At 40.6% G+C, this 102925-nt stretch overlaps 4 protein-coding genes and 1 long non-coding RNA gene across 5 annotated transcripts; 4 read left to right on the top strand and 1 right to left on the bottom strand.

Moving 5' to 3' along the window:
- Positions 1 to 1572: 1572 nt before the first annotated feature.
- On the bottom strand, positions 1573 to 6605 carry LOC139467994 (uncharacterized). The gene is made up of 5 exons (XM_071249625.1): positions 6427 to 6605; positions 4598 to 4708; positions 3821 to 3943; positions 2527 to 2646; positions 1573 to 1932 (listed from the first exon to the last, which is right to left on the bottom strand). Exons 2-5 carry the CDS (start codon positions 4701 to 4703, stop codon positions 1757 to 1759), a joined length of 525 nt encoding a protein of 174 aa, XP_071105726.1. The 5' UTR covers positions 4704 to 4708; positions 6427 to 6605; the 3' UTR covers positions 1573 to 1756.
- Positions 6606 to 16803: 10198 nt separating this feature from the next.
- On the top strand, positions 16804 to 28886 carry LOC139468938 (neurogenic locus notch homolog protein 2-like). Its single transcript, XM_071251078.1, has 14 exons — positions 16804 to 16825; positions 19359 to 19486; positions 20815 to 20951; positions 21136 to 21263; positions 22046 to 22918; positions 23330 to 23434; positions 23873 to 24322; positions 24563 to 24673; positions 24993 to 25109; positions 25621 to 25731; positions 25821 to 25931; positions 26114 to 26230; positions 28430 to 28537; positions 28629 to 28886. The coding sequence occupies exons 1-14, from the start codon at positions 16804 to 16806 to the stop codon at positions 28811 to 28813; spliced, it is 2703 nt and encodes a 900-aa protein (XP_071107179.1). The 3' UTR covers positions 28814 to 28886.
- Positions 28887 to 34912: 6026 nt separating this feature from the next.
- On the top strand, positions 34913 to 60300 carry LOC139468931 (cadherin-related family member 1-like). Its single transcript, XM_071251072.1, has 26 exons — positions 34913 to 34991; positions 37467 to 37537; positions 37842 to 38069; positions 38570 to 38597; positions 43382 to 43450; positions 43832 to 43995; positions 47906 to 48001; positions 48288 to 48374; positions 48662 to 48778; positions 49827 to 49946; positions 50075 to 50153; positions 50250 to 50371; positions 50800 to 50994; positions 51416 to 51571; positions 52047 to 52211; positions 52618 to 52682; positions 53441 to 53675; positions 55087 to 55314; positions 55496 to 55523; positions 55823 to 55888; positions 56050 to 56166; positions 57588 to 57698; positions 57930 to 58040; positions 59103 to 59219; positions 59789 to 59896; positions 60014 to 60300. The coding sequence occupies exons 1-26, from the start codon at positions 34913 to 34915 to the stop codon at positions 60196 to 60198; spliced, it is 3147 nt and encodes a 1048-aa protein (XP_071107173.1). The 3' UTR covers positions 60199 to 60300.
- A 9225-nt stretch (positions 60301 to 69525) lies between these two features.
- LOC139467991 (uncharacterized) lies at positions 69526 to 71908 on the top strand. Its single transcript, XR_011653656.1, has 5 exons — positions 69526 to 69625; positions 70395 to 70514; positions 70643 to 70718; positions 70819 to 70940; positions 71339 to 71908. It is a non-coding gene; the product is annotated as an uncharacterized lncRNA (long non-coding RNA).
- A 5139-nt stretch (positions 71909 to 77047) lies between these two features.
- LOC139468922 (cadherin-related family member 1-like) lies at positions 77048 to 98529 on the top strand. The gene is given in 19 exon segments (XM_071251061.1): positions 77048 to 77109; positions 82420 to 82497; positions 83251 to 83319; positions 83684 to 83847; positions 89020 to 89070; positions 89612 to 89707; positions 89993 to 90079; positions 90430 to 90546; positions 91222 to 91341; positions 91470 to 91548; positions 91654 to 91775; positions 92177 to 92371; positions 92772 to 92927; positions 93418 to 93582; positions 93994 to 94058; positions 94725 to 94959; positions 97667 to 97894; positions 98094 to 98121; positions 98435 to 98529. Coding segments are annotated over 18 exon segments (2127 nt in total). The 5' UTR covers positions 77048 to 77109; positions 82420 to 82442.
- Positions 98530 to 102925: the final 4396 nt, after the last annotated feature.

Genomic DNA, 102925 nt, shown 5'->3' with positions numbered 1-102925 from the left:
AACAAAACACGAAGTCATGCTCCACGTGTTTTCGTCAATGCGCCATGACGACACGATCGACACGTGCACTGTTGCAGTCGGCTGCAAGCGAACGCTCAACCAAGTGGCCCACGACAAACCGTCTGAGACTGTTGTTATCGACAGCACGGTTTATATAAAAAACATATGCAGATCTTCGGGGTTAATTGTCAGACCGTGATTTTTCTAAAAACTTATATGAAGCGTACATAAAATCTTGAAATGTCAGTTTCTTTGTGTTTCGTATCTTCTGTCACTAAAATATTTTCAAAATACATCCAGTACAATTACAGTGAGTTAAGGCCGAGGTTCACTCCACTATCAGGTCCTTTCACTGAAATCATTACTTCATAATTCAGATAATTACAAGGGCGCGTCTATATCAGTAGGTTATGACATTCAAACTAGCGATTAGAAATAAATATACATCAACTATGACAGAATAATGTCATTTATTTGTTTCAGATTGACAGTCGGGGTAACATACAGACAAAAACAGGAAATTGAACAATCATCAGACAATTTTGACATATTTTCCAGGCGGATTAACTTTAAACACCGGACTTGTTGGGTGGAGAAAAGAGTCGTGGCACTGTAAATTAATCTGGACATCGTTCCACATGACGGCGTTCTCGCAGTCCCAACCGAGACGCCCAGTTAAAGTCATCTGCTCGCTTACCGGAAGTATTCCCCATTCAAAGTCATCACCGCATCTCCAGCTAGTTGGTACTCACACGCGAATCCAACATCCAACCAACATCATCCATCTAGCAATTGATGCATCGTCTTCATTTGTCAAGGTTTGGCTACAGGCATTTCCCGCAATATACTAACTTCCCCCATACACTTCACTGCGTCCCTCATTACTATTTCCCCCTAATCAACAACACTTACATTCCCCTCGCACCAACGTTCCCAGCTACCTATCCCATTCAATCCCCCCTCTTATGTTCCGTAAATGTGTTGACTCAGCCATCCAGTCTAACAAGTCATGAATTATTGGCTTTCTATTTCTGTGAATCGTCCCCACCCCGTCTTCTCCCATCTTCCAGAGGCAATGGAGTAACTGACTATATAAGTCCAGTCTCCACCCTGGCCGAACTAGGCTGCAATTTCGTGGCTCGATTGTAGCGCCATCTCTTATTGACCAATCAATTCCACCTATCACAATACTTGCATTTGCTTCAAACAAAATGGCGGCGCCCAGCCAAAACGATGTGATCGATAATCAAGATCTAGATCGTAATAAAGGGGTCTTACATCGCGAAGTTCAAATTATTTGAGCACCTTGATTAGAAACATGAAAAGATTTGGAAAATATATGTCAACGCCGAGTTGACGGTATACGTGCTTTGCAAATCTTGCAAGCGACCTAATTCTGAACAGCAGTTTACGAATCGGATGTTGATTTCGTTACGCGATTTTGATTGGGATAGACATAGACTCGTTAGTCCAAACAAACTATACTCCGAAATTGCAGCCACGTTCGGCAAGGGTCGAAACTGTACTTTTGTAGTCAGTTAAATCCCTTGCCTCGGGAAGATCGTCTCCTCCCATCAGACCCCCAACTGTCTGTCTTACTTTCAACATGCAACATAGAGCAACATACCGACCCCCATTCCCAAACCTGTTGTAACCCCGTGGGGATTGGGTTAGCTCTACTCCTTGACCCGCCCTCTGTGTAACCCTTACCCCTAAATACATACCCCTAGTCCCTCACCCCCCAAACGATACAGCCCTACTGCTGCCTTCCCCTTTGTCTGTCCCACCAGGTCTGGCTGCTTGGGTTCTTACAGCTGTAGCTGATGACGGTGGGGGTGGTGGTGCAGGTGCAGCCTTGGTAGATGCGGCCGTTGACGTGGTAGGGGAAGCGCTCACCCGGGCGACGGCATTTACCACTGACATCGCGGCACCCTGGAGCAACAGCGGAGTAATGGTAAAAACAGCTGGCGGATAATGAACATAAACACCCAGATCAGAGAAAAAACTGGCACTTAGGGAGCAAACGTTTGATTTACTCTGAAAAATTATTTTAAAAATTAATGTATTTTACACATGGCTCGCATGGCAGAAAATACATAATATGCTCTTTTCTTGAAGACAAGTGTCCATAATTCGTAATGATAATTAATAAACGCGAAATAAACTCCTAAACATTTAAAGAAAAAATGCTCACCCTAAACCAATCAAAGCCCCATCCCCCAAAATTTAGAAATTCTAGAGCTGACATGGTCAATTCATGTACACAGCTAAAAAGAGTTAAAAGGCCCAGGTATGAAAATAATCGGAAATATTTACAGGATAACATGCTTTAAACATGATTTCAGTTACAGCTGATGTGGGAGGAAAGCCCGAAGTGATGCAGGTGTTTGGCGTTCACTGATTTGTTGAAACCCACGAGCACGGACACGGTGTTGACAAACCAAGAAACATATTCAGGGCAAATTTGTGATGCAGATAGCAAATATTTTATTAAAAGTCTAAAACATCATATCTCCACCAACTCACCTGACCGCAGTCTCTTAATTTCGTACGAGTTGTGGGCTTGCTTCTGACAGGAGTAGGTGTGGCAGTCACTAGCGAACCAGGTGCTGCCGAGTGGGTGACAGGACCCGTCGTGGGGACACCCTGTAAAGATACAGTCGGTATATCCAGTGCTCAGAGTAACACAACCTTGATTAGCCAGGGTATTCGTCGGTTACGGTCCGGGCACCAATAACAGAATTCCTCGAGTTTTCTGTTTGGCGTTCCCGGGCCTATCTGCTTTTCAAATGTGGCGCTCCCGGGCCGTCAGAATTACTACTGAACATATTGCAGGCGTATGTTTTGTTTGTTTGTTTGTTGTTTAACGCCGCACTCAGCAATATTCCAGCTATATGACGGCGGTTTGTAACTTATCGAGTCTGGACCAGACAAGCCAGTGATTGACATCATGAACATCGATCCACACAATTGGATACGATGACATGCATCAAACAAGTCAGCGAGTCTGACCACCCGATCCCGTTAGTCGCCTTTCACGACAAGCATGCATATGGGTTGCTGAAGACCTATTCTACCCCGGATCTTCACGGGTGACCAGGTGTATGAATTCATTGGTGATGGTGGAACGAATTATCTACATGTACATACCCATGAAGGATTGACGTTGGTCGGAAACGTGACAAAATAAATATTGTTTTCTTAACCACGCGTATTTTCATATCGTGGCCTTCAGATTGGAGAAGACGGGACATTTTAAATGGACAAACAGAAGACGCTTAGGGGAGGTGGGAAACGTATCCATCATTTGATGGACAGTGTTATTGATGCAATGAACCAATAAGGTAAACTTGGTATCACAACCCAATAAATATGCAAATGAGGTACCCCTAAGAACTACTTTTCATTAGCTCCTGTCTTCGTTGCAATTTCAACTTGCTCAATAGACAGTCACTGAACTTTCTTAATAGGTATAGATAGATGCTTCTCAAAGCGTTCCTGTTTCTGTACACAAGTATGGCATCAAATAATTTGGTACTGAAGGATAAATAGGGCAGTTTACATAGCATTGTAATCACATGGGGTTTCTGAAGATACCTTATTGTGTTTTAAACATGTTTATTTTAAGAATAATAATATAGGGTAGTGAAAACATGACACGGAAGCACTGCTAATCTCAAATTTCCTATGGTATATATTGAAGAAAGTATTAAATTCCGATCAGTGAACAAATGTTACGGAAAAACATATTTAGATAAAAGTGCCACAAATAGACTCATTCTACTTGTTGTTTTTGGAATTATTTTGAAGAAACACTCACCTGTTTCATATACTTTCGCTCTGCCAAACTCGCACCTGAACTTGAGGCAGGGGGATCGGCGGGTGTTGAAGACTTCACCATGCCTGAAGACACCTTCACTGGTGTAGCAGTAGCCCCGCTGGTCTGGAGTGAGTGAGTGAGTGAGTGAGTGAGTATGGTTTTACGCCGCTTTCAGCAATAGTCCAGCAATATCACGGCGGGGACACCAGAAATGGGTTTCACACATTGTACCCATGTGGGGATTCGAACCCGAGCCTTCGGCGTGATAAGCGAACGCTTTAACCATTAGGCTACCGCCCTCGCTTGAGCTCCAACAACATGGTCATTTATAAACGATTCAAATTTTCGCATTTTCTTCAATTAATGAATGTGGTCAGTTTCCAACCTGTTGTTCAAACATGATCAATATAATTGTAAGGTTTTAAATAACTGTGGCAAATAAAGTAAAACTTTAAATTAAGATAATTAAGCAATGTCGTTATCAGAAATATATGTTAAAATGTTACCTGTTTCTGGTTTGTGTACATGGGTGAGGATGGTATGACGCGACATGGATGTCAATGGTATGTGCATGAGTGAATGACCATTGTTTTACACAGCAGTCATAACGATTCAAGCTTTTCACAATAAACAAGTATCGTTGCCCTTTACGGCAAGTCTGGGTTGCTGAAGACCTATTCTACCCCTGGTCTCGCCCCGACGTGAACATGATATTCTCGTGACCACCTTTTCCTACCAGGAATCAACACTGTGTGTTTATGTATGCGTTAAACTTACCTCCAATCGCCCTGCTCATCCAACTCGCCCTCCGCTCACTGACAGGGGTGGCGAGTACGCCCGACAGACCCGCAATCAACAGTATACACAAGAACCCTTCCATCATGGTTTCTGTAGACGGGGAAATAACTTCAAGTTAATATACTGAGTAGAACTTTCTCCTTCATTACAGGTGCCAACGAGACATCAAGTGAGGCGACACGAGAGTCAATACGGATTAGTAGTCCAGAGTGAAAGATCAGCGTGATTAAACTTCAAGTCTTTGGTCTTCTTGACGAGGGTCATGTAGTTCCAAGTTTGGAGCAGGTTATTCCGTATATTACGTCATTTTAGTGAATGAGTGATTTGGTTTGAACGCCGCTTTTAACAGTATTCCAGTTATATCACGGCGTGTCAGCTTAATGGGGGAGGAAAGTCCGAAGTGGTTCAGGTCTTAGACGTTTAAGGTGAAACCCACAAGCACGTGTATGGTGCTGACAAACCTAGAAACATAATCGGGCCGAACTCGGGATTCGAACCCACAATCATAAGTTTCTGGCGAATTACGGCGCCTAAGACGACTACAATGGATGACGTCATACCATTTCTATTTACATAGAACTAGTAGTACTAACTGTCGGTTCAATTGACCAATCAACAAGGTTATAAGGTAAAATGTATATGTGCACATTTTGGAACGCTATTACACTCGATAATTTTACCCCTTTTTGTAATATATATTAATGGTTGGTACTGTTTTACAATTGAAAATCTTCCAGTTCTGACTTTTTGGTTTAACTATCTATGACTCACACTTATCAGAGTTAAAAACCAAAACGCAGTCACATCCATTACAACAAAATAAGTGTCGCTATATGGCTGAAATAATGCCGATGCGACGCTAAATTTTAACTCACAACAAAATAAGTAAAAAACCATTTAAACTGTGTTTAAACTAAGAAATTGGTCATACATGATGACGCCATTGCAATGGGAGCGGTTTATGCGGTTTTAAATAACACCTCGGTGGCGTTTCATCCAGAGGGGGAAGGTGTGGCAGATCGTTGACGTATACCACTTTGAGAATCAAACAACCCTGGATATGGTGTTGACACATCATCTATCATTATCAGGGGGATTCTGTGATTCGAGACCGCCTCCGTGGTCTAGTGGTAGAGCGTCCGCCCGGAGAGCGGAAGGTCCGGGGTTCGATCCCCGACCGCGTCATACAAAAAGACGTTAAACGATAGTACTTGTTGTTACCCTGACTGGCGCTCGGCATTAAGGGGCTAAAACAAGGACTGGTCGGCTCGGAGTCAGTATACTGTGTCTGAGTGGGATATTCATGTTAAACTGCGGCTCTCAGTGAGCTAGCACTATGTATCGGCATCAGTCCTGCATCAGTACAAGCAGCCACACAAACACACACACGTGCATGCCCGTCGCTATATAAGTGCAATAATCTTGGACGCGACGTTAAACCCCATTTCACCTCACCTCACTGTGATTCGAACCCCGTGAATTCGCTGCGAGTTCCGCCTTCTTTTCCGTTACGGAAAAGAAGAACTTTGCGGGATTGTTACAGAATTCTGTGGAATGGCCATCATTTGAGTAGAAAAATTAATGTAAGGTAATTTCAACAACAATTCAAAATATTGCTAAGTACTTGACACATGCTTTTCCTAAGATACCCAATAAACACGTCTATTTCGCATGGACATTGCGCCATTACTGCAATTGAAGTTAATAAAATAAAGGTATTTACATGTCAACATGGATTCTGTCTATAAAATCGAAATTGAACTGAATAAATGTTAACAACGGCAAAATGTACGATCTGAGCTACGCACCTCAACGTCTGTATCCTGTCGATGACAACGTCGTTCTGATGCCGCTGATGCCCCAACATCCGAGTTTCAGCGGCAGAGTGATTCAACAACAAGCAATTAGACTAGGATCAGCCAGTTCAATCACAGTGCAGCTGGAAATAAACCTACTTAATTGTCGAAACATTACTCATCTTGCAACACAAGAACAGGCTGTCAGTAAAGAAGTTAATGTGACGAATTAAGAGTACTTATGTACACTGGTAGTAGGTATTTGACATTAGCCTTTATACCCACGGGTCCAAATGAACCAATGGACCTTTGACTTAGAAATGACCGTATGTACATGTGACCTTTCTTATACAATGTTTAGGTATGGAAATTGGTACTTAATTAAAGCTGATTTAAATATATGTGAATAATTGCGTTTGGAAATTTCGTAGGGGCAGATGTCTTAAATAATGCCTATTTTTCTTCCCAACAAACATTTACCTATTCCATATCTTAAAATAAGCAGGAAAAAGGCCTAGAAAAAAACATTATTATTATATGAGTTCTAAGATTGATATGTTTGTAATATTTTGCGATCATATGTATCTCTCTCTCTCTCTCTCTCTCTCTCTCTCTCTCTCTCTCTCTCTCTCTCTCTCTCTCTCTCTCTCTCTCTCTCACTATATATATACATACATAAAATCATACATAATATATGCATACTGTTTGACCCCGATAATCGGGAAATCCACATTGCGGGAAATTTCTGTTTGTGATGTCTACACATATACACTGGACATTCCACATACCAATAATTCGTTTATTCTAAAAGGTGTTAACCCCGGCATTGATGCTGTCTGGATTAAAGGTTTGACTTTATATGTTTATCATCAGAAGGAATAAACAGCATGTACGTATACTCTAATGAACTTTCTACACGCTCCTCACTTGAAATTAGTGGCAGTTGCTTCTTGGCACTGCCTGTACCAGTGTCACTCATGCCCCAACAGGACGGACAAGGCAACTCGTACAATAACACTTGATGTGTGACGTCGAAACACACTTCCTTTGATCTCGGCCGGCGGAAGGAGATTGGTGCAACAGATAACAGTATGACATCAACACACTTGCGGATGATGTTTCTCGAATAGAGGAATAATGCATGTCCCTCTGTGTCGACAGGGCTTCATGACCTACGATTCATTTTCCCTGAGTGGCCCGTGAAGATCCGGGTTTGAATAGGTCTTCTGCAACCCATGCTTGCCGTAAAAGGCGACTATACTTGTCGTAAGAGGCGACAAACGGGATCGGTAGGTCAGGCTCGGTAACTCGGTTGATGCATGTCATCGTATTCAAATTGCGTGGATCGATGCTCATTATGTCAATCACTGGATTGTCTGGTTCAGTCTCGATTATTTACAGACGGCCGTCATACAGCTGGAATATTGCTGAGTGCGGCCTTAAACAACAAACAAAAATTTCTCTGAGTAGAAGAACCAAAGAATGGTTTGAACTCACAAAACTGGACATTAACATATGTTGTGTGTGTTAAACATGAGAACAATTAATATTTTTCAGCATTTGCCCCCTCAGAATATCAAATGGACATCCTCGCTCTAGCATGCTTAGTCCACGCTTAGACCGCCTCTGTGGTCTAGTGGCAGAGCGTCTGCCCGGAGAGCGGAAGGGCCGCGCCCGCGTCACACCAAAAGACGCTAAAATATGGTGCTTGTTGTTACCCTGCCTAGCGCTCGGCATAAGGGGCTAAACAAGGACTGTTCGGCTCGGGGTCAGTATACTGTGTCTGAGTGGGGTATTTATGTTAAACTGCGGCATGATATCTCAGTCGGCTTGCACTATCAAATCGGCATTAGTCCCGACCAATACAAGTAGCCACATACACACGCACTCGTGTATGCACGTCGCTATATAAGTGCAATAACATTGAATGCTACGTTAAAGCCCGCTTCACCTCACTTAGTCCAGAATTATATTTTAAGTTATGTGAACACTTATTTCTTTCTTATTGCATGGACGCAAGACGAGATTAGTCATACCGTATTTATACATATTTCAGTCTGTGAAGTATTCTACATACCGTATTTATACATACCGTAGTTATACATATATCTGTCTCAGCAGGATTCTACATACCGTATTTATACATGTATCAGTCCCTGAAGGATTCTCCACATACTGTATTTATACATGTATCAGTCCCTGAAGGATTCTCAACATACTGTATTTATACATGTATCAGTCCCTGAAGGATTCTCCACATACTGTATTTATACATGCACCTGTCCCTGAAGGATTCTCCACATACTGTATTTATACATGTACCTGTCCCTGAAGGATTCTCCACATACTGTATTTATACATGTATCAGCCCCTGAAGGATTCTCCACATACCGTATTTATACATGTATCAGTCCCTGAAGGATTCTCCACATACTCTATTTATACATGTATCAGTCCCTGAAGGATTCTCCACATACCTTATTTATACATATATCAGTCCCTGAAGGATTCCCAACATACTCTATTTATACATGCACCTGTCCCTGAAGGATTCTCCACATACTCTATTTATACATGCACCTGTCCCTGAAGGATTCTCCACATACTGTATTTATACATGTATCAGTCCCTGAAGGATTCTCCACATACTGTATTTATACATGTATCAGTCCCTGAAGGATTCTCCACATACTGTATTTATACATGTATCAGTCCCTGAAGGATTCTCCACATACTGTATTTATACATGCACCTGTCCCTGAAGGATTCTCCACATACCGTATTTATACATGCACCTGTCCCTGAAGGATTCTCCACATACTGTATTTATACATGTATCAGTCCCTGAAGGATTCTCCACATACTCTATTTATACATGTATCAGTCCCTGAAGGATTCTCCACATACTGTATTTATACATGTATCAGTCCCTGAAGGATTCTCCACATACTGTATTTATACATGCACCTGTCCCTGAAGGATTCTCCACATACTGTATTTATACATGCACCTGTCCCTGAAGGATTCTCCACATACCGTATTTATACATGCACCTGTCCCTGAAGGATTCTCCACATACCGTATTTATACATGCACCTGTCCCTGAAGGATTCTCCACATACTGTATTTATACATGTATCAGTCCCTGAAGGATTCTCCACATACCGTATTTATACATGTATCAGTCCCTGATGGATTCTCCACATACTGTATTTATACATGTATCAGTCCCTGATGGATTCTCCACATACTGTATTTATACATGCACCTGTCCTTGAAGGAGTCCACATTCCATATTTATGCATGTTTCAGTTCTTGAATAATTTCACATACCTTATTTATACATGTATCAATCTCAGAAGGTTTCCAAAAACCGAAATGACACATGTATCAGTCTTTGAAGGATTCCACATACAGTATTTAATATCGCATACCGTATTATTGTATGTTAGTGTCTGAATGATTATGTAGCACATTTGATCACATGTTTCTGATTTCTGTTTCAAAATAAAATTTTCGTGTTGGAAATAAACATGCTTAAGTGGTTCACAGACGAATGCAGCAATGATAACTTACCATTTTGACATTAAAATTCCATGGGACCTACACTGCAATACTGAATAGCTTGGAACGAAGAAAATGCTGTAATTGTAAATTTTAGACTGAGTTCTGTAATGTGTACTGCAAGACCAATATGGCTGTTCACGTTGCGGATTCGCTCTTTCAGATTGTTAAAGATCATAAAAGTTTTACAAAATTCAAACAAAAAGTAATAGAATAGAGTTAAGAAAACAAAAATAAGAAAGTACAATTTTTGCCAGTGTTTTTCACATTTATTACGGTAAGGGAAAACTCCAAAGTTTGCCCCACGTTGAATATTTCAGTGTACGATGGTTTGACCACAGTTACTTTCAGAGCATACTCCTGATATTATATACAGAAGGAAGGAGATGCTCTGATCCATACACAATAGCTCTAACATATAATGCCAGAACCAGTTGCAGCTGGGTAAGCGACGAAATCGAGTGGTTTTGGGTACAAAGTATGAAGCTCATTTCTGGTGTCCCCCGCCGTGATCTTGCTGGAATGTTGCTATAAGCGGCGTGAATCCATACTTACTGACCAAAGCTATAATATAAACTTCAAGAAAAGTCACAGATCCAATAGAGTGTGTAAGCATGTTTCCCAACCCTTGCCTTACGAAGCATGACTCTATTTTGCCTCTAAGCTTATAAGTGACACATGAGTATTACCGACGACACGTGACACTGTATAATTGAGAGTGCAACAAGCGAACGTCATTTTCCAACAAGACAACGCCCGACCTCACACGGCAGGACTGACAACAGCCTTTTTCAGGAATCACAACATCTAGGTAGGTCCTGCCATGGCTCTCAAGGTCTCCAGATTAAAACCCAATCGAACATTTATGGGATGCACAGGATCAACGACTGCGAGCGCGTTAGCTTCAACCGCAGAAACTCCGACAGTTGAGAGAAGCACTGCAGGAAGAGTGGGTAAACATTCCCCAGGTCACAATTCGGGACCGGATCTGATTGCTTCCATGAGACAATGATGCCAGTCAGATCTGGCCTCTAATGGTGCCATACAAGATACTGAGAACAAATGACCTTCACCTTAAAATCTACTGTTCCATGTATAACATATACAACCTGGGCCAATGACAATGATGTGTGCAAATTTTGAACAATCGATTACCATAAGTTGAACATTTATATGACATTTAAAATATACATCTCAAATGACTTTTGTGTTTCGTTGCGTTTTTTTAATTACCACCAATTTCTGTACTTATGTTTTATATCACCATGTCCGTGCTGGTGGGTTTCACCAAAGCGGTAAACGAAAAAAAAGTGTTGGCGTTCATCTTTGACTCACTCCAACAAAACTAAATACCGTTGTAGAAGCTGCGTTAAACTCATTCACTCTCTCAATTATCCAGTGTCACGTGTCGTCGGCAATATAAGAAGAGGATGTGGGATGTTGGTCTGGGAGTGATTGTAAAATAAAAAGCGACATGGCGTCATCCAGAGTCGTGGCACCGACAAGCTGAGATAACAACGTAATTATATCATTACCACCGACTCATGAACACACAGGAAGCCATTCAGAGCATTAGCCATTAAGTGTGTATACTCCTAGATTCACTGCAAATTCTTTTATTTGAATATATAGTAATTATTATAATTGCCACAGCAGTTCCATACTGGTAGTTAAAATTGTGTGTTTGTGATCCCCATCCAGATCACCGCAAGGGTTTCTCATTCCACTCATTTGCCACTTATATGCTCAGAGGCAAAATAATGTTACAAATCGAGTCATGCTTCGTAAGACTGGGGTCGGGAAACATGCTTACACACTCTATTGGATCTGTGACTTTTCTTGAAATTTATATTATGGCTTTGGTCAGTGAGTATGGATTCACGCCGCTTCGAGCAACATTATCACGGCGGGGGACACCAGAAATGAGCTTCATACTTTGTACCCATGTGGGTAATCGAACCCAGGTCTTCGGCGTGACAAGTGAACGCTCAACCACTAGGCTATCCCACAAATTTAAACATCATCTAATACATGTAGTATACAAATAGTAAAGAAATCAGTGAAGTGAGTTGACACCAAGTATAGCAACGGGCGGTTGTATATCGTGGCGTTTGGGTCAGCGCTGGAAGGTGTCCGGAAGTGGTTGCCGGGTAGCCTCCTTGGATGGTCGTATGGTATGGTGACTTGAAATCGGCGAACTTTTTGCGAACACATGCAGTTATCGTACAACGTTGGTTTGGGGTGGGTGGGAACAGACGGTGTAGAAGTAGCCCGTGCAGCCTACAACACAGAGAGATCAGAATGAACAACATATCACGAAAACATGCCGCAGAACCTGACTGACTACCGAATATTTTACCCTGAATAATTTCGACTTGTCAAAACAAAATGTAAAACGTGTAGGAACGTAATTTCTCTCAAGCTATTAAATCATCTGGAATTAATAATAGTATATAAAAAATAACGAAATACACCGAACAGGGGAGATAAATAAATTTAAGTCGTTTTGTCGCAAAATTACGACCCTCGATACACGTGTCAATCCTTTGGTTGCAAGACTCAAGGCGACAGTAAGAGCGAGTGAGTGAGTTGGGGTTAACGCCGCTTTTAACACTATTCCAGTTATACAACGGCGTGTCGGCTTAATGTGGGAAGAAAGCCCGAAGTAATGCAGGTCTGAGACGTTTCCCACTTCGGTGAAACCTACGAGCACGGCGACAGTAAGACATCACAAGATACATATAGTAGCTTAGGCTTATTTAGAGTCTCAGACGCTACACACAAAGAAAACTGTTGGTGCTATTGTGAATACACAAGGAATTAAACCCAGTATTACAAAATACATTTTTTCTCAGGCCATTCTTTTTGTGAACTGGAAAACATCTACATGAAAACCACTACCTGAGAAGGATTACTGTTTTATTTAAAAATCTAAATAAATGAGACGTGCTATATTAGTTTCCATGTTATGCCGACTCGTTGCTCTATATACTGTCAAAGAGCACTTACAAACGGACAATACATGTATTCTGTTTCTCACAACAACAACCTGCGGTGTACTGATCTTATACGAGATCAAAGTAGTTATACAATCTCATTAAAATCAGATCTAAGTTCTCGCTGCCGCTAAACAAAGATCTGGACATCCCATTACGGGTCATTTTCGCGAACTTTGACCGACCACTGAAACGAATAACAAGAAGTCGATATCAGCCAATGAGAAAGCAGCTTTCTCGACCTTTACGGCACTCCTTTCAACTTCCATTTCAGGCTACGCTTGAAAAATATCTTGACACAGTTCTCGATTAAAATTTTGAAAACTGAACAAACGAACATTCCGGAATGTCTAATATATGGTTTCGATTGTATGGCAGAGCTTCCCACGTATTGTGCAACGCCTCCTCTGTTCAAATCTTTATCCCACGGAAGCGAGAGACACTCGACGGAATCAGTCGTGCGGGCCGTAACTGTCGTTCGGAATACACTGTGTTAACGTTTTCGAGGTTGCATGATTAGAAAACACATTCCGACTGTTATTTTCATGATCTGGTAAGCGACGCGTTGATTGGTCAGATGAAAGGTCGTTCTGACGTGATCCTTAATGGGATGTCCTCAGATCTTTGTTTAGCGATCTGATTTTAATGAAGTTGAGCAGCAATAGCGATTCATCCGTGATCTGTAAGAAAGCCGAGCATGAAAAGTGGGTCCTTGCCGGACGTATGCATTTGAATACATAATATAAGTATTGAGATCAATACCCCATGATTAACGAGCGACCTACCGTTCCCTTTGTAATGTCTAGGGTGCAATAAGTTTCATTACCGCAATTACTGGTTCATATATCATCCCAGATTGATATAATTAACATCGTTAACATCACAGGAACATTTTGGCGCTTTCCGCTTCTCTTTAACAATGCTTAAGAACATAATGATTTAATTGCACACAGAGTATATAAAAACGTTGTATTAACGTGGACGTTTTCTTCTGACATTTATACACTGAAATCAAGTTTTATAAAAATGACTGGATTAACTATGACCTGTCTGATGCGACAGCGGGCCATTACAGTTTATCAGACTTGTCTGCAGTTTGCTCCACTCCCTTGCTTACCTGTTTCGCGATCACATGGTCATAGTGTCATCACGGATTTTCAGAGATCATTCATATAATTTTCATAACTATTTTGCTTTTTACGCCTAATGGAATCAGTTTCGGCAGAAAATTTAGACTGGCGATTCCCTGGCGTTGACGTGTTATGTTTACAAATACATAAGTGACAACAGGGTGTTTGCTGTGCGAGTACTTGCTGAGACAGGAGACGACACCTTGTAGTAGGAAATGTCGTGACCGAGGGGCATGGTGCAACTGTAGGTGTTGCTGTTGGTGCCAACAAACGTCCTGCCCCGATCGTGACACCGCCCTTCAAATGGACAAGCTGGAGAAAACAAGGAACGACAATTGTCAAAATTAGTATAGACAGAAACAATTAAACTTCCTTGTGATTACTTGTTCAATTGATGACCGCATTGCTGTGAAAGTCCCGAGAGAGGACAGGGGGCAAGGCATTTTGTTCAAGATGTATAATGAAGGAGTAAGTTGGATAATATGCCATTTTGAACAGTTTTCAGTTATATCACGGCGTATCAGATTGATGAGAAAAATTCTGAAATGATGCAGGGCTTAGGCGTTACCACGTTGGTGTAATTCACATGCATGTGCTATGTATGGTTTTGAGAAAGCAAGAATGATAATTATGGCGTTCTGGGATTCGAACCCGCAATTACAGGGAATTGGAATCCTTAGATGACTACTCAACTCCCCCTAGCTCAAACATATAAACAACGCCCCCACCCACCAATCCTCTCAGGGAATACCAATCTGACACTCCTTAATGTAATTGAAATAAAGACCAGTGGGGAGGGGGCAGAAACTAACGTTGTGTGCATGCATAACGGGGTATAAAGTATTAGGTGTGTTTTCATAGTCTTTTTGTCATTGGCTTTAACGATATTTTAAATGGCGAACCTCGTGATTGCCTTGCTGCACACCGGTCGCGTCATACCAAAAGACGCTAAAAGATGGTACTTGTTGTTCGGCTTTAAGGGACTAAAACAAGGACTGTTCGGCTCGGAGTCAGTATACTGCGTCTTAGTGGGGTATTCATTTTAAACTGCGGCATGGTATCTCAGTGGGCTAGCACTATAACATCGGCATCAGTCCGGACTAGTACATGCAGCTACACACATATACACACGTGCATGCACGTCGCTTTTTCAGTGCAAATATCTTGAGCGTGACGTTAAACTCCATTATACCCCTACTCATCTCATGTCTGCAGAACATTTAGCGTGAATAAATGACTCTTTGACACATACCTCTACGTATCTTCTCTATAGATCATGCGTTGAACCTGTAGCGTTCACACTGCGATGACGACGGTGTGAAGATGTCTCCGTGAGGTACACACACCTATATAATCATCCACAGAATCCGAACTGAACTGTTGTAATTCTTTAGTCTACATGACACAGAAATGTGAGACATTAAAAAAGCCCCCCCCCCCCCCCCCCCGCCCCCCCCCCTTATCTCATCGGAATGTGTTTTCTAATCATGCAACCTCGAAAACGTTAAAACGGGATGTTCCGGACGACAGTTACAGCCAGTACGACTGATTCCGTCAAACTTATCGTCTGTCTCGCGCTTCCGTGGGATAAACATTTGAACGGAGGAGGCGTTGCACAGTATGTGGGAAGCACTGCCATACAACCGCAACCATATATTAGACATTCCGGATTTCAGTTCAGTTTTCAAAATTTTAATGGAGAACTGCGTCAACATATTTTTCAAGCCTAGTCTGAAATGGAAGTCGCCATGTTAAAAGGAGTGCCGTAAAGCTCGAGAAAGCTGCTTTCTCATTGGCTGATATCGACTTCTTGTTATTCGTTTCAGTGGTCGGTCAAAGTGTCCCGTAATGGGGTGTCCCCAACTGTGGGGGGTTTCTTTAACGTTTTTCTTCGCTGTAAAATCTCTGCACTTGTACACGAATTAACATATAGTTTCAATCAGTAGGAAGAAAATCAGTAAATGCGCTATCGTGTCACTTGAATTCCAGTTTTCAGTTGGGTATACTTTATTATGATCTCGGATAATGTAATCCAACAACCGACCTTGGTCATGTAACTGTTATATGCATGTCTCAAATAGGACTATGATCAGAGATAACAGTCCTAATAATTAGATTCTGTTGGATGTCATTATCTCAACAGTACGAAAGATAACACAAAATGTGTTCAACATGGATAGCATTACGGTTCAGTGCTGATTCATACCAGATGGTTCATATGTGCTAATTATCCGTATTTAAAAATATACCTCTTTAGGGATTCCGGGTTAGAATTGGTCCCGAGCAATCCACATGGATGCTGGTCTTAAGAGGCGACTCTGTGGATCAGATTCGGTGACTTGGTTGATTAAGTATCCTCGTACCTCGACAGCGTGGATGGCTGTTCTTAATATCAATCACTGGATTGTGTGGTCCACACTTGATTATTTACAGGCCGTCGTCACATATTATAGCTGGAATATTGCAGGGTCAGGCATTTTATATGGCAGTGAAATTTATTGTTTGTTGTAATTTTGTTACATTGTTTCTGTTGAGATTCAATAGAAGTTCGTAACAATGTATTTTAACAATAATAAGTTGTCAGGAATGTATCAGGAATGTATTAAATGTAAACAGTAGTGCGGAAGTTACTACATTTTAATACTTTTGGAGTTAAGTGTAATCTGGCATTTTCCAGAATAGCTATAAACTAATCCAGCATGGCGTTGAACTTTCTAGAAGGTATTTAGACTATTAAATTGGCAAACGCATGCCTCATCTAGCAGTACATCAAGACCAGCGGTTGTGTGAAGATAATTTTATTCACCCTGGATATCCAGCCTAGGCCGATTTTGAAGCTTGACCGCTGTTGATGCCATGCGAATATTATTATCACTGACTCTATTGCTATTACAAATGCTATTGAATTTTATATTGCCCTTGTAACTGCCAGTACATTTTGTACTGTCACTCTGTTGTGTACTGCCATTAAAATCACTTCACAGTATTTTGTATTAATTTGTAGAACTAGTTAATTTTACTACACAATTGTTAATTGTAGACCATTTCATTGTTATTTGATGGTTCCACACAGAATTATTTTGCGAAGAGATTTCCGGGTTAATATGTTATTTCAATTTGGAAGTGGACACGTGACAGGTGTAAATAACAAACAAACAAACAAATCAAATAATGTAATCCGAATTCAAACGGTGTGACTTAGCATGCTGAATATAGACATTTGTAGATAGAAGCGGATATACTATATGTTTAATGGATTAAGATTGAGGATAACTGTAATATATGTTTTATATGATGTTATCATTATAATACCTTTCAATCCTGCTCCATCAGCGGCATCTACTGGGGCACCACAGGTTATCAGACGCAGGGTTCAACGGAGAATTCTTTCGTTTTCATCCTTGTTACCCGATATTCACATTTGTCATTTCATTTGATATATCATCAGCTACCTGCAAACGTTAATAAACAATTGACTCTCATCAAAATGCCAACTTACCATGTTTAGCAAATGGTTCCATTTGCATTGATTTTGACGAGGGTTATGATTGTGATAGCGTAGAAATGTAACCTTTATTATAAGAATGTATAAGTGTTGATCTGATGACATTACAAACAATGTCAAGATTGAGAGAGCAACCCCAGGCTTTCTGTACCATGTCCCCGTGATATAACTTGTTTTGCTACAGAACCTGCTCACGGAAGAGCGACAAGTATTAGATGTTGGCGAGGTTTTCAAACCAAGTCACAAATCGTTTCCCACGCTACTAGTAAGTTGATCACTGCCGATTCACCAAATAATGGTGGTAATACGCTATTCCAATAAACCCATCCAAGGTATACTTCGAAAGAATGATGCGGTGCGCGCCTTGCTGGAATGGACAGACGTAATTGAGCCTTTAAAGGTCATAACACAATATGAAGATATCTACATCAAACCTCACAGGCGCTGAGTTTGGAGTTGATAAATGGACTTCATCTGGTCCACTTCTTCTTGATAGTTCAATTGACCGCTTCCTAATACCGATCGTTATTTGCACGGACTGTAATCTCATGTATACTGTCCATGACTAATATATGTTATCAGAACAATGACATGCAATATTATATGTAGTCTGGCGTCATGGTCAATGTTATGAATCCCACTGGAATCGGTTGCGTATATGGTTCAGAAATCACAAGCACTCTGATACCTAGTTAATGTGACCCAGTAACGATTGATATAATATCTTACAGTGTATTCACTCCTGTGATACTGATAGTGAACGATAACATCAGACATCAGTAGTTGACAGATACAGAACTTCCCGCTGTGTCGGAGGATTGATATAACTGCCTGTATCTGCACTGTTAAGGGGAAAGAATAAGCAGGTATACAGCGAGTATTCATTTAGGTGGACAGACCTATAGTACACATCCGGACAACAGTCACATAGGAAAAAGACACAGTGTATACCTCTATACATACGGTAAAGCACCATGTGGAACTGGAACTGCATGTTTATTGTTGTTTTGTCGTTTGTTTACTGGATTGAGGTAAGTAAATAGGTGGTATTTTGTCATTCAGTTTAATATCCTGTTAAATGCTGCATCTATTTTAAAAAGAAATATATTTTTGATTTGATTGTTGCTGTCTCATGTGCATCTCTCTCTCCGACAGCCCTGTACCAGCAGCGGCAGTGTGTCTGTACATCTACTGGAGTACCACAAGTCATTAGACACAGGATGCAAGGGAGGCTTATTTGCATCTCATCCCTGTGATCTGATGTTCACCTTTTGTCTGAAGGGTTTGTCCAATAACGTGTAAGTCTTTTTATCTTATATCAAATGATGTCAAATGATGTGTAACTTCATGAAATACCAAACTTCAATCTGACAATAAACAACGTGACGTTGGGTTAACATTCTCTTTGTATTGGACCTATAGTTCTGATAAAACTAATACTGTATTATTGTACATGGTTAACATTAGTAGTGTTGGACGTTCAATGTTATCTGATGTAACAGTTTCAAAGCGCTGCTGACCAAGGTACATGTACTCATGTCAAAGTCAGATGAAGTCACATCAATAGGCATTATTTCAGCCATATACCGACGCCTGCATAACTTAAGGTCCCAGTACAAGTCGAATTTGGGACGAACGTATCTATTTCTCGGTTACAATGTATAAACCACACATTACATGTACATATCTTATTGCTTCCTTACATGTTATTTCCGATCGCATTTTGTTCTTGTATGTATGAGGGATGAGCGTTACTGTATCACAGTTCCTGCACAAAGATGAGTGACATGTACAAGGAAACAAGGGACGTCATATTTGGAACGAGCATTAATGGCGGGGTAGCCAATCCCGTTGTCAAGTCGTTCAAAACCTTACAGGTAATCTGACAGCATTGTCGAGTTGCTGGTCGCCATAACATGACGTCTACATCTCCAGCAAGGACATTACCGTACTTTAACCACAAAACGCATATATACAATGTGAAAATTGGAGCACTGTTGTTCAACCATAATATTCAGGGTGTATGAACATGGTTTAGCGTGGGGAGAATAAAACAGGTCCAAGTTTTTTTAATGACATTTAAAGCCTGCATATGGGTGTTTAAGACTCATATAAACACGATATAAAGCGACTTTTGCACTTTTGAATACTTAAAAATCATAAATAACTCTGTACACTTTACGTGAACATAGAGGGTGGTCGGAATACAGTGCGAGATCTGCATGCAGTGGTCGATAGTTGAGTTTTTGTTCTCTGGACAGAACTGGACTGTACTGGTGCTTTCTAGTGACAGCTACACGCGCTCAGCTTTTATGTAAGTCAGTGTGTATCTGTTTCAATCATGCAGAACCTATTGCACAATTTAATTTATGGTAATTTGATATAATTCAGTAATATTGCAGACTGCCAAATATAATTTGAAAATTAGACTCCAGTGACGAAAGTGAAAGAGAATTTTGAGCATCACCAGCGAATAAAATGTGTGTTTGTTGTTTACCACCGCACTCAGCAATAGCCCAGGTATAAGGCGGCAGTCTGTAAATAATCGAGTTTGAACCAGACAATCCAGTGATTGACATCATGAGCATCGATACGAAGACATTCGTCCACCAAGTCAGCGAGCCTGTCCACTCGATCCCGTTAGTCGCCTCTAACAACAAGCATAGTCGCCTTTTACGACAAGAGTGGGTAGCTGACGACCTGTTCTAACCCGGATCTTCACGGGTAGAATTGAAATGTAATATAAGGGTTCGACCTAGGTATATTTTAAGAACAGACAATGACAACATAACCACTTGTGATCAGTTATAAGTTGTCCGGCATTCTCCATAAAATTCCTGGGGCTTTATGTCATGAATCGTATGTAACACGTTTGGAGGACAATGGTATTAATAAGCACATGAGATTAATGAGCACAAGGGAGAACGTACGTAACGGGTAGAAGTATCAATGAAGACAATTACTAATCTACCCAGACTCTGAAGATGCACGAAAAAGACTTGGGTTCGATTCTCTACATGGGAAGCCAATTCCTGGTGTAAATGCCGTGAAGTTGAAAAGATTATTTCTAAATGAGTCGTAAAACCCTACTCTCTCTCACTGAAACTTGCAACAGGAGAAACACACTCAGGAAAACCGAGTCAAAGCTACATGTCATTTGAGCATCACTGAACTCCGTATTCAAACATAATCCTTGTGTGTTCAGACAGGCGCTGTGTTTGAGGCTAAAGTGGGTGATGATTACTGGCTGTCAAACACACCACTTCCTCTAGATGACATGACGACACCTCTACCGCCGTCTCACAATGGCACCACCATCACTCTCACTGACAAAGATGCAAGGTGCGTCACTGCTTTGAATATTGTTGATAACGAGTGCGCCCTGTGTCATAATGCAGGTCCCAACATACATCAGATTATACAATACTTCTTATACAATACTCCATTGTTGTCTTCAGTTATAGTTATATAAAAGCCGGACAATCTGACATTGTCATTGCAAATAAGGCGTGACCCGTTATTCCAGGTTAACTCTGACCATCACTGTGACCTGTGACCCCCACTACTACGGACCCAGGTGTTCTGTCCTGTGTGACCCAGGACCAGCAGATCACTACACGTGTGCCCCGGATGGGACGAAAAGGTGCATTAAAGGTAGTACATCATCAAAAAATGACTCCTGCATTGCAGACATATCTACCAAATACTAAGAAATCCCTCTCGACTACCATGTAATATGCCTCTGAGTAATTTCACTTTAGATCTATAACTACTGTGTCTATTTTACATTTATGTAATCAAGCTTCATACATGTTTCCGGGGGTGAGGTTAAATGGGGTTTAACGTCGCTTCCAAGATCATTACACTAATATAGCGACATGCATGCACGTGTGCGTGTGCGTGTGCGTGTGCGTGTGTGTGCGTGCGTGCGTGCGTGCGTGCGTGCGTGCGTGCGTACGTGCGTGCGTGTGTGTGTGTGTGTGTGTGCGTGTGTGTGTGTGTGTGTGTGTGTGTGTTTGTACTAGTTCGGACTAATGCTGAATTTATAGTGCAAGCCCACCATGCCGCTGTTTAACATGAATACTCCACTCAGACACAGTATACTGACTCCGAGCCGACCAGTCCTTGTTTTAGCCCTTTAATGCCGAGCGTCAGACAGGGTAACAAGTGCTATCGTTTAACGTCTTTTGGTATGACGCGGTCGGGGATCGAGCCCCCGACCTTCCGCTCTCCGGGCAGACGCTCTACCACTCGACCACGAAGGTGGTCGTATTTGTCTGGACATGACAGGTATGTCTGCGAGAAATCAGGAATATGTCAGATGGGCGGAAGCTGTAAATGTCCATACGGTAATGTGTACAAACACTCCTTGACGTGCAACAACGGAGGAACGTGTGTAATTGCTGGGTACACCTTCAACTGTTCATGTCTCCCAGGGCACGGCAGTTTATATTGTGAGACAACACCATGCAGAGCCTCAACCTGTAAGAATAACGGAACGTGTCGCATTAATGGAACAAGACACCAGTGTGAATGTGCGCCTGGCTACAGCGGTATCTCGTGTGAGACTACCCCCTGCACCAGCAATCCTTGTCAGAATCAAGGAACATGTCGTCCTACTGGGTCAACGTTCAACTGTTCCTGTCCATCTGGATTTAACGGCACACGTTGTGAGACCACCCCCTGCACCAAAAACCCCTGTCAGAATCAAGGAACATGTCGTCCTACTGGGTCAACGTTCAACTGTTCCTGTCCATCTGGATTTAACGGCACACGTTGTGAGACCACCCCCTGCACCAGCAATCCTTGTCAGAATCAAGCAACATGTCGTCCTACTGGGTCAACGTTCAACTGTTCCTGTCCATCTGGATTTAACGGCACACGTTGTGAGACCACCCCCTGCACCAGCAATCCTTGTCAGAATCAAGGAACATGTCGGCCTACTGGGTCAACGTTCAACTGTTCCTGTCCATCTGGATTTAACGGCACACGTTGTGAGACCACCCCCTGCACCAGCAATCCTTGTCAGAATCAAGGAACATGTCGGCCTACTGGGTCAACGTTCAACTGTTCCTGTCCATCTGGATTTAACGGCACACGTTGTGAGACCACCCCCTGCACCAGCAATCCTTGTCAGAATCAAGGAACATGTCGTCCTACTGGGTCAACGTTCAACTGTTCCTGTCCATCTGGATTTAACGGCACACGTTGTGAGACCACCCCCTGCACCAGCAATCCTTGTCAGAATCAAGGAACCTGCCATGCCACCGGGGCAAATATCACTTGTTCATGTCCTCCTGGATTTAGTGGTAAGTTCATATTGGAAACGTATAGCTTTGACGTTTCTTAAATTTCACTTTCTGACCGCACATTCATAATATCGGTACATGCCAGAAATGGTGCAAAATTTTCAGCCAACATTAACACAAGTTAAGACCCTATTGATGCCTAACCTTGAAACTAAATGTGTTGATGCATCAGCATACATGGATATCGCACACATTCTTGGACATACCCTGAGACAACATGCTGCTCTCTCCAACAAACATGATAAAATTGTTGATACAATCCCTTTAATTCCCTCCTATATATATATCTGTGTCATGTTCAATAACCACCATGCATTAGTTTACTTCTTGGGTAACGTACATGTTCATTCATTTGAACACCCTCGTCAACTTTCTGTTGGTTCCTGACACTATCGATCATGTTCTATTCAGGGATGCACTGTGATAGTAGAGTTGTCATGTCCACACTACAGATGATGTTTACAAAGCCTAAACCTGATGTTAAAACTCAAAGTACAAGAACCTCTCCAACCACAGGTATACAATCCCTAATGCTCATCTTCAAAGACACTTTATTGGCAGCTATTACATGTACGTGTATGCGATATATATTACATTAGTTGGACCTGGCTAAAATATGATCCGGAAATGAGCATGTGATGAAAACTTTGCAGTGAGTCATGAAAAATCATAGTTATCTGGCACTTGTATTTGTTAATATGAATCTGAGAAACTAAACTGTGCCGATAAGCTCTGCAACCTTTCTATTAATAAGGCACTGAAACCCTCTCCATAATCATAAGACATGTGTGCTAAAAGCAGAGTCCAGTTTATGATTCCGACGATATCACATGCATGTGTTTGTGTATCACTATCAAATAGGGATGACACAAGGTGTTCGTCACTGTAGGAAGTACATGAAGGTTATCAGCGTGACAAAAATACAGGTCGTGTTTCCTCTTCTGGTGTCCCCAGGTTTTGAAAAGTGTCTTTGCAAGAATGGCGGCTCCTCTACAGAGAAAGAGAACGGCGTTGGCTGTGATTGTACCTCAGGGTTCACTGGACAGTATTGTGAGACAGTGATAGGGCTTTGTTCAGATAGTCTTTGTAAGAATGGAGGCACGTGTGTTGAGCTGCGAGGAAACCACACCTGCCTCTGTCCCCGTGGTTTCACAGGTGACACGTGTGAACACGTCGACCATTGTATCGTCAATCGTTGTCATCAAGGAACATGCGTCAACAGAGGTCACCATTTTGTGTGTCGATGTCATCCTGGCTATTCTGGTCATCGATGTGAAACTCACAACCCCTGTCATCAAAACGGCCCTTGTTTGAATGGAGGGACATGTTTAGTGCAGGCACAGAAAGCCACGTGTCACTGCCCAATTGGATTTACTGGCTCTACATGCGAAACAACGGTCAAAGGTAGGCAGTGGATTATTTCCAGTATATCCATGAAACATGTCTGTTGCAATATCATTAATATTTTCTGTTTCAGAATATTTGATAAAACAACATTGAAATATATGTACCCCAAACCAAATATTTTACTTCTTTTACACGACTGTCAATAAAAATAAAGCTGTGTCGTGGTTTCTTGACAATCTTCATCAGACATCTATGTGGTTCTTACAATTTTAATAATTTGAATTACTACTTCATTAGGTTGTCCCGACAACATCAGTAACTGTGAGTTTGCGGAGTGTCCAGATCTTAACCCTCCTCGATGTGTGCGTTGTCGGGCTGGGTACACGCAGGTTGAAGGAAGATGCCAAAGTAAGTTGATTATCAGAAATACAATGTACAGTAGAAGGTGTCATCAGATGGATGTTCGGATCATGCAGAAGTTGAAAAAGAGTGGCTCTGCGAAACCAGACAATCACTTTTGTCAGTATATGCTTGTCATTGGATAGAATCCGAGATTCGTCTTGATTACGATTCATGGTGTGTCAGCACCATACCTCTTCTCGTGAAAGACAATCATCACTTTCGGCTTCCCCTCAAATTTACCTTTCACTCTTTTATGTGACTGAGCCCATTGAACCTCAGCTCATTCATTCACTTGTGATAATGTGTGTTGTATCTGCTATTTCAGCCTGTCCACCCCACACCCCTATCCTGCACTGCGAGGAAGAGGCATCAGTCGGGTGTCTCTTCTGGTGGTGCAACAGGTGCGAGCAGGGGTTTTACCGTGAAGCCACTGCGTGTGAAGGTGATGGTTCCTTATAGACCTCTTCAGTCAAGGTTTCACCATCAGAGGCCTGGCTAAGTCATTCCAGATATTTTATAGTAGACAATCAGAGAAATGTACTCAACATGACACGTCCCTTGTCAATACGATGCAGCCTGATATCCAATTTAAATTTAAATGACACCTCCTTTCTCCTTACTTAATTTAAACTGTGAGAGGAGGGTGCTGCCGGTAGAGCAGGGCTACTTACCTCTTTCGTTAACAACCAGTGTCAGCACTGATTTTTAGAGATCCATTCATATTGTTTTCATCACTATAATGCCTTTCACACCATATAATATCTGTTTCGGCAGATATTCGAGACTGACTATTCTATTGTTGACGTTTTGGATTTCTCTATCAACCTTATCTAAAACGTCACATAACGTCAATGATATATTTTCAAATAATTCATGCATATTTAAGTTAAAAAAACAATATCTAACAGTATTTTTTGACATCCATCTTATATCATTCTTTGCATCCAATACAGTCTGTCCCCGTCTCCACGTCGGATGTCGGGATCACGTTTGCTCCTCCACAACTGACGTCAGATGTGTCAGTTGTCATACGGGCTTCTTCCTAGCTGGGAGCACGTGTAAGGGTAAGGTTTTGATTATGTTTACCATGTAACTTTACTCATTAAATATACGTTTCTTTAATACCTACTTGCTTTCTTACATGTTCCTCCAGAATGCCCTTCCCCAAACCCAACATGCGACGAAGTCATCTGTAGTGATGCCAATGACGTGACTTGCACCAAGTGTAAAGATGGATACTTAGAAGTGGACGGCCAATGTATTCGTGAGTCATTACTTACGTTGAGAACACCTAGTGTCATACTGATTTTCAGTGATTCATTCATATAATACCAGCCTGCAACAGTTCCCGTGGAGCTGATTTCCCATTCTGAACATTATAATTCTCATCTAGTTTCCTTTTAACGTTTTTCGGATGCTTATCCCTGGCATTATGTCCTCTGTCAGCGTGTCCGTCCACGATCCTGATCCCTGACTGTGTGGACGTCGTCAGAGACGGCTGCTTCAAACACTGGTGTAGGAAGTGTGCTCCTGGCTTCTTCATCAGCGGAACAGCCTGTGATGGTAAATATTCTTATCGTTTTGAACCGTAATTGGTGTTGTATCACTGCTACGAATACTGAATGTATAGTATTACGTATCTAGTGGTTCTTATTTCGTAGATTGAAGTTATTTTACTTCTGCTTACCTACAGTAAACTACGTTTATAACGAACACGCTTATAACGAACTGGCCGATATAACGAACTTATATTTTAGTCCCTGTCATTTGTTGTATATATGTTGTATATTTTGCTAATAACGAACTACGGTTATAACGAACTAAAATTAGTGGTCCCTTTGAGTTCGTTATAACCGTAGTTTACTGTATAAGCATCATCTACGAAGAACACAACCCCAATCGGTTACTTCCAGTATTGTGCATGAAGCCTGGTGTTATCACTGATTTTCCGTGACCAATTCATAAGCTGTTCACAACTATTTCGCCAAATAGATACTCGAGAATGGTGTCGACGTTTTGTAAGTTTCACTTGGTTGTCCAGTTCTCGTTTACAGTCTTGATTGTCTTCGAATCAGCATAATTTTTAGCTAAAAACTAATAACTGCCGTCATTATATCAAAACAAAACATACATACAAAGCTAAATGTAAGCCACTAGTGTCCTTTGATGTTGAGGGTATCAGGGCTAAGCATTTGCTTGTTTCATAATTTACTTACTACTAAAATCAGCGTCACACAGACTGCGACTTCCTATTTAGTTCCAACTTGGCGTTTGTAATTGTGTCCATCCCATAGTTCAGTGCGTCCCCTCCCCAACGTGTGTTGACAAATAGCTGAGTGCAATTCCATCCTATATTTCACTTTGCCCCTTAACCAACGTGGGTTGTCAAATAGCTGAGTGCAAATCCATCCTTTATTTCAGTTTTCCCCTACCGTACGTGGGTTGTGAAATGGCTGAGCGAAATTCCATCCTATATTTCAGTTTGCGCCTTAACCAACGCGGGTTGTCAACTGTCTGAGTGCAATTCCATCCTATATTTCAGTTTGTCCCTTAACCATCGTTGGTTGCCAACTGTCTGAGTGCAATTCCATCCTATATTTCAGTTTGTCCCTTAACCAACGCGGGTTGCCAACTGTCTGAGTGCAATTCCATCCTATATTTCAGTTTGCGCCTTAACCAACGCGGGTTGCCAACTGTCTGAGTGCAATTCCATCCTATATTTCAGTTTGTCCCTTAACCAACGTGTGTTGTCAACTGTCTGAGTGCAAATCCATCCTATATTTCAGTTTGTCCCTTAACCAACGTTGGTTGTCAACTGTCTGAGTGCAATTCCATCCTATATTTCAGTTTGTCCCTTAACCAACGTTGGTTGCCAACTGTCTGAGTGCAGTTCCATCCTATATTTCACTTTGCCCCTTATCCAACGTTGGTTGCCAACTGTCTGAGTGCAATTCCATCCTATATTTCAGTTTGCCTCTTAACCAACGCGGGTTGTCAACTGTCTGAGTGCAAATCCATCCTATATTTCAGTTTGCCCCTTAACCATCGTTGGTTGCCAACTGTCTGAGTGCAATTCCATCCTATATTTCAGTTTGCCCCTTAACCAACGTGTGTTGTCAACTGTCTGAGTGCAAATCCATCCTATATTTCAGTTTGCCTCTTAACCAACGTGTGTTGTCAACTGTCTGAGTGCAAATCCATCCTATATTTCAGTTTGTCCCTTAACCAACGTGTGTTGTCAACTGTCTGAGTGCAAATCCATCCTATATTTCAGTTTGCCCCTTAACCATCGTTGGTTGCCAACTGTCTGAGTGCAAATCCATCCTATATTTCAGTTTGCCTCTTAACCAACGTGTGTTGTCAACTGTCTGAGTGCAAATCCATCCTATATTTCAGTTTGTCCCTTAACCAACGTGTGTTGTCAACTGTCTGAGTGCAAATCCATCCTATATTTCAGTTTGCCCCTTAACCATCGTTGGTTGCCAACTGTCTGAGTGCAATTCCATCCTATATTTCAGTTTGCCTCTTAACCAACGTGTGTTGTCAACTGTCTGAGTGCAAATCCATCCTATATTTCAGTTTGCCCCTTAACCATCGTTGGTTGCCAACTGTCTGAGTGCAATTCCATCCTATATTTCAGTTTGCCCCTTAACCAACGTGTGTTGTCAACTGTCTGAGTGCAAATCCATCCTATATTTCAGTTTGCCTCTTAACCAACGTGTGTTGTCAACTGTCTGAGTGCAAATCCATCCTATATTTCAGTTTGCCCCTTAACCAACGTGGGTTGTGAGCTGGCTGGGTGTAATTCCACCGAAGACTCGCGCTGTGTCCGATGTTTCCATGGTTACGAATTACAAGGTGGGACCTGCAGTAAGTAGATAGTTTTTCAATTTTTCAATTTTCTGTTTCGTGCGACTTTCAACAATAATTGTATTTAAATGTATCTCACAATGCATTTCAGCACATTCCAATGGCAACGGACCGAGTACTACTTCCAGTCAGTGTGCGGATCATCCTAAAGCCGACTGTGCGTCCCTACAGTCATCTCTCAATGTCTGCTCAGAACCGAGTACGGCCTGTCGCTCCTGCCCTCGATACTGCAACATGTGTCACTCGTGTACACAAGGCGTGCCTATCATTGGATGATGAAGCAATGTTAGCTGTGCTAAAAGAATCATTTAAGGGTGCTTATATAATACATTATATATGGTATACATAATAAAACCGAAAAAACATCAACATCGTTGGAATTATATATGGTATAGACGTTTATATAATGGCAGAAAAAAATCCTGTGCACCACTGACTGCATTTGGGAATATAAAAAATAACAAACAGAGCGCTTCATATTCATGAAATCATTACTGCGTGAAAGAAAAAGGTTTCACTTACTTCAGTGGAGGTAACATTTGCGTGAAACAACATGCTTTCATGAACATCACACGTGTCAGCATAACGTAATAAAAGAAAGAAAAGAAAGAAATATCTGCTCTATTTTACGATTCCGAGCATGTGTTTATGAAATCCCCATGAAATAGTGATGATACTAGGTGTTTGGGATAACACTCTTTGATTTATAATAAAGAGTTTTCTGAAGTTGAGAAAAGGGATATTTTCATTGCAGTGAACATAAAGCTTGATATTTCACTGCAGTGAACATAACACTTTGACGGAACTGTTGTCATACAAGAGTTACCTCCCCTTAAATTCTCTCCCTTTATCGTAAGTGTCAAGCACATACACAAACTGTTGACGTTCTTTTCACGTTAGTTCCACATTGACAGGGCAAAATAATGACAGATGGTCATTAATGAGGTTAATATTACGTTTTGTCTTTTATTATTTTCTCGAAAATGTTTCATTATAAACTGTAGATTTCTTATTTAACTCGTCAAGCGAGACTTCGTTTGGCAAAGCGCCATTTTTGTTACTTGACCAGCGTGTATTCTTTCGCTTCCAACAGCGGTCTCCTAGTTTTCAAGAATATTTTTTGTTATAGTTTATTTTGTATATAATCATATAGAAATTTGTGATATGGAATTTTCGTGACCCTAAATAATTTTTATATACTTTTGTTCATATATTTAAAGATTTTGCAAACACGAAACTACTTTTAAAGTCGCAAATACAAGGGGTGGTGAACCGTCCATGTGTGTTAGGTAGGGAGAATTTACTTTTCAAGGTTTTACATTTTGAATGAAATAATTAAATTTTTCCGTTAGAAAACTACACAAAAAGTATATAATAAATAGGATATTTCATGTGTTTCGTGAAATGAGATGAGAGAAACATGATATTTCACGAGACCTCTATATCGTCATAGAAAAAGCATGGTCGATTGTACCTCAAATGTGAAATTTAGACACCAAAGGCTGGAGCTTTAAGTTGACGATTGGGAGTTACACCAGTTTTCCCCAGTTTGATACAGATACAATCTTTAAATTTAACTGCTATTTAAATGAGTTATATTATTAACGCTTGAAAATGATCTCAGTGTAGTGAGGATGAGGTAGTTACTTGTCTGGTTGTGTGTCATCGTATCCCGTTGGCTGGTTTGCCCGGCCTTTACACTTATGTACAGACATCAACAACAGCTAAGCTCAATGTCATTGTACACTAGCCATTTGGCTGTAGGGAAGATAACAGTGAGTAAGTGAGTGAGTTGGGTTTAACGCCAGTTATATCACGGCGTGTCAGCTTAATGTAGGAGGAAAACCCAAAGTAAAGCAGGTCTCAGACGTTTACCACTTCGGTGAAACCCACGAGCACGGGTATGGTGCTGACAAACCTAGAAACATAATCGGGGCGAACCGGGATTCGAACCCACAGCGAATCGCGGCGAAGTTAGACGACTGGGCCACCCGTGGCCCCTGGAAGATTACAGAGATGGTCGTTGATGTTCAAAATGCCTCAAAACACCGCTTTAACCAAACAAGTCAAGTATTTGATATATAAGATAAGTACATATATTTGATCCAAGTATAAGGTTGTTGTCTTTATCTTCAGCTTATTTACGGTCATTGTCCGTGTATTTCGACACTCTGTACTATGTAATTTCACCTGTAGCAGTTTTCAATATTCAAAAGAATTCTATCCAGACAGCCGGACTAGCAAACTTACAAAAGTTACCTGCCAAGTTGAAAGGTTGCCAGTCAAGATTTTGTAAATTGAACGACCAACTCTTTGCAAATGATAAGGAATTGACGCACCACCCCGTCAGTATGATCCCGACATGAGTATGATGTGTACAGCCCATTTCTGGTGCCCCCCGCCGTGATATTGCTGGAATATTGCTAAAAGCGGCGTAAAACCATACTCACTCACTCATACTGCTGTTTCTGAACGCTAACAATGGCTAAAGAAAAATTTCGTGCAGTCGCAAAGGGGTCGCTTAAATGTATTCGTAGATGATCGTTCGTCAGCTAATATGAGTTTCAAACAAATTTTTATTTATATATTTTACACACAGGATTTGGAAAATGAACACTCCCATCTGGCGTTCATTTTGAAAAAGTTAACAGCCCGAAACGAAAACACATCCTCTCTGTCGATCGGCAGGCAGGTATCTTCAACGCAGAGCCTATAACTTTGTTTCGAGATAAAGGGCATTATTCAATGTTAACTGCTCGATCGACTGGCAACATATCTCGTGTTATTACTTATTTTAGCTGTTTGTTGACTTTCTTGTTTTTGTTGTTTAACGCCATACTCAATAATATTCTAGATATATGGGGGGAGTCTGTAAAGAATTGAGTCTGGATCAGACAACTCAGTGATTGACAACATGAGCATCGATCTACGCAATTGGGATCGATGACGTGTATCAACGAAGTCAGCGATCCTGACCACCCGATCCCGTTAGTCGCCTCTTACGACAAGCATAATCGCCTCTTACGGCCAGCATGGGTTGCTGAAGACCTATTCTAACACGGATCTTCACGGGATATTTTCCCTATACACATGGCGTAGTATGCCTTTTCAAACGTAACTAGATACCACTTATCAAAGTCAGCATGTAACTTAGATAACAACACTGATGGCGTTTCAGAGTCAAGTGGATATTGCCTCAGCATAACGATATGATAGCAGTGACGAGAGATTCCGGTATTGATAGTCGTGTAACAAATATCATTAAAACATGCATCTGGTAAGATTTCAAATAAATTAGAACCAGTATTAAACATTAGCACCGTGTCTGACTTGTATAAAGTAAAAGCATGTTTGGGATAACCGGTAACGTGAGAGAGTGGGTTTCGTGCCGCTTTGAACATTATTCCAGTTATATCACGGCGTGTTAGCTTAATGTGGGAGGAAAGCCCGAAGTAATGCAGGTCTTAGACGTTTAACACTTTGATGAAACCCACGAGCACAGGTGTGGTGCTGACAAACCAAGAAACAAATCAGGGCGAACCTGAATTCGAACCGTGAATATTCCTTATAAATTCCAATGAATTGAAGTCTGATTAAAAAACATACGTTTCCGTTCCCCCCAAAAGCAAACTGCGATCACACATGGAATTGGCAATATAGCACCAGTGGTGGGATGGATGTGGAATGATATGTGGGTAATCATTTCATTTGATTCGCTGCTATAACGATAGATACAATTTTTTGATGAAGGCTGGATCTTTTTCATCGACACACACAGCTTTTCCCATGTCGATTCGTTACCTGATCTCCAAACGGACTCCTCAACGGGCAGTTTGAAGATGGAGTTTGCGATCTGGCCCAAGTTAATTTCGGACTCTTGCAACTGTCAACCGTATTCACTTTGTCACTGACCCTAATATATTGTTGTTGTGATGTCATTTAACTCTGGCTTGCTCTCGTTAGCAGTCACAACAGTATCTTTGCAATATATCTTTTGGTTGTTGGAACACTTCAGTGTGGGGCAGGGTACAATTACAGACAGGGTACTAGGGGCGGAGTTTGTCCATGACCCACGCGAGAAATACATTTCCATTCATTTCTGTGTGGTAGTTTCTGTTATTTTCAGTTGTTCTAAATAAAAGACCACAACTCCGGAAAAACCCTTGACTATAACACACAGTGAGAGTACGATAAAACTCTCCCACATCTATCCACAGCCAACTATCTACAACCGGTGCAGATCACCCACCATCTAAATAAGAAGCCTTCGTCTGTGGTTCTCTGAATTGTTCAAAGGTAATTATTTCTCACTACGACAAGTTACCAAAGGATGTGCGTTGGTACTTGGGGCGAAACAGCATTATCGTGAGCAAACTCCGCTTGCCTAATTGAAAAATCGAGGTTGACCTACTTTCGAAACTGAACGCACTTGTACGACATAAATAAACATGTATTACGAACTTCGATATTTTGTTTATTTAAAATACGTGACTTTCAATTGGGTTAGAAAATACAAATGCGTAGAAACTACAGCAGAACTCACTTCTACGAACACTCAAAACTAGATCCTGGGCTCATTAATATTCATGAGTTATTCCTTTTTTTATGGACCAAGTTCCCGGAAAAGTTTGAGGTCATCGGCTTGTATCATGTCCAGTTCGATTCACGTGCAAACATAACTTACAGATTGTTATTGCCACCGATTTAATTAATGATTAGATTGTTGTATTACATTGGTAACGGGAAATACAATGGGTATAAAAAAATAACACTTAGCCAAATGTATCTGTGTTATGGTACACAACAATCTCAAGGGGAAAGGGTAATCGAAACACAGCTACAATAAATAGCCGTCACGAAAACGTGGAGGAAGGTTACTGTTATTCTAATTTAGATCCAAGCAGGCGTTTTCATGAAGTTTTAACATGTTCCTCTCAGTCAAACATGATTTCATTAAAAGCGACCGAGACTAATGATATACATTTTCCGCTTATATCTACTAATGATATACCTTCATGTGTGCAGGCTGGGAGCTCCCTCAAATCTCTTTGCGTTTCAATGACAGTTTCATCTTTAGAATTTTCCTCTTAATAATATGTGATCGAGAAATGTTCATGAAAAACACCTCTCCTGGTGGAGGATGTGCTTTCATATTTACAGGTCGGCAGCTTGCTGAGACTGGCCTTTACAGCTACTATTCCATCGCATCGCAACAATCAGTTTCTAACCTCTTGCAAAGGAAGGTGTGTTTGCATGGAGGCCTCTCGCTAATAATACAAGTGCTATACATTCATATTTTTATAATATGCTTTGGCAGCAAAAGAGTATAATATATTATGCCGATAGGCGCTCTAACAAGCCAGTTGTTTTTACTAAATAGCAGCATTTATCAAATATGTTCAGAAATATTTGGGTCGAGACATTAAACACTCCCCTATACCCCACTCTATACCCCACTGTTTTGCAAAAAAAAGAATGTATGTCTAGATCTTGAGTGTTTCTCTTTACTTGTTACAAGCAGCAGATTCTCAGCACTTGTACGAAAAATTAAGATAGCGATTTCGTTAAGAAATCAGTAAGCGTTATTGTGTCACTGAATTGTCTGTTCACTATCAATGTATCAAGTAATCTTGATCAGGAAACGCGCCAAGTGGTGATAAATGGTAACCTAAATGCACAAAGGTATCGAGACGAGGTTCTTCAAACGGCGGTATTACCATTCTTATGTTGACAGCCACAGGGAACAAGCTCTTTTGGAGAAATGGCGCAGAATCGCCTATGACTTCATCAGGAGAATGACATCAGTATGACGACGTGTATCAGCCTGCATGGTCGCACACACAACATTAGGCACTAGAAAATCACAAAAAGAGAAACACGTGGACTTGAAATTGTCTGTCTGCTAAATTATGTATATCTATTAAAATACTGCGCTTCCATGTAATGCCATTTGGGTTTTTTAGATTGAAAATACACTGCTTGGTGCTTGTTTAACATGGCATTACACAACTACAGAACCTCTGAAGTTAGCACAAGCACTGTAGGTAGAGTGAGTGAACACTCCGCAGACCACAATTTGGTATCTGATTGCTTCCATTAGACGGCGATGACAGTTGGCTTTGGAATCTAGTGGTCGCCATACAATATATTGCGAACAGATGACACTCACATGTGCCGATTTGGTCCAGGGTCAATGACAATGATGAGTTGAACAATCGATTACCATCTGCTGATTATTCATATGATATGTACATTATACATCTCAAATCCCATGCACCTTTTTGGCTGTAAATGTCCAGGTGTCGGCCACCAAAACGTCCACACCAGAGAGAAACAGTGCATCAACTACCATTCAGCTCAATGTAACAAATCAGAATGACAACAGTCCCTACTTTACCTAGTCAGAAGTCCAGGAGAATAGCAGAGTTTCTCCATCTGTCATCACCGCGCCACGGTATGTATAACAAACATTTGATAGCATTTGTTATATATATCAGTGTGTGATGTTGATCAGCCCAACTGTTTTGACCCATGTGTACCATTCGTTGGCGCAGGTAGCCAACAGTGTCTCTTTGTTGTCACCAAAATCGGGTGGTCAAGCTTTGTGACTTGGTTTACAGCGTGACACCGTACCCCGACGGTTTGGGACGTTGTGTCATGGTAGCAAACGCTGTTTTTTCTGGCCTATAGACCGTTAGTTAAGTACCTCTGTCATACAGTTGGAATATTGCTGAACATTATGCTAAATAACAAACACAAGGATAAAAACGTACCACCACGACCACGGTACGTTGGGAGTTTCAATATAGGATTCGAGCCCATGATCAGATGAGAAAACAGCTGCAGAGTGAGACAACTGTGCAACATGTGTCCCGTAGTTTCATATAGACTTCCACTTCAAATTAAGAAATATAACAATGACAGACAGGTACATGCGTGTTTTCTTAGAATCTTACTGTTTGTCAGGCTGTAGACGACGATCTGCCCAACTTAAGAAATTTCACCTATACACTAAGAGGTGCCTACGGAATGTAAAGCACTCCCATTGTGTTCTCTTTGACATCAATTTCGGAGTAGTGAAATATTAATCTATTATCAGTAAGAAACAACCCATCCATCACACACTAATATAAATACCCGAAAACTGATAATCCCAGTTTAATATAGTCTTGTTAGGTTGTGTCTACATATGCGGCGTATCTTACAATCGACGCAGGTCTTTTCCACCATTGTGGTTGAGTAGACAAGACAAGCCTGTGCATTGTAATGTGTAGGTATATAAATATAAGCAATTAGACCATATCCATAATTATAAGAAATATATATTACAGACAGATGTTTTTAATCACTATCATATAGTTACGACGTCAGGTGTTTGCGAAACGTGACCGTTTCCTGCCCCACTGGTGGTACCCATCACAACCACATGCAAAGGCAAGACAAGTGTCGACCTTAACAAACACACAAACAAAAAGTGAATTGCATCGGACATCATTCACAGATGCGTCAAATTTGGAAAGTTCCGCCACATGTCAACCTTTTAGAAAGCCTCTCTGAGGTCTTAATGATGTAACCCTGATAAAACAAATCTTGAGTAAGGGTCGTATCGCTGTCATTTGAATACCCATATGAGGGTTAATTAAGAAGTTCGGAGCCTCACGAAATAGTGAACACTACATGATGTCATAGAAATATATCCACACAAACTTAAGTCAAATTGTTTCACTGTTATTAAGTCAGCAAAATAGGCATTGGTTTGTGACAATTGGAAAATGGAAGAGCTTGAGGAACATGCAGGGTCAAAGTCAAGTGCTTGCAGAAAATGAGCTTAACAGCAAAAGCCATCCATGAAGATAAGAGTACAACACGAGAGAAGGACGCCCTTTCCTATGCAACCCTAAAGTGGTGGTCAGCAGAGCTTAAGCGCGCAGAGATTGCCTTGAAGACACCACCAGTCATGGAATGACTGTGACGCAAGTAACACCAGAAATGATCTCAGAGAAACCATAATAGGGTGATGACTTGTGGCAACGAAGAAAGTATCAGCACGTATGGTTCTAAAGCTTCCGACATCTGATAAACAAGAAAACAGCGTCATCACTATGCCCCGCCAGAGGTTTGTTTGAAAATCAACTATAAAAAAGTTCAATAAAGACTTAAAAAGAGATTTTTATGTCATCAGAAAAATTGATTAAATGTGAAATTAATACACACAAAAGGTCCCTTCTCTGGAAAAATAACCCAGTCTTGAGAAGAATCTCTTAGATAAGCTAACTTCAGTAGTTTCTGAGAAGACTTGTTACCATTGCACACGCTATGAACCAAGATAAATAACATGGATGAAGGGCTATGACTCTGAAAACAAATAATTGACGGGACGGTTTTGACAAGTATCTCTTAGATATTAAGCATTCAAACTTTCATTCATGTAAATACTTTCTGAGAAAACTTGTCTCCTTTGCACAGTATGCACTAAGTTGAAAAGCGCTTCGTGGCGTGGGATAAAAACACACCCGGCACACATTTATCGTGATAATCTAGGTGTTTGAAGGTGATCCAGAAAGGTTATTAGTGCCTGAGTTCAAACAATAATCGAAACAGGAGAAGCATCACCACTAACAAAGAAGGCAAAGACTCTACTATCAACTAGACATGTTATGGCCTCCATGTTCTGTGATACTGAGGGCTGCAAAATGTTGGACATTCTTCTGAAAGGCCAGACAGTACTACAAAATGGAACACATAATGCTGCACATTTGAGGCTATTGCGGGATGAAATTGAGACTACAAGACGTGGGAAGCTCAGAAAGCTCTTACATCAGGACTGTGCGCCATTACACAAATCAGCCATTGCCATGGCTACAATCAACGAGTGTGGCTTTGAACTCTGCACCCACCCAATTCTCCTGAATTATCCTGGTTCTGTCAGACTTCCATCAAAACATGAAGATTGCTCTCAACAGAAGCCACTTCGACTCCAACGATGACGTCATAGCAGCTGTGGGAACGTTTTTGGACAGTCAAGAGAAGGCCTTACACGAAACTGGGATAAAATCCCTTCATCGTCGTTGGCAAAAGAGTATCAATATGGAAGGTGATTTGTTGAATGATAACTGACTCTGCGGCTATCATTAAATCCTGTCAAATTATCAGTCAACCTGAATCTACAGTTTAACTTCTTGACCAAATTCCCATGTTTTGATTTTGCAAATCCGGGCAGAAATTCCGAACTCATATGTGTAAAGACAACAGATCAGCAAGGATATTATAGATATTATAGATATGCTAACCTGATCCCCCACAGGCCACAGACGCTGATGTAGGGGTCAATGGTCTAGTGAGGTACAGCATCAGCCGGACCTACCCTCGTGGTCTGGACTCCCACTTCGCTGTGGACGGCGTCACCGGTGTTCTCTCTGTAGTCGCTCCTCTAATAAGCAGTGGCAGTACCCAGGTTGCTGTATCGGTGTGGGCCGCGGACTCTGGCACACGGCCACTCTACTCAGATGTTAATGTTACAATTAGTCTCCTGGTAATTATCATCTGACACTGATACTGTCAACTGTAAATACGTGCATCTCATGTTGTTGAAGGTCATTAAGTAAATCTGTCTTTTTAAAAAAAAAAAAATTTAAGTTGCGTTAAACCTAACCCATATGCTCATTTTACAGATTATATATATGATGCAAACATTTTTCAGACACCAGGAAACACATGTAGAGAAACAGATAAATTACCCCTAAAATTCAATTTATCATGGATTTGGTACAAGCGTCAGTAAATGTTACAGCACGTTTCTCATTAATAGTGGCACAACGCCACTACACTCAGATGCTAATGTTACAGTTTGTCTCCTGGTCATTACCATTTGACACTGATACCGTAAACTTATATTGTTTAGAATTATTAGTCTTATAAATTTTGTTGTCATATCTGGATCAATATATTATGTATAAAGTATTTAAAGTTGTGTTTAACCTATCGCACACGTTCATGTTGGAGGTATTTATAATATATGCCTTCATTTTTCAGACACCAGGAAATAAAGGTGACGAAACAGGTAAATGGCCCAGCACAGCTGGTAAATCTTGTGGATTGGGTACATGACATGACATATTTGTGATGTTTTTCAATAATGTCTGCACTGGAAACTAGAAACGTTCTTTATACACGTTGATAACATGTTTTGACGAAGTAATAATACAGTTGGATTCACAATAACACATTAACTTTTCTAATATTGAATACAATAGTGCGTAAATATTTCGGAAATACAAATCAAATGACACATTATTGTTTGATGATTATAAAGTAGCACCTGTGATGGTGCTGATTATACATTCTGAACAGCGTTCTAGTCTTCTACTTTCCTATTTATATATTTCGGATACTTATCACTGGCCTTATGTCCTCTGTCAGTCTACTCTGTCAGTGTATTCGCCCAAACGCATCACGGCAACGGCCATGGTAACCCGATGCACTTGAGTTCCGTGCAAATTGAAATGCATATGCATTCCCCCATTTCTTGCCCTATAAAAACCCACCCAGATTGGATAACATTCATTCGTTAGTGAATTGCTACCACATGCCAAGAATGACAAGAAATCAGCGACACCAAGCTGGACAAAACGCCGGATGAGTAGCCAATGCATTTCAAGTCCACGTAATGATCATATACAGGCTCTAGAAACGGTACCAGACCACCAACACTACAGATGACCGACCACGTAGTGGAAGACCAAGGGTCACCACCCGACGTCAGGATCGTCAGATTGTGCGGCAGCATCTTCATATTCGCTTTGTTACTGCTGCGGAAACTGCTCGACAGACCATGGGGACACACCAGCGACACATTAGTGCGTCGACGATTGACGAGCAGACACCTCCACTGTCACAGGCCACACCGAGGACCCATTCTGACACCATGTCATCGCCGGGACCATCTTCAGTGGGCAACACAGCACCAGCATTGGCGCCATCAGCAGTGAAGAAGAGTTCTCCTCTCAGACGATGCTTGTGGTGTTGAGAGAGACTCGTGTGGTGGTCCGAGCATCATTGTGTGGGATTGAATTGGTCCTGCACAGAGGGACGGCCCTGTGGTCTTCCAGAACATCAGACCAGGGAGAGGTAATGGTGTCACAGCAGCTCGGTACATTGATCAAGTCTTGAGACCACATGCCATACCTCATTTGGCACGTCGCCGCAACCACGAGTTTCAGCAGGATAACACACTGCGAGACCAACAGGAGACTTCCTCCAGCAGAATGGCATCAGATCCATGCAGTGGCCTGCCCTCAGTCCCGATTTAAATCCGATTGAGCACCTGTGGGACGAGATTCAAAGACGGCTAAATGACGTCCGACTAAGGCCGACAACTACAGCTGAACTGCATCAGGCGTTCCTCAGAATGTGGGCTCAAGTGCCTATGGCCTCATTCATTCCATGTTTCGACGTTGCACAGCAGTCATCAATGCACATGGCAGACACACGAGATACTGACTTGTGATGCCATTTTCTCAGAGACTAGTGTTGTGCTTCACTTTAAGAACATTCGACACTTTAATTTTAACCTTGATGATCAGTTTTGCCAAGTTTTATCTTTTAAACATGTATCTAAGTATTTTTACATCGTTTGGAGAGATAAGGTTGCTCATATATCTATCCATGGTGATGTTTCGTTTGCGGTTCAGTATATTATGATAAGCAATATATAGTTCTTGTATGTTGCGCCAGAGTAAGTGACAAAAATTGGACGCATTTTGCAACAGTCAAGAGGATGGAATGAATCCTACATAGAGAATCTCTTTAAAACTTTAAAAAAAATATTTTATAAGGAAGAAACACAGCTTCCCCAGAAATATTATAACCTTTTTCTTCAGTCTGTTCCCTCCCTGATGTGGCTGTCAGGAGCACTCCTCCTAAGATGCACATATGTTACACTGTTTTCATGGATACCAACAACACCCGACGCAAGGGAGTTAACTGACTATAGAGGCAAGTTTCCAACCTTGCCGAAATGGACTGAAATTTCGTGGCTCGAGCTTAGCGCCACCGGCAGCTTTTACAAGTACTTCTTCATTGTATGCACCCCGTATTGACCGGGGTATTCTCAGGACGACGACCCCTCGAATTTTTCCATTCGCAGGACGACGACCTCAATTTTTGCTAGTTTGTTTTCATACGACACAGGGGGTCGTCGTCCTGAAAATGAACCTATTGACCGCCGCACAGATTCGTAAAGACTATCTCATCGATAATCAAAACCTACACTGTAATAAAACGTCTTTTAATTGTCTTATCTCGCGAAGTGAATCAAATCACTTGAGCATGTTTATTTAAAACAGGAAAAGATTTGGAAAACATCTGTCGACGCACGTTTGGCGGTACACATGCTTTGCAAATCCTGCAGTCGACCGAAATATACACGGCAGTCACCATGTTATTTACAACAGTATAAAGTATGCGCAATGTGCAAGCGTGATTAGATAATAAAAGATGACTGTGCTTGTACATGTCAGCCAGATAGTATAAGTTCAAGTAGTGGCGTGGTCATATCTCATCAGAGAGTCGAGATAACGACTCCTATTTACATCACGATCCTCGGTCGGATGCAACATCCTGGTCCGTGCATCCCAGTTGGCATGTGATCAAGAATCCGGTTCGTATACTCCAGGTACTCCAGGTACTCCTACAGGGGGATTCATCACAGGGACAGGAATTAGTCTAGGTATGTATCAATCCAGTGCATCCCATGCGAAAAGTCACCATAAATGGAGGTGTGGAGAAATCTTGTGGTAAATGTGTTGGGTCGTGCACTTAAGACCCCTGTTCAATTCCCTTCATTGTTTACAACCCTTTTACTATCGAGTTGGTGAGGCCTGGGGTCATCTAACACTAATAAGATTTATAACCGACATCTCATTCTGAGTTTGCTAATTACTTTTTGACGAGAGTCAAAATGGTTGTGGCCGAGGTGCATAGCACTGTAATAATATACATTGTGTTCCTTTCAATTTGGTTATTGGATTAGCTAGGCACAACATTTGTTCAGAAGGAGAAGCTATTTCACAAAAGACTCAACTGGGCATTTCGGGCTGTCTCCTAACACAGAAAACCAAGTGTAAAACTAAAAATAGTTGTAGCTGTAATCGAACATACGGATGTTTTGTGAATGAACACGTTTAGTACAGGTACTTCTGTACATAGACGTTTTAAGAGTAAGAGTGTGAGAACAAAATCATGACATACATATATAATGTATATGATGCTACTATTTTGATCGACTAAATCCGTTTTCATGATATTTATTTGCGTCGAATAATTGCTAAAGGATTTACTATTCATATCGTTCGATTAAAAGCGTCGATGATACTCCAAACGAAGCATACGTTCACAAATTTATGTTAAGTGTTGTGGGCGTTATGCATTCATCATTGTTGACGTAATGCATAAATCATCGTGAGTGCATTGTAAACATCATTATTGACATATTTTAGACATCATTGTTGACGTATTGTAGACATCATAATTGACGTTTTGACGACACAATTGTTAATATATTGTAGATATCATTGTTAACCTACTGCATAGGTCATTGTGGACGTATTGAAGACATCATTGTTGACGTATTGTAGACATCAGTATTGACGTATTGACGACACAGTTGTCAACCTATTGTAGACATCATTATTAACCTATTGCATAGATCATTGTGAACGTATTGAAGACATCATTGTTGACGTATTGACGACACAATTGTTAACCTATTGTAGACACCATTGTTAACATTTTATTTACATCGATGTTGGCGCATCGCATAGACTAATGTATGTCAGCTTAGGACGCATCTAGAGAGGCAGTGCCTCAGTTTTGTACACTAGATTTTGGCACTAGATACAACGTCTCCACCTGGACTAAAAATGAGAACAAGATCGTTGAGAATACACGTAGCCCCGTTTTTAGATACCTCTTTCTTTTGATTCTAGCTGTTTCTACACAGCTGCACGGAGATGACGGGTCCCAAATGGACACCAGCAGTTGTCCTACTTATTTCTCTCTGGAAGGGTGAGTCACGTGGTGTAACATTTATCATTGTAATTTATGACGTATGACAGCCATGCATACTTACATGTGTGGAAAAAGCAAGCATGATCATAGCATCAATGTGTTATTTAGTCTGTGGATGAATGATTTCACTTTGGTTTCATGTTACAAAATGAATAATAGTGATAATGTTATTAGAATATACTATATCATTAGTTTTTCATTGTCTTGTAATTATAATCCCTTTCATGTCAACATACTGGATTGTACAACAAAAAAGATAACAATGGATGTCAATGTTTCATCAATCGATCGATACTGCGATATTAATGTGACAAAGCTACACGAATATTAACGGTATAAGCGTTATCATTTTTTAAGATCGCGGACACAGGTTACAATATGTTTCACACGTTAACTAACTTGTCTTTGGTCTTCCCTTGGTCATGTACTTAAGGCAGTTAAAGGAGGGTACTCTGTCAGCAGTTTGGAAAATGAACATCGTTTTAGATTCGGAGTGATGATGTAGTTTGTGTATGTCCTTTACTCTTTGCTGCTGACACATGTCCATGTAGCTGATATCATCAACACAGGACACATGAACAGAAACCATACTTTGGATAGTTTGAATATTCATTTGAATAATAGAATATTTCAAAGACAAGTGAATTCTATAACGTATCATGTCATTCTTAAATAATTTTATATACTTAGCAAGTATTATGTAAGTCGTTTCTGTTCTTCAACTAACGCCTGATCAGGGTATCGATGATACACTTCTTCTTCTGTTTTTCTTTACAGTTGTGGTTTGTTTGCCGCCTACATTTGATCCGATAAATACAATACAGGTACCTGAGGACACAGCAGCAGGTAAGTGCACACAAAGACGTGGCCATATTGACGGAGATGTTGTCCGATGTTGGGTCTGGGTTGTAGTCGTAAGTGTAATAGAACAACGCCACAGCTCGAATCGGGACACACATTTCAGGTACCTTCACGTATGACGCATTTAATAATGAAGAATCTGTGTGATAACTCAATAGCATACCATCTGTACAAGTATGACAACTTATGTTCAAATGATCTGCATACACGAGTCGTAGGTTTAGCAATTGTTCATCATAAGTATGATTTCAGGAAACGATAACAAATTGTTCTGAAGTGCAGTGTTCAAGTTAATGTAAAACCGAGTTTCAGGAACAGCATCAGCGAACATAAATTCACCAACCCGAATCTGCCAATATGTTCTAGGCTCTTCTATCGGAGTTCTGACTGTCAGAGATGCAACCCCTTCCCACATCACCTTGACAGCATCACCGACAACACAACAACACGTGTATCTTGACCAGCATATTAGTAAAATTGGCTTTTACAATGCCAGTATAGATCTACAGAGGCAGCTGGACTATGAGACAGTAAGTGTTTCCTGTAAATCTTGCACACAGTATGTTGCATTATCGGAGTTATGAGAGAGAGAGAGAGAGAGAGAGAGAGAGAGAGAGAGAGAGAGAGAGAGAGAGAGAGAGAGAGAGAGAGAGAGAGAGAGAGAGAGAGAGAGAGAGATCTATTTCAGTAAAGTGGCCACCGGCCCTTTATTACAGTGTAGGTTTTAATTATCGATGAGATAGTCTTTACGAATCTGTGCGGTCAATATGAGGTGCATACAGTGAAGAAGTACTTTTAACATCTGCTGGTGGCGCTACGCTTGAGCCACGAAATTCCAGTCCATTGAGGCAAGGGTGGAAACTAGACTTTAATAGTCAGTTAACTCCTTTGCGTCGGGTGTAGTTGGTATCCATGAAAACAGTGTAACATATGTGCATCTTAGGAGGAGTGCTCCTGACAGCCACATCAGGGAGGGAACAGACTATTATTTCATAATATTTCTGGTGAACTGCTGTGTTTCTTCCTTATGAAATCATTTTAAAAAAAAGTTTTAAGGAGGCAATATTCACCTACTCACTCACACACTCACAGCTGATAATGGGCCGGTAAATGGTGATTAGTGGATGAGTATATTATAACCCCGATTTGAGCAATATTCCAGAATCTATCACGGCTTGGTAAACGGAATACAACCTGTATAATTGTCAGGTGTTTGCCAGACTTATCTGTTAAATGCTTACAGTCTTCTATCGCTCACTACAATGTCCTATCTCGTGGGGAAACGAGAAAATATCACTAACAAATGTAAAATAGTTATCATAATAAAATTGTGCACGCGGACTGTTTAAACAAATATTTAGATGTTAGATTGTTTATAGGCCGCCGTCGCATGACAGGAACACCAATGTGCAGCGTTAGGCAATGAACAAACATTTACGTTTTTCTGCAAATTGTTTGGGTAGTGGGTGCTACCTGTACAGCCGGACAGGAGCAGGAGTAGGGAACGTCAACACTGGGATAACCGACGTTGGGCTAATGTCAATGTTTCTGACGAATCGAGTTTCACTGTCGTCTTCCATGACCTAAAGAAATCGGGTCTGGAGACGTCTTTATGAGCGTTTCATGGACGTTGACGTCGTGTCGGTTTGGGAGTGGGTCCATAATTGTAAGAGGTTGACTCACAATGACTGACCGAACTGCGCTCCATATTGTACATGGCAGTGTCACAAGTCAATGCCACCGGAACCACATCATTGCAACACTCGTAGTGCCATTTGCCCAACGTGTTGGGCAACATTTCATCTTTCAAAATGATAATGCACGTGCTCATTCCTCCAACTGCAACACGTCCATGTCATGCCATGACCAGCACTCAGTCCCTACCTTTCCCTAAAGGAACTCGTATGGGACGTCATTTGTAGACGCTTCAAGATGCATCAACCACTATCATTTTCCAAAAGGTCAAAATGTATAAACTGACGTAACCTGACGCTGAGTGCGTTTGAATTACATGTACATCTTTGGAAATTTACTCAAAATAACAGGTGATAGACAAATTGCAGATAGCAAATTTCGAATATGACCTCTGACCTCTTTAACGACCTAGTGCGCCACCATCTCAGCACACCACCTATTAGACCCCCATAGATCTGATCGCCTACTCCTCAGCAGATATGATCATATTATTATCCCCCGTCACGAAGTGGAAGGGGGATATAGGTATGGGTGTCGTCCGTCCGTCCGTCCTCCCGTCCGTCCTTCCGTCTGTCCATCCGTCACATTTCGTTTCCGGAGCAGATCGTGAAACCGTACCATATTTCTTCACCAAACTTGGCACATAGATAGATCTAGTGGTGAACTGGTGCCTTTTGATAGTTTGGGATTTTTAAAAAAGGTATTTTTTGAGTTTCCATGACAACGACTTTGATTTAGACTGAAAATGGTGGTAGTCCTCGTTTCCGGAGCAGATCTTGAAAACCGTACCATATTTCTTCACCATACTTGGCACATAGATAGATCTAGTGGTGAACTGGTGCCTTTTGGTAGTTTGGGATTTAAAAAAAAGTTTTTTTTTGCGTTTCCATGGCAACGACTTTGATTTAGATTGAAAATGGTGGTAGTCCTCGTTTCCGGAGCAGATCTTGAAAACAGTACCATATTTCTTCACCAAACTTGGCACATAGATAGATCTAGTTGTGAACTGGTGCCTTTTGATAGTTTGGGATTTAAAAAAAGTTATTTTTTGAGTTTCCATGGCAACGACTTTGATTTAGACTGAAAATGGCAGTAGTCCTCGTTTCCGGAGCAGATCTTGAAAACCGTACCATATTTCTTCGTCATACTTGACACATAGATACGTCTAGTAGTGAACAGGTGCCTTTTGATAGTTTGGGATTTAAAAAAAAAGTTATTTTTCGAGTTTCCATGGCAACGACTTTGATTTAGACTGAAAATGGAGGTAGTCCTCGTTTCCGGAGCAGATCTTGAAAACAGTACCATATTTCTTCGTCATACTTGGCACATAGATAGGTCTAGTAGTGAACTGGTGCCTTTTGATAGTTTGGGATTTTTAAAAACAATATTTTTTTAGTTTCCATGGCAACGACTTTGATTTAGACTGAAAATGGTGGTAGTCCTCGTTTCCGGAGCAGATCTTGAAAACCGTACTATTTTTTCTTCACCATATTTTGCACATTGATAGGTCTAGTGGTGAACTGGTGCCTTTGGATAGTTTGGGATTTTTGAAAACAATATTTTTTGCGTTTCCATGGCAACGACTTTGATTTAGACTGAAAATGGAGGTAGTCCTCGTTTCCGGAGCAGATCTTGAAAACCGTACCATTTTTTCTTCACCATATTCTGCACATTGATAGGTCTAGTGGTGAACTGGTGCCTTTGGGTAGTTTTGGAAAAAAATTTAAAGTTATTTTTCGAGTTTCCATGGCAACGACTTTGATTTAGACTGAAAATGGAGGTAGTCCTCGTTTCCGGAGCAGATCTTGAAAAACGTACTATATTTCTTTACATAAAGGCCCAGTGAACATAGTTCACAGGAGCTAATGCATTGCACACACCGGACATGTCATATTGGCGGGGGATGTGAGTTTTTTCATGCTTGTTAACATGTTCATTTGCCAATACCATATTGTCAAGCTGATTCTCAATATCCCTTACGTTTTTGGGATCATATAGTCAATATCTCTCAAAACGTCAATATGTATTAACTGACATAACTGACGCTGAGTGCGTTGTACAGCTTTAGAAATTTACTCTAAATAACAGGTGATAGACAAATGTTCCTCATGTTCTGCTTATGAAAAATATCTCTGCGGATGATATGCATTCATATATTCAGGACGGCAGCTCGCTGAGACTGGTCTTTACGGCAACTAATCCACAAACTCCGGTAGGTAAATTTGTCAGCTTCATAGTTACATGTTTCTCACCCCTAATCCATCAACTCAGATTGGTTCATGGCAACTTGTTTCCATTAACTAATCCATCAACTCTTATAGGTAGACTTGTCGGGTTCATGGCAACTTGTTTACATTAAATATAATCCATCAACTCTGGTAAGTACACTGGTCACCTTCACAACTTGTTTCCATCCACTTATCTATCAACTCCGGTAGGTAGACTTGTCAGCTTCATAATTACATGTTTCAATCCACTAATCCATCAACTCAGATAGGTTCATGGCAACTTGTTACCACCCAATAATCCATCAGCTCTGGTAGGGAGACTTGTCAGCTTCATGACAACCTGTTTCCATTAACTAATCCATCAGCTCCTGTAGGTATGACTTATATACCGGTGATTATAGTGCCGTAATTTCACAGTGATGTTGAGTAATATTCAGTAGGACATTAAGATCTCTATTGTCGAGCGTTTTAAACAATGTGTTACAATATTAACACATGTATGCTTCATGGTGTGTAGGACGGAGTCCGTCAAACTGTGACTGTCATCATCACTGACGTCAATGATGTTCACCCACAGTTCCTGGGGCTTCCCTACTCTATCTCCGTCCCAGAGGTTGTATAACTTTCATTGTGCATTCGTCTATTTTAAAACTCGGCATGAAGGAATTCGCACAGATAGCAATTAAGCAATATGCACGCTTTTTTCCACAATCTACACAGAACGGCATTTAACAAACCTACATAGTTTACTTTGATGCCAAGAAATACTGATTAATGAGAGAAATACATACATGAAGAAGTATGTGAGCTCAGGGTTGGCATTTCAAAGCAACTCAGTTCAAGTCATCCTATTAACGACATCTATAGTTGTAAAAAATACATTTGGATCCTTATTTCAGAATCACGGCGTCAACTCTGTCATCTTCACCGCCGACAGTGATGACCCTGACACAGGGATAGGGGGCTTAGTCAGCTACACCTTGAAGGTACATGCTTCTATAGTCCATCATGTAAATGTTTAAACACTGTTAATTAAGAAATTAATGCCAGGATGACATAAGTCAGATCAGTGGTTAACCGTTTCTGACAACAACATGAAGTACATACTTTGTCATGTAATAGCGGTATCAATTCAGAAAATAATAGGATCAGATTTTAGTGTATGGTATTGTTAGTGTCTGTATGTGAATAAATACAATATTGCAAGTTTTAACTTCTTATATGCGTGTAATTCTACTTGTATGACAAATCCACTGATTTTGTACATGTTCAGACATCAAGTGCGGATGTCAGAAGCAAGTTTCAGGTGTCCAGGACTGGTAACGTGGCACTCATTGGACTCCTGGACTATGAGACCCATAGTTTCTATCAGTTCACAATTGTTGCTACAGTAAGTATTTGATTGAATTTGGATGTTTATTCTTTCCATGTTTTCCATACTTCTTGCTGTTCTTGTATACAACCAACAATCCAATGATACATCTAAACCTTGTGAGTCAGTGAGTGAGTGAGTTGGGTTTAACGCCGCTTTTAAGAGTATTACAGGTATATCGCGGCGTGTCAGCTTAATGTGGGAGGAAAACCCGAAGTGATGCAGGTCTCAGACGTTTACCACTTCGGTGAAACCCACGAGCACAGGCATGGTGCTGACAAACCTAGAAACATAATCGGGGCGAATCGTGATTCGAACCAACAATCATAGGTTTCTGGCGTGCCCAAGGGACGCAACTCTGCACAGCGAAACGCTGCGCCTTAGACGCCTGGGCCACATGCGTAGCCTTGTGCGTTAAAATGTATTTCTTACACTTCTTGAGAGATAACTATCTATTTCCTAAACCAAGACGGTCGGGGTATTGTTTCTATGTGAACCTGACCATTATAGTGGAGCAGAAGGATCACCTATGGAGGGGTACCCAAACCAGCACATTGTTCACAGTGAATGATAACAGCAGTGCGGAATATGCTCACCCATTTCGCGACCACCTGGTGGCATTAATTCTTGACATCAAACTCAGCAATATTCTAACTATATGACTGCGCCCTCTATAACCAGACATCCGAGTGTTTGATATGAACAACGTGGAACCCCGTCGGGGTACGAGGACACGCAATCAACCAAGATCTATTCAGTCGCCTCTTAGTATAGTAACCGAACTTTACAAGGATTCGCGGGTGTAGGTTATTGTTTATATATTGTGTTATAGCGCGGACTACCATTTTGTTTCGGCGTTTTTGTGTGATTGTGACAGAGACATGTTTTTGTCTACAATTCGGAACATCTTGTCGGACTACATGTTGCTTGTTCTTTTTATCTCATGAGTATGACACAGAAGCCATTTATAAATGTTTAACAGTATAATGACACGGTCATTGTAAATGTCTATGAACATGTACCAAAGTTAACGTACCGTACTCACACATGTATATCCTCCTACCAGGACGGAGGAGGTCTGACCAGCGAGGCCCAGCTGTTTGTGACTGTAACAGATGTCCAGGACACACCACCGTACTTTACTGGAAGGCCTTACTTACCTGATATCTGGGAGGACCATGCTGTGGTGAGGATAATTCTATTTGACATCAGTGACTGTTTTGTCAATTAAACAACTTGTCATAGATAGACGAGTACTTTATTACAAAGTATCACAGAACATTATTGTGAATTATCAACACATGCCGATTTCAGAACAGCAACGTCGTGACGATCTCGGCTCAGGATGGAGACAGAGGCTACCCCAACAACATCACCTACAGGATCACAGGCGGTATTTATATTTAATTTTTGAGAACTATAGAAATGCTTGATGATTGGCTATTAGCATAGTACTACGTATTATGATGTATCCCTTGATATATTTTAGGCACATGTCCAGGATATTTCAACATCGACCCAACAAAAGGAACAATTGACCTAATCCATTATGCTGACAGAGACAGCGGGACAGTCCTCAAGAACAATGGGATATGTGTTATCGATGTCCAGGTGAAATTTAAAATCCTAAATAATTGTATCCTATTTGGTGATCACGAGGCCTGCATTTCACAGACGTACCTTCTTACTGACTACTTGATGCCCACATTTAAGGGCACAACGAACCCATGTCCTCTTTGCCTGTGATGCATCTACAAGAAGCCCATGCACGTTGGCTTTGTGCAACTAACACGAACAATGAAGGCATTCGAAATAAGGCCACTCACTTATATTTATGATATTGTCTCACACAGTCTTATGGGAGATAGGTAGCCATGATGTTGGGCACTATTTTGTTACATGGAAGACTAGATTTTGATTCTATGTGTGAGTATTTTCAGAAAGACAGTTCTTGGTGTCCTTGAGGTGTGGGGTTGGAATAACACAGTATGGGGTGTAAAACCCTTCTCATTCACTGTCCTCTGGTCTTCTGTGTTCAGGCTGTAGAGGTGACGTCTTTGGGTACATTTGGTGCTACCGCCAGCGACACGGTGACCGTGACCATCGAGGACAAGAACGATAACTCCCCCAGGTTCAGCAGCTCCTACTACGAGGCTACCATCCAGGAAAACATGCCGAAAGGGATACCCATCACCTTCACGACACAAACAGTACATGTAGAGGACAAGGACCAGGTCTGAGGACATTATGAGTCACAATGGCTCTGCATGTTATGCATGGCGAAGTATTTTAGGCAAGAAACAAAATCCGTTAAAATCCTGACAAACGAGACAGTCAGAGATTCAAGATGTACTTCTTGGTGCATGAAAGAATTTATTTGGAACCACAGTACATTATTTTTCTGAAAAGCCATAGTATCACAATTTAACATATTGTTATTGTTACAACTGAGGACAAGTTATTTTTTTTCAAACATTTTCGTTGAAGGGACAAGACGTTGCCCTGAAATTGTCGTTATAAGCAATAAAGAAGTTGTTAACGCAATGGTAATATGTTTTCTATTGTGTCTGAGCGGAATTGACTACTTGTTTTTCAGGATGAAGTGAAATAGCTTCCTACATTTGAATTTTTTCAAGCATATTTAATATCTTATAGGGGGACAACGCCAAACTATCACTGACATTGGATTATTATTCAACGAGGTATTTTGAGATTGTCCCGTCCACTGTCCAAGGATCAGCAAATCTACAGATCAGAGTGAAGGATAACACCATCCTCGATTATGAACAGAGGCAAAGTATTTCATTGACGGTAACACAACGCATGCAATTGCATCAGAAGTGCCTCGCACCTTCGTCTTTTTATTTGTGAAAAACGTTTTCAAAATTAAACATTGACATTAATACATATATTGAAGACATACTAAAATATTGTTTGGTTTACCTATGCAATAAAATGTTTTTTTCTTTCTTTCTTTATTTTGAAATATACCTGCTCAGTGTTGACGGAGGCATCACTGCTCATTGAAACATCTATAATGTGTTGTGTCTAGTCAGTAAACAATCAGATATCAATATAAATAAATATTTGCACGCATCTCATAATAAAAAATACTAGTCCCTGTCTAACGAATAAAACCCTTTAGGCAGATGTAACTATCTTCATTGATGAAATCCTAATTCTACTTTCATCCATTGTGCGGTAACGTTCCAATACAATGCTACAATGAGACTGTTTCACATAATTATTCTGCACCCAAGCACATGCACTTTCTGTGAATGTCCAGGCTTGGGCCAACGAAACGTCCACACCAGAGAGAAATACTGCATCTACCACCATTCGACTTTATATAACAAATCAGAACGACAACAGTCCCAACTTTACAAAGTCTGATTACATCGTCTCTGCCCAGGAAGGTAGTGGGGTCTCCACATCTGTCATCACCGTCACGGTATGTGTAACAATGTAACATGTAACTTCATCCACACTCTCTACATTTGTCAAGACAGTTCAATTAGGACATTACTCACAGCAGTCACTGCTCTTTCTTGTCAATACTGGATATTTGTGTGGAACAGCTTTGAGTGTTGTGTTAAACAACAATGAACGATATAAAACGATCTTTATGAAACCGATGACCACTGTTTGATGTGGACCAACAATCATAATGGAATTGAAAATAGGAAAACAATATCGAAAAGAGTTAGCGGATCCTTGAACGTTAAAGGAACATAACAACACAGTGAGAAACACTGTGGCACGCGTGTCCCGTAGTAAATATAGACTTCTACTTGAAACGATGAAGTATAACAATGATAGACACATACCTGTTTTCTGTGAGTATTCTTATTTTTCAGGCTGAAGACCACGATCTGCCCCCCTTCAGAAATGTCACTTATGCACTTCGAGATGCCGACGGAATGTAAGCATGGTGGCCTTTATAACATCCGTTTATTGTATAACTGCAAAACTAAACATATAGTTTTCGGAAATATGAAAAATCATCGAGTTACAACCCACATTCATTGTTCGTCGCTTGTGTCCATCTCTCTTGTGCTCTCTTGCATCTCCTATGATGTACATGTAAGTACATTGTTGTTGTTGATGATGGGAGACCGTTGCATCAATAGACTTGCCTACATATCTATGTATAACAGAATGTATAACTGCATACATGTATATCGTTTCACAGTCACGTGGTTCTGTCGCCCTCCCTCTCCCTATCTTCTGCAGCTGCTGCACATATTTCTGAAAAAAGGCAGACAGTTCCTCATTATGTATTTAGAGAACCCAACATTTGCGAGGTAGAATTTGATCTTTTGCGTGTTGAACAATTTAAACATCTTAACAAACCTTATTGAATCCATGTTTACTCCAGTTTTATGGAAGTTTTTACACTTTCAGTTATGTTCTTATGAATTCTGTTGCATAATTCTTGCTGTATTGGCGACTATGCTTGTCGTAAGAGGCAACTATGCTTGTCGTAAGAGGCGACTATGCTTGTCGAAAGAGGCAACTAACGGTAGTCAGACTCGCTTACTTGGTTGCTGCCTGTCATAGATCCCAATTGCGTAGACTGATGCTCGTGATGTCAATCACTGCATTGTCTGGTCCAGACTCAATCATTTACAGACCGCCGTCATAATCTCCTTTATATTATCTGTGTATTCTCTGTTCAAGGTTCTCCATCAATTCCTCTGGTGTGGTGACTGTGGCCTCTGATCAGTTGGACAGAGAGACCAAGTCTGTGTATTATATCTTTGTGGAGGCCACAGACCCTGGTGGGTGGAAGGACACCGCTCAGCTCACTGTCAACATCACGGACGCCAATGACAATCCACCAGTATTCAGAAGAGATTATGACGGATACTTGAAAGAAAACGAACACAGCTTTAGTAGGCCCATATCTGTATCGGTGAGTTAACCAAATGCAGGTTAATGTGTTTTAGCTCACGTTACTAGTTCTTTAACAGTCTGAAACAGATAAGACTTTGTACATGTCGATACAAGCAATAACAGATTGTTGCAGTAACGTTGATATAGTGTTTCACCCTGACAACATTCTCACATTTGCCAACTGATTTCTATACCAAATATGTCAGGGATTTGTTTACATGGTTGCAAAAAGAGGTTTCCTCAATACAATCATGTTATGTTTATGTCTTCAGTACCTTAATTTTGAGGACATTCTTTTTCAATGCTTTGACTAAACAATGCACAATGATAGAATTCCTAAGAAAGCCTGTGATATGTTTATGTTCTATGATAACTGTGGATACCAAACATATGCATGTACCGTACGCACTGATTGATTTGGATTTGTATGGATTGCTCAGTGTGTTGGATATAAATTTGCTTTCTTAGACATTTTTAATATGGTTGCAATGGATATATATAATCAATCACGGAACAGCACATAGAAAACAGCTCAAAACATACATGTATATAAGAATATATAAGCTTAATCGAACCTGAGAAGTACCTCACCCTTTTAATAGATAGAAAGATTCCCGACATAGGTACATTGTGTGAAGCCCATTTCTGGTGTCCCCCGCCGTGATATTGCTGGAATATTGCTAAAAGCGGCGTAAAACCATACTCACTCACTCACTAATAGATAGAAAGCAAGGTAATATGTTGATAAAAGTGAGAACGGGGTTGAAAGTTAACGGAGGGTGGTTGGAGATTGATTTAAATTGACGCAAATGTCCTCTTTGTAATCTTTGGATAGAAGGACATTTAAGATTATTTTACCTTAATGTTATTCCTATAAGAACACCTCTATCGCCCTAAAATGTATTTCCATAATCCAAACATGATTAATAAATATATTAAATATGAATAAAATTAGATGGCTTCAGTATTCGAACGATATATTGTTACTAAGAAACTTATGTGAACATCTATATCAAAGTTATAAAATGAGACAAAGTTTTGCAAATTCTGGAATACTGTGATGTAAGTTATGTATGGATTCATGTACCATTGCTGTATGTATATATGCACTGTCTCTGTATATTGGCCAGTGGCCTTCAGAATAATAATAGGCTTAGCAATCTGATATCCGTAATCAACAACTATAATCGTCTTCCGAGATTTGACCTTGGCGTTCTTTTCAACTAGGCTACAACAAAGTGCTAACTTCTTTAGAACAGATTTCCGAATCGAGGAATTACCGGTATTGTTTTTTCACTGGCAAATACAGCAAATTGAAAAATATCTTTTTTCGAGATCAAATTAAGCATCTAATGTATACTGCAGGTGACATGATAATGAATTTATGCGTCATAACACCATTATAGATATGTTAACCTTATCCGCCACAGGCCACAGACGCTGATGTAGGGGTCAATGGTCAAGTGAGGTACAGCATCAGCCGGACCTACCCTCGTGGTCTCGACTCCCACTTCGCTGTGGGCGGCGTCACCGGTGTTCTCTCTGTAGTCGCTCCTCTAGTAAACAGTAGCAGTAGCCAGGTTGCTGTATCGGTGCGGGCCACGGACTCTGGCACACCGCCACTCTACTCAGATGTTAATGTTACAATTAGTCTCCTGGTAATTATCATTTGACACTGATACTGTCAACTGTGAATACGTGCATCTCGTGTTGTTTAAGATCATTAATATTCAGTTAATCTGTCTCTGGATAAATCAAAGTTTTTAATGTTGCGTTAAACCTAACACACACGTTCATTAATTTTACAGATTAAATATATATGTGGCAAACATTTTTCAGACACCAGGAAACACATGCAGAGAAACAGGTAATTGCCCCTAAAATTCCATTTCTCATGGAATCGGGTACAAGCGTCAGTAAATGTTTTAGTACGTTTTTCATTTCATATAATCGTTGAGAAGCAGATGATTGGATGTGATATTGATCGATGAAGGCTAGAATGGTAATTGAAAACGTTCGCTTTATTAATCTGTACACGGTAATCACACGTTTTGCGGAAGTAATAACACAGTTGCTTTCATCGTTTCAAATATCTAGAAATGAGAATAATGCATCTGACACCGTAGTAACATGTGCATGTAATTAACACGTTTGCCTGATGTGAAGGGACAGGTAACCCGGTGTGTGTGCAGTGTCGGGCAGGCTATACCTTAGTCAACGGAAAGTGCAATGGTTAGTTTAAATATCTATCTATCTATCTATCTATCTATCTATCTATCTATCTATCTATCATCCTTCTATCTATCTATCTATCTATCTATCTTTCTATTAAATTCAATTAATTTTATTGTGATAAAATCAAACGTGTGCCTGAAATTCCTTATTTGTTTCAGCCTGTCCATCCCAAACCCCCATCCTCCACTGTGAGGAAGAGGCCTCATCCGGGAGTCTGTTCAGATGGTGCAGCAGGTGCGAGCAGGGATTCTACAGGAAAGATGCTGCTTGTGAGGGTAAGTTCAGAATAGACATTGACTTTCAATGAAGAGATGCTGGTTACACAAGAAACAGAGATGCAAGGCTTCAAATTTAGCCACAAATAGGCATCACTATAATTGTTAGTATGATTCCGAGTATTTCATAAGTACCTGTACATGTGTTTATGAATCCCAATCAAATAATAATACCAGGTGTTCAAACAGATGATCATACCCTGCCCCAGCGGTGACACCCGTCACGAAAACATTAAAGGCAAGTCACTTGTTAACCTGAAAAAAACCACAACATGTGAGAAAAGTCAAATTAGGGAATGCATAGTACATCGTGTTTGTCACAAATGCGTCAAATTTGGAAATGTCCTCCACATGTCCACCATAAAGCATTTAAAAATCTTTACTAAGGCCATGAATGTTGACACCCTGTGATCAAACAACTTTTGATCAAGAACTAACCCAAAATAACGCAAAATCTCAAAATTTTAAGTATTTTAAATAGCCAGAGGCAGCAGTTCAACACTTGTTTGGTTCTTATGCAAAGTTTCACGTTAATTATGAACTGCGTATACGTTAAGCTCCGGATATGAATTGCACTCAAGTTTGAACAAATGTCCCAAATGTTACCTTGGAAACGCAGACAATAAACACAGTTTTATAATAAGTATAACACAGCATATTAGATATTCTCCGGAAAATACAACCTCCTTTCCACATGAGTCTGACTTGCTGCTTTGGAACGCAAAAAATACAAAAAATGAATAGCAAAAGAGACTTTCAACAATTTACTGGTAAATATGCAAGGTTTTACTCTAAACCTCGGAAACGATCCTTTCCCTTTTAAACAACATACATCATGTCTTTGAAGGGCATTTAAAAGTGATAGACATGAGGTAGAGAATTTATTGATGTCAACTATGAGGAGCACAACGTTTCGGAGTATATACTCACTCCATCAGGTGAATGAATGTTATGAAACAGAGAGCACATATATGTACATTTAAGAACAACAAAAGTAATACCATAACAAATGTGGAAACTTAAACAAGGGAAGCCAACAGATAATAGGCGCTGATAGGTGATTAGCAATGAACAAATGCAAGCCATCAGCTCGTTTCGGTGAGGTAGTGTCGTTGTTAAAGCGTTCGCTCGTCACGCCGTAGCCTCGGAATCGAGCTAACGCTTTAACCACTAGGCTATCCCAACGCCTCTTGTATACAAATAGCTGTGTCACTAGTAATTGATTGTGAAGAGCAAATCTTCCAACCTGGTTGCCATTGATTGCACAGATACTAGTATTAGTGTGGTGGATGTAACTACAGAATTCACATATCGCTTTTTATTGATGTACTGTACGAAGCTTTCAGGTACTTTTTTATTCGGCTATGAATACTACTCTCATGCTAACTATTTATGACTAACATGGAGATCTTCTCAAACAGTATGCCCTCGTCCCCATGCTGGATGCCGGGATGTGCTCTGCTCCTCCCCCAACAACGTCCACTGTACCAGCTGTTATCCGGGCTTCTACCTCACAGGGAGCACCTGTTTAGGTGAGACATCAAGTGACAATGACAGTCATACACACCATAAAACACACAGACAAGGTTAAGTAAATCATAAAGACATTCTGTTGGAATTAACTAATCAAGATACAGTGTTCGAAGTAAAAATGTTTATAACATTGGTTTGCACAATAAATACTGCCTTATATAACACATGCCTATACTATCATCACAGATACATTGATAATTTCTTTGACATCTTTTCCTTCCATCTTTCAGAGTGCCCTCAATCAGGACCTGATTGCCAACAATTCGAATGTACAGATCCTCATCAGGTGACCTGCACCAAATGTAATGACGGGTTCTTCTTCTTTAACAACCAGTGTACAGGTAGGTTATGTTTTCTTTATGTATACTTGCATTTATTCCATATATGTGTAGGTCTATTTCCACTTATTTGATTTATTAAGCAAAAAAAATAATTCTTAATTCACAAACCTGTAGATTGAGTGAGTGGCTTTCTGTAATGTAAGCAGTCTCCCATACACACTGTGAATACTTCTCTTGGCATCAGTACTTGGTAGGTTTCACCAGATACCTATGTTATATTGTCAGTGTGGTTTTACAGTTATAGATGTAATTTTGGTGTTATAGAGAGGAGATTAACATCCGCAATAAAAGAACATAGCATTTGGCGTCTTGTGGCATGTGTACTTGGAGTGATAGAAATTCTGAATTTTAATGTTGATGATTTCAACAGAAAATGGACTTCAAGCATTGTAGCAAATACTCTTTGCCACTGCCAGAAGACTGGAACTATTTTCAACCATCCATTGATCTAAGTGCCAGTTTATGCTACTACATATTTCTTTATAAAGCCGTGCAGTCATCCCGCTTTATTGTACTCAAACGGTGCTTACCCACATTAAATAATGATTACCTTAGCTTGATTATGAATAAGAATAAATTTGCATTAGATTTTGAAAGAAGTGTGAATATTTTCTCATGTTGAAAAAGATCGTCAGTAAAATTGTCTTTGTCAACTGATCCAGAAAGAGTGGATAGGAACTGTATCTAAAGAACACGTGTTTTTATCGACTTCAAATGTCGACTTATTCCATGTCCAAAAACGTAGGAAATGAAGTAAGGTTTGGATTTTTTTTGGGTTATAATTTTTTATGACGGAAACACGTCCTTTTATAACAACTTCTACCACGTATTAGTCGGTAGTGTCTTTAGAAAATATCAAGGAATATATTTTCTGCAATAAATATCATGTGATATGAATTGTGAAAAGTGCCCACGTTCGCAAACAGCGTGATGATTATGATGTTGTAACTTTTACGAGCGCTTCCGGTGGTGCCGATTTCCCCTTCTGAACAGCATACCAGTCATCTACTTCCCTATTGATACTTTTCGGATGCTTATCCCTAGCATTATTTCCTCTGTCAGCGTGTCCGTCCACGATCCTGATCCCTGACTGTGTGGACGTCGTCAGAGACGGCTGCTTCAAACACTGGTGTAGGAAGTGTGCTCCTGGCTTCTTCATCAGCGTAACAGCTTGTGATAGTAAAATATTTTCTTTCTCCATTCTTGTAAGATTAATGTAAATCTTGAGATGGGGTCCAGATAAGTGTGTAAAGTCCCAAAATCTTTAAGGTGTATATAGGTTTCCTGTGCGTGCTCAAGGGCAAGTGACACGGCGAGAGCTGGAAGCCATGTCCATTCATGTATATTAGAGTGAGTTGTAGAGTGATTAAGTGAGGGAGTTGGTTTTAATAGAATTGCAGTTATATTACGGCGCGTTAGCTTAATGTGGGAAGAAAGTCCGAAGTGATACAGGTCTTAGACGTTTACCACTTTGGTAAAACTCACGAGCACGGATATGAAGGAATCGAACCCTGAATCATAAGTTTCTGGCGTGCCTAAGGGACACAACTCTGCACAGTAAATTGCGGCGCCTTTGACGACTCGTCCACTCGTGCTCCCTGTTCCACAAAGAGCATAAATGAGAAATCTCTGGATCGTTGTGAATTTAATTCAGCGTTTCTGTTAACATGACTAAAAAATAGATATTTCAAAAGTGAGGAAACAAACCAGCAGCTCGTCAGAAATACCATAATCTCCTTCTTTGACAGTCTGTCCTGTCCCTGATGTGGGCTGTCAGGTAGCAGAGTGTAACTCCTCCTCAGATTCACATTGTGTAAGATGTTTCCATGGTTACCAACTGCAAGGAGGATCATGCCGTATGTATAGCTTCTGACATTTTTCTATTTTTGCCGTCTGTTGTGTTATCATAAACATATATAAAAATAAACATAAAAACAATATTTTAATATCACTCTGTTTGCTCTTTGTGACAGATCATGTCTCTGGAGTAGGATCAACCCCTACGAGTCAGTGTGTGGATCGTCTTCCTAAAGCCGACTGTGCCTCGCTACAGTCATCGCTCAACGTCTGCTCAGAACCGACTACGGCCTGTAACTACTGCCCTCAGTATTGCAAAATGTGTGACACGTGCCCCCACAGCATGCCTGTCGTTGGATAATGATATCTCAAACAAGATAAAACGTTTTGGTTTAATATTGCAACGAATACGTGTGCGGGAAATAGTAATGACAAGGTAAATAAACATGTTTTCTTCGTTTAATTATCGTTTCATATTATTAGTCATAAGTACCCCTTTGGGAAGTGGGTTGGTGTGTGCGTGTGCGTGCGTGTGCGTGTGTGTGCGTGTGTCCCTGCGTGCGTGCGTGCGTGCGTGCGTGCGTGCGTGCGTGTGTGTGTGTGTGTATGAGTTTGTTTGAGATATGTTCCTCGTCGACATAAACCCGACGGTCCACAATATTGCACTAACAAGTGTAACTCATTAGACTTGGCCCTAAGAGTTCTGCAATTACAATCAAAAGATTGTAATTTATGTTATTGGAGGTTGGATAAATCTTCTCTGACTTACTTCTGTGGCATCCATGGGGATGAAGACATCCATCCATCAATGTCTTCCAGCTTGTTTTTGTGATAAAGTTGGATGGGGTCACGTTGACCATTTGGAACCCTGTGAAATGTCTTTCTTTAGCCATCATTATGACTGGCATTTCCTAAAACAGGAGTTGATCATGACCTTCGCGACCCTGTCATGGAGTGGGTGCATTGGCAAAATCTTAGTCATGGCGTGAGTGAGTGAGTTGGGTTTAACGCCGCTTTCAAGAGTGTTCCAGTCATATTACGGCGTGTCAGTTTAATGTGGGAGGAAAACCCAAAGTGATGCAGGTCTCAGGCGTTTACCACTTCGGTGAAACCCACGAGCACGGGTATGGTGCTGACAAACCTAGAAACATAATTGGGGCGAACCGGGATTCGAACCCACAATCATAGGTTTCTGGCGTGCCCAAGGGACGCATCTCTGCACAGCGAATCGCTGCGCCTTAGACGACTGGGCCACCCGTGCCCCCTCTTAGTCATGGAACGATGAGAGCAAATTATACGTTCATTAAAAACATGCACGTCAAAAACAGTCAGGCAAATATCACAAATGCAGTTCAAAACAAACCATATCGTCAAATTTAAACATATAAAGACAACAACATGAACTACAGTAAAAACATGTTATTCAACAGGAACATGTATTCAAGTTACTATACAGACCAGTTTCCCTTAAATATTTCAAAATTATATGCAAGATAAGGAAGAGAATTTATTGCGTATATGAACATGTACGGCCTGTCGCTATTGCCCTCGGTACTGCAACATGTGTCACACGTGCATGCAAAACATGCCTATCATTGGATAATTGTATCTCAAATAAGCGTGTGAGTAAAGATAAGTAAAAAACATACTTTTTCTTTTGCTTATCGCCTGATATTATCGCGCGCGCGTGTTTGTTTCTGTGTGTGTGTTTGTGTGTGTGTGTGTGTGTGCGTGCGTGTGTGTGTGTGTTTGTGTGTGTGTGTGTGTGTGTGTGTGTGTGTGTGTGTGTGTGTGTGTGTGTGTGTGTGTGTGTGTGTGTGTGTGTGTGTGTGTGTGTGTAAAATGCATGAAGGTAGATTCACAGATCATCATTGACTGACCGTGAAATGTACTTTATTTAGTTTGAATCTGTTTGAGACGAAACTAATTCCGATTATTTGGCATTGGCAGAGTGTTTATATGTTTCTAACTCTCAATTGAAAATCTTCACGAATTTTAGTAATTGCGCTTCCCCACAAATAATTATAACTTACATCGTTCATACTGGTACAGGGCTGATAATGGCATCCTTTCTCGCCAAGATGAATGATCCCAAGCTGTATGATCACTTGGGGGGCAGAATTAAATATATGAACTAAACTGATTCAAATCGAATTGCTCAGTCCGTTTGATATCTGTTTCTTGTTGACACGATGCTGATCAATTTTGCACTAACACTTGTAACTCATTGGACTTGGTCTCAAGACCTCTGCAATTTCAATGAAAGTTTGTGATTCATGTTATTGGAGGTGGTACACCAGGATCCACTCTTCTTGCAATGTGGCGGCTAACTGTGGCGTCCATGTGGATGATGACGTATTTCCTCCAGCAACTGATATTTGGGATAACATTGGATGGGATCTCTTTGACCCTTTGGCACCCTGTCAGATGTCTTCCTTTTGTCAACATTATGACTGGCATTTCTCAAAACAAGAGTTGGTGGTGAATTTCACAGATGCAGTATAAAATTACCTTTTCACAAGTTACAATACCGATTTCCCTGCCTGCCGATGATTCCTAAACAGGGTATTTACCATCCAGAAACACACAAGCGTGATTATCTCCTATCATAAAATGTCATTCTTAAATTTTGTCTTTGAAAACATATATAAATGTTAATAACAAGTATTATAACAAAGATGTGTGCTCACAACAAACATCCTATGCGAGGACCTTCGTGAATGTGAAACTAAACACCAACAAGCATCCTAGAGTGTGCACGTGTCTGACGTAGTAGCTCCACACGCGAGAGTAGGTTGTCATTCCTCATTTTGACACATTCAAGGAAGGTCGATTTATCCCTGTGCCCCATTATTTCTGTGAATCTTATCGATTCTGCTTATCAAACAGTTTAATCGAATTTTGGTAATTGTTTGATCTCGTACAAGACTCGGGTGACATAAACTATTGGTGAACATCCTGAGATATTTCGCAGATATAATAAATAAATTAACGTCGCACTGACAGTTTTCTGGTGAAAAATGTCGACAAACACCTATGCTGTCTGGAGAAATGCTGTGTGAAGCAACCATTGCAACGAATGACACTTTAGATAATTTCACAGACAACATGCCTATCTGTATGTACAGTATAAAGTATGCATAATGAGCAAGCGTGATTAGATAATAAAAGATGACTGTGCTTGTACATGTCAGCCAGATAGTATAAGTTCAAGTAGCAATATGGTCATGTCTAATCAGAGAATCGAGATAACCACTCCTATTAACGTCACGATCCTCGGTCGGATGCAACATCCTGGTCCGTGCGTCCCAGTGGGTATGTGATCAAGAATCCGGTTGGTATACTCAGGATATTCCTTAAGAGGGATTCATCACAGGGACAGGAATAAGTCTAGGTATGTATCAATCCAGTCACCATAAATGGAGGTGTGGAGAAATCTTGTGGTAAATGTGTTGGGTCGTGTACTTAAAACCCAGGTTCAATTCCCTTCATTGTTTACAACCCTTTTACTATCGAGTTGGTGAGACCTTGGGTCGTCTCCTAACACTAATAAGATTTATAATCGACATCACATTATGAGTTTGCTAATTACATAGAGTTGACGAGAGTCAAGATAGTTGTGGCCGAGGTGCACAGCACTGTAATAATATCATTCTGTTGCTTTGAATTTGGTTATTGGATTAACTTGGCACAACATTTGTTCAAAAGGCAAAGCTATTTCACAAAAGACTCAACTGGGCATTTCGGGTTGTCTCCTAACACTGAAAACCAACTGAAAAACTAACAATAGTTGTAACTGTAATGGAACATAGGGATGTTTTGTAAATGAACACGTTTAGTACAGGTACTTCCATACATAGACGTTTTAAGATTAAGAGTGTAAGAACAAAAGCATGCCACGCATGCCATGGCAAATGATGAAACATTCGAAATCTTTTTCTTTAAAACGTTCATATCTCTGCAACTGTTTTGATCGACCATGATCCGTTTTCATGATATTTATTTGCGTCAATTAATTGCGAAAGCATTTAATATTCATATTGTTCGAATAAAAGCGTATTGTAAACACCATTGTTAACGTATTTTTAGACATTGTTGGCGTATTGCATAGATCATTGTATGTCAGGTTAGGACTCGTCTACAGAGGCAATGCCTCAGTTTTGTACACGGCACCAGATACAACGTCTTCACCTGGACTAAAAATGAGAACATGATTGTGGAGCATACATGTATCCCCGTTTTTAGATACCCTCTTTCTTTGATTCGAGCTTTTTAACACGGCTGCGCGGAGATGTCGGGTCCCAAATGGACACCTGCAGTTGTCCTGCTTATTTCTCTCTGGAAGGGTGAGTCACGTAGTGTACCATTTATCATTGTAATTTATGACGTATGACAGCCATGCATACTTGAACATGTGTGGAAAAAGCAAGCATGATCATGGCATCAATGTGTTATTTAGTCTATGGCTGAATGATTTTCCTTAGGTTTCATGTAACAAAATGGATACTAGTAATAATGTTATTAGAATAAACTATATCATTAGTTTTCATTATCTTGTAAAATCCCTTTCAAGTCACCAGAATTGGTTGTACAACAACAAGATTGTGATGGATGTCAATGTTTCGTCAATTGATCGATATTGCGATATTCATGTGACAAAGCTACACGAATATTAACGGTATTAGCGTTATCATTTTCTAGGATCGAGGACACTGGTTACACTATTTTTCATACGTGAACTAACTTGTCTTTGGTCTCTCACGCATTTAAAGCAGTAAAGGGAGGGTACTCTGTCAGCAGTTTGAATATTTGTGCATGGAAAATGAACATCGTTTTAGATTCGGAGTGATGATTATTTTGTCATGGTAGTTTGTGTATATCCCTTACACTTTGCTAGTGACACATGTCCGTGTAGGTGAATAATAAAATATTTCAAAGACAGGTTAATCCTATAATGTATCATGTCATTCTTAAATAATTTTATATACTGAGCGAGTATTATGTAAGCCGTTTCCGTTCTTCAACCTACACCTGTACGGCGTATCGATGATACACTTCTTCTTCTGTTTTTCTTTACAGTTGTGGTTTGTTTGCCGCCTACATTTGATCCGATAAATACAATACAGGTACCTGAGGACAGAGCAGCAGGTAAGTTCTCACATAGACGTGGCCATATTGACGGAGATATTGTCCGATGTTGTCTATGGGTTGTAGTCATAAGTGTAATAGAACAACGCCACGGCTCGAATCGGGACACACATTTCAGGCACCTTCACGTGTGTCACTTTTAATAATGAAGAATCTGTGTGATAACTCAATAGCATACCATCTGTATAAGTATGACAACTTATGTTCAAATGATCTGCATACACGCGTCGTAGGTTCAGCAATTGTTCAGCATATGATTTCAGAAAACGATAACAAATTGTTCTGGAGTGTATTGTTGCACCAACACGAATCTGCAAATCTGTTCTAGGTTCTTCTATCGGAGTTCTGACTGTGAGAAATACAACCCCTTCCCACATCACCTTGACACTGTCACCGACAACACAACAATACGTGTATCTTGACCAGCATATTAGTATCATCGGCTTTTACAAGGCCAGTATAGTTCAACATAGACAGTTGGACTATGAAACAGTTAGTCTTTCCTGTATATCTTCCACAGAGTATGTTTAAATTATCAGACATCGAAAGAGAGAGAGAGAGAGAGAGAGAGAGAGAGAGAGAGAGAGAGAGAGAGAGAGAGAGAGAGACAGACAAACAGACAGACAGACAGCATGTTTGTTAACACTTTTTCTACAGTAGCATATTAGGATTGCTTGATCACTTTGTTATTACTTTCTCATTGTTTTGTTATTGTTTAGATTGATCTATATATCAGTAGTTTATACTCCAGACAGTAATGCACTTTGAGAAATACTGACTGGATATAAGCTTTATAATAATATAAATTTGTATTTAATCAATAGAATTGTGTCTGTAAATAATTCCTCTTGTGGTAGGATGACTTATCTCGAGTGAAAAAAGGAATTTGGTCGCTGACAATATTCACTCACTCACTCACACATTATGAGCCGATATTGGGCCGGTAAATAGTGATTAGTGGATGAGTATTTTATAACCCTGATTTGTGCAATATTCCAGAATCTATCACGGCTTGGTAAACGGAATACAACCTTAAAGTATTAACATGTTTGCCAGACTTATCTGTTAAATGCTTACAGTCTTCTATCGCTCACCACAATGTCCTATTTCGTGGGGAAACGAGAAGATCTAACACATTTAAAATAGTTGTAATAAAATGAAGCAAGCGTACTGTTTAAATAAATATTTTAGATGTAAGATTGTTTACATTCCCTCGTCGCAAGGCAGGAACACCAGTGTGTAGCGTTAGGAAATGAACAAACATTAACATTTTTCTTCAAATTGTTTTGGTAGTGGGTGCTACCCATACAGGAGGACGTACGCACTCTTTTCAAAAACATCTGGAGTCATCCATAATTTTCAATGATCCATCCATAACATCTTCACCTGTATTTGCCTTTCACGCCCTATAAAATCTGTTTCGGCAGATAATCGAGAGTGATTATTCTCTGTCGTTGACGTTTTGTACATAAACTTTGCAAAATAGAAAAGAAGGGATACTTTGTTTTTGGGGTCAACTACAAGAAAATACACCAACGCCTGGCAATGAAAGTAACGATTAATGTGGCAATAACATTTCTGAAGAAATCAAGTTCCAAAACTCAACACTGTGATAGTCATGAAGCACGTGACCTCGGACCGGGGCTGATATACCAGATTTACCATTGTCACTCAGACTCGGTTGTGAGGCGACGCATTTTGTGTTTGTGGAACCAAATGCTCACAGATACGGTATTAAACACATTTAATCATAAAGGAAACAATAGCATTGATCATGCGACGTTTGCAACGTGCTAAAGGTTTACATGGTACAGGCATGTTGGAGGTGGGCACAGGTCAGAATATCATTGCCCAAACGCTGTATGTTCCTCAATCTGTCATCAGCAGATTGTGGTCCCGGTACCAACAGAGACATAACTTCGAAGATCGACGCAGCTCTGGATGACCAAGGACAACAACTCCAGCCCAGGACAGATTAGTCAGATCGAAGGCATTAAGAATCGGTTACAAACTGCCACTCAGATAAGGGACCGGTTGCCACAGGCAACTGGTGTAAGAGTACATGCCCCGACGGTGCGAAATCGTCTGCACAGATGGCATTTGCGTGCTCGACGTCCATGTGTCATCCCACCAATGCAATGCATGCCATTTGACTCAGAGACGTCAGTGGAGTAGGGAACGTCTGCACTAGGATAACCGACGTTGGACGTATGTCAATCTTTTTGACGAATCGAGTTTCACCGTCGACTTCCATGACCTAAAGAAATCAGGTTTGGAGACGTCTTTATGAGCGTTTCATGGACGTTGACGTCGTATGGCATGATCGTTTTGGGAGTGGGTCCATAATTGTAAGGGGTTGTTTCCAAATGACCGAACTGCACTCCATATTGTACATGGCAGAGTCACAAGTCAATGCTATCGGGACAACATTATTGCAAAACTCGTTGTGCCATTTGGACAACGTTTTGGGCAACATTTCATCTTTCAAGATGATAATGCACGTGCTCATTCCTCCAACAGCAACACGTCGCACTCAGTCCCTACTTTTCCCCCATTGAACACGTCTGGGACGTCATTTGCAAACGTGTACGGCGACGTCAAGATGCACCCGCCACTCTCAATGAGCTCGGTGTTGCTCTCGCTGATGACTGGAACAACATTCGTGCATGTCTGGCCAACAGAGCTGGCTTTACACACGTTTTTAGTGACGTTGGCTGCAGAATGCAACTTTCGAATTTGACCCCTGACCTCTTTAACGACCTAGTACGCCACCATCTCAGCACACCACCTATTAGACCCCCATAGATCTGATCGCCTACTTCTCAGCAGATATGATCATACTATTAACATATCCATTTGCCAGTAGCATATTGTCAAGCTGATTCTCAATATCCTCTACCTTTTTGGCATTGTATAGTCGATATCTCTCAAAATGTATTAACTGATGCAACCTGACGCTAAGTGCGTTTGAATTATCTGTACAGCTTTTGAAATTTACTCGAAATAACAGGTGATAGAGAAATTTCCTCATGTTCAGCATATGAAAAATATCTCTGCTGATGATATGCATTCATATATTCAGGACGGCAGCTCACTGAGACTAGTCTTTACGGCAACTAATCCATCAACTCCGGTAAGTACACTTGTCAACTTCACGACAATATGTTTCAATCCACTAATCCATCAACTCTGGTAAGTAAACTTGTCAGCTTCATAATAACATGTTTCTCACCACTAATCCGTCAACTCAGATAGATAGACTTGTCGGGTTCAAGGCAACTTGTTTCCATTAATTATAATCCATCACCTCTGGTAAGTACACTTGTCAGCTTCATAATTACATGTTTCTCACCACCAATCCATCAACTCCGTTAGACTTGTCGGGTTCATGGCAATTTGTTTCCATCTACTTATCCATCAACTCCGGTAGGTAGACTTATGGGATTTATGGCAACTTGTTTCCATTAATTATAATCCATCAACTCTGGTAGATACACTTGTCAACTTCACAACATGTCTCTCACCACTAATCCATCAACTCAGATACGTTCATGGCAACTTGTTTCCATCCATTAATCCATCAACTCCGGTAGGTATATTTGTCAGCTTCATGAGAACATGATTCTATTTACTAATCTATCAACACCGGTAGGTAGACTTTATGATTTATATACCGGTGATTATAAGCGCCGTAAATTCACCGTGATGTTGAGTAATCTTCAGTAGAACATTAAGATCTCTATTGACGAGCATTTTAAACAACGTGTTCCAAAATTAACACATGTATGCTTCGTCTATTTTAAAACTCGGCATGAATGATTTCACACAGATAGCAATTTGGCAATATGCACTCTTTTCTCACAATGAACACAGAACGGCATTTCACAAACCTCCACGGTTTACTTGGATGCCCAGAAATACTGATTAATGAGAGAAGTACATACATGAAGAAGTATGCGAGCTCAGGGGTGGCATTGCAAAGCAACTGAGTTCAAGTCATCCTCTTGACGACATCTATAGTTGTCCTTATCCTGGATCCTTATTTCAGAATCACAGCGTCAACTCTGTCATCTTCACCGCCAATAGTACAGACCCTGATACAGGGATAGGGGCTTAGTGAGCTACACCATGAAGGTACATGCTTCTATAGTTCTTCATGTAGTGTTTAAACACTGTTAATTCAGAACTTAATGCCAGTGAAACCATGTTAACCTTAGATAAATACACACTGAAGTGTGTTAACCGTTTCTGCCAACAACATGAAGTAGATACTTTGTCATGTAATAGCGGTATCAAATCAGAATATAATATCATCAGATATTGGTGTATGGTTTTGTCAGTGTGTGTGTGTGTGTGTGTGTGTGTGTGTGTGTGTGTGTGTGTGTGTGTGTGTGTGTGTGTGTGTGTGTGTGTGTGTGTGTGTGTGTGTGTGTGTGTGAATAAATACAATATTGCAAGTTATAACTTCTTTCACGCGTGTGACTGTACGTGTATGACAAATCCACTGATTTTGTAAATTTTCAGACATCAAGTGGGGATGTCAGAAGCAAGTTTCAGGTGTCGAGGACTTGTAACGTGACACTGATTGAGCCCTGGACTATGAAACTCTTAGTTTCTATCAGGTCACAATTGTTGCTACAGTTAGTACTTGATGGAATTTGGATATTCATTCTTTCCATGTTTTTCCATACTTATTGCTCTTCTTGTATACTACCAACAATCCAAAGATACATCTACCATTGTATCCTTGTGAGTTCTTACACTTCTTGAGGGAGCACTAGCTATTTCCTGAACCAAGACTGTCGTAGTATTGTTTCTAGTTCAACCTGACCCTTATAGTGGAGCAGCAGGGGTCACCTATATATTTAGAGGGGGTACCCTAACCAGCACATTATTCATGGTGAATGATAACAGCAGTGCGGGACATGCTCACCCATTTCGCCAACACCTGGTGGCATTAATTCTTGACATCAAAATACTCCAGCTATATGACTGCGCCCTCTCTCAACCAGACAACCGAGTGGTTGATATTATGAACAACGTACAACCCCGTCGGGGTACGAAGACATGCAATCAACCAAGATCTATTCCGTCGCCTCTTAGAACCAGAACATGTATACTAACCTAAATTTTACAGGGATTCGTGTAGGTTATTGTGTATATATTGTGTTATAGCGCTGGCTACCATTTTGTTTCGGTGTGTTTTGGGCTGGTGACAGAGACACCTTTTTGTCTACAGTTCGGAAAATCTTGTCGGACTACCTGTCGCTTGTTCTTTTTGACTCGTTAGTATGACACAGAAGCCATATATAAATGTTTGACAGTATAATGCCACGGTTATTGTAAACCTATGAACATGTACCGATGTTAACGTACCGTAATTACACATCCTGTATTTCCTCCTACCAGGACGGAGGAGGTCTGACCAGCGAGGCCCAACTGTTTGTGTCTGTAACAGATGTCCAGGACACACTACCATACTTTACTGGAAGGTCGTACTTACCTGATATCTGGGAGGACCATGCTGTGGTGAGGATAGTTCTATATGACATCAGTGACTGCTCTGTCAATTAAACAACTTGTCATATATAGACGTGTACATTATCACAAAGTATCACAGAACATTTTTGGAAAATATTCACAAATGCCGATTTCAGAACAACAACGTCGTGACCATCTCGGCACAGGCTGGAGACAGAGGCAACCCCAACATCACCTACAGGATCACGGGCGGTATTTACATTTCATATTCATCATTTTGGAGAACACAAAGATACTAGATGAGTGTATATTATCATAGTGTACGTGTCATGATGTTCCCTTGATATTTTAGGCACATATCCAAGATATTTCAACATCCACCCAACAAAAGGAATAATTGACCTAATCCATGATGCTGACAGAGATAGCGGGATAGTCCCTCAGAACAATGGGATATGTGTTATCGATGTCCAGGTAAAACCTAATATCCTTAATTATCATCATATTTGGTGACAGGTCTGCATGTATCTGTCCTACTGACTATTCCCAACTAATATGGCATGGGAGCCATGCCCCGTGAGGTCGCAATATGTTCATACGAGTTGGCTTGGAAGTACTAAAGGGGAAATGGCTATGTATTCTAAAAAAACAAGTTCATTCAGTTATGTTGGTTTATGATGTTGGCTCATGACTCGGAGTGAATGGGTGACCCAGAGATTAAGGGGCTGATTCGTTACATTCGTTTCCCCATGTCGGTATATGGGTAAAGAGAGTTCTTGGTGTCCCCACAATGTATAGGGTTAGAAAACTGCTCCATGCGGCGAAAAATGTCACTCTCTCATTGTGTACCGTCCTCGCTGTTCTGTGTTCAGGCTGTAGAGGTGACGTCTCCGAGTACATTCGGTGATACCGCCAACGACACTGTGACTGTGACCATCCAGGACAAGAACGATAACTCTCCTAGGTTCAGCAGCTCCAACTGCGAGGCTACCATCCAGGAAAACATGCCGACATGGATACCAATGACCTTCATGACACAAACAGTACATGTAGAGGACAAGGACCAGGTTTGAGGACACCATGATTCACAATACATAAGCATGTTATATATGGCGAATATTTTAGGGAAGAGAAGTTTATTATTCCGTTAAAATCCAGGAAAAACGTGATAGTCAGCAATTCAAGATGTAGTTCCTGGGTCATGAAAGAATTTGTTTTGAACCATATTACATTATTTTTTTCTGAAAAGTCAGTATATCACAATTTAACGTATGTTTTTTGTAACAGCTGAGGAAAAGATATTTTTTCCCCAACATTCTCGTTGAAGGGGCAAGACGTAGCCCTGTAATGTCGTGACAAGCAATAAAGAAGTTGTTACGCATAAGAAGGTTCCATGTCTTCAAGGTCTGATATGTTTTCTATTGTGTCTGAGGGGAATAAACTATTTGTTTTCTAGTTTGTGTTCAACGTCTAATTTTTTTTTCAAGCATATGTAATATTTTATAGGGGTACAACGCCAAACTTTCATTGACATTGGATTCTTATTCAACGACGTATTTTGAGATTGTCCCGTCCAGTGTCCAAAGATCGGCAACTCTGCTGATCAAAGTGAAGGATAACACCATCCTGGATTATGAACAGGGACAAAGTATTTCACTGACGGTAACACAATGCATACCTTTGCTTCAGATATATTACACACCTTCGTGTATTTATTTCAGATCAAATGTCATATATTTTTGCAAAAAAACGTTGGTTTTGGCAAGAACTAAAGTAGTCTCAGGCACCGTGTACTTTACTTTATATAATTAGGCCGCGTACTTATATAGCTTCATGTAGGAAACGTAATATGGCTTCTTTTAATTGTGAGGTGAGGTTAGGTGAGGTGGGGTGAGGCCAGGCGAGGGGAGGGGAGGGTAGGGGAGGGTAGGGGAGGGGAAACGAAACGTCCACACCAGATAGAAATAGTGCATCTACAACCATTCAAGTTAATATAACAAATCAGAATGACAACAGTCCCAACTTTACCAAGTCAGAATATAGCGCATCAGTCCAGGAGGGTAGTAATCCCTCTACATCTGTCATCACCGTCAAGGTACATGTATGTGTAACAATGTAACCTGTAACTTCACCCACACTGTCTGCACTGCCTCTGTCCAGGAGGGTAGTGGCGCCTCTACATCTGTCATCACCGTCAAGGTATGTGTAACAATGTAACCTGTAACTTCACCCACACTGTCTGCACCGCCTCTGTCCAGGAGGGTAGTGGCGCCTCTACTCGGCCATCAACGTCACGGTATGTGTAACAATGTAACCTGTAACCTCACCCACACTGTCTGCACCGCCTCTGTCCAGGAGGGTAGTGGCGCCTCTACTCGGCCATCAACGTCACGGTATGTGTAACAATGTAACCTGTAACTTCACCCACACTGCCTACACCGTCTCTGTCTCTACATTTGTCCATACAGTCGGATTAGAACGTTAGTCATTATACCAATCATTGCTCTCTCTTGTCAATACTGGCATTTAAATTCCGCAGTCACATAGGTGGAATAGTTCTGAGTGTTGTTTTGAACACCACTGAAATATACAAAATCTTCTTGATGATACCCCCCGGCAGCCGGATCCTTGAATGAGAAAGAACACTGTGCCGCGCGTGTCCCGTAGCATATAAAGACTTCTTCTTGAAACAATGAAGTATAACATTGATAGACTCATACCTAAGTGTTTTTTTGTGGGTGCATGTTACTATTTTTCAGGCTGTAGACCGCGATCTTCCCCCTTTCAAAACTGTCCCTTATGGACTACGATTTGCCGACGGAATGTAAGCATGGTGTTCTTTATAATACCCATTTATGTATAACTTAACATATCGGTTTCGGAGTACACACACACAGAATACAGAATGTAAAACTAAATAACGTTTCACAATTACGTGGTTCTCGCGTAGAGTAAGTTGACGATTGGGATGTTGAAGTCATCCCTCTTGCTGTACAACCATGTGGAGGGCTTTTTATCGCCCTGAATCTTTATGCATAGATCTGAATATGAAACAGAGACGGTTCCGTTGGTCTCTATTATTTCTAATTCATGAGAGTATATCACTGAAAATCGTTGTTTAAATACTATTGAACGAAAGTAGATCATCGATACACGTGAAGCTTAAACTTCTTGTGTTTTGATTTTGCCATTCCAGGCAGATATTCCGTTTCTTATCATTACTTTTTGATAGTGATTCATAAACACATGCTCATGATATAGTCGGAATTGTACAATTGACTCTGATTTATGCAGAGATTTCTATTGAATATGGAAAGGGCTTTGTCGCTTTATTTATATTATTATGAATAAAGAAACAGATGAGCAAGGAGGGGAGTACATATAGTGCCCGAAATTCTCAAGAACAGTTTCTGCAATTGAATTGATATGTATTACAATCAAGAAAGGTCAGAAGTATATCTTCATGTTTCAATAGCAGGAATTACTTTGTATCAGAACACATGTACACGTTTAGTCGCTGACTTATATATACAATAACGGCTCTCGTCTTCTCCACTGCTGGTGGCGCCAATGCTGGTGCTGTGTTGCCCACTGAAGACGGTCCCGGCGATGACGTGGTGTCAGAATGGGTCCTCGGTGTGGCCTGTGACAGTGGAGGTGTCGTCAATCGTCGACGCACGGTGTCCGCACTAATGTGTCGCTGGTGTGTCCCCATGGTCTGTCGAACAGTTTCCGCAGCATTAACAAAACGATCATGAATATCCTGCCGCACAATCTGACGATCCTGACGTCGGGTGGTGACCCTTGGTCTTCCACTACGTGGTCGGTCATCTGTAGTGTTGGTGGTCTGGTGCCGTTGCTGGAGCCTGTTTATGGTCCTTACGTGGACTTGAAATGAATTGGCTACTTGCCGAGCGGTTTCTCCAGCTTACAATCATCCAAGGGCTTGGTGTTGATATGTTGAATATTTATTATTAATATATTCTGGTCCCGATAATGTCCGAAGAGTGTAATTTGCTGGCAATAATAAGATACATAAACCGTTCACTGGACATGTTGATGGTTCTGGAAGATTATGTATTGCAGGTAAACAAAATGGTTGCCCCCCCCCCCCCTCACATCATGATATGTTTTCGAAGCACTAACTGATGGAACACGTTCTGTCTTTCCAGCTCCCAACCCCAGCATACCTGTATGGAAATCCCTTTGAAATAATATCGAGGTAAGATATGGATGGTTGTTTCATTCTGAAATTTTAAGAACCTTCGTACGTTATGCATACGTTCGTTGTAATAGTTTGGCTTATAAAGAATTTTTTTCTCAGTATGACTTCGACATTTTCTACTCACAGGACATACCTCAGCTTGTGTACAGACTATTCGAGTCTTGACCTGGTAGACGCGTGGTTCATCAACTTACACATCCACATCGAGTACGATGACAAACAATCAACCACGTCATAGAGCTTGCCATCCGATTCTCATTTAAGTCGGCATTAGACACTGATATTTCTTTCACACCTATAACTGATTTGTTTTGTTTGTTGTTTAACGCCACACCCAGCAATATGACGGTGGTCTGTAAATAATCGAGTCTGTACCAAACATTCAAGTGATTGACATCGTAAGCATTGATGAAATGCATCAATCAAACCCGTGAGCTTGACCACCCGATCCCTTTAGTCGCCTCTGACACGCATGGGTTGTTGAAGGCCTGTAAATGAAGTAAGTCGCCTCTGACACGCATTGGTTGTTGAAGACCCGTAAATGAAGTAATAGTAGTGGAAACAGTGTAGTAGCTATATAATGTTTCACTAATGTCCATTCCGATGTTACCTAACATAATGTAGCAATAGGCGTCGACAATTAATGAGCATGATTATTACATTCCCCAAATGTATAAATATGAGTGGCACGTAACATGAGCAACTGAATAATGTACAAATCACTCCAGCCTATCAACTGAAAGGGTGTTCTGTGTGGCGGTGCATGTCAATGTATTGATTATTTCCGTCATGCAAACTTAAAACACATTTCGTGTATGGAGCATCTATCTAACACGTGTTAATAAAATAATTGCTGTTTCCTGGTACGCTATCCATACGTCTGCACATGCCTGTGTTTGGTCTGTTTTTGAAGTAAATACCATACATGGTAGCAGTAGATTTCCACACTTCATAAGCTTATCAATGCAACTTTAACCCACATGGCCTACTTGACCTATTCTGCAGGTTTACCCTTATCAGCTGTGGCAAATTTGTCCAGCAGTAAAATAGTGCATGGTTAATTTGTCATCGAGCAGACACAATGCATGTTCAGGCAGTCTGTTGTACTTTGTTGCTGTATTCTGCAATAGAATTTCGTACCCTTATCAGAGTTTAATAACTATTCCAGACATAAATAAACAATGCCAATTTAATCCTTGTGGGAACGACAACCAAGCCGTGAAACTTCAGATGACTAAAATCTGTGTGCCTATCAATTGGAGCGTTATAACGGCGTTGTAACGGATGATATTACAAAGCCTTACAATCGCGACCTTATATCATAGGCTGACCATTTGATATGTTGATTAATATATTAAATCCTTGTGGGAACGACAACCAAGCCGTGAAATTTCAGATATCTAAAATCTGCGTGCTTATCACTTGGAGCGTTATAACGGCGCAGCGCGGTGGATATTTGTCATAGGTGATCTTTAGCACACTCGAGATAAATTATAAATTGTTTCACGTTGACATACAACAGTTGGGGCACGGGTGGCGCTGTCGTCTAAGGCGCCGCGATTCCTTGTGCAGAATTGCGTCCCTTGGGCACGCCAGAAACCTATGATTGTGGGTTCGATTCCCGGTTCGCACGGATTACGTTTCTATATTTCTCAGCACCATACCAGTGCTCGTTGGTTTCACCGAAGTGGTAAACGTCTGAGACCTGCATCTCTTCAGGCTTTCCTCCCACATTAAGCTGACACGCCGCGATATAACTGGAATACTGTTAAAAGCGGCGTTTAATCCAACTCACTCACTCTCTGACAAATCAGCCACCCAACATCGGGATGGGATTAGTATCAGGTTATGGGTGAGGCCGTTGATGTTCGCATCTTATAGCGATAGCTGACACCGTATTGTACACGGAGGCATATCCAATGGCGAATGAAAAAGGTGGGATTGTTATCTCGAAAGGACTTCCTAGTTCTAGGAAAAACATTTCAGTCGGTGTGCTTGTGATTTAGATCTTCAAAGGAAGAGCGTTACCTGTTAAGGTATGTGAACCTATTCATATCATTCAGATGTGACAATCCTGTTGTTTTATTTGAGAATATCTTATCGGCATAACCCCCTTATTTGATACACTGATCTGTTTTCTACTTCTTTTCATCAAAGGGCCGAACTTATATACTAGTACCAACAGACTGTCAACTAAAACAACGCTAACACAATGATAGCTACAAGGAAACCATTCTCACGCTTGGCCATCAAACAAAGGGGCAATTAGCTTAAATAATATTAAAATAAGGAAGGAATCTCACACTGAAAAAACATGGAGGGGGGGGGGGGATTTAATAAGCACAGTTATTTTATTTATCTCTGTCTACTCACAGTTCCTGCTCAAAACGTCATTTGAAACAAACGAAGCGTTTTCAGGTAAGGCTTTCGCATTTCAAAATGCGCATTTATGTGTTACAATCAAGAGCTCGCATTAAATTTCTGTTTTACAGTATTTCAACGTTTTATATAATAGGAATAGATGACGTTTAATCTGTGGATTTAATCCTAGAGCCACACTTGCTCACTGTTGAGGCACAACGGCAATTATGATAATATTCCCGCAAAACGAAATCCCAGTATTTCACAGAGGTAGTTTGGGGAGGTCACGACAACCCGAGGAACATTATTTAAAGAACGTGGGTCTGTAGTGACACATGCATCTTATTTGCATTGCAGATAACTCGATCAGTCTAGCTTGGCTGAGATCTATGGACATGGTTTACAATATGTGATCTTATATCTGATTAAACCTACAAACTTAACCTCGGGTTGAATAAGAGCTACATTAAACAAGCAGTCATAGTCAATACAAACAAACATGTAGACACCTAGTCTCCCGGATGTACCAAACCCATTGTGTCGACGGACATAAACATGTACACAAAAGGGAAGTGTCCGCCATTTTGAATTAAACTTTAATTCTAATGTTGAAGGAAGTTCCAAAGGATTTTATTATAAGTAACCTTCGTTAATATTGCTTTTTTTAATCATATTTTTTATGAAAAACCAACGAAGTTTAACCATTTCTTGTGAAAATCGCTGATGTCAACTTTGTCAATCTGTTGCGATTTAGTTTCACTATCTGTTTACGTGTTAAGCTCTTCTTCAACAATGAAACGTTCTCATTAATAACACATATCTTAAATTTCCAAACGAATTTGTATTTAAGAAACTGTTGTTCATCAGATATTCCTTAATTATGTAAATAATATGGTCAGTAAAACGAGTAGTGCCAATGTATTTTCTTTGCATGACTTACTAGTTTGCTACCATTTAGTACATATTGGAAACTGAATATTTTGTATCTCCTGTACAAAGAGTAATAATCTATTATTGTCACCGCCTGTGGACCTCGCCGAGCTCGATTACAAACATGAATTCCTGTCATTGAGTGGACTTTTAAAATAAACAAGTGAAACAAACTGTATTTCTTTATTCTTGCATAGTTATATTGGATGTGTTCATCCTGCTGTTTTCACTACTTGTTTTGATTACACTCTTGTAGGTGGTTGAATTAGTACAGAGCACCGAGAGTTTAAAATCATCATAGTGACTAAGTCATTACCGTTATTGGGGCTGCATTAATCATTGGCCATTTTCAGTGGCTGACAATTGGGTGTGTGTCTATCGGCATGGGTATCACCTGGGCGTCTGACTATCGGCATGTGTATCACCTGGGCGTCTGACTATCGGCATGTGTATCATCTGGGTGTCTGACTATCGGCATTTCTAACATCTGGGCGTCTGACTATCAACATGTGTATCATTTTGGTGTCTGACTATCGGCATGTGTATCATCTGGGTGTCTGACTATCGGCATGTGTATCATCTGGGTGTCTGACTATCGGCATTTCTAACATCTGGGCGTCTGACTATCAGCATGTGTATCATCTGGGTATCTGACTATCGGCATGTGTATCATCTGGGCGTCTGACTATCGGCATGTGTATCATCTGGGTGTCTGACTATCGGCATGTGTATCATCTGGGTGTCTGACTATCGGCATTTCTAACATCTGGGCGTCTGACTATCAGCATGTGTATCATAGGGGTGTCTGACTATCGACATGTCTGGCATCTGGGTGTCTGACTATCGGCATGTGTATCATCTAGGCGTCTGACTATCGGCATGTGTATCATCTGGGCGTCTAACTATCGGCATGTCTGACATCTTGGTATATGACTATCGGCATGTGTATCATCTGGGTGTCTGACTATCGGCATGTGTATCATCTGGGTGTCTGACTATCAGCATGTGTATCACCTGGTCGTCTGACTATCGGCATGTTTGGCATCTTGGTGTCTGACTATCGGCATGTGTATCATCTGGGTGTCTGACTATCGACATTTCTAACATCTGGGCGTCTGACTATCAGCATGTGTATCATCTGGGTGTCTGACTATGGACATGTCTGGCATCTGGGTGTCTGACTATCGGCATGGGTATCACCTGGGCGTCTGACTATCGGCATGTGTATCACCTGGGCGTCTGACTATCGGCATGTGTATCATCTGGGTATTTGACTATCAGCATGTGTATCATCTGGGCGTCTGACTATCGGCATGTGTATCATCTGGGTGTCTGACTATCGGCATGTGTATCATCTGGGTGTCTGACTATCGGCATGTGTATCATCTGGGTGTCTGACTATCGGCATGTCTGACATCTGGGTGTCTGACTATAGGCATGTCTGGCATCTGGGTGTCCGACTATCGGCATGTCTGACATCTGGGCGTCTGACTATCGGCATGTCTGACATCTGGTTGTCTGACTATCGGCATGTGTATCATCTGGGTGTCTGACTATCGGCATGTCTGACATCTGGGTATCTGACATTATGATATGTATTTGTGCCTGACTATGGGGATGTCAAAAATAAGCGACAATTGGCTGATATCTGGGTGTCCGACTATGTGTATATCTGACACTTTGATATGTGAACTGCTGGAAGGAACATCTCCATCACCTTCTGTTCAGAGTTATAAAACAAGTGAGGCTTAAAAAATCTGTTTGTGTTGTGCGCTTTCTGAATTAATAGCATCCGGTGTCACGTCTTTCGTTGCTTATATCTTAGAAGAGTATGTATGAAATGCTTATTTCCAGGGCTTATAGTAACCGATAACATATTGACAGTGTCTCCTTGTCAGGTTAGATTCAAAGAAAATGAAGTCACAAGCGCAATGTATTTTTCGGGTTTGCGGTGCTGTCCATTGGTGTCAGCCTGTCACACATGCTGGCGAAGTAGGATGAAACTGTTAATCTCATAATGGTATAATATTTCTGTTTGATTTTCCGTTCTTCTTTCCCTTAAAAGTTAAAATTACTGGAAGGTAACATCATTTCGATGCCAAATATATTGTAGATCACAAATACATTGTTTGATATAATGTGATAGATATTAAGCTGTCGAGTGAACGTAATGCTCTTATTAGAAAAGCGATACATTGAGTTGTATTCAAATATATTCAAACAAATGGAAACGTTATTCTCTAACATCCGTCTCGATTCAAATGGTGTAGGTCACAGTGGAATATGATTTTCTTCGGCAACCGGATTTTCATCCCTATCTTAAAACAGTCGTGCTCGTTGAAGTCATATAAAAGGCATAGTCTTTTTAATGGTCGTTTCGTTAATGGTATATGTTATGTATGTGTGTATTTATTAAGAAATAAAATTGTTGTATGTGGATAAACGATTTAGTTAAGGACTATGTGAATTAATTATGATGAATGTGTAACATGGAGACTCAAACGAAACCCCATTCTCCATTGGGGTAGCTTACTCGTTGTAAGATACCCGATATATTACCCGAGGTATTGATTTTGGGTTCCGTTCACTTTACTGCATCTAACAAAATGATTTTGTTCTTTGTACTTATCTAAGGAAACTTGAGTTTGTCGTGTCACAGCAATTGAAGTTGCCGTTTGTTTATTTCACTTATGAATGATATCCCAAATGGAAGCTAACACATCACTGACGAGAGCCCAGTCAAACGTACTAAAGCAACACTTTTATAAAAAAAATATATACAATTATCAAAGTCAATAGTGATATAAATTTCATATCTTTCCATGGATGACAAATGTAACTTGCAGGTTTGTTACTGATGGCCACCTCCGGGGCCGCGTCGTACCAAAAGATGGTACTTGTTGTGTCCTTTCCTGGCGCTCGGTATTAATTATGGGAAACATACTAGGACTGATCGGCTCGGAATCAGTATAATGTGTCTGAGTGGGGTGCCCGTGTGAAACTGTGGCATGTTATCTCATGCCTAGCGTTATAAAACCATCAGAAGTCTAGACTACAACAAGCAGCCGCATATACGTCTACATCTTTGAATGCAATAATCTTGAACGCAAGGTTAAACACGGTATCACCTCACCTCACCTCACCTCACCTTACTTTTGGGGCGGTCGGGTAGCATAGTGGTTAAAGCGTTCATTCGTCGTGCCGAAGACCCGGGTTCGATTCCCGACATGGGTACAATGTGTGAAGCCCATTTCTGGTGTCCCCCGCCGTGATATTGCTGGAATATTGCTAAAAGCGGCGTAAAACCACACTCACTCACTCACTAACCTTACCTTTGTCACTCTGGAGTTTTGCATCTTACACATGTAAGAACATATACTCAATACGATATTGGTGTAAACTTGGTGATGAGGTACATAATTGTTGGAAAATCGAGATCCAACATTGAGTCCAATCTATGTAACCCTCCTTTTAAAATATTTTACTTACATCAGCATATAATCTTAACCTTGTTGGAAGGTAACATAAGCTAGTTCGTTGACGTTTACCAAAGTAATGATCTCACAGACCAAGGATCTTACTCTGGATTCGAAACCACGACCACCCATCCATACGTGTCATGGCTAAGGGACACAATTTAAGGTCTTTGGTAGTTATCGATTACAAGTTTTATGAAACACCCCATTGGAGGATCATGACGAACGCAGTAGCCGCTCATTGGTAAACAAAGATATAGGGTGCTAAAGGACAGATTACACATTACACATATCGTGAGCACATATAGTAAGACTTATTAATTGGATCATTTTAACATCATCAAATAACTAATGTATGCAAAAGGTGCATGGTGTATTGGTTTCACTTATGTAGGGTTGAATGTAAGGCATATTTATATAAGGCGTTGTAGCCTAATGCTTTGTCAAGGCTAAATAATTAAACGCCCCTTAAATACAGGTACTTCTACACAGACGTTTGTGAGAGTGAAGAACAAAATCATGACAAGCATGCCATTGAAATTTTTTGTATATGTATATGGCAAACTGCATAATTAATATTCTTCTTGCATTCGAAATCTATTTTCTTCTTATGTGAAGTCCGACGGATTCTCACAAAAACAGGTTGCTTGTCTTTGAGACATAAGACCTACGGCAGAGATCGCCCTAACGAGAAGGTTTTGGTACTGTATTCTAAATGTGCTCCTAGACCTAGTGTAGACAACATTGTTGACGTATTGTAGACACAATTGTTAACATATCTTTAGATATCGCTGTTGGCGTATTGCGTAGATCATTGTATGTCAGGTTAGGACTTATCTACAATGCCTCAGTTTTGTACAAGGTACTATGTAGAACGTCTTCGCCTGGACTGAAAATGAGAACAAGATCGTGGAGCATACATGAAGCCCCGTTTTTAGATACCTCTTTCTTTTGATTCCAGCTGTTCTACACGGCTGCACGGAGATGACGGGTCCCAAATGGACAACTGCAGTTGTCCTGCTTATTTCTCTCTGGAAGGGTGAGTCACGTAGTGTACCATTTATCATTGTAATTTATGACGTGTGACAGCCATGCACACTAGACCATGTGTTGAACAAGCATGATGATAGTATCAATGTATCATTTAGTCTATTGCTGAATGATTTCATTTAGGTTTCATGGAACAAAATGGATAATAGTAATGATGTTATTAGAATAAACTGTATCATTCGTTTTCATTGTATTGTAAAATCCCTTTCAAGTCAACAGACTTGGTTGTACAGCAAAGAGATTATAATGGATGTCAATGTTTCGTCAATCGATCGATATTGCGATATTAATGTGACATAATGCTACTTTATGTATATAAAGTAACACGAATATAAACGGTATAAGCGTTATCATTTTCTAAGATCGAGGACACTGGTTACACTATTTTTCACACGTGAACTAACTTGTCTTTGGTTTCCCTTTGTCACGCGTTCAGGGCAGTAAAAGGATGGTACTCTGTCAGCAGTTTGAATTTGTGTGCATGGAAACTGAACATCGTTTTAGATTCGGAGTGATGATTATTTTGTCATGGTAGTTTGTGTATATCCCTTACACTTTGCTAGTGACACATGTCCATGTAGCTGAATAATAAAATATTTCAAAGACAGGTTAATCCTATAATGTATCATGTCATTCTTAAATAATTTTATATACTGAGCGAGTATTATGTAAGCCGTTTCTGTTCTTCAACCGTCACCTGTACGGCGTATCGATGATACACTTCTTCTGTTTTTCTTTACAGTTGTGGTTTGTTTGCCGCCTACATTTGATCCGATAAATACAATACAAATACCTGAGGACAGAGCAGCAGGTAAGTTCTCACAATGACGTGGCCATATTGACGGAGATGTTGTCCCATGTTGGCTATGGGTTGTAGTCATAAGTGCAATAGAACAACGCCACAGCTCGAATCGGGACATACATTGCAGGCACCATCACGTATGGCGCATTTAATAATGAAAAATAAAAAAATTTAAGAATGACAACTTATGTTAAAATGATATGCATACACGCGTCGTAAGTTCAGCAATTGTTCATCATAAGTATGATTTCAGGAAACGACAACAAATTGTTCTGAAGTGCAATGTTAAAGTTAATGTACTGCATGTACTTAACTTCAGGAACGACATCACCGAACATAAATTCACCAACACGAATTTGCCAATATGTTCTAGGTTCTGCTGTCGGAGTTCTGACTGTGAGAGATACAACCCCTTCCCACATCACCTTGACAGTGTCACCGACAACACAACAATACGTGTATATTGACCAACATATTAGCACCAATGGCCTATACAACGCCAGTATAGTGCTACAGAGAAAGCTGGACTATGAAACAGTAAGTCTTTCCTGTCCAACTTCCACAGAGTATGTTGAAATTATCTGAATTCGAGAGAGTTAGACAAATTGAGAGCGAGAGAGACAAAGAGAGTGTGTGTGAGAGAGTGAGTGAGAGAGAGAGTAAGTGAGTGAGTGAGAGAGAGTGAGTGAGTGAGAGAGAGAGTGAGTGAGAGAGAGTGAGTGAGAGAGAGAGGCAGAGAGAGAGACACACACACACACACAGAGCAGCCTCTCAGATGTACATTAAACATATAATATGACAAGTTTCCGAACATGCAAATGTATCAATATGTTTTCTGCATGCTTCCTGCTACTTTTGTGTGCATTGATACAGCTTGCAGCTTTATATTGGATCGGCTTCTTTTTTAAACACTTTTCTACAGTAGCATATTTGGATTTCTTGATCACTTTGTCATTACTTTCTCATTGCTTTGTTATTGTTTAGATTGATCTATCTATCAGAAGTAAATACTCCAGACAGTAATGCACTTTGAGAAATACTGACTGGATATAAGCGTTATGATAATATACACTTGTATTTTATCGATACAATTGAGTCTGTTGATAATTCCTCTTGTGGTAAGATGACTTATCTAGAGCGAATGAATGAATGAGCGACATTGTTCACCCACTCACTCATTATGAGCCGATAATGGGCCAGTAAATGGTGATTAGTGGATGAGTATTTTATAACCCCGGTTTGCGCAGTATTCCAGAATCTATCACGGGTTGGTAAACGGAATGCAACCTGTAAAATAGTTAGGTGTTTGCCAAACTTATCTGTTAAATGCTTACAGTCTTCTATCACTCACCACAATCTCCTATCTCGTGGGGAAACGAGAAAATATAACAAATGTAAAATAGTTATCCTAATAAAATGGAGCAAGCGTACTGTTTAAATAACTAAACTGGGCGGGAAAAGAAAGTATAGGTCGAGTTCCATGATCGATAAAAAAATAACAAGAAGAGGTTTTGTTGTGAATTATAATATAAGCTAGGGAGGGGTAACAAATGATTGATCAACCACAGTTTGAATGAAATTGTGCAAGGTAAACAATGGTGGGGTAAGAAATTTCATTTTCAAAAGTTGTCTGAAATGTCACCAAAAAATTGTCAGACAAACTACAAGTTCATTGTCGACACAGTTGCCTTCAATAGCGTGTATGACCTCCAGCTGCCGACTCATCGATGACGTGGACTGGAATCCGTTGCCACTCGTCTCTCAGGGCCTGCTGTAATTCTTGTCTGTTGACGGTAGGCTGATGGCATGCTCTAATCTGTCTGTGAAGATGATCCCACAGATGTTCAATAGGATTCATATTGGGTGAGTGGGCAGGCCAGGGCAAAACGTCAACGCTCTGCTGGTTTAGAAAGTTCCGAGTCAGTCTTGCAGTATGGGGTCTGGCATTGTCTTGTTGAAACAATGTCCCCTGCTGTTGGTTTTGTAAGAACGGAAGCACAACTGGCTGCAACACTTGGTCTCTGTACTGCACAGCGTTCAGGTTTCCCTGTATAATCACCAAATCAGTCTTCTGATCTCCACAAATACCGCCCCACACCATGACACCTCCCCCGCCGAATGGATTGACCTCTCGAATACACGCCGGAGCCAAACGTTCCCCTCTGCGTCGATAAACTCGTTCTCTGCCGTCATTTCGAAACAAGTTAAACGGATTTTCATCAGTAAACAGCACTTGACGCCAATTTCTCACTTGCCAGCGTCGAACCTGCCTCGCCAATCGCAGCTTCAGGCGTCGATTTTGAGTAGTCAGTACCATTCCTTGGAAAGGACGATACGCTCGGATTCCAGCAGCACGAAGTCGTCGTAATACTGTACGTTGGCTAATGGGATGTCCCAACGCTGTTGCTGCCGTCGCCATCGCCGTCGCCGTCGCCGTCGCCGTTACAAATCTGTTTCGCAGGTGAATGAGCCGCATCTGACCGTCTTCCGGTGGTGTTGTCACTCGGGGTTGTCCGGTTCTCGGCCTGTCTTCTATCCTCCCTGTCCGCCTGTACCGTTCAATCAACCTGGCTACTGTCAATGGTGTACAACCAAACCTTCGGGCAATTTGGACCTGTGTTGCCCCCATTTCGGCCATACCGATGGCTCTCTCTCTCTCTGCTCCTGTGACAGTCGTGGCATTTCTTTTGTGTGCTTTCATCACATGTAGTTATACCCTGCAGACGAACGCATTTACACAGCTAACATGCACGTGAAGTTTATGCCATAGGCAGGAAACCTGTTTCACCATTTTTTGGTCATCGCACGAGCGCCTTCAAAGGTGGCGCATTCGGGTGAGGTTTTTTTTGGTACATGTTCCTTGGCAGTCATACTCCCAATACCCACTTTCAACTAGTTATCGCTGTTTTTAGGAAAATTAAAAATTGCCAACCTATACTTTCTTTTGCCGCTTAGTTTATTTTAGATGTAAAATTGTTTACATGCCGCCGTCGCATGGCAGGAACACCAATGTGTAGCGCTAGGCAATGAACAAACATTTACATTTTTCTGCAAATTGTTTGGGTAGTGGGTGCTACCTATACAGCAGGACAGGAGCAGGAGTAGGGAACGTCAGCACTAGGATAACCGACGTTGGGCTAATGACATTTTTTCATACGAATCGAGTTTCACTCTTGACTTCCATGTCCTAAAGAAACCGTGTTTGGAGACGTCTTAATGAGCGTTTCATGGACGTTGACGTCGTATCGCACGATCGTTTTGGGATTGAGTCCATAATTGTAAGGGGTTATATCACAATGACTGACTGAACTGTTAGCGGTTAGGCCGGTTGGCGTTAACTTGACATGCCTCCCACCAGCAAGTGAAGAAGTGACAAAACTGTTGGCAAAGAGTCCAACCAAATCCTGATCTCTCGACCCATGTCCAACATTGCTACTTAAGAACTGCCAAAACGTCCTCATACCAACCATCAAGGCTATCATAAACCGATCACTGTCTCAGTGCGAGGTTCCCTCTTCTCTAAAGGAAGCATGGATAACTCCACTCCCCAAGAAGAAAACTTTAGATCAAGATGTTCTAAAAAACTATCGCCCAGTTTCAAACCTGCCATTTATTTCAAAAGTGATCGAACGTGCGGTAGCATCACGTCTTCATGACCATATGCATGCAAATAACCTAGGTGAAATTATGCAGTCAGCCTACAAAACTGATCACAGCACGGAAACAACCTTGTTGCGTGTGCAGAATGACCTACTTCATGCTGTCGATTCTCAGGGAGCTGCAGTTCTTGTGCTCTTGGCTTTCGACACCATAGGTTATTCCATTCTACTGACAACACTCGAATCACGAGTTGGCATTACTGGAGATGCCTTATCTTGGATTGCTTCATATCTCTCAGGACGCTATCAATCAGTTATCATTAATGGAGTAAGATCAAAGAAGTAGGAACTAAAGTTTGAAGTGCCTCAAGGCTCTGTCCTTAGCCCAATATTTTTCACCATCTACAACCCACCAACAAGATCTCACAATCTAAACTTCCATCTGTATGCTGATGATATACAATTGTATCTGGGATTCCGATCGTTGACTACATCATCAGTCAGCACTGCCTTTAAAGCATTCTCAAGCTGCATAGATGACGTCACATGCTGGATGAGAAGCAACTTTCTCAAACTAAAACTGAGCTCCTGATCATCAGCTCTAAACAGATGCAGTCCAAAGTACGAGTTCCTGGTTTGAAAATTGGGGACTGTACGGTTGAGCAAAACTCTTGTGCCCGAAAACTAGGCATGATCATTGACTCAACACTCAGTTTTGATAACCATATAAGCAGTATGTGCAAGACAGCTTACTTTCACACCAGGAACATCAGATAGATAGCAAGATGCGTAGACACAACATCAGTCAAGTGCCTAGTCCTTGCATTTGTAACATCAAGACTTGACTATTGTAATATTCTTCTGTATGGTATCCAGCAACATCATCTGGATAGACTACAGTGTGTGCAAAACACTGCTGCCAGACTCATCACACGGAAGTCAATGCGTGAACACATTACACCCGTCCTGAAAGAGCTGCACTGGCTACCTGTGAGACTCAGGATCGTGTTCAAGCTGATCATGTTTGTCTTCAAATCGATCCATGGGTTATCCCGAGTATACCTCCAGGAACTCACTGCCCTTTACCAACCTGGACGAACACTGAGATCTGCAAACCAACTACAGCTTGCTGTTGCACCAACCAGCAGAACAACATATGGCGACAGAACCTTCCGAAAAGCAGGTGCAACTCTATGGAATGCACTACCCATTGATGTCAGGGGATATGAAGATGTCAACACCTTTAGATCAGAACTCAAGACCATCCTCTTCAAATGAGCATACAACTGAGCGCTCTTGAGCAGGCAGTATGTCTGGATAGGTAGCGCTCTATAAATGCTTGATTTGAATTGAATTTGAATTTGAACTGCGCTACATATTGTACATGACAGATTCACAAGTCAATGCCACTGGGACCACATCATTGCAACACTTGAAGTGCCATTTGCACAACGTGTTGGGCAACATTTCATCTTTCAAAATGATAATGCACGTGCTCATTCCTCCAACAGCAACACGTCAATGTCATGCCATGACCAGCACTCAGTCCCTACCTTTCCCTTATGGAACTCGTCTGGGACGTCAAGATGCACCAATCACTATCATTTTCCAAATCTTTTTGGCATCGTCTAGTCGATATCTCCCAAAAGGTTAAAATGTGTTAACTGACATAACCTGACGCTGAGTGCGTTTGAATTACATGTACAGCTTTGGAAATTTACTCTAAATAACAGGTGATAGACAAATTGCAGATTGCAAATTTCGATTTTGACCCCTGACCTCTTTAACGACCTAGTGCGCCACCATATCGGCACAAGACCTTTTTGACCCCTATAGATTTGATCGCCTACACCTCAGCAGATATGATCATATCATAACATTTTCATTTGCCAATACCATATTGTCCAGCGGCTTCTCAATATCCCCTACTTTTTTGGCATCGTATAGTCAATATCTCTCAAAACGTCAATATGTATTAACTGACGTAACTGACGCTGAGTGCGTTGTACAGCTTTAGAAATTTACTCTAAATAACAGGTGAAAGACAAATGTTCCTCATGTTCAGCTTATGAAAAATATCTCTGCTGATGATATGCTTTCATATATTCAGGACGGCAGCTCGCTGAGACTGGTCTTTACGGCAACTAATCCATCAACCCCGGTAGGTACATTTGTCAGTTTCATAATTACATGTTTCTCACCCCTAATCCATCAACTCAGATAGGTCCATGGCAACTTGTTTCCATTAACTACTCCATCAACTCTTATAGGTAGACTTGTCGGGTTCATGGCAACTTGTTTCCATTAAATATAATCCATCAACTCTGGTAATTTACACTGGTCACCTTCACAACTTCTTTCCATTCACTTATCTATCATCTCCGGTAGGTAGACTTGTCAGCTTCATAATTACATGTTTCAATCCACTAATCCATCAACTCAGATAGGTTCACGGCAACTTGTTACCATACAATAATCCATCAACTCTGGTAGGGAGACTTGTCAGCTTCATGACGACCTGTTTCCATTAACTAATCCATCAGCTCCGGTAGAGAGACTTTATGACTTATATACCAGTGATTATAGCGCCGTAATTTCACAGTGATGTTAAGTAATATTCAGTAGATTATTAAGATCTCTATTGACGAGCGTTTTAAAACAAGTGTTACAATATTAACACATATATGCTTCATGGTGTTTAGGACGGAGTCCGTCAAACTGTGACTGTCATCATCACTGACGTCAATGACAATCCTCCACAGTTCCAGGGGGTGCCCTACTCTGTCTCCGTCCCAGAGGTTGTATAAATTTCATTGTGCATTCGTCTATTTTAAAACTCGGCATGAAGGATTTCACACAGATAGCAATTAAACAATATGCACTCTTTTTCCACAGTTTACACAGAACGGCATTCAACAAACCTCCATGGTTTACTTTAATGCCCAGAAATACTGATTAATGAGAGAAATACATACATGAAGAAATATGTGAACTCAGGGTTGGCATTGCAAAGCAACTCAGTCCAAGTCTTCCTATTAACGTCATCAACAGTTGTAAATAATACATTTGGATCCTTATTTCAGAATCACGGCGTCAACACTGTCATCTTCACCGCCGACAGTAATGACCCTGATACAGGGATAGGGGGCTTAGTCAACTACAACATGAAGGTACATGCTTCTATAGTCCATCATGTAATGTTTAAACACTGTTAATTCAGAACTTAATGCCAGGATAAAATAAATGCCATTGCCCATACAGTGAAACTCTTTTAACCTTAGATAAATACACACTGAAGTGTACTTTAGTCAGATCAGTGGTTACCCGTTTCTGCCAACAACATGAAGTACATACTTTGTCATGTAATAGCAGTATCAATTCAGAAAATAATATCATCAGATATTAGTGTATGGTATTGTTAGTGTGTGTATGTGAATAAATACAATAGTGCAAGTTTTAACTTCTTATATGCGTGTGAATGTATTTGTATGATTAATCCACTGATTTTGTAAATGTTCAGACATCAAGTGCGGATGTCAGAAGCAAGTTTCAGGTGTCCAGGACTGGTAGCGTGACACTGATTGGAGCCCTGGACTATGAAACCCTTAGTTTCTATCAGTTCACAATTGTTGCTACAGTAAGTACTTTGATGGTGCTAGGATGTTCATTCTTTCCATGTTTTTCCATACTTATTGCTGTTCTTGAATACAACCAACAATCCAATGATACATCGAAAAATGTAGCCTTGTGAGTTCTTACACTACTTGAGAAAGAAATAGCTATTTTCTTAACCTAGACGGTCGTAGTATTGTTTCTAGTTCAACCTGACCCTTATAGTGGAGCAGCAGGGGTCACCTTTTGAGGGGGGTACCCAAACCAGCATATTATTCACGGTGAATGATAACAGCAGTGCGCACCCATTTCGCCAACACCTGGTAGCATTAATTTTTTACATCAAACTCAGTATGTTACGGGGACATGCAATCAACCAAGATCTCAACTTTTTACCTCTTAGTACCAGAACATGTATACTAACCTCGCTTTACAGGGATTCGTGTAGGTTATTGTGTATATATTGTGTATATATATTAGCGCTGGCTACCATTTTGTTTTGGCGTTTTTATTGCTTGTGACAGAGACACTCTTTTATGTAAAATTCGGAAAATCTTGTCGGACTACCTGTCGCTTGTCTCATGAGTATGACACAGAAGCCATATATAAACGTTAAAAGGTACATGTATAATGTCACGGTCATTGTAAACGTAAAAAGTTAATGGACCGTACTCACACATCCTGTATATCCTCCTACCAGGACGGAGGAGGTCTGACCAGCGAGGCCCAGCTGTCTTTGACTGTAACAGATGTCCAGGACACACCACCATACTTTACTGGAAGGCCTTACTTACCTGATATCTGGGAGGGCCATGCTCTGGTGAGGATAGTTCTATTTGGCATCAGTGACTGCTTTGTCAATTAAACAACTTGTCATAGATAGACGAGTACATTATTACAAAGTATCACAGAACAGTATTGTGAATTATCAACAAATGCCGTTTTCAGAACAGCACCGTCGTGACCATCTCGGCACAGGATGGAGACAGAGGCAACCCCAACAACATCACCTACAGGATCACAGGCGGTATTTACATTTCATTTTCATCAATTTTTTTAGACCAAAATACATGCTTGATGAGTGTATATTATCATAGTGTACGTGTCATGATGTTCTCTTGGTATATTTTAGGCACATGTCCAGGATATTTCAACATCCACCCAACAAAGGGAACAATTGACCTACTCAATGATTCTGACAGAGACAGCGGGATAGTCCTACAGAACAATGGGATGTGTGTTATCGATGTCCAGGTAAAATCTAAAATCCTGATCATGAGGCTTGCATTTCACAGATGTACCTTCTTACTGACTACTTTATGGCGAGCTTTGAAGGGGCATAACGAAGCCAAAGTCCTCTTTGCATGTGTTGCATTTACAAGCAGCCCATGCACGTTGGCTTTGATCAACTAACACGTACAATGAAGGCATTCCAAATAAGACCACTCAGTTACATTTATGATCTTGCCTCACACAGTCTTGGGGCAGATGGGTAGCCATGATGTTGGGGCAATAATGTGTTACACGGAATACTAGGTTTCGATCGCATGTGTGGGTATCATGCGCAAAGACAGTTCTTGATGTCCTTAAAGTGTTGGGCTAGAATAACACTACCTGGGGCGTAAAAACCTCACTCACTGTTCTTCTGTGTTCAGGCTGCAGAGGAGACGTCTCCAAATACATCCGGTGCTACCACCAACGACACGGTGACTGTGACCATCCAGGACAAGAACGATAACTCTCCCGGGTTCAGCAGCTCCTACTACGAGGCTACCATCCAGTAAAACATGCCGACTGGGATACCCATCACCTTCACGACTCAAACAGTACATGTAGAGGACAAGGACCAGGTCTGGGGACACTACGATGCACTGTGCATTTGCATGTTATGTTTGGCGAAATATTTTAGGCAAGAAAAGTGTATACAGACAAACGTGACAGTAAACGCTTCAAGATGTACTTCTTGGTGCATGAACGAAATTGTTTTGAAGCACAGTGCATTATTTTTCTGAACAGCCAGTATGTCACAATTTAACGTAACTGTATTGTTTCAAATGAGGACAAGTCATTTTTTCAAACATTTTCGTTGAAGGGGCAAGACGTAGCCCTGAAAAATGTTACAAGCTATAAAGAAGTTGTTACCAATATGTAATATGTTTACTGAGCGGAATTAACGACTTGTTCTCCAGTTTGATGTGAAATAGCTGCCAACATCTGATTTTTTTTAAAAGCATATTTAATATTTTATAGGGGGACAACGCCAAACTATCACTGACATTGGATTATTATTCAACGAGGTGTTTTGAGATTGTCCCGTCCACTGTCCAAGGATCAGCAAATCTACAGATCAGAGTGAAGGATAACACCATCCTCGATTATGAACAGAAGCAAAGTATTTCTCTGATGGTAACACAACGCGCACATTTGCTTCAGATATGCCCAACACCTTCGTTAATTTATTTGTGATCAAATGTCAAAAATGTTTGCAAAATTATAAAATGAACATTGAAATTAAAACATATATTGAAGACATACTAAAACATTGTTTGGTTTACCAATGCAATAAAATGATAACACTTAATTTCTTTCTTTCTTTATTATGAAATATACCTGCTCATCACTGCTCAATGAAACATCTATAATGTGCTTTGTCTAATCAGTAAACAATCAGATATCAATAAAAATCAATATTTGCATGCATCTCAAAATTATAAATACTAGTCCCTGTATAACGAATAAAACCATTTAAGCAGATGTAACTATCTTTATGGGTGAAATCCTAAATCTACTTTCATCCATTGTGCAGTTACTGTAACGTTCCAGTACAATGCTATAATCAACCTGTATAACGTCATTATTCTGTACGCAAGTTCACGCACTTTCTGTGAATGTCCAGGTTTGGGCCAACGAGACATCCACAGCAGAGGGAAATAGTGCATCTACCATTATTTTACTTAATATAACAAATCAGAACGACAACAGTCCGAACTTTACCAAGTCTGATTACACCGCCTCTGTCCAGGAGGGTAGTGGGGTCTTCACATCTGTCATCACCGTCACGGTATGTCTCACACTGTAACCCACACTCTCTACATTTGTCATTACAGTTGGAGTAGGACGTTACCCATAACAATCACTGCTCTTTCTTGTCAATACTGGTTATTTGTATTCCGCAGACATGTAGGTGGAATAGCTTTGAGTGTTGTGTTAAACAACAATGAAATATAAAAAAGCGATCTTTATGAAACCGACGACCACTGTTTGATGCTTACCAACAATCATAATTGAATTGAAAATAGGAAAACAATATCGAAAAGAGTTAGCGGATCCTTGAACGTTAAAGGAACATAACTACACAGTGTGAACACTGTGCCACGCGTGTCCCGTAGCAAATATAGACTTCTACTTGAAACGATGAAGTATAACAATGATAGACACATACCTGTTTTCTGTGAGTGTTCTTATTTTTCAGGCTGAAGACCACGATCTGCCCCCCTTCAGAAATGTCACTTATGCACTTCGAGATGCCGACGGAATGTAAGCATGGTGGCCTTTATAACATCCGTTTATTGTATAACTGCATAACTAAACATATAGTTTTCGGAAACATGAAAAATTAACCTGTTATCAGTGAGTTACAACCCACATTCATTGTTCGTTGCTTGTGTCCATCTCTCTTGTGCTCTCTTGCATCTCCTATGATGTACATGTAAGTACATTGTTGTTGTTGATGATTGGAGACCGGTGCATCAATAGACTTGTCTACATATCTATGTATAACAGAATGTATAACTGCATACATGTATATCGTTTCACAGTTACGTGGTTTTCTCGCCCTCCCTCTCCCTATCTTCTGCTGCATATATACTTCTGAAAAATGCAGACAGTTTATCATAATGTATTTAGAGACCCCAACATTTGCGAGGTAGAATTTGATCTTTTGCGTGTTGAACAATTTAAACATCTTAACGAAGCTTATTGGATCCATGTTTACTCCAGTTTAACGGCAGTTTTTACACTTTCAGTTGTGTTCTTATAAATTCTGATGCATAATGCTTGCCGTAAGAGGCGACTATGTCATCAATCCCAATTGCGTAGACCGATGCTCATGATGTCAATCACTGCATTGTCTGGTCAAGACTGGATTATTTACAGACCGCCGTCATAATCTCCTTTATATTATCTGTGTATTCTCTGTTCAAGGTTCTCCATCAGTTCCTCAGGTAAGGTGACTGTGGCCTCTGATCAGTTAGACAGAGAGACCAAGTCAATGTACTATATCTCCGTGGAGGCCACAGACCCCGGTGGGTTGAAGGACACCGCTCAGCTCACTGTCAACATCACGGACGCCAACGACAATCCACCAGTATTCAGAAGAGATTATGACGGATACTTGAAGGAAAACGAACACAGCTTTAGTAGGCCCATTTCTGTGTCGGTGAGTTAACCAAATGCATGTAAATGTGTTTTAGCTCACGTTACTTGTTCTTTAAAAGTCTGAAACAGATAAGATTTTGTACATAACAGATTGTTGCAGTAACTTTGATACAGTGTTTCAACTTGACAACATTCTCACATTTGCCAACTGATTTCTATACCAAATACGTCAGGGATTTGTTTACATGGTTACAAAAAGAGGTTTCCTCAATACAATCATGTTATGTTTATGTCTTCAGTACCTTCATTTTGTGGACATTCTTTTTCAATGCTTTGACTAAACAATGCACAATGATAGAATTCCTAAGAAAGCCTGTGATATGTTTATGTTCTATGATAACTGTGGATACCAAACATATGCAGCTACCGTATGCACTGACTGATTTGGATTTGTATGGATTGCTCAGTGTGTTGGATATAAATTTGCTTTCTTAGACTTTTTAAAATGGTTGCAATGGATATGTATCATCAGTCACGGAACAGTTTCATAGAAAACAGCTCAAAACATACATGTATATAAGAATATATGAGCTTCATCGAACCTGAGAAGTACCTCACCCTTTTAATTGATAGAAAGCAAGGTAATATACTGAACCAAATTAAAAACTTCACAATCCTAAAATTTTAACATTTTGACCAGTTATCATTGTGGGCCCTTATTCTGTATTTAAACAGTAATGGCCACGTATTGTCTTCAGATAACACCCGTTTTTGTGCAGGTGAATCGATCAAAATCATGTGCACAGCTGCACTATAGTGGCAAAAGTGTTTTTTTACGTGCAACTGGTCACGTGACCATAATACCGCACGTGTTTTCAGCCATACTTGTTAGCAGTCATTAACAAAAAAAAGAAAAACACAAGAAAACAAAAGTCTTTCACCAATTTGTCATGCCACGCCTTTCAAATGTGCAACGTGAACGTGCCATCGGCATGTTGCAGACGGGAACGTCCGTAGCTGAAGTCGCAAGGACAATGGGTTGTAGTCGACGGACTGTATATGATTTACAGACGCGTCTACAGCAAACGGGTACCACCGCTGATCGCCCTCGGCCAGGTCGACCACGTGTTACGTCACATGCAGAAGATCATCAGATTGTCTTACGTCACCTCCGTAACCGACTTTTGACGGCTACATCAACCAGAAATGAACTGTTTAGGGGTAGACTGAGTGCGCAAACTGTTCGAAACCGTCAGAGAACTGCTCACCTTCAAGCACGACGGCCATACTGACTAAATTCCACAGACGTCATCGTCAATTGTGGGCACTTACGATGGACTCAGAGGAATTGGAATCAAGCCGTCTTCAGTGATGAATCCCGATTTAATCTTCGATTTGCTGATGGTAGGGCGAGGGTGTGGAGGCACTGTCATGAACGTTACGCCCAGTGTTGTGTACAGGAAGTTGACAGATTTCGAGGCGGAAGTGTCATGGTGTGGGGTGCTTTCAATGCACGTTCCAGGCTTCTTGTCATCCGTGGCAACCTCAACGCTGCTGCTTACCGCGACCAGGTACTGGCACCAGAACTTCTGCCTTTGGTGGCAGCATATGGACCCGGTTTGATCTTCCAACACGACAATGCCAGACCCCACACAGCAATTTTGACAATGATTTTCCTAGGAGTCACCGTCATGGACTGGCCGTCAAGGTCTCCCGACCTCAATACCATCGAACACGTCTGAGATGCTCTTGGCAGAGGTCGGCGCACTCTCAAGAACCAACCACAGAATTTGCAAGATCTTGGCACCATTTTGCAGTAACAATGGCGTCGTCTTCCCAATCCTGTGTCCACAAGCATCACAAGGTTCATGCGGAAGCGTTGTGTGGCAGTTGTCAACGCACATGGTGGCCATACACGCTACTGAACTTGTGTGCCATCAGATTCTCGTGCTTGGGACTTAAACTGTTGATGTTATTACCGAATACCGTAGGTGCTTGGAACAAATTATGGTTACCACCGTTAATTAAAATCCTTCTTTGGACATTAATGATTAAAAATTACCTTCTCTGATACATTTGTCCGTTCGATATCATATATGGGATTACTTTTAAAAATGTAAAGTTTTTAATGTGACTCAGTATATGTTGATAAAACTGAGAACGGGGTTGAAAGTTAACGGGGGGTGGTTGGAGATTGATTAAATTGACGCAAATGCCCTCTTTGTAATCTTGGGATAGAAGATGGAGATCATTTTCCATAATCCAAATATGATTAATAAATATATTAAATATGAATAAGATTAGATGGCTTCAGTATTCGAACGATGTCTTGTTACTAAGAAACTTATGTGAGTATCTATGTCAAAGTTTTGCAAATTCTGGAATACTGTGATGTAAGTTACGTATGGATTCATGTACCATTGTTATATGTATATGCGCACTTTCTCTGCATATTGACCAGTGGCCTTCAGACGATAGGCTTGACAAACTGATATCCGTAATCCACGTTTTTACTATGGTCGTTTTCAGAGATTTGGTCTTGGCGTTCTTTTCAGCAAGGCGACAACAAAATTATAACTTCTTCAGAACAGATTTCCGAATCGGGGAATTACCGGTATTGGTTTTTCACTGGCAAATACAGCAAATTGAAAAAATATCTTTTTCGAGATCAAATTAAGCATCTAAAATAATGTATACTGCAGGTGATATGATAATGAAATGTATGCGTCATAACACCATTATAGATATGTTAACCTTGTCCGCCACAGGCCACAGACGCTGATGTAGGGGTCAATGGTCTAGTGAGGTACAGCATCAGCCGGACCTACCCTCGTGGTCTCGACTCCCACTTTGCTGTGGACGGCGTCACCGGTGTTCTCTCTGCCGTCACTCCTCTAGTAAACAGTAGCAGTACCCACGTTGCTGTATCGGTGCGGGCCACGGACTCTGGCACACCGCCACTCTACTCAGATGTTAATGTTACAATAAGTCTCCTGGTAATTATCATTTGACACTGATACTGTCAACTGTAAATACGTGCATCTAATGTTGTTTAAAATCATTTAGTCAATCTGTCTTTTTAATAAAATATGTTCCCGTCTCTGGATAATTCAAAGTTTTTAATGTTGCGTTAAACCTAACACACACGTTCATTAATTTTACAGATTAAATACATATGTGGCAAACATTTTTCAGACACCAGGAAACACTTGCAGGGAAACAGGTAAATTGCCCCTTAAATGCAATTTCTCATGGATTGGGTACAAGCGTCAGTAAATGCTTTAGTACGTTTTTCATTTCATATAATCGTTGAGAAGCAGATGATTGGATGTGATAGTGATCGATGAAGGCTAGAATGGTAATTGAAAACGTTCGTGGTGACTGTCGCTTTATTAATCTGTACAAGGTAATCACACATTTTGCGGAAGTACTAACACAGTTGCTTTCATCGTTTCAAATATCTAGAAATGAGAATAATGCATCTGAATGCATTAAAAACAATATTCTAATATCACTCTGTTTGCTCTTTGTGACAGATCATGATTCTGGAGTAGGATCAACCCCTAGCAGTCAGCTGTGTCTCGCTGCATTCATTGCTCAACATCTGCTCAGAACCGACTACGGCCTGTAACTACTGCCCTCAGTACTGCAAAATGTGTGACACGTGCACCCACAGCATGCCTGTCATTGGATAATGATATCTCAAACAAGAGATAATATTTTTATTTAATATTGCAACGAATACTTGTGACAGAAAGTAGTAAAGACAAAGTCAAAAACCTTGTTATCTTCATTTTATTATCGTTTAATATTATCCTTCGGGATATAGAGGTGTGAACATGTATGTATGTGCGTGCGTGCGTGCGTGCGTGCGTGCGTGCGTGCGTGCGTGCGTGCATAAAGTTGGATTGTCCATTGGGTTAATAGCTTCAAGAACTGTCGGGGAATGGTCACTTATGCACAGATCATCATTGACTAACCATTAAAAATAATTTATTAAGTTTGAATCTCTAAAACACAGAACTAATGCAGAATGTGTATTTGAAAATACCAAAATTGTTATCACCCAAAACATCTTCAAGGACTACCCATTGTAATGCCATTTTAAATCGCTCAGGACGATGCAAGGCCATAAATGACACTCTGTCTTACCAAGATCGATGATCCCCAACAATTTGATCACATGGGGGAGAAACTGATTGATGTGAACTTAATTGACGCAAATCGAGTTTATGAGTTTGTTTGAGATATGTTCCTTGTAGACATGATGCTGACAGTGCAAATTATTGCACTAACAATTGTAACTCATTAGACTTGGTCCTAACACCTCTTCCATTTCAATGAAAAGATTGTGATTCATGTTATTGGAGGTGGGATGTCAGGTTCCAATTTTCTTCTACTGTGGTGGGACGGTCGGGTAGCCTAGTGGTTAAACCCGTCGCTCGTCACGCAGAAGACCCGGGTTCGATTCGGGGAAAGGGTACAAAGTGTGAAGCCCATTTCTGGTGTCCCCAGACGTGATATTGCTGGAATATTGCCCCCCCCCCCCCACCACACACACGAATATCAAAGCGTAAATAGTATAATTTGTTTTATTTAATCTTTATGAAGTTTTTTAAATACCGAAATGACGAAATGGACGGCTTGTGTCTGCTTTCGCTGCCCCACTGGCTGAACGTGATAGTAACGAATGAGCATATGTTCTGTTTCTCGTATGGATCCTCCACATCAGCCGATCACGGGGTGTCCATATAACCAGGCTGTGAACATGTGAAAGAGACGCGTGTACTCGTGGATATTTATGATTATCCAGTGAAACTAAGTACCATTGATACTTTACTCCTGCTAAAACATATTGCTTAAAAACTGCTGTGGTTAGATTATTGCTGTTAAATATCTATACAGCAAACTTGCCTTACTACAACTTCAATGCGTTTGTTAACAAAAACAGCCCAGTCGGGGTCTTGATGAGTGCTGTCCCTTTATACCGTTCTCATGTAAGCATCGTACACCACCAGCTTCCAGCATCGTGAATCTTACAGTACGTTATTCATGCATTAAGTGTTGTCTTCTTCGTCGCGATTTTGGAAAACGAAAATGACTATTTTTAAAGTATTTCTTCTAAGTGTTGTAATTTGAACAGCGTGCCACCGAACACTGAACCGTGTTCAAAACAGCGGCCTGCGCATCTGAGAAGCTAGAATCACACACCTGTACTTACACCACGTGAAACGGGTCCAATAGAGTCTAATGACGTCATTCGTTTATTAACTGGCACCAATGACGTCATATTGCAAGGGACATCAACCATGGTGTGCTTATTATGCAAATAGAAGTCTCAGCGTTGAATATGAAAAATATGTATCGAATTTATGCAAAAAATACATTAGTGACTTGTGATATTTGTATTGTTTTGGCTAGGAAACTACAAGGCTTGTAAATACTAGGTACATTTTGTAAATAAGTACAAAAAAATGTTCGTGTGAAATTTTTAAAGCTTTTCTGTACAGTCTGTAAAGGTATTTCCTGTTCAGTATCGAAATATTCTCATATTCCAAGATTGTACATGAAAAAGCTCAAGATGTTTTGTACCCAAAGATTGAATACAAATATCCCGGACTGTTTTGGGAAATATCTGTATTTCAAACACAGGAGTCCATCTGTGGGTCTACAACACTGGGTCTCAATATATAAATACATAGTAGTATGGCAATGGCTGGGCGGCATCTTGGAAGCGATCGTGTGCCATACTGCGGTTTCGAGGGACAAGTCCCGATTAACAGAAAGCATACTTTATTTAACCCCTGAGGTGAATCACTGTCAGACTGCCTGGTATGATGTTACCTCACATGTATGGTCAGCCTGCAGGATCCAGCACTTCACCCACAATGTGAAGTTTTAGTTGGCAACCGGCCATTCTCTATACCGTTAATTACCGTCAGCTGTCCTGCACATTACTCTGCGTTGCTGGCCATGATAATAATAACGCAGCTGTTATTTAATTTGTATTGACGACACTGTGAATATTCAGATAAAAAGATTTAACGTACTTTAAAACATATATAAACTCCCTGTTAAAACCCATATGCCGCCAAAGTGCCTACGATACAAAGATTAATCCAACGGCCCATTCCAAGACACCCACAAACCTTCACAATATAATGCTTGGAGTGAAAGGAATTGGCGGAACACTTTTGTGGACGGACCAGAGACCTACTTTCTGTCCGTTTCTATGCATGCTCCAGACGAGACGAGACAGCTACATGGCCGACCTTGCAACGACCAGTGTCAAGTGACTGAGGCTGATACAGTAACAGCAATTGCAGGTCTTCCCTTCCAATATGAGAGCCTCTTTTGGGTTTGGCGTGTCTTGAACAGAGAGGAAAAGATCAGTAACCACAATCATGTAATCATATTAAATATATCTTCTCACTCAGCTGCAGATTATACTTAACAGTGTAGTATATGTTTCACCTTACCTTTCTAGGTTCTAAGCATGTTGTATCTATGCATGTTGCAGATTATACTTGACAGTTTAGTAAATGTTTCACCTTACCTTTCTAGGTCCTAAGCATATTGTATCTATGCATGTCGTGAATGGTTAAACATGCTATAACTCTGTGCTGCTCACATGTTTTATGATTGATCGCTACTAGCTACGGGTTAACTAGGAAACTGTCAAAATTGACAACACTTCGAAAAAAAAATCTGTCATGATGGAATTTCCTGTGCTATTCCCCTGCTCTATATTGCCATAGCTTCCATATAACAAATCAACTCATTTAAATGTCATCTGCCCTTGATCATATCCACAGGTACATTTAATAATTTGTTAATTATTTGTCAGTGGGATTTAAATACCTAATCTCATAACGCTCTAAGTGAAGCATTGGTTACAGTGCACTGTCGTCTTATGGCTTTGTAACGCCTTTTCTTCCATTTTCGAGCTGCAACTACGGGCGTTTTAACCGATTGACAACCCAAGTAAAACCCCAGATCTATTCGTAAAAGCAGTTTGAAAGCGTGAGTATGTGACCCGATTCATCGCGCATCGTTGCCCCTGCTGTATAACACGGCTCACCAGGACAATGCTGAATACCTATACCATAAGATAGGTAGCGTAAACATTCGCTCACGTTATTCTCTGTTCAACTCTCGGCTTTACATTCACTGCTAATGGACAGGGAGAGTACGGAAACAGTATTTCACGACAAAAGCCCCTATACATGAAAAAGGATGGCTAGTCTTTCCTGTTCTTGAATTGTTATATCTTTCTTGGTAGAGTCGGTCTCCAGTAACCTATGCTTGTATTACGAGAGATTCATGTCAGGCACGGTGACTTGGCTAATTGCGTGTGAATAAGCCCCGACGGATTAGGACGTTGATCATGATAACAACCTCTAGCCCAAACTCGATTATTTAAAAGCGTGTGCAGTATTAACTTACACACAAACACACGAAAATTCTTAAATGTATGTTTTAGTGACATTTACATAGTTATTTGGAGTATTACCCCAATGTTTTGCACCGAATTGTGCATTCCTTTGTTGTATAAATATCTCTGGTTTGTATAGCTATTATTTAACAAATATTCTCTCACACAAGCAATGCTTCCTTTTCTCCACTGGCATGCCTACTGTTTGTTTAACAAGCCAAGCCACAGGAGAAAGCAATAAGTAAATAAAATATTTTTATGGCACTTCAAACGCTAACGTGTAAAACTAAGTTGTGTCCCTTAGATGGTACATCGCCAACACCATTCGTCACCACTCGCCTTTTCCCGTAACAATAACACGAGTTGGTCACCCGTCCTGCTAGGCCGAAAAATGAAAAAAACCAACATTTTAAAAAAAATTACTGTGCATATTTCATAAGATGCATACTCTGTGATCCGTGCTTAACAACAAGAATTGTATTGAAGAGCCGAGTTTAATCTTTACCCAGGTTTTTTTTTTTTTTTTGATTCTTGTTGGGACAAAAATGAAAAAAAAGTTTCTTCCTCATAACTTTTTTTTCAGTGAAACAAA

This window comes from Haliotis cracherodii, unplaced genomic scaffold (assembly GCF_022045235.1).
Source record: "Haliotis cracherodii isolate W230 unplaced genomic scaffold, xgHalCrac1.p SCAF_2, whole genome shotgun sequence".
NCBI classification, from domain to species: domain Eukaryota; kingdom Metazoa; phylum Mollusca; class Gastropoda; order Lepetellida; family Haliotidae; genus Haliotis; species Haliotis cracherodii.
The sequence above is the reverse complement of the archived record's forward strand: the minus strand, read 5'-3'. Positions and strand labels throughout refer to the sequence as shown.

What these genes read in the sequence shown, in the direction of transcription:
- LOC139467994 (XM_071249625.1), bottom strand. Translation starts at nt 4,703, where the DNA reads ATGATGGAAGGGTTCTTGTGTATACTGTTGATTGCGGGTCTGTCGGGC. An exon ending in GATGAGCAGGGCGATTGGAG is followed by an intron (nt 3,944 to 4,597) that starts GTAAGTTTAACG and finishes CACTCACTCCAG; the next exon opens with ACCAGCGGGGCTACTGCTAC. An exon ending in AGCGAAAGTATATGAAACAG is followed by an intron (nt 2,647 to 3,820) that starts GTGAGTGTTTCT and finishes GTATCTTTACAG; the next exon opens with GGTGTCCCCACGACGGGTCC.
- LOC139468938 (XM_071251078.1), top strand. Translation starts at nt 16,804, where the DNA reads ATGGCGTTGAACTTTCTAGAAG. An exon ending in AAGAACCTCTCCAACCACAG is followed by an intron (nt 23,435 to 23,872) that starts GTATACAATCCC and finishes TGGTGTCCCCAG; the next exon opens with GTTTTGAAAAGTGTCTTTGC. An exon ending in TGAAGCCACTGCGTGTGAAG is followed by an intron (nt 25,110 to 25,620) that starts GTGATGGTTCCT and finishes CATCCAATACAG; the next exon opens with TCTGTCCCCGTCTCCACGTC.
- LOC139468931 (XM_071251072.1), top strand. Translation starts at nt 34,913, where the DNA reads ATGACAACAGTCCCTACTTTACCTAGTCAGAAGTCCAGGAGAATAGCA. An exon ending in ACGATGACGTCATAGCAGCT is followed by an intron (nt 37,538 to 37,841) that starts GTGGGAACGTTT and finishes GATCCCCCACAG; the next exon opens with GCCACAGACGCTGATGTAGG. An exon ending in ATGTAGAGGACAAGGACCAG is followed by an intron (nt 50,995 to 51,415) that starts GTCTGAGGACAT and finishes AATATCTTATAG; the next exon opens with GGGGACAACGCCAAACTATC.